This window comes from Schistocerca nitens, chromosome 10 (genome assembly GCF_023898315.1).
Source record: "Schistocerca nitens isolate TAMUIC-IGC-003100 chromosome 10, iqSchNite1.1, whole genome shotgun sequence".
Classification (NCBI taxonomy): Eukaryota; Metazoa; Arthropoda; class Insecta; order Orthoptera; family Acrididae; genus Schistocerca; species Schistocerca nitens.
This window is the reverse complement of record NC_064623.1, coordinates 81,583,074-81,689,996: the sequence shown is the minus strand read 5'-3', so window position 1 is coordinate 81,689,996 and position 106,923 is coordinate 81,583,074. Positions and strand designations below refer to the sequence as shown.

The 106,923-nt window shown below is 43.4% G+C and overlaps 2 protein-coding genes and 1 non-coding gene across 3 annotated transcripts in view; 1 reads left to right on the top strand and 2 right to left on the bottom strand.

The window, feature by feature from the left end:
- Positions 1-20,729, bottom strand: part of LOC126209896 (uncharacterized) — a 22,007-nt gene extending 1,278 nt beyond the window's left edge. The window contains exons 1-2 of the mRNA XM_049939018.1: positions 20,718-20,729; positions 10,477-10,601 (exon numbers count right to left, since the gene is read on the bottom strand). Of these exons, the coding sequence (XP_049794975.1) occupies positions 10,477-10,601; positions 20,718-20,729 (137 nt within the window). The remainder of the gene's footprint in view (positions 1-10,476; positions 10,602-20,717) is intronic.
- On the top strand, positions 15,531-15,603 carry Trnai-aau (transfer RNA isoleucine (anticodon AAU)). The gene has a single exon. It is a non-coding gene; the product is annotated as a tRNA-Ile (tRNA).
- A 30,088-nt stretch (positions 20,730-50,817) lies between the features above and the next one.
- On the bottom strand, positions 50,818-106,656 carry LOC126209894 (uncharacterized). The gene is made up of 3 exons (XM_049939017.1): positions 106,520-106,656; positions 81,748-82,238; positions 50,818-51,005 (listed from the first exon to the last, which is right to left on the bottom strand). The coding sequence occupies exons 1-3, from the start codon at positions 106,654-106,656 to the stop codon at positions 50,818-50,820; spliced, it is 816 nt and encodes a 271-aa protein (XP_049794974.1).
- Positions 106,657-106,923: the final 267 nt, after the last annotated feature.

The following is a 106,923-nucleotide window of genomic DNA, read 5'->3' as shown; positions in this document are numbered from 1 at the left end:
TCCGTTACGTCACGACACGGATGTGTTGAGTGATCGTGATGCACGATCATTCAAGAAGATGGTGGCGAAAAATAAGAGGACAACAGCTGTAGAAGTGTGTGTGTGTGAAATCTTATGGGACTTAACTGCCAAGGTCATCAGTCCCTAAGCTTACACACTACTTAACCTAAATTATCCTAAGGACAAACACACACACCCATGCCCGAGGGAGGACTCGAACCTCCACCGGGACCAGCCGCACAGTCCATGACTGAATCGCCTCAGACCGTTCGGCTAATCCCGCGCGGCAGCTGTAGAAGTCACTGCAGAACTGAATGCCTCACTCGCGAACCCTGTCAGCACATAAACAATATAAAGGGCGTTCCGTCAGCAAGGCGAGCTGGAATTCCAAAACCACTCATTAGAGATACAAATGGGTCTGAAGCAACAAATCCTGGACTGTGGACCAGTCTAAGAATGTCATGTGGTTGGATAAGCCTTGTTTCATGTTGTTTCCAACTTCTGGACGAGTTTACGTCCCAAGAGTGACTCGTGGCGGGAGGGTTCGGTAATTATTTGAGCAGCCATATCGGAGTATTCCGTGGGCCCCATGATTGTTCCGCATGGTCATATACTGCCAAGGAGTATGTGACTGCTTTGGCTGACCACGTCCGTCCCACAATACAATGCTTGTTCCCCATTGGTGATTCTAAGTCCACAGGGCCCCTACTCAAACAGCTCGCATCGCCCGCGATTGGTTTTTATGAGCACAAGGACATTGTCGCATGTCCCATGGCCGCCACAGTCACCAGGTCTCAAGGTAGTGAACCTTTGTGGTCTACTTTGGAGAGAATCGTGCGCGACCGCTACCGACCTCCATATGAACGTGCCACTGTTTTGCATGAAGAATGGTATAAGATTCCGCTGAAACCCATACAGGACCTGTATTTATCCATGTCGAAACGAATGGAAACTGTTTTGAATGCCAAAGGGTTTCCTACACTGTACTGGGCATGGCAAAGTGATGTGTTTTTGGTGTTTCCGTACTTCTGTCCACCCCCTGTGCGTTTTTGTTGTGGGTTCAGTCCGAAGACTGGGTTGATGCAGCTCACCATGCTAGTCTGTCCCGTGGAAGCCTCTTCATCTCTGAATAGCAACTGCAGCCTACGTCCATTTGGACATGATTACCCTAAACCCATTGTCTGCTTCTGTGAATTTAACCCCAAAACATCCCTCCATTACCAAACTGACGATCCTTCGATCGCATGAGGATATATCTTATCAGATTGTGCCATGAATTCCTTTCTCCCCAATTCGATTATACATCTGCATGACTACTCTGCAATTCACACTTTAATTTTTGGCGAGGGGTTCAACGAACCAATTTCAGGCTACGAGGGGCGTTTGAAACGTCCGTGCAAAGTCCGAGAGATGGCCCCAGCGGCGTGTATCAAGGTCATGTTTAGTTAGAAGCATCTTTGGAAAGAATGCACACCAAGTTTCAGCCATATTGGTCTATTTCTTTGTGTTTGGCATTCGTGTGAATCAAGGAAGTCGAGTGATTGTCAAAATATGGTCGAAGAAGAATTTCATATGGTGAGTAAACATTACTTTATGAAAGGAAAAATGCCTCAGGAGATTAAAGAGAAGCTTCATAAACATTACGGTGACTCTGCGCCTTCGATTAGAACAGTTTATAAGTGGTTACAAAATTTTCGGAGTGGCCATATGGGCACAAGTGATGCTGAACGTTCTGGTCCCCTGTAGAGATTACGACTCCAGAAATCGCTGATAAAATCCATGATATAGTGATGGATGACAGAAGAGTTAAGGTGCGTGAGATTGCTAGTGCTGTGGGCATCTCGAATGAACGGGTACATAATATTTTGCATAAACGTTTGAACATGAGAAAGGTATCCGCAGGATGGGTTCCGCAATTGCTCACACTTGACCAAAAACGGAATCGTGTGAAGTGTTGCAAGGGTGGTTTGCAGCTGTTCAGGAAGAATCCGCAGGCGTCGTTACGTCACTGTGGATGAAACATGGTTGCATTACTATACTCCTGAGACCAAACAACAATGTAAACAAAGGGTTACCAAGGGAGAATCTGCACCAAAAAAGGAGAAGACCAGTCCTTCGGCCAGAAAGGTTATGGTGACTGTCATTTGGGATTCGCAAGGGATAAGGAAAAGAGTAGCAAAAGAGAGAGAAGGAAACATAGTAGGTGAATATGGATTGGGGGTGAAAAATGAAAGAGGAAGCCGTCTGGTAGAATTTTGCACAGAGCATAACTTAATCATAGCTAACACTTGGTTCAAGAATCATAAAAGAAGGTTGTATGCATGGAAGAACCCTGGAGATACTAGAAGGTATCAGATAGATTATATAATGGTAAGACAGAGATTTAGGAACCAGGTTTTAAATTGTAAGACATTTCCAGGGGCAGATGTGGACTCTGACCACACTCTGTTGGTTATGAACTGTAGATTAAAACTGAAGAAACTGCAAAAAGGTGGGAATTTAAGGAGATGGGACCTGTATAGATAGACTAAACTACAGGTTGTACAGAGTTTCAGGGAGAGAATAAGGGATAAATTGACAGGAATGGGGGAAAGAAATACAGTAGAAGAAGAATAGGTAGCTCTGAGGGATGAAGTAGTGAAGGCAGCGGAGGATCAAGTAGGTAAAAAGACGAGGGCTAGTAGAAATCCTTGGGTAACAGAAGAAATATTGAATTTAATTGATGAAAGAAGAAAATATAAAAATGCAGTAAATGAAGCAGGCAAAAAGGAGGACAAACGTCTCAAAAATGAGATCGACAGGAAGAGCAAAATGGCTAAGCAGGGATGGCTAGGGGACAAATGTAAGGATTTAGAGACTTATCTCACTAGGGGTAAGATAGATACTGCCTACAGGAAAATTAAAGAGACCTTTGGAGAAAAGAGAGCCACTAGTATGAATATCAAGAGCTCAGATGGAAACCCAGTTCTAAGCAAAGAAGGGAAAGCAGAAAGGTGGTAGGAGTATATAGGGGGTCTATACAAGGATTATGTACTTGAGGACAATATTATGGAAATGGAGGAGGATGTAGATGAGGATGAAATGGGAGATACGATACTGCGTGAAGAGTTTGACAGAGCACTGAAAGACCTGAGTCGAAACAAGGCCCCGGGAGTAGACAACATTCCATTGGAACTACTAACGGCCTTGGGAGAGCCAGTCCTGAAAAAACTCTACCACCTGGTGAGCAAGATGTATGAGGCAGGCGAAATACCCTCAGACTTCAAGAAGAATATAACAATTCCAATCCCACAGTAAGCAGGTGTTGACAGATGTGAAAATTACCGAACTATCAGTTTAATAAGTCACAGCTGCAAAATACTAACACGAATTATTTGCAGACGAATGGAAAAACTGGTCGAACCCGACCTTGGGGAAGATCAGTTTGGATTCTGTAGAAATGTTGGAACACGTGAGGCAATACTAACCTTACGACTTATCTTAGAAGAAAGATTAAGAAAAGGAAAACCTACGTTTCTAGCATTTGTAGACTTAGGGAAAGCTTTTGACAATGTTGACTGGAATACTCTCTTTCACATTCTAAAGATGGCAGGGGTAAAATACAGGGAGCGAAAGACTATTTACAATTTGTACAGAAACCAGATGGCAGTTATAAGAGTCGAGGGGCACGAAAGGGAAGCAGTGGTTGGGAAGGGAGTGAGACAGGGTTGTAGCCTCTGGCCGATGTTATTCAATCTGTATATTGAGCAAGAAGTAAAGGAAACAAAAGAAAAATTCGGAGTAGGTATTAAAGTCCATGGAGAAGAAATAAAAACTTTGAGGTTCGTTGATGACATTGTAGTTCTGTCAGAGACAGCAAAGGACTTGGAAGAGCAGTTGAACGGAATGGACAGTGTCTTGAAAGGAGGATATAAGATGAACATCAACAAAAGTAAAACGAGGATAATGGAATGTAGTCGAATTAAGTCGGGTGATGCTAAGGGTATTAGATTAGGAAATGAGACACTTAAAGTAGTAAAGAAGTTTTGCTATTTGTGGAGCAAAATAACTGATGATGGTCGAAGTAGAGAGGATATAAAATATAGACTGGCAATGGCAAGGAAAGCATTTCTGAAGAAGAGAAATTTGTTAACATCGAGTATAGATTTAAGTGTCAGGAAGTCGTTTCTGAAAGTATTTGTATGGAGTGTAGCCATGTATGGAAGTGAAACATGGATGATAAATAGTTTAGACAAGAAGAGAATAGAAGCTTTCGAAATGTGGTGCTACAGAAGAATGCTGAAGATTAGATGGGTAGATCACATAACTAATAAGGAGGTATTGAATAGAATTGCGGAGAAGAGGAGTTTGTGGCACAACTTGACAAGAAGAAGGGACCGGTTGGTAGGACATGTTCTGAGGCATCAAGGGATCAGAAATTTAGTATTGGAGGGCAGCGTGGAGGGTAAAAATCGTAGAGGGAGACCAAGAGATGAATAAACTAAACAGATTCAGAAGGATGTAGGTTGCAGTAGGTACTGCATCAAACCAGTCTCAGGACTGAAGACCACAACAACAACCACAACAACTAGGAATAATCCTAACCTACCATCTGGAAAAGGGTAAAACTATTACAGGTTCACATTATTCATCGTTATTGGACCGTTTTAAAACAAGGCTGCAAGAAAAACGCTGGCGATTGGGCTGCGAAAAAGTCCTTTTCCATCACGACAATGCACCAGGACACACCTCAGCAGTTGTGGTCACAAAATTAATGGGAATAGGATTCCAACTCGTTTCACATCCCCCCTATTCTCCAGAGTTGGCTCCCTCGGACTACTATTTGTTCCCCAATTTGAAGAAGTGGCTGGCAGGGCAAAGATTTTATTCAAATGAGGAGGTGATTGCAGCAACTAATGGATATTTTGCAGACTTGGACAGTTCCTATTGTTCGGACTGCATCAACAAACTAGCACTGCGTTGGACGAAGTGTATAACTCTAAAAGGAGACTATGTCGAAAAATAAAAATGGTTTACCCCAAACACGTAAGTAGTTTTTATTTTTGCACGCACTTTTCAAACGCCCCTCGCATTTCTGCACCGCTCCGCTCTCGAAATGCACGTGGGAAAAACGAAAACCTGAGTCTTTTTGAGTGAGCACCGGTTTGTCTTATTTTATTACGATAGTCGTCTCTCCCTATGTAGGTAGGACTCAAAATATTTTCGCATTCGGAGTACAAAGTTGGCGATTGAAATTTCGCGAAAAGATCTCGCCACAACGAAAAACTCCGTTGTTTTAATGATCGCCACCCAAAATCGCTCATCAGTTACGGTCTCTCTCCTACTCCACGATAATACAAGACGGGCTGCCTTCCTTCGAAGTGGCCGGTCGGAGTGGCAGAGCGGTTCTAGGCGCTACATTCTGGAACCACGTGACCGCTACGGTCGCAGGTTCGAATCTTGCCTCGGGCATGCATGTGTGTGTTGTCCTTAGGTTAGTTTGGTGTAAGTAGTTCTGAGTTCTAGGGAACTGATGGCCTTTAGAACTTAAGTCCCATAGTGCTCAGAGCCATTTTTCCTTCGAACTTTTCCGTCATCCTCTGTCAGTGCTATCTGGTAGGAATATCACGACGCACAGGAATACTCTAGAAAGGTGCGGACAAGCGTAGCGCAGGTTTAGTAAATTTATTGCACCTTCTAAGCGTTTTTCAAGAAAAGGCAGTCTTTCGCTCGTCTTCCCCACAACATTTCCACGTGATCGTTCCAGTTTAAGTTGTTCGCAACTGTAATCCCTGGGTAAATAGTTGAATTGACAGCAATCAAATTTATGTGATTTATCGTGTAACCGAAATTTAATGCATATCTTTTAGTGCTAATGTGGATGATCTCACTTTTTTGTTGTTTGGGCGTAGTCACATTACGCACCACACAGATGTGTCTAAATCGTTTTGCAATTGTTTTTGGTCTTTGATGACGGCATCATCTGCAAACAATTTAATAGGGCTACTCAGATTGTCTCCTAAATCGTTTGTAGACATTAGGAATCGCAAAGAGCCTGTAACACATGCTTACGAGGAGGGCAAATATCAACCTTGAAACACGAATACTTAACAAAACGACTAGATCAAACTTTAAATACATGACTTAACAAAACTACCAGATTTCGTGCCTATAGTGAACAGACAGTTTTATCTGAACCTCAACCCATTTCTGCTTAATGATAATGATGATAACGAGGACCATCAAGTGTTGGGATAGGTCGTAATTGTGTGAGTGGTAGATTTAGTATCTGTTCTTTACGTTCTACCTCTGGTTTCACATTAATTACAAACTACACAACAGTCAAAAATACACTGCTGTCACTATCCAGTATATGAAAAGTTTGTGGATTAACATTAATAATAATAATCCTAAATATTAACTAAAATTTCGTAATATAAAATGGAAACAAGATTTGTTAATTGGAAATACAGGATATTGAGACTTGGTTGTAGAAAATAAGTCAACCCCAGGAGACTGGTAGTTCGCCTACAAATTTGATTTTTACAAAGACCTGTTCTTCATAAAACTTAGCATATTTGCTTTGAGCATTTATGGATCTCAGTACTCACTTGTAAGTTGGAATCTATCGGATGCCTGTATGCGCAGCGATTGTAGAATATTCACTCTGAAGGATGGACAATAGTCAATTGCAAAATCTGTAATTTACTGCAGATCTAGAGTCATCATGTCATATAGGTCCTAAGGTGTCAGAGGATAACATATGAGAAAATGACACTAGCCTTTACATGCCAGACACAAAACTGAGACCTTGTCTTCCACGTAAAGACTAGTGTCATTTTGTCATATTTTATGTTCCATGCGTTGGGAATTATATGACGCTTACATGATGACTATGTTATAGACGAAATCTAGCTCTGCAATAAATTAAGATTTTACGACTGACTGCTATCCTTCCTTTAATTTGATGATTACTTATATTTTGCACATCAATATTTTTTAAGCAGAAACGTTTAACCGAGTGTATCAAAAATATCCTAACACCCATTAGTGGATATGTGGTGCATCCACTCTTCACATTTATGACGGATTCGACGCTACTTGAGTTATCTGAATGTCTGTGGAGGGATAGTGGTCTATTCTTTCTATTGAACTGGAATCAAAAACCAGAGTCGCTCTTTTACATTGAGATCTGGACCGAAGTCGGCGTTCTAAGCGATCCCAGAGGTGTGTACCATTGGGCTCCGGTCGGGACACTGGGCAGGACAGTCCATTTCAAGAATGTTGCTGTCCATAAACCATCGCTTCATATACAGGGTGGTCCACTGATCGTGACCGGGCCAAATATCTCACGAAATAAGCGTCAAACGAAAAAACTACAAAGAACGAAAATTGTCTAGCTTGAAAGGGGAAACCAAATGGCGCTGTGGTTGGCCCGCTAGATGGCGCTGCCATAGGTGTACCGGATATCAACTGCGTTTTTTTTAAAATAGAAACCCTCATTTTTATTACATATTTGTGAGGTATGTAAAGAAATATGAATGTTTTAGTTGGACCACTTTTTTAGCTTTCTGATAGATGGCGCTGTAATAGCCACAAACATATGGCACACAATTTCGGACCAACAGTTGGTAAGAGGTAGGTTTTTTTTAAAATTAAAATACAGAACGTAGGCACGTTTGAACATTTTATTTCGGTTGTTCCAATGTGATACATGTACCTTTGCGAACTTATCATTTCTGAGAACGATGCTGTTACAGCGTGATTACCTGTAAATACCACATTAATGCAATAAATGCTAAAAATGGGGTTCGTCAACCTCAATGCATTTGGCAATACGTGTAACGACATTCCTCTCAACAGTGAGTAGTTCGCCTTCCGTAATGCTCGCACATGCATTGACAATGCGCTGACGCATGTTTTCAGGACTTGTCGGTGGATCACGATAGCAAATATCCTTTAACTTTCCCCTCAGAAGGAAATCCGGGTACGTCACATCCGGTGAACGTGGTATGGTGCTTCGACGACCAATCCACCTGTCATGAAATATGCTATTCAATACCGCTTCAACTGCACGCGAGCTATGTGCCGGACATCCATCATGTTGGAAGTACATCTCCATTCTCTCATCAAGTTAAAGATCTTGTAGTAACATCGGTAGAACATTACGTAGGAAATCAGCATACATTGCACCATTTAGATAGCCATCGATAAAATGGGGGCCAATTATCCTTCCTCCCATAATGCCGAACCATACATTAACCCGCCAAGGTCGCTGATGTTCCACTTGTCGCAGCCATCGTGGATTTTCCGTTGCCGAATAGTGCATATTATGCCGGTTTACGTTACCGCTGTTTGTGAATGTCACTTCGTCGCTAAATAGAACGCGTGCAAAAAATCTGTCATCGTCTCTTGTGCCCAGTGGCAGAACTGTACACGACGTTCAAAGTCGTCGCCATGCAATTCCTGGTGCATAGAAATATGGTACGGGTGCAATCGATGTTGATGTAGCATTCTCAACACCGACGTTTTTGAGATTCCTGATTCTCACGCAATATGTCTGCTACTGATGTGCTGATTAGCTGCGACAGCAGATAAAACACCTACTTGGGCATCATCATTTGGTGCAGGTCGTGGTTGACGTTTCACATGTGGCTGAACAATTCCTGTTTCCTTAAATAACGTAACTATCCGGCGAACGGTCCGGACACTTGGATGACGTCGTCCAGGATACCGAGCAGCATACATAGCACACGCCCGTTGGGCATTTTGATCACAATAGCCGTACATCAACACGATATCGACCTCATGAGGAGTTGCTCGACCACTGCATGCCATTCTTTTTAGCTCCCTACACACAGTGACTGCCCTAGCTGGACTGGTGATAGCACTTTGGAACTAACGAATGACTCCTTCCGCTGGTACCTGGCGATTTGTTTCACAACCAGTCTCACCGGTGCCTGTTCGTCAGTTCATGAGGTCTACCTGGTGTTTGTTTGGCTGTGGTTGTTCCTTCACTTTTCCACTCCACAAATCACGTCACCAACAGTCGACTTGGGCAGCTTTGAAAGGGTTGCAATGGATTTATCATTCAGGTTACGTCAAATGACTAAAGTATGTTCGATTTGACCAAGCTCTCCTGACCGACGCTTTCTGGCTGGTGGTAGTTGTGGTTAGTGTTTAACGTCCCGTCGACAACGAGGCCATTAGAGACGGAGCACAAGCTCGGGTTAGGGAAGGATTGGGAAGAAAATCGGCCGTGCCCTTTCAAAGGAACCATCCCGGCATTTGCCTGAAACGATTTAGGGAAATCACGGAAAACCTAAATCAGGATGGCCGGAGACGGGATTGAACCGTCGTCTTCCCGAATGCGAGTCCAGTGTGCTAACCACTGCGCCACCTCGCTCGGTCATTCTGGCCGGCTTGGTTCAAATGGCTCTGAGCAGTATGGGACTTAACTTCTGAGGTCATCAGTCCCCTAGAAGAACTACTTAAACCTAACTAACCTAAGGACGTCACACACATCCATGCCCGAGGCAGGATTCGAACCTGCGACTGCAGCGGTCGCGCGGTTCCAGACTGTAGCGCCTGACGCATTCTGCGGTTACCGCTTCTCCACTAACCAAACAATGCTGCGCATCTGCTGTGGTCGGCCGCTGTGGCCGAGCGGTTCTATGCGCTTCAGTCCGGAACCACGCGGCAACTACGGTTGTAGGTTCGAATCCTGCCTCGGCCATGGATGTGTGTGATGTCCTTAGGTTAGTTAGGTTTAAGTAGTTCTAAGTCTAGGGGACTGATGACCTCAGATGTTAAGTCCCATAGTGCTCAGAGCCATTTGAACCATTTGAGCAACTCCTGTCTAACAGCTGGGGACCACCTTCCGTACTGTCATTAGCCAATTCCACATTACGCAGGGGTAGCCGCAGTGCTTTTTTTGTGGGTGAACGCTGGGGGATGCGTACCCCTAAACTTTTTCGTCGGCAAAGTAATTTTTTTACGATGTTGAGAACTTGGAAGAGTGCCAAAGATTTATTTCATGGACTTAAATGTTGTTTTCATTTATTCGTGTTGGTAATTATAATGCGAACGATATCAGTGCAGTTTTTGGTGGGAAAGCGATGTCATTGACTGTTTCCAGCATTTCGAAGCTGCGGCCGATACCATTTTTTTTTTTGGTAGTTCGACATGTTGATGACGTCATGGCAAAAAGCAGACGGGTGGTATCGCATGCTTCAGTTATAAGTAATTTTCGCTGCGTTATGTCCAATTTCGGAGTAGCCTCAAACTTTTTTTCAGAAAAATGCTCTGGGTATCAGTATACTTTTGATAGCGTATAGACCAAAACAAATGCAGCAGTCTCAATAGGAAGTAAAAAGAAAAAAAGTAGTAGAATGGGAGCTTAGAATAGAACGGTCCAGGTTACGGAAGGAATGTCCATGTGCAGATTGTGACACGGTCTGGAGTTCAGTGTTGTTTCGACTGAACACGCACACTCACCCTGCAGTCCCGAAGCCACCATAAACGCCCCTTTTCTCAGTCTTCTTGGCGTCGGCAGGAGCGCCCGAATTGTTTTCAGCTGTTGCAGCACTCAAAATGGCAGCTGCGGCGAAGATGCACACTTTCTGCAACACAAAAAAGTGTATTTTTAAAGGGCATTTCCAGAAGTATCATTAAAGCAAAATGACTTGTTCATAGTTTATTTATTTTTATTTATACCAGCAAGAAGCTTATAACGCTATGTCCAAAAGATGTCTAGTAGCTAGGACATAACTACCTATTATTATTATTATTATCCTATGCATGAATTTCAGTAATACACATTTAGCAAAACAAAGAAATATATATATATATATATAAATGAACATGTGAAATTGTATATAGTACTCAAGTTTTAAAACGGCTCAGACTACACTCGGATGCTGATGGACTCAATCCAGCGGAGTGTCTCGTGGGATGCTTGATGGAGCTTCTCAATGCCACCAGGGAATCGTCTGATTGGACAGTCATTCACAATGTGGCTCATTGTTTGGGTGTCACCAGTCACACACACTGTCACTTGAAAAGCCCCACTTGTGCATGTTGTATTTGCACATACCCTCTTCAGTCCGATATCTGTTTAACTGCACTCACACCTCCATTGGTTGGTGGAAGCCTGGAACTGGAACTGTTGGATTGTCTACAAGTTCGTGGTTTCGGGTTCTTGTAGCTTGCCACTCACGTTTCCACTCTGCGTCCCGGTCGAATCCTGTGGATAGCATTTGGACTCCCATTTCATATGCTGGTGTTCTAGATTTGAGGTGTTTCCTGGGCAGTGACAGCAAATCGTCATGAAGAGAGATCGAGTTGTTTTCAGAAACCTACTGACAGAGGTTGTAAAGAGCAGCCTTTCGACGGAGGTCTGTATCACAGATGTTTGAAAGCACTGGTAGCTCTCAAGTAGGTGCAGACCAGACTGTACCACTAATTACTCTCATAACTGAGTTCAGTTGGACGTCTACTTTCACTACGTGGGCCCTTCGGAGCCAAGCTGGTGCACAGTATTCTGCTGCAGAGTAGACCAGTGCATGGGATGCTCCTCGGAGGACTGACGTGGTTACTCCCCATGTACTGCCTGCCAGCTTTCTCAGAAGGTTCACTCGTGTTTGATTCTTCTTGGCCAAGTTAGAAAGGTGTTTTTTTGTACGTTAAAGTTCTGTCCAGAGTGACTCCCAGGTATTTTGGGCTTTCGTTGTATTTGACTGTGCCAAGAGGGCCGAACTGTGGACTGATCTTTGCTAATGAAAGGCGATTAGAGAGGTGGAACAGGCTTACCTCGGTTTTAGAAACATTTGGTCTTAGTCGCCATGTCTCAAAATACTCATAAAGTTTAGTAAGGCTTTTCGTTAGGCGTTCTTCACATTCAGAACGGTCTTCACTCTGACATGAAATTTCCAGGTCATCTGCATATTGAAATTTTCGGCAGGTCAAATTCGGCAGGTCAGCTGTGTAGAGATTGAATAACGCTGGAGCAAGAACAAAGCCCTGAGGTAATCTGTTATTGATTACGTGCCATCTGCTTTTCTCTTCTCCTTGAAGTACTTTAAACCGCCTATTGCTTAACATGTTACTTAAGAGGTTGCCTAGAGTTTTGCAAGGTACCACCTATGGCGAGCTAACATTCACCCACAATATCGGCAAGCCCCTGAAAATCAGCAACGTTGGATATGCCAGCTGCTGTTAAAGCTGACCAACAGGCTACAGCAGGGAAACCGAGAAGCTCCCGCACTAACGCACAAGCAAACCACCAACACTATCCTACCATGTGAATCCGACATATGACCTATCGACTAAACGATGATGAACCTAACTGTCACTGATATGTTGACGCTGACCGAGAAATCAACACCGACACCCAGCAGCAGCCACCGAGTAACACCATCGCACAACGACAAAGGTATCGACCTGCATGATACCCGCTACTAACAGAGCCTACCCTTGAACGATCTGTCGCAGGCAGCAAGAAAACCGCTACTGCTCTTACAACCCGACCCAACTATCGCAGAGGTTTTTTCCCTTGGCTCTTGCCTTGGCACATTTTTTTCTCTGCCCTACAAACCGCTACCCTTGGTTCAACTTTCGACCGAGTCTATCTTCAGATGAGCGCGTATTAATGGATAATTATAACCAGACGTACGCAAACACCGGAGTAGCCACATCCTGCGAGACCTCACTTAGTGAAAAGTAACCAATATACAGAGAAGGCAGAGGTTCTTTTGTGCTGGCCATCACGCCGGTGTCGGCGTGGAGGGGCTCTCCCCTATTTAAATACGTAACTTCGGCTATGCCCCAGGGACGTATGCTGGGACCCTTGTTGTTCATTCGATCTGTGTTAGAACACTGGAATAATGCAGTCAGTATGCAGAGGAAACTGCTTAAGAAATGTTGTAAAGTGCTTGGCATAGAGTACTACCCATTTTACCCAGTATTCGGGTTTGCTCCCGCTCCATTCGAGTATGGGGCGCAAGAATAGTGACTGCTGAAATGCCTCTCTGTGTTAATTAAGTCTAATACTATATCCGTAGTTCCGTATCCTGAGAGATACATAGAGGACTGTAGTAGGTATATGTTCAAAGATTCCTCAAGACTGGATCTTCGTAACTAGGCAAACGTTAGCTAGTTGGTATCTATTTACAACAGCCTGCCAGCTCATTTCTTTTAGCATCTCTGTGACTCTCTCCCACGGGTCAAACAAACCTGTTGCCAACCTTTTTGGAACCATTGACCTAGATTTCTACAGTTTTAAAATTGATTTCTCTGGAAAGTGTAATGGATCTTGTTGCGTCACATGCTGATTAAGTGCGTCGAATAGAGCCAAACGGCCCTTGTCGTGTGAGACACCCATCTTAAGGACATAATCACAAGCCACGAATTAGGACTGCAGCATTCTATTATTTCAGGTGACAAGACAAATGCCAAGTGTAGTGTTCCTTAAACACATAAAGCTCAGTCGACATAAAAGTTGACTTGTATACAATAGAACACAATCATGTGATCTGGATTACAGCAGCATGTAGATGACAAACTCCTGTTCACACTGTAATACTAGAGGGATGCAACACTGAGTCATCCATTGCACTTAATCAACATGTGACAAGACCCGTTACACCTTCTGAAGAACACAATTTTAAAACTGTCGAAACCTAAGTCAAAGGTTCCAGTTAATCTTTATTTGCAACTGGTTGGCTGATTTTTTTTCCTCTTCAAGTTAACATCTAAGCTATATTCTATGATGGCTCGCACAACTGTTTCGGAAGTAATTTCTCACTGAACCAAGAAGTAGAATTTCTTCCTGTTCCATACACCTATGGAACGTACGAAGAATGACTGTTTAGTCGCCTCTGTGAGTGCTGTAACTAGTGTCATATTGTCCACAGGACTCCTATGAGAGTGATATGCAGGGAATTGCAGTATATCTCCAGATCATCATTTCTTGATACTTTGTAAGTAGATTCTTTTTTTTTTTTTTCGATTCGGTTTGTGTCTTCCTTCAAATGTGTGCTTGATCAGTTCTTTCAACATTTCAGTAACGCTGTCCTGCGGGTCAAACGAACCTGTAACCATTCGTGCTGCTCTTCTTTGTGTCCCCTGGTTCTAGGTGCTACAGTCTGGAACCGAGCGACCGCTACGGTCGCAGGTTCGAATCCTGCCTCTGGCATGGATCTGTGTGATGTCATTAGGTTAGTTAGGTTTAAGTAGTTCTTAGTTCTGATGACCTCAGAAGTTAAGTCCCATAGTGCTCAGAGCCATTTGAACCATTTTTGAACCTCAGATGTTAAGCCCCATAGTGCTTAGAGCCATTTGAACCACATGAATGTCCTCTGCCAATCCGATCTGGAACGGGTCCCACACACTTAGAGGAATATTCCAGGATGAATCGCATGAGCGATTTATAAGCAGTCTCCTTTGAAGACTGACTGCATTTTCCTAGTATTGTACTAATAAACCGAGGTGTACCACCTGCTTTCCTCGCGACTGAGCCTATGTGATCGCTCCATTTCATATCCCTACAACGTGCTACACACAGATATTTGTTACCCGGTTCCAAGAGTGACTCACTGACATCATAGTCGCAGGATGCTACGTTTTTTCGTTTTGTGAAGTGTGCCATTTTACATTTCTGAACAATTACAGCAAATTGCCAGTCTTTGCAGCAGATTGAAATCTCATGAGCTTTTGACTGAATATTGATGCAGCCTTTTCTCAAGCAATACTTCATTATAAATAACTGCATCATCCGCGAAAAGTCTAAGGTTACAGCTAATATCTTCGCAAGGTCCTTAATATACAACATGAACACCAAGGGTCCCAACACAGTTCCCTGGGGCACACCCGAATTATTTCTACATCTGTCGATGACTCTGCACCCAAGATAACGTGCTGCCTCCTCCCCACCAAAAAGTCCCCAGTCCAGTCACAAATTTTGCTTCATACCCCCATACGATCGTACTTTTGGTAATAAGCGCAGCTGCGGTCCTGAGTCAAATGCTTTTCGGAAATCGATAAATTCTGCATCTACCTGACTGCCTCGATCCATCTCTTCAAGTGTGTGTTGAGAGAAAAGTGCAAGTTGGATTTCACATGATACATATTTTCGAAAGCCATGCTGGTTCGCATCTTGGATGTCATTCTGTTCGAGATACCTCATTATGTTTGAGCTTAGAATGTGTTCTAAGATTCTACAACAAATCGATGTCAAGGGTATTGGACGGTAGTTTTCTGGATCACCTCTACTACACTTCTTGTAGACGGGTGTGACCTGTGCTTTCTTCCAACTACTGGACACAGTTTTCTGTTCGAGAGATCTATGATGTAGTATGGTTAAAAGGATAGTTAGCTCAAACACAAATTCCGTATAGAATTTGATACATATTACATCGGGTCTTGGAATCTTCTACAAATTTAGCGATTTTAGTTGTTCCACAACGCCAGAGGCACTAAATGCTGTATCATCTATCTTTGCAATGGCACGAAAACTAATCTGGGGCAGTACTCCTGGTTTTCATTTTGCTGTATCCCGGATGGCGCTGTGGTTACCGTACCTGCCTAATAAGCAGGAGATCCCGGGTTCGAATCCCGGTCCGGTACACATTTTCGCTCGTCGCCGCTGATTCCGCTTAATGTCCGCTGCACTTGACAGCAGTGATCCCCCTTCCATTTACGTACAGCCGTTCACAACTGCGGCAACTGCGTGGAGTCTGTCCCTTCGAAAGAAACGCCACATATTCACATAAGTGTAGATTACGGTGATGCTCTATGTGTAGTGTAGTATCGTGTTCGTGTTAGAGATGATGAGAGTAGGGAGAGGGTCAAACCCGAAGCCGGCTCACAGAATACTCCTCTCGAAAAGCACCAAGGGGACCACCTCGATTAACGTTCCCATCTGATAGACAGATCACCTCAACCAGTATTACGTGTCATCCCATGTAGGCTTTCATGAGAGCCTATCAAAAAGTTTGCAATTTAACCCAGGCCATTGACGCAAATACACTACTGGCCAGTAAAATTGCTACACCGCGAAGATGACACGCCACAGACGCAAAAATTAACCGACAGGAAGAAGATGCTGTGATATGCAAATGATTAGCTTTTCAGAGCTTTCACACAAGGTTGGCGCCGGTAGCGACACCTCCAACGTGCTGACATGAGGAAAGTTTCCAACCGATTTCTCATACAAAAACAGCAGTTGACCGGCGTTGCCTGGTGAAACGTTGTTGTGATGCCTCGTGTAAGGAGGAGAAATATGTATCATCACGTTTCCGACTTTGATAAAGGTCGGATTGTAGCCTATCGCGATTGCGGTTTATCGTATCGCGACATTGCTGCTCGCGTTGGTCGAGATCCAATGACTGTTAGCAGAATATGGAATCGGTGGGTTCAGGAGGGTAATACCGAACGCTGTGCTGGATCCCAACGGCCTCGTATCACTAACAGTCGAGATGACAGGCATCTTATCCGCATGGCTGTTACGGATCGTGCAGCCACGTCTCGATCCCTGAGTCAACAGATGGGGACGTTTGAAAGATAACAACCATCTGCACGAACAGTTCGACGACGTTTGCAGCAGCATGGCCTATTGGCTCGGAGACCATGGCTGCGGTTAGCCTTGACGCTGCATCACAGACAGGAGCGCCTGCGATTGTGTACTCGACGACGAACCTGGGTGCACGAATGGCAAAACGTCATTTTTTCGGATGAATCCAGGTTCTGTTTACAACATCATGATGATCGCATCTGTGTTTGGCGACATCGCGGTGAACGCACATTGCAAGCGTGTTCAAAAATGGTTCAAATGGCTCTGAGCACTATGGGACTCAACTGCTGAGGTCATAAGTCCCCTAGAACTTAGAACTACTTAAACCTAACTAACCTAAAGACAACACACACATCCATGCCCGAGGCAGGATTCGAACCTGCGACCGTAGCGGTTGCGCGGTTCCAGACTGTAGCGCCAGAACCGCTCGGCCACCAGCGGCCGGCTGCAAGCGTGTATTCGTCGCAACCATATTGGCGTATCAGCCGGCGTGATGGTATGGGGTGCCATTGGTTACACGTCTCGGTCACCTCTTGTTCGCATTGACGGCACTTTGAACAGTGGACGTTAATTTCAGATGTGTTACGACCCGTGGCTCTTCGCTTCATTCGATCCCTGTGAAACCCTACATTTCAGCAGGCTAATGCACGACTGCATGTTGCAGGTCGTTTACGGGACTTTCTGGATACAGAAAATGTTCGACTGCTGCCCTGACCAGTATATTGTCCAGATCTCTCACCAATTGAAAACGTCTGGTCAATGATTGCCGAGCAACTGGCTCGTCCCAATACGCCAGTCACTACTCTTGATGAACTGTGGTACCGTGTTGAAGCTGCATGGGCAGCTGTACCTGTACACGCCATCGAAGCTCTATTTGACTCAATGCCCAGGCGTATCGAGGCCTTTATTACGGCCAGAGATGGTTTTTATGGGTACTGATTTCTGAGGATCTATGCACCCAAACTGCGTGAAAATGTAATCGCATGTCGGTTCTAGTATAATTTATTTGTCCAATGAATACCCATTTATCATCTGCATTTCTTCTTGGTGTAGCAATTTTAATGGCCAGTAGTGTACTAATGGTCCGAAACTTTACGCCACCACCTCTCCGTCCCTTGCCGGCCAAATACTGGCAGTGAATATTTCATCCACCGCCAGGATTCGAACCGGCTTACTTCCGAGTCGAGCGGCACCGCAGAGGCCTGCATTAGCCACTTGGGCTGCGGACGCGGGTGACAGAGTATTTGAAGGTGTGACTTAAATCTGCTAACAAGCTGCCTACATTATGCTTGCAGGTCCACTGCTAGACTGCTGCTGAGCGGCGTGGGGTTTTTCCCAGATAGGACTGACGGTGGCATCAAAAAACTTCAAAGGACAGCTCGTGTTGTGTTATCGCGAAATACAGGAGATAGTTTCACAGGCGTGATACGCGATTTGAGGTGGAAATCATTAAAATGAAGGTTTTTCGTTGAGGCACGATGTTTTCACCGAATTTCAATCACCAACTTTCTCCTCCGAATCCATATACGTTGTAAAAATGTATGTATGTAATGTTCCACATCTCCTCCTAAACCACGGAGCCGATTTCAACCAAATTTGGTATACATATCATTTACTGTCTGGGAAGAATCGCTAGGGGTAAGAACCACTTACCTATAAAAGGGGTTGGGGTTAAAAAGGAGCATAGCCCACGACATGCAAATACCTGGACTTTATTAATCCAGTATTTGAGGAAGAGAACACTTTGGACTTCCAAAAAACTATACACACAATTTCAAGCCTTTACGAAATATTTCTCGAGCCCCTCTTCCCCCCTTCCCCAAAAACAAACGAAAAATAAAGGGGGAAAGGTTTATCGCTTGCTACATTTTCGCTGTTCTTACAGTAAAACTTCAGCAACAGGCTTGACATTTTAATTTATTATTTCTTTATGACTAACTTCATGCGCAATACGTTTTGCAGACTTTACCCACATATACCACCGAAGGGACCTGGAAAATTATATCACTATACAACACAAACAGGGTGGACGGAAAGATTCTCCCTTTCTTTTGTTAACGGAGCCACTGGGGTTTGATGCTCTATGGCGACAGTACCGCTCTTCACCAACAGGTGGCTCTGGCTGCATGAACTACGTGTTAGTCTATATAACTTGATTAATCACACTGAACAGATTCCCACATTGGTTGTCTGCTGCTAGCAAATGTTATTGTGGTGGAGCACTTCTTCTAAGCAGATCATTTTCATAAATTTAATACACTCTAGCTGGTACGTTAATGAAAATTTGTCTCTCAATAGTTTTTTAAGTATTCTTATGTTTTCACCTACTAAAAAAATATATAATTAATATTTATACTAAGATGGTATCTCTTCTTTCGGACAGGAAATGCACAAACAGTGCCCGAACTCTTACGGGAATGGGCAACGCGCCGCGAGTAATGAGTATAATGGGCGGGGGCTCTACGAATGTAGCGCGGGACAATACGTTGAGAATGTGGTTTTCGCGGGAGGAGTGCCAGTGATAAATCCCTGCAGTCGCACTATCCTTTGTGTCCTCGGTGGGTCAGATGGATGCCGGCACATTAGCTCAGCGTGTTCGGTCAGAGGGTTTGCTGCCCTCTGTATTAAAAAAACTGAGTTAAAGGGTCAAGGACGAACTGAAACGGATGTCTTGGCGACGTCCGCCCTGAGCAGAAACCAACAAAATGAGATTAAAAAAAAAAAAAAAAAAAGATGGATAGAGCGTCTGCCGTGTAAGCAGGAGATACCGGGTTCGAGTCCCGGTTGGGGCACACATTTTCATCTGTCCCCGTTGACGTATGTCAACGCCTGTAAGCAGCCAAGGGTGTTCATTTCATTGTAATAATTAATATTATCTGTAAATTTTTATTAGAGATATGAAAAGAGACAGTGCTGTAACTTTCCTTATGTAAATTAATTTTTAACTTTGTGTGTATACTCCTTCTGGAAGTTACATATCTGTTTCTAGCAAATGCTGGGTGCTGGCTTGCGACAGTATGGGCGTTACTAACAGACAAAACCCGCCCATACTGTCGCAAGCCAGCACACAACATTATGCTGGAAGTAGATATGTAACTTCCAGGAAACCATCTGAAGATGAACCTGAAAAGGTTCGAAAACCGGTTCATGGAATAATAAATAACTATTAAAAAAAGTGACTGGTTGCAGTTTTATGCACTTACATTCAACTAACAGTCATGGGTTCTAAAATATCCGTAATGGATAAGCTGAAAGTAGTAACGTGTTTTTGTAAAAAAAAATAATGTTGTAAAAATATTCAAAATAAATTCAAGGGAGAAACTTTTCTTCCGGGAGATATGATGTGTTGTATGGGAGTATGGACTGTAGTTGAATTAGTGGAATTTTGTCGAATTAAATCAGGTGATGCTGAGGGAATTAGATTAAGAAACGAGACAAAGTAGTGGATGAGTTTTGATATTTGGGTTGAAAGGTGACTGATGATGGCTGAAGTAGAGAGGATATGAAATGTAAACCTGCAATGTTTCTGAAGAAGTAAAATTTGTTAGCATTGTATACGGACCGAAGTGTTAAGACGTCTTTTCTGTAGGTATTTGAATGGAGTGTAGCCATGTATGGAAGTGAAACATGGACGATAAACAGTTTAGACAAGAAGAGAACAGAAGTTTTTGAAATGCGGTGCCGCAGAAGAATGGTGAAGATTGTACGGGTAGATTATGCATCTAATCTTCATCATTCTTCTGTAGCAACGCATTTCAGGAACTGATTAAAATTGGGGAGACAAGAAATTTGTGGCACAGGTTGACGCAAAGATGGGATCGGTTGATAGGACACATTTTGAGACATCAAGGGATCACCAGTTTAGTACTGGAGGGAGGTGTGGGGGCTAAAAATTGTAGAGGGAGACCAAGAGATGAATACACTAAGCAGATTCAGAAGGGTAATTCATGGCAGTAGTTAATCGGAGATGAAGAGATTTGCACAAGATAGAGCAGCATGGAGAGTTACATCTAATCAGTCTTCAGACTGAAGACCTCAACGGTAATAACAATAACATGTAGGAGTAGCATTCTTTAAAGAATCGGGTGATGGGGTGTATACTGATTATGTCTGTTGAACCACTTGAGGGGTGCCTTGCGCGTATCCTCAGAAATTGGGCGGTACTCACCAAAGTCCACATGACGCTGGAATGCAGTGTTGGAGTCGGTCACTGGAAGACTGCGATGTCTGCCGTGGCTTCTCCAGAGCTTATATACACTGGACCCTTTCTCCAGTGGAGGCTATGAGCGAGTACGGTGTGCGGAGTGCCAGAGAAAGGAGACCACCAGAATCGACAGGAAAAACAGCGGGGAACTTCGGTCGTAAAACTTGTGCGGCCTATTCAGCTGGGCGTTGCGTTATGGCGACCTGTATTTCAGTTTCCCTGGCCACTGGCTACTGTCATTATTTCTATCACCACGGCGCCGCACCTGCTGAACTTCACTTTGCATTGTACGAATTACATAAAATTTCAGGTATGACACATTTCTGTTCCACACGGGCTACAATAAAAAAATATTCCAGTAGGATGGGAAACGATTCACTGAATTAACTAAAGATGTCGATGCACGAGCATCTACAGAAATTTATCCAAGAGGGGATGACATTGCAAAATTCCTACTTTTGATATAAGTGATTCGGTGAGTTTAAGAACAAAACTTGACAAGGAGTCTGTTAAACGCATTGTATATCAAACGACTGATAGTTTCAACTCAGTATCTTTTTAAGGTAGGTTACTGTGATACCTAAAAGGTAAGCATACATCACTAATACGCACAAAGTGCACCTATCCGTATTATCATTCCACCTTTTTGATATAACAATGCGAAATTTCATCTCTCAAGAGATTAAATGCAGCACATCTACATATAAAGCTACATGATTACTCTGTAATTCACAGTTAAGTGCCTGGCACATGGACCATTGTACCACCTACAAGCTATTTCAGTTCCATTTTCGATCAGCGCGCGCGATAAAGGAACAATTAATTCATTCCGTGGGAACTCTTATTTTGTTATGATGATGATTTCTCTCTTAGTTGGCTGGCGCCGACAAAATATCTTCGCATTCAAAGGAGGAAGTTGGTGATTGAAATTTCGACCCTTGCGCGACGAAAAACTCCTTTGTTTTAGTGATTGCCATTCAGATTAGTGTTTCATATCCGTGACACTCTCTCCACCATTTCGCTATAATACAAAGCGAGCTATCCTCCTTTGAACTTTTTCGATAACCTCCGTGAATCCCATCTGACGTGGATCCCACATCGCACAGCGGTACCCCAGTTGAGGGCGGATAGGCAATCTCTTTAGTAGACCCGTTGCATTTTCTAAGTGTTCTGTCAATAGATCGCAGTCTTTGGTTCGCTTACCCCACAACTTCATCTATGTGACCGTTACAAATTCAGTTATTCGTAATTGTAATCACTAAGTATTTAGGGCAATTCACAGCCTTTGGATTTATGTGATTTATCGTGCAACCGAAATTTAGCGGATTGCTTTTAGTTCTCATGGGTAAGAGATCATTCTTTTCATAATTTAGAGTCAATTGCCGCTTTTCGCACCATACACATGTCTTGCGTACATCATTTCACAATTGGTTTTGATCATCTGATGACTTAACAAGACGCTAAACAACACCTGCATACAATCTAAGAGGGCTATTCAGATTGTGTCTTAAATCGTTTGTATGGATTAGGAACAGCAGAGGGCCTAGAATACTTCCTTGGGTAAGGTCGTTTTACTCGATGATTTTTCTCTCAATTACTACAAACTCTGATTTTCTAAGAGGAAATCTTGGTTCCACTCGCATAGCTGAAGTGATACTCCATAGGTAAACAATTTGATTAGATGTCGCTTGCGAGGACGGTGTCAGAAGCCTTCTGGAAATGTAGAAATATGGAATCAAGTTGAGATTCCCTGTCGACAGCACTCGTTACTTCGTGAGAATAAAGAGCTAGCTGTGTTTCACAAGAACGATATTTTCTGAATCCGTGTTGGGTGTTTGTCAATAAACTATTTTCTTTCAGGTAATTCATAACGTTCGAGCACAGTACATGTTCCAAAATTCTACTGCAAATAGACGTTCAGCGGATTACTCCTATTTCCGATCTTGGGTATTGTTGTGACTTGTGAAACTTTCTAGTCTTAAGTTATGGATCTTTCGATAAGCGAGCAGTTGCATATTATTGATAAGTATGGAGCTATTGTATCAGCATACTCTGGAAGGAACCTGAGTGGTATACAGTCTGGACCCGAGGCCTTGCCTTTATTGAGTGGTTTAAGCTGCTTCGCTACACCGAGCTACATCCGAGTTACTCAGGTTGATAGTTGCTCTTGATTCGAATTCTCGAACATTTACTGGGTCCTCTTTGGTGAAGGAACTTCGGAAAAATGTGTTTAGTAATTCTGTTTTAGCGGCACTGTCATCTTTAACATTACCATTGCTATCACACAGTGAAGGTATTGATTGCGTCTTGCTGCTAGTGTACTTTATATACGACCAGAATCTCAGATTGCGAGACAGAGTTTCGTTGTGGAAACTATTAAAAGCGTCTAGTAATGCAAATCGAGCTAAACTTTGGGCTCGTGTAGAACATCGTGAATATTGTGGATTTTGTGTTGTTTTAAGTTTGGAACACTTTTTTCGTTTCTTCTGCTACGATGTTGTGAACTGTTTTGAGTACCATGGGGGATCAGTACCATGGGGGATCAGTACCATCTCTTATTGATTTATTTAATTCATGTATGTTTCAACTGCTATCACTATTATTACTTTGAGTTTGAACGACATCTGGACTACACTTATACAGTCAAACTGGAAGGAGTGAAGACTGCCTCTTAGGAAGACATCAAGCGAATTTTTATTTGTCCTTTTAAACAGATACATTTTTCGTTTTTTTTTTTTTGTGGATTTGGATGTTACGGTACTGTCTTATTACAACGATCATGTCGTCTCTGATCCCTGTATCCGTGAAGATGGTCCCAGTTTGCTCAGGAATATTTGTTAACAAGAGGTCAAGTACATCTTCGCAACCATTTACACTTCGAATGGGCTCTTGTACTAACCTTTGAAAATGATGGTGTAACTGAGACGGAATAAGAAGATCCAGCCCGCATTTGCCGAGGCAGATGGAAAACCACCTATCCCATGATAGCCAATACGAAAAAGTTTTCTATACATGTTATGGAGTGGAACGGAACAAACAATGCAGCATCTATTTTACTCCTTGCTTCTGTTGCTAGGTTACAGCGCGTAAGTTGGAGGACAGAAGCCTTCAACGGACTCTTTCGTCATTAGTGCCTAATCTAGGTGATACAGAAGAAGAGTCCTCATGCTGGATCTGGTGGGACTTCTGCACGTGGTGCAGGTGGCGACAGTGGCGGTGATGGACATATGGGACGAAGTGGCAACTCTTATGGGACCGTGGCCAGAGCTGGAGTTCGAGAACCAGCTGGCGAACCACCTGGCCGAATACCTGCAGAGCAAGTTGGACAATTGGGTGGAGGGAAAGCTGGAGTGCTGGATCCAGAAACAGCTGGAGACGAAGCCGCAGCCGCAGCAGGATCAGCAGGGTGTCTCCCGCCAGAGTCGGTGGCGCGTCGATGTGCGCGTCTCCCTGGCTCTCTGTTGGCCGCTCCGCCTGCTGTGATCGGCTGTTGAGGACCCACAGCTGGCACGTCCCAGTCGGCCGCCCATGTGTAACACCGTCAGGAAGCGGTGTATGTGGTGTGTATGCAGCGGCAACTGCTGCTGTTTTCAGAGACAGTTCGAGCACAGGAGGTCTGAGATTAATTCATTGTTTGGTGTGACACCTGTGCTGCAGTTACAGTTGCGATATGGACAAGTTGTCTGCAAAATAAATTTTGAGTGTTCGGCTTGCAGCACTGAAGAAGAGGAATTTCGTGGCTAGTACTCCTCCGGCAGTACTCCTCCACAGAAGGAGTTGAGTTGTCTGCATAAAAATTGACTAGTGTTGTGAAGCTATTGTCTGTGAACTGGCAGAAAATTGCATCGTTTTCGCTACTCGAGAGAGACTACGTGTCGCTATTTTTGGCGAAGGAACGTTGAGTACATAAAAGCATACACATGAATAAATGTTGTGCGATAAATAATGCAAACAATTACACTGAATAAAATGACCTTTTTAGTGTTATGTGGTATTTCATTTTGCACTACAAATCATCTTGATACTTAATACTGATTCTTGGAAAGATTACTTTTCCTGTGGTTAAGTGTGTAACTGACATTATACGTATCTCCATTGAATCTAATAAAGCTTTGAGTAGTGGCAGAAAAATTAAACCCTTCTGAGAGAGCATCTAGCACACAACACGTTACTTCACGTTCTGTCTGGTACTGAGACTACGTCGTTGGTAATGCACACCTCAGTAGTACGACACACACTACAATAGTTATGCTGTTTTTTGATAGCTCCTCTGAAGCCCAACAGCAGGGGAGGTACAGTTCATTAGCAGGATGTGACCACCAGTTGTGGAGTGGTAGCATACGTCTTGGCAGGACACAATACTATACGTAAACTGCCTACGGAAGGAAACAATACTCAGTTATGATGATGATGATTATCATATTCAACACGTAGCCTAAGCACAGTCCATAAGAGGCGTACTACAATATGCTTAGAGTTTTGTGGGTACAGTCTAGATAGCCGTTTAAATCGTGCTACAAACTGTGTGTAAATCCAGTTGTAGACTGTTGAACACAAGTACACACACTCACTGACGCACTTACCCAAATACACACACACACACACAATCGCAGTGAACGTGGTTGTAAGCAGACATTCATCCAAAAGTGGAAAGAATCTAAAATTACCATGTTTTTTGTATAACCGAAGAGGCGGATTTGTGATCTGTCATGCACCAAGAGCAGCATTGGACAAGAAGTATACAATACGATTGATAACCATCCAGGGATAGTATAGCAAAGCCAAGGAAACAGTTATGTAATCATGGACAACGGTATACGGTTGGAATAGACAGTTTGACGTGGATGACCTATAAATGTAGAGTAACAAACTGATGTATGGCAGACCACAAAAATAGGTGCGACCAAAAAGTTGTCTGTAGCCTCCCATCTTACTGATGTCTACAAACTGCCCCGACATGTGATTATGAAAAACTTTTACATTCTCCTTAGATAAAGACTATTGCGTTACCGGCTTTGGGGGTGCATTATACAGCGACATAGATCGTGTATTTGACTGTGTGACAATACTGTCCCAGCGTATTAAACTCCAACAAACAGTATTTACAACGTTCTTCTCTGTACTGTCTACCAATAACGACCAAGTATTCCTGGTAACAATTACCTTACACGATAGATACTGCAGGTTTTTTAAAAAAAATACATTCTGCAGTATCTCTACTGGTGTGGTAGGAATACCCGCTGAATTGGATGCTTTTATAGAAATTTGATCTGGATGCGAGTTAGAGCGCTGTCTACGTGCAATCATTAACAGCAAACACCCACACACCACAGCCAACAGGAGACTTCCAACGCATGTGTGACGACTCGTGTCAACCAAACCGACGGAAAACCTGTTTCGCACCCTCCTTTAAGCGAAGATGCATGCGAAGTACGCCATTTCCTTTACATGAGTCGTCGGTTTGATAGCTACTTTGATTCTGAATCACTGACAGTGGCTTGTGAGGTACTGAAGAACCTTTGTATACATTGACAGTTGTCCTGTTTACGGAGCTAGTGAAGCTTGGTGTGTGCTATGCATTTGTCTGTTTCCCCATAAGGTGCAGTTTCCGTTGCTGGCAGTCATTTTATACACTAGAACTAATGTGAGCATACCATAATTCCTGAACCGTCTTTGGATGTGAAGAGTGGGCGCTATATACATCCAGAAAGCTATATTCCACATGTATCACAAAGAATTGATATTTTTGCTTGGTAGAGAAGGAAGTAATTTTGTCATCCTAATGTGCAGCAGAAATCTTGGTGGATGAGTGTATGTCAGATGATGGACATTCCTGTCCTGCTTTGGAGTATTAAAAACGTTGCATTCCCCACGAGTAATATTTTGACGACCACATGGCTTTAACATTATAGTGTGTTTAAGTGCAGAACTGCGTAGCCTTACGTTTTACGATCGTTTCTCTCTTCCCAATACCTACGTGGTACTGACCCCAGATACTACAATAATACTACGGAATTGATAGCACAGTCGGTTTTCATAATGTACTTCAAACTCTGTCCGTCTGCCGCTCCACCATGCAGAAACCACACGTTTCTTCTTAACTGTCTATTATTTCACCACAGCACTTGGACTGGTACCGTAAGTAAGATTGGAGCGGAATGGTCTCTGCTGAACAGCAGTTATGGACTCGGCTCGTACTGTTACTCACAGGAAACGTGGAACGTAGTGGGTAGAGAACCCGCCTACTCCTGGTCAGTTGGAAGTTTAATCGGCGACAGTGTTGCTGGGAGGGTTGGTCCAGACAATGTGGACAGATCGTTCAATCTACTGCTTTAACCTATGAGTGAGAGAGTACTCTGTGGCTCCCATCCACATAGGGGAAAAATGGCCAGTCAGAATCGTAAATTCAGGACTATGATCGTAATGCTAGATATATGTAGATATCCTAACTGCATCGGTATAAGACGCTGTCTGGTATAGTTTGGTCTATGTGTCCGAGAATTAACCATGAACGAATGTACAGGACAGTCATCCATCTACAGTTTCAAACTGGTATATTGTACTTGCAAAGCGGTGGAAGGGTTATTTAGCGATCATACAGAAATTGTGAAGCATCCTACCGTGTTCAAATGTTTACATGTGTGTCAAATTTATGAGACCTAACTGCTAAGGTCAGCAGTCCCTAAGCTCCCACACTACTTAAATTATCCTAAGGACAAACACAGACACCCATGCCCGAGGGAGGACTCGAACCTCGCCGGGACCAGCCGCCATCCTACCGTGTCATTGGCTGGTTGTGAAAATACGGAAAAACCATAAAATTTCTAAAACTGATCGCAAGATCAACTGTCTTATTTATTAAAGTACATCGTCCCTTATGGATGGTTGTGTTTTTCACCGCAACTGACCACTGGTTGGTTCAAATGGCTCTAAGCACTGTGGGACTCAACATCTAAGGTCATCAGTCCCCTAGACGTAGAACTACTTACATCTAACTAACCTAAGGACATCACACACATCCAAGCCCGAGGCAGGATTCGAACCTGCGACCGTAGCAGCAGTAAGGCTCCAGACTGAAGCGCCTGGAACCGCTCAGCCACAGCGACCGGCTGACCACTGTTACGTTGTTGATTATCACATAATGACTGACAGCCACCAGTTGTTTGAAATTGAGAGAGTCTTGGTGAAGACTGCCGCCAAAACAGTTATCGCATACATTGCAGCAATATCAATGTTCTTGGTCTCTTCAAAATGGAACTCCGAGACGTCTAATGTCCCGTCAGTGTGGAAAATGCGATAAATTGTAGAGGTCATCACCTTCGGACAGCTGTTTAGAAACACTCCACTATGCCACAAAGTCTCCAGATTCCAAATGTTGCGATGTCTCCCACATTTTGGTCAATAAGAAACACCGCCTCATTGTTTTATTTCAACCATCATATGTGTTGTGGGAACAGATAGCTTACACCATGTGGTGTCCACCTTTCTGCGAGAGGCAGTGGATCGAATCATGTTAATGTGGTTTTCACACCTGACACAGACCTCGAAGTCAGGGCAGAAAAAGGAAATGTATGGCTGCGTACACTGCTGTAGTTATACACTGCTCCAAGGTGTTACAGCAAAGAACAATGTGTCAAACTACAAGCCATCGTATGGTGTGTGGTGGGAGGTCACTTCATTTCCTATTCCACTCGCAAAGAGAGCGAGGGAGGATATGAAATTGCTTCCAATACGTTAGTTCGTCCAGTCTTGGAGTATTGTTCGTCTATATGGAACCCTTACCAGTTGGGTCTGATTCAAGAGCTTGAGAAGGTCCAAAGAAGAGCGGTAAGATTCGTGACTGGTACATTTAGCCATCTCGAGAGCGTTACAAATCTCATAGAAAGTTTGAAGTGTACTACACTTGCAGATAGACCGCGCACTAAACGGAAGGGGCTGCTTACTAAATTCCGATCTTCACCGAGGATGTAGAGCATATATTATTACCACCAACTTTCATATCGCGCAATGATCACCACTCAAAGATAAGGGAAATAAGAGCTTGTACTGAGGCATTCAGTCGTTTTTTCCATCGCGCGATCCGCGAGTGGAACATAAGGTGGGAAACAGGACTTTGGCGCGAATTGTGCCCTCCGCCACACACCGCTCGGTGGCTAGCGGAGTATATATGTAGATGTAGATGTAGACTCTCTTTAAGTCTGCATTTTAACGCTAATTTCTCATATCTCAACTTGGTGATCTATACAGAATATGTATGGAGGCAGCAGTTTAATCGTTCTGCAGTTAGCTTCAATTGTTTGTTTTCACTAGTATTCCTTGAAATGAACATCGCATTACCTCCAGGGATTCCCATTTGAGTTTTTGAAGCATCTGCCCACTAATTTGGTGGGAGTCAATAAGAATGCTTCTATGGCGCTGTGTTCTGAGGTAAACCTAGGACTGCAGACTTGGGACGGCCAGTTGTCAGGTATCTTGTTATTGCAGAGTGTGCCAGCCTTTCTTGGCTATTTCGAAATCACATATCGGAACGATTCGGTTTACAGGAGGGATGAGGGGTACCATATTGTACAACATCCTGGTATTAATACCAGCGACATTTAAGGACCCTGGCCTTCTGAAAACGATAGGACAACTTTTGAGAGTCTGGAATCAGTGACAGCTGTCCAACACGGCGAGCGGTGCAGATGATAAACGGGTATTCATTGGACAATTTTATTATACTAGAACTGACATGTGATTACATTTTCACACAATTTGGGTGCATACATCCTGAGAAATCAGTACCCAGAACAACCACCTCTGGCCGTAATTACGGCCTTGATACGGCTGGGCATTGCGTCAGACAGAGCTTGGATAGCTTGTACAGGTATAGCTGCCCATGCAGCTTCAACACGATACCATAGTTCATCAAGAGTAGTGACTGGCGTATTGTGACCAGCCAGTTGCTCGTCCGCCATTGACCAGACGTTTTCAATTGGTGAGAGATCTGGAGAATGTTCTGGCCAGGGCAGCAGTCGAACATTTTCTGTATCGAGTTAGGCCCGTACAGGATCTGCAACATGCGGTCGTGCATTAATTTTGCTGAAGTGTAGTGTTTCGCAGGGATCGAATGAAGGGAAGATCTATGGGTCGCAACACATCTGAAATGTAACGTCCACTGTTCAAAGTGCCATCAATGCGAACAAGAGGTGACCCCATACCATCACGCCGGGTGATACGCCAGTATGGCGATGACGAATACACGCTTCCAACGTGTGTTAACTGCGATGTCGCCAAACACGGATGCGACCATCGTGATGCTGTAAACAGAACCTGGATTCATCTGAAAAAATGTGGTTTTGCCATTCGTGCACCCAGGTTCGTCGTGGAGTACACCATCGCATGCGCCCCTGTCTGTGATGCAGCGTCAAGGGTAACAGCAGCCATGGTCTCCGAACAGATAGTCCTTGTTGCTGCAAACGTCGTCGAACTGTTCGTGCAGATGCTTGTTGTCTTGCAAACGTCGCAGTCTGTTGACTTAGGGATCGAGACGTGGCTGCACGGTCCGTTACAGCCATGCGGATAAGATGCCTGTCATCTCGACTGCCAGTGATACGAGGCCGTTGGGATCCAGCACGGAGTTCCGTATTACCCTCCTGAACCAACCGATTCCATATTCTGCAAACAGCCATTGGATCTCGACCAACGCGATACGATACACCGCAATCGCGATAGGCTACAATCCGACATTTATCAAAGTCGGAAACGTGATTTCTCCTCCTTGCACGCGGCATGATAACAACGTTTCACCAGGCAATGCCGGTTAACTGCTGTTTGTGTATGAGAAGTCGGTTGGAAATTTTCCTCATGTCAGAACGTTGTAGGTGTCGCCACCGGCGCCAACCTTGTGTGAATGCTCTGAGAAGCTAATCATTTGCATATCACAGCATCTTCTTCCTGTCGGTTAAATTTCGCGTCTGTAGCACGTCATCTTCGAGATGTAGCAGTTTTAATGGCCAGTAGTGTACTTAGAGGAAATAACCCTATGCCATACTATTGTACAGGGTTTCTACAACAAGTAACATTTCATTTACGACGTGAAAAAGCGTGAATGGTCCACGTTCTTCCGTCTTTCGAAAAGCACTCGTATTAAAGGAAGGAATCTGCATATTGCGTGAGAAATTTGAGGTGTATTTGACACACAACACCCCGTTCCAGATGGGTAATGTGAATGTTTTTAAACTGAGGAGCGTACGGCGGGGGTGGAAGTGCAGTTCGTCCAAGGACGAGGCATTGTGCCTCGGTCGGCAGCATGAGTGGTCCCGAAGGTGTCGGGCGACCGAATGTCGAATCTTACGGCTGTCGTTAGCGGCTGCTTCCCAGCTGGCCGTCTCTTCAGGTACTCAATATGGGGCGCTGGACTGGACAGGAAGTTTCTCGTCAGCTCTTCTTTTTCGTCTTGAGACCACATGTTCAAGCTAAGATAATGAGCACAACATTCATAAATAATATCATACAATATATATTTCCTGTGTTTCTGTAGGCTAGGGTGTGACTTGCCATTCGTAAATGTGTATATGTGTTTCATTACCAAATGATGTTGCTACACGAGTCCTGTATACAGGGGCACGGATTTATAGCCGTACTAGTATTTTGAGTTGTTTGGGCGAAACCTTTGAGAGAGTCATCCAGGCCTGCGTTTTCGAACCACTGGTGGCGGATGGTGCGCTGAGGGCAGAAGAGTATGGCTTCAAATGTGAACTGTCCGCAGAGCTTCAGCACCTTCGTCTAGCGGAACATGTTATCCGAAAATTTTTGTTTTTTTTAATTCGTTTTTTTTTTTAATAATATGGGACTCAACTGCTAAGGTCATCAGTCTTAGCTTACACACTACTTAACCTAAATTATCCTAAAGACAAACACACACACCCATGCCCGAGGGAGGACTCGAATCTCCGCCGGGACCAACCGCAAAGTCCATGACTGCAGCGCCTTAGACCGCTCTACTAATCCCACGCGGCTCCGAAATTTTAATGTGTCTGGTGATACAGTAGGTGGTTTTAGACAGACAGAAAGAAGATATTTACAGTAGAGGTCCAATCGTCTGATAACTGACTGGCTCAGGTTGGGCTGCCTCAAGGATCCGTTTTTCCCCAGAATTATTTAATCTCTTTGAAAATGACATGCCAACTGTCACAGTTGGCACAATTTGCGGATGATACGGCTATTTTCTCCTGTGGAAGATACACTACTGGCCATTAAAATTGCTACACCACGAAGATGACGTGCTACAAAGTGGCAACCGCAAAGTCAAAAGAACTCGTACGGCAAGAGGCAGAAGAGAAGGACAATGAAGGTACACAAGAACATACGCCAGACGGTAGAAGCTATACAGCACGATCAAAAAAATGGCTCTGAGCACTATGGGACTCAACATCTGTGGTCATAAGTCCCCTAGAACTTAGAACTACTTAAACCTAACTAACCTAAGGACATCACACACATCCATGCCCGAGGCAGGATTCGAACATGCGACCGTAGGGCACGATCAGTACACCGGCAGGGTACGCTGCGCGGTCAGGTTCGGGAGTTATGGAACGACGTTCGACACCACGGAATGGATTCAATAGAGCGGCCTGAACACACATACGAGAGGAGGATTCGCATGATAGTACGCCCGCCGCCGTTCCTGGCCGATAAACCGGAACTTTGGTTCTCCGTGTTAGAACTGGCGTTCATACATAATCGGGTAACTGACGACCGCGAAAAGTTCATGATAGCGGCAAACAGTCTGGATGCCAGGGCAACGATATTGGTTGAAGAGATAATTAGACGGCCACTGGAAATGCAGCAGTATACAACACTGAAGGGCTTTTTAATAAGCCGGCTTACTAAACCGCTAGATCAAAGAATCTGCCAGGTGTTGCGAGGTGAACGTAGAGGTGACAGAACTCCCTCCGAATATTGGAGGCACTTGCCTCAGCTGTGGCAGCTGTGGCAGTTGTGGCAGCGAATGACGGATACGATATACAAGCACTACTCCAACTCGCCGACAGGGTTCATGCGACGGTTGAACCAACAAGTTCTCTCTGTGTAGCAAAGGTGGAGGCGTTGACGGAAGATACGAAGCGGCGGCGATTAGTAAGCAGCGGCGCGCTGTTACTGGTACACAACTTCAAAAACTCAAGGAGCAGCTAGACGGGCTGCAGAGGCAGATGGAGGCGCTGAGAGCTACCGGTTCGGAGGTCCTGCCGACACATAAGGACAGCGGAGATGCCGGGAAGGAGCAGTTGTGTTGGTATCATCCACGATTCGGGGAGCGAGCCTCAAAGTGCATTCTACAGTGCAATCTCGCTCGCCGCGTATGTAACATGGAGACTGTAAGTACAGATGTTTCTTTATTAACGGTATCTCGGCGACTTTATGTTCGGGATGTGACAGCTTCGTGTTATTATTTGATAGACACGGGATCCTATTTTTTTTTTTTTTTTTTTATTAGCACTATGGGACTTAACATCTATGGTCATCAGTCCCCTAGGACTTAGGACTACTTAAACCTAGCTAACCTAAGGACCTCACACAACACCCAGTCATTTGTTTAATAAGTTTATTGTTTGATGTGTACTTCTACACATTGATCTTGCCAAAAGCCGAGAAGCGATTCTTCTTAGTGTTTTAGCTCTCTGGGGCACTCTGGGATGCTCTCAGGGGCACTCTGGGATGCTACCTGGTGGACTCTGGGAACCTCTCTGTTGCACTTTTGGATTCACTCTTGCTCACTCTTTTATCCCTGACCCCGCCGGGAATCGAACCCGGGAACCCGGGCGTGGGAATTGAGAACGCTACCGCACGACCACGAGCTGCGGACAGACACGGGATCCGATGTCAGCATGTGGCCAAAGGGGAAATGTACTTCCCTCAGCGACAGCGCATAGTTTTGCCTCAAGGCTACAAATAAACAGCCCATAATGACGTATGGAAGCTGTGCCAAAGAAGTGAATTTAGGACCTAGTATTATTTGTCATTGGACTTTTGTCATTGCAGATGTGGCAGAGTGCATATTAGGAGCAGATTTTCTATATGCATTCGGTATTGCGGTAGACATTCGGTTATCGCAGTTTAGAAGGGGCAAAGAAGTGGTGCATGGTCATGTATGAATAATCACAGAGAAGGTACGCGGATCTGTTGGAGTGACAGAAGTATGCCGGCTTAGAGAACCGTCAGAGCAGCCGATAGCCATGGTGGTCCATCATACAGTTCACCACATAAACACCGTGCCCGGGCCTCCGGTCTCCCTCAGACCGAGAAGGTTGGCCCCAGACAGATTTGCAGACACAAAAGCGGAGTTCGAACAGATGTTGGAAATGGGAAGTATTCGAAGGGTTACATGGTTTGGCTCATCCGGGACCCAGAGCGAGTGTAAAATTAATGACAGAGCGTTTTGTGTGGCCAGGAATTAAGAGAGACTGTCGGAAGTGGGCGCAGACGTGTGTGGATTGTCAGCGATGTAAAGTGGGACGCCATGTGAAGAAGCCAGTGGGTAAAGTTGACAGGCCAACTGGTCGTTTCGAACATGTGCATCTGGATATTGTTGGACTGTTGTCAATGTCCGATGGCTATCGGTATCTATTGACAGCAAGTGACAGATTTACGATGTGTGCAGAGGCAATCCCCATTTCAGACATATCAGCAGAGACAGTCAGTCGGGCGTTCTTGACAACGTGGACAGCACGGTTTGGATGTCCGGTACATGTCACGACGGACCAAGGACGTCAGTTCGAATCCTCCCTGTTCCTGGAGCTGGCAAACATGTGCAGGGAAAGCAACGGCATGGTAGAGCGGTGGCACCGAACACTTAAGGCCGCGTTAAAGTGCCATGGCGAGAATTGGTCAGCAGCATTGCCACTTGTGTTACTAGGCTTACGCACTGTTTTCAAACCCGACCTCGGAGCATCTACAGCGGAATTAGTATACGGGGAAACTTTACGCCCACCTGGAGAGTTTTTTCAGAAGAGTACAAGCGAGATGAACCTACCGTACTTGTTAACGAGAGTAAGGGCTCAACTGACCGAGCTCAGGCCACAGCCAGTGACACGGCATGGCGTTAGGCCGCCGTTCGTACATCGAGAATTGAGCAAATGCTCGCCTATAGTGTTGCGAACCAACACAGTCAGAACTCCATTGCAGCCACCATATACGGGACCTTACAAAGTACTACACCGTACGGACCAGGCCGTGACTATCCTAGTTCGCGATAAGAGTGTTACTGTGTCAATAGACCGGGTGAAGCCGGCTCACTTACTGCTAGAAGATGTAAGACAAGAAAAGAGGAGACGGGACTGCAGCAAGACGATGGGCCCCTGTAGGGTGCAACGGATGGTAGGACAACGAGCCAGATGAAGCCGCGAGAGGGTACGACGATGGAGGAAGTACAGCCGGAAATTCCCACAAGAGCCGGGCGAAGGGTCCGGTACAAGTTTCCGCACATTGCTGGAGCTCCGATCTTCAGGGAGGGGGCTGTGTGGGAGCACGCAGACGAATAGTTGCATGTGCACAGTACAGGGGCAACGGCAAAGACTCTAGAGTGCACATAATCATTTACCCTTTGCTTTTTGTTTGTTTTGTCTTCGATATTCCATGTTAATGTCTGGCATTGCTTGAGAAAAAAATTAAACATTAAGAATAGGAACGAGCCTGTCATTAATATTATGGAGCTACGTAGTGGCTACAATGTAAATGTCCTAGAGGCAATCGCAGATCCAGTCACTATAATAATTAATAACGCGCTGACCCATTGTACTCTATGAAATGAATTACTGCTCCTTGTTGTAGTGCTGGGAATTATCGATGATGTTGATTTCCCTTGTATTCACGATAGCCAGTACGAAAGAGTTCTATACATGCCACGGAATTTGGAGGGAACAATGCAGCATCTACTTAAATGCTTGCTTCTGTTGCTAGGTTACAGCACGTAACTTGGAGGATAGACGCGTTCAACGGACGCTTTCGTCGGTAGTGCCTAATCTAGGTGATACGAGAAGAAGAGTCCTCATGCTGGATCTGGTGCGACTTCTGCACGTGGTGCAGGTGGCGGCAGTGGCGGTGATGGACATATGGGAGGAAGTGGCCACTCTTATGGGACCGTGGCCAGAACTGGAGTTCGAGAACCAGCTGGCGAACCACCTGGCCAACTATCTGCAAAGGAAGCTGGATCACTGGGTGGAAGGAAAGCTGGAGTGCTGGATCCAGAAACAGCTGGAGACTAAGCCGCAGCCACAGCAGGATCAGCAGGGTGTCACCCGCCAGAGTCGGTGGCGCGTCGATGTGCGCGTCTCCCTGGCTCTCTGCTGGCCGCTCCGCCTGTTGTGCTCGGGTGTTGAGAACCCGCAGCTGACGCGTCCCAGTCGGCCGCCCATGTGTAACACCGTCATGTAGCTGTGTGTGTGGTGTGTGTGCAGTAACTACTACTCTTTTCACAGACAATTCGAGCACAGGAGGTCTGAGATTAATTCATTGATAGGTGTGACACCTGTGCTGTAGTTACAGTCGTGATGTGGATAGTTATCTGCAAAATAAATTTTGGGTGTTAGACTTACGGCACTTAAGAAGAGGAATTTCGTGGCTAGTACTCCTCCGGCAGTACTCCTCCACGGAAGGAGTTGAGTTGTCTGCATAAAAATTGACTAGTGTTGTGAAGCTATGTTCTGTGAACTGGCAGAAATTGGCACTCCTTTCGCTACTCGGGGACACTACCTGTCGCTATTTTTGGCGATGGAACGTTGAGAACAAGTGTGGTTTATAAATAAGAGCATACATATGCATCAATGTTGTGCGATAAATAATGCAAACAGTTACACTGAATAAAATGACCTTTTCAGTGTTATGTGGTATTTCATTTTAAGCTACAAATCAACTTGATACTTAATAATGATTCTTGGAAAGATTACTTTTCCTGTCGTTAAGTGTGTAACTGACATGTGACATTATACTTACCTCAATTGAATCTAATAAAGCTTTGAGTACAGGCAGTAAAAATTAAACCCACAACACATTATTTCCCGTGCTCTCTGGTACTACATAATGCGAACTGTAATAGGAAAATTGCAGACACAGACTACAATGGTGATGCTCTTTTTTTTTTTTTGATAGCTCCTCTGAAGCCCAACAGCAGGGGAGGTACAGTTCATTAGCAGGATCTGACCACCAGTTGTTGAGTCGTTTTATACGTCTTGGCAGGACACAATACTATACGTAAACTGAAGGAAACAATACTCAACTATGATGATGATGATTATCATATTCATTACGCATCTAAAGAAGAGTCCATAAGAAGCGTACTACAATATGCTTAGAGTTTTGAGAGTACAGTCTAGATAGCCGTTTAAATCGTGCTGCAAACTGTGTATAAATCCAGATCTAGACTGTAGTACCCAAGCACACTCACTCACTGACGCACTTACCCAAATACGTACACACACACAATCACAGTGAACGTGGTTGTAAGCAGAAATTCATCCAAAAGCGGTAAGAAACTAAAATTACCATGGTCGGTATAGCTGAAGAGGCGGATTTGTGATCTGCCATGCACCAAGAGCAACATTGGACAAGAAGTATACTATACAATACGATTGATAACCATCCAGGCGTAGTATAGCAAAGCCAAGGAAACAGTTATATAATCATGGGCAAAGATATACGGTTGGAATAGACTGTTTGACGTGGATGACCTACATACGTAGAGTAACAAATTGATGTATGTGAGATCACAAGAATAGGTGCGACCAAAAAGTTGTCTGTAGCCACCGACCTTACTGATGTCTATAAACTGCCCCGACATGTGATTATGAACAACTTTAACATTCTCCTTAGATAAAGACTATTGTGTTACCGGCTTTGGGGGTGTATTAGACAGCGACATACGTCGTGTGTTTCACTCTGTGACAATACTGCCCCAGAGTTTTAAGCTCAAACAATATTTACAATGTATTTCTCTGTACTGTCTACCAATTATTACCACGTATTGCTGGTAACAACTACCTTACAGAACACATTCTGCAGAATTAAAAAAAAAGGAAAATAATACATTCTGCAGTATCTCTACTGAGGTGGTGGGAATACACGCTGAATTTGGTGGTTTGATAGAAATTTCATCTGGATGCGAGATACAGCGCTGTCTACCTGCAATCGTTAACAGCAAACATCTCCACACCACAGCCAACAGGAGACTTCCAACGCATGTGTGACGCCTCGTGTCAACCAAACCGACGAAAAACGTATTTCGCACCCTCCTTTAAGTGAAGAAGCATGCGAAGTACTCCATTTCCTTTACATGAGTCGTCGGTTTGATAGCTAGTTTAATTCTGAATCACTGACAGTGGCTTGTGAGGTACTGAAAAACCTGTGTATACATTGACAGTTGTCCTGTTAACGGAGTTAGTGAAGCTTGGTATGTAATTTCACGTGTGAAACGTGACTGCTATGCATTTGTCTGTTTCCCCATCAGGTGCATTTTCCGTTGCTAGCGGTCATTTTATACAGTATAACTGATGTGAGCATACCATAATTCCTGAACCATCATCGGATGAGAACAGTGGGCGCTGTACTCATCCAGAAAGCTATATTGCACATGCATCACAGAGAATTGATATTTTTGCTTGGTGTAGAAGGAAGTAATTTTATCATCCAAAAGTTTGGCACGCTAGTGAGTGCAGCAGAAATCTTGGTGGCCGGATGGATGTCAGATGTTGGGCATACCTGTCCTGGTCTGCGTTGCACTCTGCATGACTAATATTTCGGCGACCACATGGCTTTAACATTATGGCTTTAACGTTGTAGCGTCTTTAACTGCAGAACTGCGTAGCCTTATGTTTCACGATCGTTTCTCTCTTCCCAACAGCTACGTGGTTCTGACCCCAGACACTACAACAATACTGCAGAATTGATAGCACAGTTGGTTTTCATAATGTACTTCAAACTATGTCCGTCTGGCGCTCCACCATGCATAAACCACACCTTTCTTCTTAACTGTCTATTATTTCACCACAGCACTTGGATTGGCACCGTAAGTAAGATTGGTGCGGAAAAGTCTCTTCTGAACAGCAGTTATGGACTCGGCTCGCTCTGTTACTTCAGGAAACGTGGAATTCAGTGGGTAGAGTACCCGCCTACTCCTAGTCAGTTGGAAGTTTAATCGGCGACAGTGTTGCCGGGAGGGTTGGTCTAGACAATGTCGAGAGATCTTTCAATCTACTGCTTTAACCTATGAATGCGAGAATACTCTGTGATTCCCATCCACATAGTGGAAAAATGGCCAGTCATAATCGTAAATTCAGGACTATGATCGTAATGCTAGATTTATATAGATATCCTAACTGCATCGGTATAAGACGCTGTCTGATATGGTTTTGTCTATATGTCGGAGAATTAACCATGAACGAATGTACAGGACAGTCATCCATCTACAGTTTCAAACTGGTATACTGTACTCGCAAAGCGGTGGAAGGGTTATTTAGCGATGATACAGAAATTGTGAAGTATCCTACCGTGTTCAAATGTTCAGATGTGTGTGAAATCCTATCGGACTTAACTGCTAAGGTCAGCAGTCCCTAAGCTTACACACTACTTAAATTATCGTAAGGACAAACACAGACACCCATGCCCGAGGGAGGAGTCGAACCTCAGCCGGGACCAGCCACCATCCTACCGTGTCATTGGCTGGTTGTGAAATTACGGCAAAACCATAAAATTGCTAAAACTCATCCCAGTATCAACTGTCGGATTTATATAGTACATCGTCTCTTATGGATTGGTTGTGTGTTTCACCGCAACTGACCACTGGTTGGTTCAAATGGCTCTAAGCACTGTGGGACTTACCATCTGTTGTCATCAGTCCCCTAGACGTAGAACTACTTACACCTAACTAACCTAAGGACATCACACACATCCAAGCCCGAGGCAGGATTCGAACCTGTGACCGTAGCAGCAATCCCGCTCCAGACTGAAGCGCCCGGAACCGCTCGGCCACAGCGACCGACTGACCACTGTTACGCTGTTGATTATCACATAATGACTGACAGCCACCAGTTGTTTGAAATGGAGAGAGTCTTGGTGAAGACTACCACCAAAACAGTTATCGAATACATTGCGGCAATATCAATGTTCTTGGTCTCTTCAAAATGGAACTCCGAGACGTCTAATGTCCCGTCAGTGTGGAAAATGCGATTAATTGTAGATGTCAACACCTTCGGACAGCTGTTTAGAAACACTCCACTATACCACAAAGTCTCCAGATTCCAAATGTTGCGATGTTTCCCACATTATGGTCAATAAGAAACACCGCCTCATTCTTTTATTTCTACCATCATATGTGGGAACAGATAGCTTACACCATGTGGTGTCCACCTTTCTGCGAGAGGCAGTGGATCGAATCATGTTAATGTGGTTTTCACACCTGACACAGACCTCGAAGTCAGGGCAGAAAAAGGAAATGTATGGCTGCGTACACTGCTGTAGTTATACACTGCTCCAAGGTGTTACAGCAAAGAACAATGTGTCAAACTGCAAGCCATCGTATGGTGTGTGGTGGGAGGTCACTTTTCCTATTCCACTCGCAAAGAGAGCGAGGGAGGATATGAAATTGCTTCCAATACGTTAGTTCGTCCAGTCTTGGAGTATTGTTCGTCTATATGGAACCCTTACCAGTTGGGTCTGATTCAAGAGCTTGAGAAGGTCCAAAGAAGAGCGGTAAGATTCGTGACTGGTACATTTAGCCATCTCGAGAGCGTTACAAATCTCATAGAAAGTTTGAAGTGTACTACACTTGCAGATAGACCGCGCACTAAACGGAAGGGGCTGCTTACTAAATTCCGATCTTCACCGAGGATGTAGAGCATATATTATTACCACCAACTTTCATATCGCGCAATGATCACCACTCAAAGATAAGGGAAATAAGAGCTTGTACTGAGGCATTCAGTCGTTTTTTCCATCGCGCGATCCGCGAGTGGAACATAAGGTGGGAAACAGGACTTTGGCGCGAATTGTGCCCTCCGCCACACACCGCTCGGTGGCTAGCGGAGTATATATGTAGATGTAGATGTAGACTCTCTTTACGTCTGCATTTTACGTTAATTTCTCATATCTCAACTTGGTGATCTATACAGAATATGTATGGAGGCAGCAGTTTAATCGTTCTGCAGTTAGCTTCAATTGTTTGTTTTCACTAGTATTCCTTGAAATGAACATCGCATTACCTCCAGGGATTCCCATTTGAGCTCTTGAAGCATCTGCCCTCTAATTTGGTGGGAGTCAATAAGAATGCTTCTATGGCGCTGTGTTCTGAGGTAAACCTAGGACTGCAGACTTGGGACGGCCAGTAGTCAGGTATCTTATTGCAGATTGTGTCAGCCTTTCTTGGCTATTTCGAAAACACATATCAGAACGATTCGGTTTACAGTAGGGATGAGGAGTAGCATATTGTACAACATCCTGGTATTAACCCCAGCGACATTCAAGCACCCTGACCTTCTGAGGAGGATAGGACAACTTTTGCGAGTCTGGAATCGTTGACAGCTGTCCAACACGACGAGCGGTGCAGTGTCGGCCGGGAACGGTACAGCCATGACGCGGCAGCTGTTCAGGCGGACCCAGTGGCTGAGGCGTCGTTGGGATGGAAAAGAGAAGGAAACATCCAATTGACAGGTCTCAGGTTGATTAGTTCGGGAACAGTACTCCAGATCTCTAAGTCACTTAATTCCACCAGCATGACTAGGCAACCGACAGACAGAACGCAACTAGCATTGAGTGTCTTCAGCTACTTGACAACGTTTGCCAGTACCTTTGGTATCGAAGGAAGCGACTACCTAGCATGTGGGAAGCCTCCAGAAACGTCATGAAGCGTCTGTAACAGTTGCCCGCGGACTGTAATCTGACTGCAGGAAAAAATTACTCAACATGCACAGAAACTTTGAAAGCCGGCCGGAGTGGCCGCGCGGTTAAAGGCGCTACATCTGGAACCGCACGACCGCTACGGTCGCAGGTTCGAATCCTGCCTCGGGCATGGATGTGTGTGATGTCCTTAGGTTAGTTAGGTTTAAGTAGTTCTAAGTTCTAGGGGACTTATGACCACAGCAGTTGAGTACCATAGTGCTCATAGCCAACCATTTGAGCCAGAAACTTTGAAGATCAGTTGAATCAATTAGCCTACAAATTTGTTATCAAAGACGTGCCGCTGGCTGTTGGAGGCGACTATGTGAGTAACACAGTTATGATTCGAGATTTGGAGTGCTAATCAAGCGGGTTGTCGTTGCGGCGTAATCTTCTAACAAAATTTAAATCTCCCACCTGTACAGGAAGGAATGAAATGGCTATATTACCGAATTTATAAAGTGATACGTATTATAAAACTGATATTTACAAGTGCTCTGTGCTGTTACCTTGAGAGACTTTGTGTGTGATTAGGCATTTGTTTGCTTTAAGGAGTTCGAAAGTGAGGAGGCATCCTATGGAGGTAGAGCATGCTCTTATCACTCTATCATGAGGTAAAACTGAGTTTGGTATTGCAGGAATGTGATGCGGGATGTGACAGATATAAAGCTGATGACACAAGATATCTTTTTACTTGATGAGTAATTGATACACCAAGGAGAAATGCAGAGGATAAACGGGTATTCATTGGACAAATATGTTATACTAGAACTGACATGTGAATACGATTTCACGCAATTTGGGTTCACAGATCCTGAGAAATCAGTACCCAGAACAACCAGCTCTGTCCGTAATAACGGCCTTGATACGCCTGGGCATTGAGTCAAACACAGCTTGGATGGCGTGTACATGTACAGCTGCCCATGCAGCTTCAACATGATACCACAGTTCATCAAGAATAGTGACTGGCGTATTGTGACGAACCAGTTGCTCGTCCGCCATTGACCAGACGTTTTCTATTGGTGAGAGATCTGGAGAATGTGCTGCTGGCCAGGGCAGCGGTCGAACATTTTCTGTATCCAGAAAGGCCCGTACAGGACCTGCAACATGCGGTCGTGTATTATTCTGCTGAAATATAGGGTTTCGCAGAGATCGAATGAAGAGTAGAGCCACGGGTAGTAACACATCTGAAATGTAACGTCCACTGTTCAAAGTGCCGCCAATGCGAACAAGAGGTGACCCCATACCATCACGCCAGGTGATACGCCAGTATGGGGATGACGAATACACGCTTCCACTGTGCATTCACCACGATGTCGCCAAACACGGATGCGACCATCGTGATGCTGTAAACAGAACCTGGATTCATCTGAAAAAATGACGTTTTGCCATTCGTGCACCCAGGTTCGTCGTTGAGTACACCATCGCGGGCGCGCCTGTCTGTGTTGCAGCGTCAACGGTAACCGCAGCCGTGGTCTCCGAGCTGATAGTCCATGCTGCTGCAAACGTCGTCGAACTTTTTCTGCAGATGGTTGTTGTCTTCTAAACTTCCACATGTGTGGTCTCAGGGATCGAGACGTGGCTGCACGATCCATTACAGCGGTGTGGATATGATGCCTCTCATCTCGACTGCTAGTGATACGAGGTCGTTGGGATTCAGCACGGCGTTCCGTATTACCCTCCTGAACCCACCGATTCCATATTCTGCTAACAGTGATTGGGTCTCGACCAACGCGAGCAGCAATGTCGCGATACGATAAGCCGCAATCGCGATAGGCTACAATCCGGCCTTTATCAAAGTCGGAAACGTGAAGGTACGCATTTCTCCTCCTTACACGAGGCATCACAACAATGTTTCACCAGGTCAACTGCTGCTTGTATATGGGAAATCGGTTGGAAACTTTCCTCGTGTCAGCACGTTGTGGGTGTCGCCACCGGCGCCAACCCTATGTGAATGCTCTGAAAAGCTAATCATTTGCATATCACCGCATTTTCTTCCTGTCGGTTAAATTTCGCGTCTGTAGCACGTCATCTTCGTGATTTAGCAGTTTTAATGGCCAGTAGTGTAGTTTCGTTTCTTCGCAACAAAACCCATGAATCTGCTATCTGTAAATCACCCCTTGAGTGAGAATACTCTGAATGTGTAATCTACATGAAAAGAAAACACGACAGTTTATCATTATAATTCGAACAGCTCCAGGAAGTAAATGGCGCTCACGCAGCTGCATAAGGTATTCTACAACGTCGCCAATCCTCCATTAAATTAGTGACAGGGCAGAATATGTAAGCGGAGCTGATGTGTTTCTTGAGCTGGCCAGGACTGACGAAGCTCGCGCTTCAAAGATGCGGCGCCGCAGCCAACCGCCGCTGTGACTGAGTGCCCAAAGCATAGACTTAGGTGTGAAAAGTCATGGCATAGCGACATGTACGTGTGCAGATGGCGGTAGTATGTGCACACGAGCTATAAAAGAGCGGTGCACTGGCGGAATTGTCATTTGTCAGTCAGGTGATTCATGTGGTAAGATTGCCGACGCGATAATGGCGGCACGACGGGAATCAGCAAACTCTGAACGCCGGTTGGTACTTGGGGCTAGACGCATGGGACATTCGATTTTGAAAATCGTTAGGTAATTCACTTCTGGAGTGAAGGCGTGCTTTTCTTGAGTGTGGTATCGTGTGCTGACGCGTGGCTCCGTTAACGTGCACTCAGGGAGAGGATGCCACGTGCGAAGCAGCTATGGCTTTGCATTGAGGAAGTGATTGCAAACAACAACCACGTGCACAACGACAACAATATACAGCCCCATTATGCTCCGACTCTGTAACAGGCGGTGATGAGGGTGGCGCACGAAATGTGTTACCATTTTGTTTTTGAATATAAACTTTATTTTTAATACAATCTGAAAGGAACATATACTACAATGAAGAGCCGTCCATAGAGATTTGTTCTAACTCAGCACATGCTCAATATGTCCACCATTTCGTTTCCTAACTTCCTTCAAACGAACACTGAAGTTAGTGATTACCCTACGGCACATGTCTTCCGTAATTTCACTGCAAGCTTGAAGAATAAGTCTTCTGAGTTCCATTAAATCACGTGGACGTTTCGGGTAAATTTTTTCCTTTAGGTACCCCCAAAGAAAAAAGTCACACGGATTGAGGTCTGGATTATTGGGAGGCCAATTTTGTCCGCCACTGAAGCGACCTGGAAACCTGAGTGAAATGATCCGCATGTCGAAATGCTCGTGTAAAAACTCCAACATAGTGTTTGCAGTATGTGGCCTTGCTCCATCTTGCATGAACCACTGCGTGTTGAAGGGCAAGGCAGTAGCAAGAAGCTGTGGAATGAAGCTATTGCGAAGCATGCTCAAATAATTCTCGCTGTTCACAGTTTCTTCAAAGGAAAAGGGTCCAATAAGTCCGGGACTGGAAACTGGAGCCGACGCTGCAATCCTCTGAGCAAAATGTTGTGGTTCATGAAGCACTTGTGAGTTTTAAGTGGCCCAAAAGCGTACATTTTGTTTGTTAACCGCACCGTCTAAATGAAAATGCGCCTTGTCTGAAAACTAAACGTTGTTGAGAGTTTCTTCCCTATCCTCCGTCCAGTGAGCAAACAGTAGTCTCTGCTGCTTGTGTTCTTCAGTGAGCTTCTGTGCACAGGTCATCGTGTACGGCTACATATGGAGGTCACTTTTAAGAATGCGTTGAACGGAGCGTATGGATATGCCCTGCTGCCTTTCTATACGATTTCCCGGGACTTCTCTGTACAACAACTCGTACCGCTTCAATATTCTCCGGCGAACAAACAGGCTTTAGGCCGAGGTCGCTTCGCTTCCAATACTGTTCCTTCCTGTACAAATTTATGGTACAACCTGTGGATGGTCTTCTTGCAAGGGACCCATCGTGTGTTAAACTGTTGTCGAAAACGCCTCTAAGTCACATTGTAAGGCTTTTCGTTTCATCAAAAAGTAACACAATTGCCGATCGTTGCTGTGTCGTCAGTCTTCCATTGTCAGCCATTGCTGCTTACTAGTCTCCTAGCGGCAGTATCATGAATTACACGTCATTTCGTAACTCATTTGTTTTTCCAAGCTCTGCTGGTACTGCTGTAGAGATCCCAGCGGGATATCTGGTGTGCGTCGTAAATTCTGAAAGAAACAATTGGTAACACATTTCGTGCGCCACCCCGTATTTTATGACCTGCCGAACTACACTGGAACAGCGTGGCTCCTTCGGATTTCAGTTTTGTTTTGGTTATAAGTTTGTGTATATTAGTTTTTCGTTTCATTTAGATTTCTTTTTTACATTGCATCAGTATCGTTTAGCTTCGATGATGAAATGCATTTAGTATCGCTCGTCGTAGAAGTTGTAAATGAAACCTCAAAGTAGTTACGCCGCAACGATGGTCTCGAACATATCGTCGCTCAGCTGCAAAACTGTTAAATGTTGTCCGGTCGTCCGGAAACTAAAATGATTGTTTAATTTCAGTTAGAGATTCTTCGTAGCTTGCAAGAGTTCAGTGAAATATGGAAACAAACAATACATATCAAACTAATTACGTAGGAAATGCACAGAAATAATCACGGGTTCATTTTCTTCCCAATGTAGTGACCATGTTTGCAGATTCGCCAGGGAGCAAACAAAACAAAAATCGTTTTCCGAATGTCCTACAGCCGTATGCGCCGTTCACAAAATGAGGTAAATCATTTTTCAATGAACAATAAATGTTCTTGTTCTCACAAACTACTGTACAGACGTAATTATTACATTCTTTTGCATCTGTGGATCAGAATTTCAGATCTCAAATACTCACACTTCCTGTTTCTCTATCATACTGAAAGTTTGTACCAAAACCACGAATTAACACCGGTAACGTTTCGTTGACTTAATGATAATCCTAGTGGCGGAATTTAGCTGTCAATAAAATATCAACCAGAGAGTTGCTATGTGTCAAATGAAGATATCCTCAGCTGCTACTTTCCCATGCCCTAAAACTACGTGACGTTCTACTGACATCTATCTTCCCTTCTTCTGTCCCTCGCTTGAGCAGTAAGCGTCTGTTAACGGAAATGGTTAATGTTGTGAGAGCACGCAGACGAATAGTTGCGTGTGCACAGTACAGGGGCAGCGGCAAAGACTCTAGTGTGCGCATAATCATTTACTCTTTGCTTTTTGTTTGTTTTGTCGTCGATGTTCCATGTTAATGCCTGGCATTGCTTGAGAATAAAGATGAACATTAAGAATAGGAAAGAGTCAATCATTAATATTATGGAGCTACGTAGTGGCTACAAAGTGGTGACCCCAAAGTCAAAAGAACACGTACGGCAGAGGCAGAGGAGAAGGACAACGAAGGTACACTAGAACATACGCCAGACTGCAGAAGCTCTACAGCACGACCAGTACACCGGCAGGGTACGCTGCGCGGTCAGCTTCGGGTGTTATGGAATGACGTTCGACAGCACGGAATGGATTCAGTGGAGCGGGACAGTGATATTACCAGGACAAAATCCGCGGCCGGAACACACATACGAGAGGAGGATTCGCTGGGACAACGCATGAAAGTACGCCCGCCGCCGTTCCTTGCCGATAAACCGGAACTTTGGTTCTCCGTGTTAGAACTGGCGTTCATACATAATCAGGTAACTGACGACCGGGAAAAGTTCATGATAGCGGCAAACAGTCTGGATGCCAGGGCAGCGATATTGGCTTTTTAATAAGCTGGCTTACTAAACCGCTAGATCAAAGAGTCTGTCAAGTGTTGCGAGGTGAACGTAGAGGTGACAGAACTCCCTCCAAATATTGGAGGCATTTGCGTGGAATCGTGACGGAAAATGAATTTTCGAACACTACACTTCATTCCGTTTGGGCAACACAGCTTCCGTCTGCAGTAAGAGCTGCTGTGGCAGAGAATGACGGACACGATATACAAGCACTACTCCAACTGGCCGACAGGGTTCATGCGATGGTTGAACCAACAAGTTCTCTCTGTGTAGCAAAGGTGGGGGCGACGACGGAAGAATACGAAGCGGCGGCGATTAATAAGCAGCGGCGGGCTGTTACTGGTACACAACTTCAAAACCTCTAGGAGCAGCTAGACGGGCTGCAGAGGCAGATGGAGGCGCTGAGAGCTACCGGTTCGGAGGTCCTGCCGACACATAAGGACAGCGGAGATGGCGGGAAGCAGCAGTTGTGTTGGTATCATCAACGATTTGGGGAGCGAGCCTCAAAGTGCATTCTACCGTGCAGTCACGCTCGCCGTGTAAATTACCAGGAGACTGTAAGTACAGATGTTTCTTTATTAACGGTATCTCGGCGACTTTATGTTCGGGATGTGACAGCTTCGTGTTATTATTTGATAGACACGGGATCTGATGTCAGCACGTGGCCAAAGGGGAATTGTAGTTCCCTCAGTGACAGCACATCGTTTTGCCTCAAGGCAGCAAATAAACAGCCCATCATGATGTATGGCAGTTGTGTCAAAGAATTTAGGACCTAGTATTATTTGTCATTGGACTTTTGTCATTGCAGATGTGGCAGAGTGCATATTAGGAGCAGATTTTCTATATGCATTCGGTATTGCGGTGGACATTCGGTTATCGCAGCTTAGAAGGGGCAAAGAAGTAGTGCATGGTCATGTAGGAATAATCACAGAGAAGGTACGCGGTTCTGTTGGAGTGACAGAAGTATGCGGGCTTAGAGAACCGTCAGCGCAGCCGATAGCCATGGTGGACCATCGTACAGTTCACCATATAAACACCATGCCCAGGCCTCCGGTCTCCCTCAGACCGAGAAGGTTGGCCCCAGACAGATTTGCAGACACAAAAGCGGAGTTCGAACAGATGTTGGAAATGGGAAGTATTCGAAGGGTTACATGGTTTGGGGACCCAGAGCGAGTGTAAAATTAATGACAGAGAGTTTTGTGTGGCCAGGAATTAAGAGAGACTGTCGGAAGTGGGCGCAGACGTGTCTGGATTGACAGTGATGTAAAGTGAGACGGCATGTGATGAAGCCAGTGGGTAAAGTTGACAGGCCAATTGGTCGTTTCGAGCGTGTGCATCTGGATATTGTTGGAGTGTTGCCAATGGCCGAAGGCTATCGGTATCTATTGACAGCAATTGACAGATTTACGATGTGTGCAGAAGCAATCCCCATTTCAGACATATCGGCAGAGACAGTCAGTTGGGCGTTCTTGACAACGTGGATAGCACGGTTCGGATGTCCAGTACATGTCACGACGGACCAAGGACGTCAGTTCGAATCCTCCTTGTTCCTGGAGCTGGCAAACATGTGCGGGGAAAGCAACGGCATCGTAGAGCGGTGGCACCGAACACTGAAGACCGCGTTAAAGTGCCATGGCGAGAATTGGTCAGCAGCATTGCCACTAATGTTACTAGGCGTACGCACTGTTTTCAAACCCGACCTCGGAGCATCTACAGCGGAATTAATATACGGGGAAACTTTACGCCCACCTGGAGAGTTTTTTCAGAAGAGTACAAGCGAGATGAACCTACCGTACTTGTTAACGAGAGTAAGGGCTCAACTGGCCGAGCTTGGGCCACAGCCAGTGACACGGCATGGCGTTAGGCCGCCGTTCGTACATCGAGAATTGAGCAAATGCTCGCATGTAATGTTGCGAACCGACGCAGTCAGAACTCCATCGCAGCCACCATATACGGGACCTTACAAAGTACTACACCGTACGGACCAGGCCGTGACTATCCTAGTTCGCGATAAGAGTGTTACTGTGTCAATAGACAGGGTGAAGCCGGCTCACTTACTGCTAGAAGATGTAAGACAAGAAAAGAGGAGACGGGCCTGCAGCAAGACGTTGGGCCCCTGTAGGGTGCAACGGATGGTAGGACAGCGAGCCAGATGAAGCCGCGAGAGGGTACGACGATGGAGGAAGTACAGCCGGAAATTCGCACAAGAGCCGGGCGAAGGGTCCGGTACAAGTTTCCGCACATTGCTGGAGCTCCGCTCTTCAGGGAGGGGGCTGTGTGGGAGCACGCAGACGAATAGTTGCGTGTGCACAGTACAGGGGCAGCGGCAAACACTCTAGAGTGCACATAATCATTTACTCTTTTCTTTTTGTTTGTTTTGTCTTCGATGTTCCATGTTAATGTCTGGCATTGCTTGAGAATAATATTAAACATTAAGAATAGGAACGAGCCAGTCAGTAATATTATGGAGCTACGTAGTGGCTACAATGTAAATGTCCTAGAGACAATCGCAGATCCAGTCACTATAATAATTAATAACGCGCTGACCCATTGTACTCTACGAAATGGATTCTGCTCCTTGTTGTAGTTCTGGCAATTATCGATGATATTGATTTCCCTTGTATCTGACGATAGCCAATACGAAAGAGATCTATACGTGTCATGGAGTGGCACGGAACAATGCAGCACCTATTTAACTCCTTGCTTGTGTTGCTAGGTTACAGCACGTAACTTGGAGGATAGACGCGTTCAACGTGGCCTTTCGTCGGTAGTGCCTAATCTAGGTGATACGCTAACAAGAGTCCTCATGCTGGATCTGGTGCGACTTCTCCACGTGGTGCAGGTGGCGGCAGTGGCGGTGATGGACATATGGAACGAAGTGGCCGATCTTATGGGACCGTGGCCAGAGCTGGAGTTCGAGAACCAGCTGGCGAACCACCTGGCCGAGTATCTGCAGAATAAGCTGGACAACTGGGTGGAAGGAAAGCTGGAGTGCTGGATCCAGAAACAGCTGGAGACGAAGCCGCAGCCACAGCAGGATCAGCAGGGTATCACCCGCCAGAGTCGGTGGCGCGTCGATGTGCGCGTCTCCCTGGCTCTCTGTTGGCCGCTCCGCCTGCTGTGATCGGGCGTTGAGAACCCACAGCTGGCACGTCCCAGTCGGCCGCCCATGTGTAACACCGTCAGGAAGGAGTTGAGTTGTCTGCATAAAAATTGACTAGTGTTGTGAAGAAGTATTTTGTGAACTGGCAGAAAACGGCGCTGTTTCTTACAACCCTTAAGAAGAGGAATTTCCTGGCTAGTACTCCTCCGGCAGTGCTCCTCCACAGAAGGAGTTGAGTTGTCTGCATAAAAATTGACTAGTGTTGTGAAGAAGTATTTTGTGAACTGGCAGAAAACGGCGCTGTTTCTTACAACCCTTAAGAAGAGGAATTTCCTGGCTAGTACTCCTCCGGCAGTACTCCTCCACAGAAGGAGTTGAGTTGTCTGCATAAAAATTTACTAGTGTTGTGAAGAAGTATTTTGTGAACTGGCAGCAAACGGCGCTGTTTCTTACAACCCTTAAGAAGAGGAATTTCCTGGCTAGTACTCCTCCGGCAGTACTCCTCCACAGAAGGAGTTGAGTTGCCTGCATAAAAATTGACTAGTGTTGTGAAGAAGTATTTTGTGAACTGGCAGAAAACGGCGCTGTTTCTTACAACCCTTAAGAAGAGGAATTTCCTGGCTAGTACTCCTCCGGCAGTACTCCTCCACAGAAGGAGTTGAGTTGTCTGCATAAAAATTGACTAGTGTTGTGAAGAAGTATTTTGTGAACTGGCAGAAAACGGCGCTGTTTCTTACAACCCTTAAGAAGAGGAATTTCCTGGCTAGTACTCCTCCGGCAGTACTCCTCCACAGAAGGAGTTGAGTTGTCTGCATAAAAATTGACTAGTGTTGTGAAGAAGTATTTTGTGAACTGGCAGAAAACGGCGCTGTTTCTTACAACCCTTAAGAAGAGGAATTTCCTGGCTAGTACTCCTCCGGCAGTACTCCTCCACAGAAGGAGTTGAGTTGTCTGCATAAAAATTTACTAGTGTTGTGAAGAAGTATTTTGTGAACTGGCAGAAAACGGCGCTGTTTCTTACAACCCTTAAGAAGAGGAATTTCCTGGCTAGTACTCCTCCGGCAGTACTCCTCCACAGAAGGAGTTGAGTTGTCTGCATAAAAATTGACTAGTGTTGTGAAGAAGTATTTTGTGAACTGGCAGAAAACGGCGCTGTTTCTTACAACCCTTAAGAAGAGGAATTTCCTGGCTAGTACTCCTCCGGCAGTACTCCTCCACAGAAGGAGTTGAGTTGTATGCATATAAATTGACTAGTGTAGTGAAGAAGTATTTTGTGAACTGGCAGAAAACGGCACTGTTTTCGCTACTCGGGAGACAATTCCTATCGCTATTTTTGGCGATGGAACGTTGAGAACAAGTGTGGTTTTTTAAATAAATGCATAAATGTTGTGCGATAAGTAATGCAAACAGTTAAACTGAATAAAATGACCTTTTCAGTGTTATGTGGTGTTTCATTTTACGCTACAAATCAACTTGACACTTAATAATGATTCTTGGAAAGATTACCTTTCCTGTCGTTAAGTGTGTAACTGACATGTGACATTATACTTACCTCAATTGAATCTAATAAAGCTTTGAGTACAGGCAGAAAAATTAAACCCACAACACATTATTTCCCGTGCTCTCTGGTACTACATAATGCGAACTTTAATAGGAAAATCGCAGACACAGACTACAATGGTGATGCTCTTTTTTTTTTGATAGCTCCTCTGAAGCCCAACAGCAGGGGAGGTACAGTTCATTAGCAGGATCTGACCACCAGTTGTGGAGTGGTTGTATACGTCTTGGCAGGACACAATACTATACGTAAACTGCCTTTGAAGGAAACAATACTCAACTATGATGATGATGGTTATCATATTCATTACGCATCTAAAGCAGAGTCCATAAGAAGCGTACTACAATATGCTTAGAGTTTTGTGAGTACAGTCTAGATAGCCGTTTAAATCGTGCTGCAAACTGTGTATAAATTCAGTTCTAGACTGTAGAACACAAGTACACATACTCACTGACGCACTTACCCAAATACGTACACACACACAATCACAGTGATCGTGGTTGTAAGCAGAAATTTATCCAAAAGTGGTAAGAATCTAAAATTACCATGTTCTGTATAACTGAAGAGACGGATTTGTGATCTGTCATGCACCAAGAGCAACATTGGACAAGAAGTATACTATACAATACGTTTGATAACCATCCAGGCGTAGCATAGCAAAGCCAAGGAAGCAGTTATATAATCATGGCCAAAGATATACGGTTGGAATAGACAGTTAGACGTGGATGACCTATAAATGTAGAGTAACAAACTGATGTATGGCAGACCACAAAAATAGGTGCGATCAAAAAGTCGTCTGTAGCCACCGACCTTACTGATGCCTATAAATTGCCTCGACATGTGATTATGAAACACTTTTACATTCTCCTTAGATAAAGACTATTGCGTTACCGGTTTTTGGGGTGCATTAAACAGCGACATACGTCGTGTGTTTCACTCTGTGACAATACTGTCCCAGCGTATTAAACTCCAACAAACAATATTTACAATGTACTTCTCTGTACTGCCGACCAATCACGACCATGTTTTCGTGGTAACAATACCTTACAGAACAGATGCTGCAAGATTAAAAAAAAAATACATTCTGCAGTATCTCTACTGAAGTGGTAGGAATACCCGGTGGATTTGATGGTTTTATAGAAATTTGATCTTGTATCGAGTTAGAGCACTATCTACCTTCAATCGTTAACAGCAAACACCTCGACATCCAAGCCAACAGGGGACTTCCAACGCATGTGCGACGACTCGTGTCAACCAAAGCAACGGAAAACCCATTTCGCACCCTTCTTTAAGCGAAGATGCATGCGAAGTACTCCATTTCTTTTACATGAGTCGTCGGTTTGATAGCTAATTTGATTCTGAGTCACTTACAGTGACTTGTGAGGTACTGAAGAACCTTTGTATACATTGACAGTTGTCCTGTTTCCTGAGTTAGTGAAGCTTGGTGTGTGCTATGCATTTGTATGTTCCCCCATAAGGTGCAGTCTCCGTTGCTGGGAGTCATTTTATACAGTAGAACTGATGTGAGTAATTTTCTCATCCTAAAGTTTGGCAAGGTAGGGAAGTGCAGCAGAAATCTTGGTGGACGGATGGATGTCAGATGTTGAGCATACCTGTCCTGGTCTGCGCCGCACTCTGCACGACTAATATTTCGGCGACCACATGGCTTTAACATTATGGCTTTAACATTATAGTGTGTTTAAGTGCAGAACTGTGCAGCCTTATGTTTTAGGATCGTTTCTCCCTTCCCAATACCTACGTGGTACTGACCCCAGACACTGCAACAATACTACAGAACTGATAGCACAGTTGGTTTTCATAATATACTTCAAACTATGTCCGTATGGCGCTCCACCATGCATAAACCACACCTTTCTTCTTAGCTGTCTTTTATTTCACCACAGCACTTGGATTGGTACCGTAAGTAAGATTGGTGCAGAACAGTCCTTGCTGAACAGCAGTTATGGACTACGCTCGCTCTGTTACTTCAGAAAACGTGGAATTTAGTGGGTAGAGTACGCGCCTACTCCTGGTCAGTTGGAAGTTCAATCGGCGACAGTGTTGGAGGTAGCGTCGGTCTACACAATGTCGAGAGATCGTTCAATCTACTGCTTTAAGCTATGAATGCGAGAATACTCTGTGGCACCCATTCATATAGGGGGAAAAATGGGCAGTCAGAATCGTAAATTCAGGACTATGATCGTTATGCTAAATATATATAGACATCCTAACTGCATCGGTATAAGGTGCTGTCTGATAGACTTTGATCTACATGTCCGAGAATTAATCATGAATGAATGTACAGCACAGTCATCTATCTACATTCTCAATCTAGTATACGGTACTCGCAAAGTGGTGGAAGGGTGATTCAGCGATGATGCAGAAATTGTGAGGCATTCTACTGTGTCATTGGCTGGTGGTGAAATTACGGAAAAACTGATAAAATTGGTAAAACTGATCGCAAGATCAAGTGTCGGACTTGTTACAGTACATCGTCCCTTATGGATGGTTGTATTTTCATCGCAAATGACCACTGGTACGCAGTTGATTATCACATAATGATTGACAGAGACCAGTTGTTTGAGATGGCTCTAGTCTTGGTGAAGACTAGCACCAAAACAGTTATCACATACATTGCTGCAATATCAATGTTCTTGGTCTCTTCAAAATGGAATGTCCCGTCACTGTGGAACATGAGATTAATTATAGAGGTCATCACCTTCGAATACTCCACTATGCCACAAACTCTTCCAGTTTCCAAATGTAGCGATGTTTCCCACATTTTGGTCAATAAGAAACACTGCCTCATTCTCATATTTCAACCATCATATGTGTCGTGGGAGCAGATAGCTTACACCATGTGGTGTCCACCTTTCTGCGAGAGCCAGTGGATCGAATCATGTTAATGTGGTTTTCACACCTGACACAGACCTCGAAGTCAGGGCAGAAAAAGGAAATGTATGGCTGCGTACACTGCTGTAGTTATACACTGCTCCAAGGTGTTACAGCAAAGAACAATGTATCTAACTGCGAGCCATCGTATGGTGTGTGTTGGGAGGTACCTTGTACCACTACGAGTCATTTCCCTTCCAATTGCAATAAGAGCGAGGCAGGATGTGACTCCCTTTACGTCTGCATTTTTGCGTTTAATTTCTGATATCTCAACTTTGTGGTCCACACAGAAAATGTATGTAGGCAGCAGTTTAATCCTTCTCAAATTAGCTTCAATTGTTGGTTTTCACTAGTATTCCTTGAAAAGAATGTCGTATCACATACACGGATTCCCATCTGTGTTCATTAAGCATCTGCCCACTAATTTGGTGGGAGTAATTAATAATGCTTCTATGGGGCTGTGTTCTGAGGGAAACCTGGGACTGCAGACTTGTGGCGGCCAGTAGTCAGGTATCTTGTTATTGCAGACTGTGTCAGCCTTTCTTGGATATTTCGAACAGAACGTTTCGATTTGCAGGAGGGATGAGGGGCAGCATATTGTACAGCATCCTGGTATTAATCCCAGCGACATTTAAGCACACTGACCTTCTGAGAAGGGTAGGACAACTTTTGCGAGTCTGGAATCATTGACAGCTGTCGTACACGACGAGGGGTGCGGTGTCAACCGGGAACGGTACAGCCATCACGCGGCAGCTGTTCAGGCGGACCCAGTGGCGGAGGCGTCGTTGGGATGGAAAAGAGAGCGAAACATCCAACTGACAGGTCTCAGGTTGATTAGCTCTGGAACAGTACTCTCTAAGTGACTGAATTCCACCAGCATGACTAGGCAACCGATAGTCAAAACGCATCTAGCGTTGAGTGTCTTCAGCTAGTTGACAACGTTTGCCAGCACCTTTGCTATCGAAGGAAGCGACTACCTCCCATGTGGGAAGCCTCCAGAGACGTCTTGAAGCGTCTGTAACGGTTGCCCGCGGAGTGTAATCTGACTGCAGGAAAAAATTACTCAACATGCACAGGAACTTTTATGATCAGTTGAATCAATTAGCCTACAAATTTGTTATCAAAGAGGTGCCGCTGGCTGGCGGAGGCGACTATGTGAGTAACACAATTGTGATTCGAGATTTGGAGCGCTAATCAGGCGGGTTTTCGTTGCGGCGAGATCTTCCAATGAAATTTAAATCTCCCACCTACACAGAAAGGGATGACCATCGTAATAAAATAGCTATATTACCGAATTTATAAAATGATACGTATTATAAAACTGATATTTATAAGCCCTCTCTGCTGTTTCCTTGAGAGACTTTGTGTGTGATGAGGCATTTGTTTGCTTTAAGAGAGTTCGAAAGTGAGGAGGCATCCTATGGAGGTAGAGCATGCTCTTATCACTCTGTCATGAGGTAAAAATGAGTTTAGTATTGCAGGAATGTGATGCGGGACATAACAGATATAAAGCTGATAACACAAAATATCTTTTTACCTGACGAGAAAATACTTAGAGGAAATATACCCTATGCCGTAGTATTGTACGGGGTTTCCACAAGTGGTAACAATACATTTACGACGTGAAAAAGCGTGTATGGTCCACTTTCTTCTGTCTTTGAAAAGCACTCGTATTAAAGGAAGGAGTCTGCATATTGCGTGAGAAATTTTAGGTGTATTTGACACAGAACACCCCATTCCAGATGGGTAATGTGGATTATTTTAAACTGAGGAGTGTATGGCGGGTGTGGAAGTGCAGTTCGTCGAAGCACGGGGCATTGTGCCTCCGTTGGCGGCGAGTTGGCCCGAATGTGTCGGGCGACCGAATGTCGAATCTTACGCCTGTCGTTAGCAGCTGCTTCCCAGCTGGCCGTCTCTTCAGGTACTCGATATGTGGCGCTGGACTGGACTGGAGGTGACTGGTCAGCCCTTCTTTTTTCGTCTTGAGACCACATGTTCAAGCTAAGATAATGAGCACGACATTCATAAAAAATATCATACAATATATTTCCTGTGTTTCTGTTGGCTAGGGTGTGACTTGCCATTCGTAAATAGGCATAAATGTGTTTCATTACCAGATGATGTTGCTACACGAGTCCTGTATACAGGGGCACGGATTTATAGCCATACTAGTATTTTGAGTTGTTTGGGCGAAACCTTTGAGAGAGTCATCCATGCCTGCGTTTTCGAACCACTGGTGGCGGATGGTAGGCTCAGGGCAAAAGAGTATAGCTTCAAATGTAAACTATCAGCAGAGCTTCAGCTACAGTAGCGGTCTTCTCAGTAATTGAAACGCTTTATAAGAAGGTGATGTCGATACCCAATTGTTATGTGAAATAGGTAGTTTTTGACAGACAGAAAGATGATTTTTACAACAGAGTGCCGATCGTCTGGTACCTGACTGCCTCAGGCTGGACTGCCTCAAGGATCCGTTTTATCCCCACTACTCTTTAACCTCTTTGAAAATGACATGCCAACTGTCACAGTTGGCACAATTTGCGGATGATACCGCTATTTTCAGCTGCGGAAGATATATTCACACCAACACTGGACGCCTTTGATATCGACTCGATGCCACAGCCGATTGGTGAAAGACCAATGAAGTGCAACGAAATTCCGTAAAGATGACAGCTATCTATTTCAGCAAGAAACTCCCGTTGATGCCTACAAACCTGAGACTGCATTGGCGGGATATCTTGTGGGGGGCAACAAGGAGTTACCCGGAGGTCGCTATGGACAAACAGCTCTTTCTCCTTAAAGGTATTGACTCTCTTAAGGAAGGAAGCTTTTCGGTATGGCCAAGAAACATCTCCCTTTCTTCAAGCGTACTGACCCCAGTACCACAGCAAAGCTTGGATTATAAAAGGCGACGGTTCTCTCTACTATAATGTATGGTAGCTCGGTCTGGAGCCTTGCCAGTGCAGCACAAATTGGCCCTCTGCAAATTTTACAAAATATGGTACACAGATGGATACCACTATAATCACATCGTTGACTTGCATACTGGCCTCCATATGGATACAGTACTTAAAGCGGTTCCCAAACAGATGACCACCCTTCACAACAAAGTCGACACTTTGCGTAACATGGTGTACCACGTAAGAACTCTGGGCAGAACGATACCTCTCACATGGCGTCTGTATAAGGCACCAAGTTTGTTGGTACTCGGACAACATACCTTGTTCCACCAATTGGCGGTATCTTATGGACCTATAGACAGTTGTAAGAAGTTGACGCCAGATGTTTATTCATAATAAAGTGAACTCAAGCACGTACATACCTACCACCATGAAGTCGGGATAGTTCGATTTATAGCGTGTCATTAAAAAGAAGCCACACCAGGACAGAGTAACGCTGTTCTAATGCTCTTACCCAGCCTTATTTCCCCCCCCCCCCCCCCCCCCCAGCAGCTATTCACTAGTAGATTGGTAGGAGGCTAGTTGCGTGTACTTCAGTGATAGAGTGATAGATTGGTATCCCATATTTATTGCCCATCCTACCCATATAGGGCTAATGGCTAGACTTGCTGAAGCAACTCTCTAGTGCTAGGCTAATAGCGAAAAATATTCTCTCCACTACCAACAGTTAGTGACGAAACTGGAAGGAGCTACTGTCTAGTGCTCGATCAATGGCAACTACCATGCCCAACTCAAATTGGTTAAATAAACAATATTCTGCAAGCCTTGGCTTCTGCAAATTGCTTACATAAATAAACATTATCTCAGAAATTGTTTGATTTAATATTCGATACACTGCAAATGATTTGATTAGCTACTTCCCCCCCAATAGGAAGAGGGGATTTGGACTGCACCAGTATTCTGGGTAGGTCATGTTGGATTTTGCTACCATAATTCCAAAGATGATATGCAAATTGAATTTCTATAGATAAAGAAAATATTACTGCAATACAATGTAATTAGCATTTGAATTTACCTGCAAAATTTGAATTTAACACGAAATTTTTGCCTCTGAGCAATTTTTTGAATTTCCTGGTGAGTACTGAATTTACCACCATTTTGTCTGCAGAGGGGTTGTGGTGGAGGATGCATGTCGTCTGGGAAAAACTCATGACGTCATCAAGGAGATGGGGGTAATTAATAGATCAAATTAATTAATTTGCATAATTAATTTGATATCAATATGATTTCAAAAGGTGTTCTCATTCCCAGTGTGTCCTACTTCTTTAGTATACTATGTTCCCATCATAAAAAAGATCTTTAGATTATCATCACACAGGGAAATCGGATGTAAACTGACGTATGTTTGCGTCCAAGTAGTGTGGCTAAAAAGAACCAAAATACAGAAAAGTGGAGAAGTGTCGGTGGTGGACAAAGTACCTTCCACAACACGCCATGAGCTGGTTTGTGGAGTATAGGTGTAGATATAGTAGAATGCATCTCGATGTAAAGAACTTGCACCAAAGGAATAGGTATGTTGATAATCCAGCAGGTGGTAGCACAGTGGTGTCAGTTACTGAAACGTTTTCTTCCATACCACAGATATGATCGTCTCACTGTTGCAGAATATAAAAATTCAAAATTTCATGAATGCGCCGGTTATTGACGTAACGTTTCAATAATACCAACATGCTCCCAACACGAACTGCGAAGATCATGCAGGCTGTGAAAAAAAAAAAAAAAAAACAGCATCCTGCACACTTTTGTCGTGTACAGAACGTAGCTGCATTGAGCACCTGCAGAACACGTCGTCCAGTTCTTTGAGAACATATTTACCATAATAATAAATTCTTGTATAAAGCCTTATCATTATATCAATAACATGAAAAATGAATGAGCCTAAATGTACTAGGAATGATATTAAAACTGAGACAATAAATGGACCACGCCAGTGAAAGACGACCTGAAAGAAGCATGAATTTTGGAAATTTGTGGTAAGGTCTTATGGGAGCAAACTGCTGAGGTCATCGGTCCCTAAGCTTACGCACTACTTGTTGTTGTTGTTGTGGTCTTCAGTCCTGAGACTGGTTTGATGCAGCTCTCCATGCTACTCTATCCTGTGCAAGCTTCTTCATCTCCCAGTACCTACTGCAGCCTACATCCTTCTGAATCTGTTTAGCGTATTCATCTCTTGGTCTCCCTCTACGATTTTTACCCTCCACGCTGCCCTCCAATACTAAATTGGTGATCCCTTGATGCCTCAGAATATGTCCTACTAACCGACCCCTTCTTCTAGTCACGTTGTGCCACAAATTTCTCTTCTCCCTAATTCTATTCAGTACCTCCTCATTAGTTATGTGATCTACCCATCTAATCTTCAGCATTCTTCTGTAGGACCACATTTCGAAAGCTTCTATTCTCTTCATGTCTGAACTATTTATCGTCCACGTTTCACTTCCGTACCTGGCTACACTCCATACAAATACTTTAAGAAACGACTTCCTGACACTTAAATCTATATTCGATGTTAACAAACTTCTCTTCTTCAGAAACGCTATCCTTGACATTGCCAGTCTACATTTTATATCCCCTCTACTTCGACCATCATCACTTATTTTGCTCCCCAAATAGCAAAACTCATTTACTACTTCAAGTGTCTCATTTCCTAATCCAATTCCCTCAGCATCACCCGACTTAATTCGACTACAGTCCATTATCCTCGGTTTGCTTTTGTTGATGTTCATCTTTCTCCTCCTTTCAAGACAGTGTCCATTCCGTGCAACTGCTCTTCCAGGGCCTTTGCTGTCTCTGACAGAATTACACTATCATCGGCCAACCTCAAAGTTTTTATTTCTTCTCCATGGATTTTAATACCTACTCCCAATTTTTGTTTTGTTTCCTTTACTGCTTGCTCAATATACAGATTGAATAGCATCGGGGAGAGGCTGCAACCCTGTCTCACTCCTGTCCCAACCACTGCTTTCCTTTCATGTCCCTCGACTCTTATAACTGCTATCTGCTTTCTGTACAAATTGTAAATAGCCTTTCTCTCCCTGTATTTTACCCCTGCCACCTTAAGAATTTGTAAAGAGTATTCCAGTCAACAGTGTCAAAAGCTTCCTCTAAGTCTACAAGTCCCGGAAACGTAGGTTTTCCTTTCCTTAATCTATTTTCTAAGATAAGTCGTAGGGTCAATATTGCCTCACGTGTTCCAACATTTCTACGGAATCCAAACTGATCTTCCCTGAGGTCAGCTTCTACCAGTTTTTCCATTCGTCTCTAAAGAATTTGTATTAGTATTTTGCATCCATGACTTATTAACCTGATAGTTCGGCAATTTTCACCTGTCAACACCTACATTCTTTGGGATTGGAATTATAATATTCTTCCTAAAGTCTGAGAGTATTTCGCCGGTCTTATATGTCCTGCTCACCAGATGGTAGAGTTTCGTCAGGGCTGGCTCTCCCAAGCCTATCAGTAGTTCTAATGGAATGTAGTCTACTCCCGGGGGCTTGTTTCGACTTAGATCTTTCAGTGCTCTGACAAACTCTTCACGCAGTATCATACCTACCATTTCATCTTCATCTACGTGCTCTTCCATTTCCATAATATTGTCTTCAAGTATATCGCCTTTGTATACACCCTCTATATACTCTTTCCACCTTTCTGCTTTCCCTTCTTTGCTTAGAACTGGGTTTCCATGTGAGCTTTTGATATTCTTACAGGTGGTTCTCTTTTCTCCAAATGTCGCTTTGATTTTTCTGTAGGCAGTATCTATCTTACCCCTAGTGATATACGCCTCTACATCCTTACATTTGTACTCTAGCCATCCCTGCTTAGCCATTTTGCTCTTCCCGTAGATCTCATTTTTGAGACGTTTGTATTTCTTTTTGCCTGCTTCATTTACTGCATTTTTATATTTTCTCTTTTTATCAGTTAAATTCAATATCTCTTCTGGTGCCCAAGGATTTCTACCAGCCCTCGTCTTTTTACCTACTTGATCCCCTGCTGTCTTCACTATTTCATCTCTCAAGGCTACCCATTCTTCTTCTACTGTATTTCTTTCCCTCATTCTTGTCAATTGTTCCCTTATGCTCTCTCTGAAACTCTCTACAACCTCTGGTTTAGTCAGTTTATCCAGGTCCCATCTCCTTAAATCCCCACCTTTTTGCAGTTTCTTCAGTTTTAATCTCATCATACATTTCATCAATCTCTGTTTCATCTGCAGAGCTGGTTGGCATATATACTTGTACTACTGTGGTAGGTGTGGGCTTCGTGTCTGTCTTGTCTACAATAATGCGTTGCACTATGCTGTTTGTAGTTGCCTACCTGCACTCCTATTTTTTTCTCATTATTAAACCTACTCCTGCATTACCCCCATATGATTTTGTATTCATAACCCTGTATTCACCTGACCAAAAGTCTTGTTCCTCCTGCCACCGAACTTCACTAATTCCCAGTATATCTAACTTAAATCTATCCATTTCCCTTTTAAAATTTTCTAACCTACCTGCCCGATTAAGGGATCTGACATTCCACGCTCAGATCTGCAGAACGCCAGTTTAGCTTCTCCTGATAACGACGTCCTTCTGAGTAGTCCCCACCCGGAGATGCGAATGGGGGACTACTTTACGTCCGGATTATTTTGCCCAAGAGGACGCCATCATCATTTAACCATACAGTAAAGCTGCATGCCCTCGGGAAAAATTACGGCTGTAGTTTCCCTTTGCTTTCAGCTGTTCGCAGTACCACACAGCAAGGCCGTTTTGGTTAGTGTTACAAGGACAGATCAGCCAATAATCCAGACAGTTATCCGTATGACATTGGAAACGTGCACTGACATGATTGGAAAGTTTATTACAAGGCCGATTGTATCCTCTCCTAAGGCAAACTGGACAACAGATGTTGTAAATGATCCTTCATATCCTGGATGCTGACATTGGGAGTGAGTTGACATCTGACCTCGTCCCACATACATTGCATCGGGGAACAGACATCGGGAGTTCACTGGACACGTGAGTACCTCAACATCGCGGAGGCACTTCAAACAGACATTTGCCATGGGTGGACGAGCATTGTTCTGTTGAAAAATTGCACTGCTCTACTACATCATTAGAGGTGACACGTGAGGATGCATGACGTCCGTGACGTACCGTTGTGTCAGCAGAGTTCCCTCAGTCACCACCAGGCGTGAGTTGAAGTCACACCAAGACGGTTCCCCACACCTTGACGCCAGGTGTGCCATCGCCATGCCTTTCCATGCACTGGGAGAACGACACCTCTCCACAGGTCACAAATATAGTCACCGACGATGATCATCCGGGCATGGGACAAATGGGGTGAATGCTTACTACCATAACCTCTTGTTCTAAATCACTGAACCAAATTATCAGAAATTAAAAACAGGCAGTTGGTAGAAATTCTACTATGAAAAAAAAAAACCTCGCTGCCTTGCTAGAATTTATGTGCCCACTAAAGTAGCATGTACGCTCTATGAATGTGCTTGTGGATATTACAGACAATTTTTAATATTTACTGTCAAAACGTTTCATGGAATCTTGCCATCTGGTGCCCTGGACGGTGTTTATTAGAGTTATGCCTACAACCGTCCCAATGGCCAAATATCGAACCAAGACAGCACTCCCTTGACTGGATGCAGGAGATACACTCTGCCAACAACTACATATACATCTCGCTATAGACAGTATTTTTACCTCTTCTGTGAAAGAGTCACTTGCAGGCACATCGAAAATCAGGAAACAAATTCTAAGACAACTTCTGCTCCATACATTTTGTTGCTATGTTAATTCTGTACTCAGTAGATCCAAAGGTGAAGAACTTGCAGATTTACACACTTGTTAAGGCCTGATTTTTCTGCTTCTTTCGATTGTACTGACTTCATTGTGTCACGAAATTTTTTTATTAACTGGATCTTGTTACGTACCTATACCTACTGCTACACTTCAATAATTACGTGGTAGTCCATTCTCTAACGCTATTTCTGTAGACTGAAAGTAGACACAGAACGTTTCGAAGCCGAATGTGTGTATCATCCTGCTAATGGATGATAGTTTGTGATACTCTGTTCTATTAAAAAATATTTCTTTTCCTAAACGTTAATATGATAAGTTGTAGTTCATTCCTGTTGCATAGTGCATTTCGAAATAGTGTGTTTCTTTAGTTCACTGAACACAGCAGAAAAATAAAGAGATCAGTTAATCAGCAGCAGAAGAGTATCCCACATTGCCTATAACAGTCTGACCGTGTCCAGATATTTATTCGACTTCATGGCAATAGACAATATGTTCGTAGCACTTCATCTCCTTGCATGTTATGCTATGTTAACAGACAGTAAAGGTTTGGGGTTCAGCACAACGTCGAGAGGGCTCTCGCGAATCCTGTCACCGGCTGTGTTGTTTCATGCGTGATTTGAAGAGCGCCAGGGCGAGTTTACCATCCTCCCTATCGCCACCAAACACCCCTGATTAAATCCCAGTCGGGAACGTGTGGGACCACTTCAATCGGGATGTTGGAGCCACGGATCCTCCCCTGCGAAATGTAACTCAGTTGGCAACAGTGAAACCTCCCCTTAGAAAAAATTATGAATGTCTGTGCTGATAAAACTCTTACGTTATTTGATTTTCAAACAGCTGAGCAGAACTGAACGTACTCTGACATTTCGCTCTTTACTTATTCAGATCAACACTAAACTGACACACAATATTTTTAGCGCAACGCAATCTGACTTTCAATAATCCCTACAAAATAATGGCCCTGACTAACAATAACCTATACCTTTCATGAATCACTTACCTCATAAAAATATTCGTTACTCGAACTGCTGCAATACAGCGAGCGCCAAAACTGCCAGCTAAATAAAAGATTCAAACTACTGAAGGCACTAACTACTGTTAGGCACAGTTAGCAAATGAAAGATTTTGTTAGAGAACAAACAATGTATTTACCTTAATAGTGTTCAAAAGTGATAATATATATATCAGTCCATGACATCCAGTCTTACAAATTTACTGTCTCTGATGAACTCACGTCCAGATCATCCGCTCTCAAAACTCCGCCATCTCTCTCCCCACATCCACCACTGCTGGCGGCTCACCTCCAACTGCGCAACGCTACGTGCAGTTCACATCTAACTGCCCAACACTACAATAGCGAATATTCCAACAATGCCACCTAGCCACAGACTGCACACAGCACAGTCAGTGATTTTCATACAGAGAGCTACATGACGTTACCAACATAAAAACCTAAACAGCTTACTTACAACAGCACTGGACACATGGCTCCACATCTCTATCGCTACCTTCCAGAACCTCACTGACACTCTTCCTGCACATCTCTCAGTGGTTCTCCGGAAAGTCTTTATTCAGGCCACTGGCAGCTGTTCACATTAATCTGACTGGACGGTATATTATTGTGATACGTCGTGTGCGGAGATCTTAGTGTTGTGCCATCTCTGGCGCACGACTCACTTGTCAGTTTCGTGCCCGAAGGAGTGCCTCGTATCATTTGGCCCTGGCTCCGTGTTTGAGAAGACTGCTAGTGCATTTGTGGGACATACCAGCATTAAAAGATAGAAGAAATGTCTATACACGAGGCGGCATCAAGAATTGTTGATTGTGACCATGAAAATTTGTTTATGTAATTAATTTTTTAATTGTTTGCAGGTTCTTGTCTATCCCAGTCCCGCTGCACGCCACTAGGAGGACAGAAGCAAAATGGCCCTGCCTCTTGATAAAATAAACTTTTGTGTGCTAAACTAGTTTTTTGCCTTTGAAGGGCAACAACGCCGTAAGAATCCATTCTGAGTTGGTGGAAGAATACTGCATCAATGCATCGTCATATGACACTTGTGCTGATATTTACTTAGATGATCAACACACCATGAATCATGTGCACTACAATGCATGGTAAGTGGTATCAACATTAAGACACCGTTTGTTACGAAATACAGGAGAAGAAGATGTCGGCATTGTGACCGACTCCAGCAATTATAATCCTAATAAGAATTGATAATCTTTACTTTTAACCAGAAAATATTATGTATGGTATGTACCTTGACATGAATACAGTAATTATGTATATCATATGTAATAGCATTCAACTGATATGCAATAAAGTCATGTGGGTGGGATGTTGTTGGAAGAGTTTGAAACTGAGTTGGGAGATATTTCCAAGCTTTTATTTTAATGAAAGTGCTAAATTGTTCTAGGAAGAGAAGTCTGAGAGATACTTCTACAGAAGTAAACTATAACGAAATATGTCATATATCTGAATATAAAGTGTATTTGCAGCATTATGCTATTTGTGTAGTGAAGATATTTCAGACACAGTATTTATACGTCATGGTGAAGAATATTTTTGTAGTTGGAAGTAGGCTCGGTGTTCAGATCGAATTTGTTTGAAAATATTCTAAAGATACGCCTTAAGTAGAGAGGTTACAGTGGCAGTCGTTATCTTTACCGATTTTGACATGTGGTGTAGGCTTTATAGACAGCTTCCAATGGATTACATTGAAACTAGATCACATAAAATTCACATGGAGTACTAAAAGAATATTCCTCATTAATAGCATTAGATTAGTTTGTGCTCCAATTTTAAAAAAATTCTGCCGAGAGATAGAAGCTGTTGTGAGCAAGGATTGAAGTCTCGCACACTGTGACACCAGTCGAGGTTTAAAAATTAGATATCGAAGAGATAACTGATGCAAGCATATCGTGAAAGGTTATTTGGACCACCTGGATAAAACTTTATGTAATCTTCCGGTGTGTGTAACTGCTTCCAATCACTAATGAGTAGTTACACGTATGTACTAAGACAAGAAAGAAACAAAAGGAAAAATCGACGCACTATGGAGGAATTATAGGAATGGGATGGATCGCTAAATGTGATGTGCATGTACAGACTAATAAGTGATTATAATTTCAGTAAAATTGGATAGTTTATTCAAGAGATAGAGCTTCACAAACTGAGCAAGTAAATAACGCATTGGTCCACCTCGGGCCCTCGTGCAGGCATTTATTCGGATTGACATTGATTGAAAGAGTTGTTGGACGTTCTCCTGGGCTATGACATACTCAACTATCAAATTGGCGCTATAGAACGTCAAAAATCCCATGCTCCCAACGTTCTCAATTGGAAAGAGATCTGATTTCCTTCTGGCCAAGTTGAGGTTTGACAAGCACGAAGAAATGCAGTAGAAACTCTCGTCGTGAGCGGGTGGGCGTTTTCTTGTTGAAATGTAAGGGTGGCCTGCAATTAAGAAAAAGTGAACAGGATGTAGAATATATTCGATGCTGTTCCCTGAGTGTGCTGTGGGTGACAACCAAAGGGGTCATGATATGAAAAGAAATGGCATCATAGACTATCACTTCTGGTCGCCAAGCTGTGTGGTGGGCGAGTATGTCTAAGAGAGACTGGCACAAAGAGGATTTATGAGTCAAATTTGCAGGATGCTAACCAAGAATCCAATTTCGCAGCTTCCCAACCAAAAAGTCTCATTTCCCTACATCCAAAAATTAAATTCCACGTAAATAAATGGGAACAAAAATGGCGATCAAAGCTGTTCTATTTGAAACAATTTAGAAAATTATAGAAAAGGAAATCTGATTTAATTAAAAGAAGAATAGAAAATTTTTAGAAAATCTCATTTTCCCATACTGGAGAAACAAAATTCTCATGACCTCATTTAAAAATTTTCAAATCTAATAAATTTTATTCTCTATAAATAAGAACCAAAAAATCTCATTTACTTATATTCAAATAACCAAATTATCATTTCCTCAATTAAAAATTTTCAAATCTAATAAATTTGATTATTTATAAATAAGAACCAAAAAGTCTCATTTTGCTGTATTAAAGAAAACAAAATTCTCTTTTGCACAATAAATTTTTTTTTAAATCTAATGAGTTTGATTCTTTATAAATAAGAACCAAACAATCTCATTTTGCCATGTTCAAAAAATCAAATTCTCATTTCATAAGTTAATAATTTTTAAATCTAATTAATTTTATTCCTTATAAGTAAGAACCAAAAAATCTCATTAGCCTCTACCAAAAAAACCAAATTCTCATTTCCTCATAAAAAATTCAAATCTAATAAATTTAATTCTTTATAAATAACAACCATCAAACCAAAAATCTCAAAAGGTACATTTAACTGAAAACATTTAAATAAACAAAAACAAATTTCGTTCTCTATAAATACAGTGTAAAAACGGTGACCAAATCTGAGCTATTAAATAGCTTACAAAATTATTGTACAGGAAAGTATGGACTCAGTTTAAATGGTTTAGAAAATTTATGTCAAGAAAATGGTTATTCAAATGTGACTATCCATTTGACTTTATTGATTATTTTAATAGGAAAGAAATGAATAAAGGAATAAAGAACAGCAAACTAAAATCTATAATTTATTAATGAAGTTTGATCAACTAAAAGAAGAAAAGTTGAGGAAGTATTCTAAACTTAAATAAAGTCAATCAATTGAATTTATTGTAAATTCTGTTGGCATTAGTAATAACAATGAAATAATGAATTAAGCGAAACAACTGAAAAGAAGTTTATCAAAAAGCCGAAAAATAAAAATTATTCTAAATTTAAAAAGGGGAAATAATTTAACTTATCGAAGGAACTGAAGTTAAAATTAGTAACAATAAAGATTTGAGTAAAAATCTTTGAATGAGCTTCATAAAATCTGTAAACATAAATATTTAAAAAATATCCTAATCTTTAAAAAAATAATTGAATGCATTTATCAACAGATCTGTGGGTAAATGTGTTAATATCGATAACGACTATTATTTCAGAAACATTCTACCAGGTAAAATCAAGAAATTAAACAAAAAAGTTGTCAGAAAAGTTTACCAGATTTTAGTTTTCTAGGTGATGAAAGTTTTTTCAAATCAACTAAACAAATTTATAGAAAAGGTTCTGCTTTCACATAAAGAATAATAACTTGTGGAATTAGTAAATCTGATAATCTTGTGGAACCACAAGAATTTTTAAATCAAATTAAAGAAGAAATAATCAACAAATTAAAGAATATCTTGACTCAAAGAAGAGCAATTAAAGTTAACTGAAAATTTTATTGTAATTTTAAAAGACAAAATGAAGTATAAGTATTGATTTTAAGGCATATAATTAAAATTTATTAAGAACAACAGATTTAGAAGATTATTACCAAACATTAACAAATAAGCTACTAACTTCAATGGAAGAAGTGTAAAGGAAAAAATCTGATTGGTTTTTATTTTATATAGATAATTTAGTCTTAAATGATGATAAACACAATCTAATTTTTGGTTCTTTTCATATCGATGTACCAAAAGTAATTAAACATATAAAATCTGTACTTAATGTAAAAGCCAACGAAAAAAGGACTTTGTTTATTCAATAATACCAGCATTATATCCTGTAGAACGTGCTACAGAAAGCGTTAGTAAATATAAAAATATTGGATTAGAATTATATGATACTTTTGAAAATTAGAAAATTAATTTTTCATTTCAGATAAAAGATATTCCAAAATTTGAAAAGAAATAAAATATTTCAGTTAATGTCTACGCAGATAGGGATTCTGAATAAGAAGAAAATATTTATCCTCTGTATTATAAACAAAATAGTCAACAAAGACATGTTAATCATCTTTTAATTCGAAATGAAAATAATTTACATTATTGTTGTTTAAAAGATTTATCTAGATTAATCAGTAAACAAACAAGCAAACACAATGTTAGAATTTATCTTTGTGATAGATGTTCAAGATATTTTGATTCACAAGAAAAATTAGACATCCATGAAAACGATTGTAAAGAACATATAGAAGTAAAAATAGATATGCCTTTTAAGGGACAAACATTGAATTTAAAAATTATAATCATTCATTGAATTCCTTTCGTAATTGATTCAGATTTCGAATGTTTATTGAAAGACGTTCAAACGTGTCAACCAAACCCTGAAAATCTTCTATTAAAAATAGTAAAAACATTTACCAGTTTCATTCAGTTACTACATTAAATATTCTAGTGGTGATTATAAAAACCCTGTTACTTACACAGGTAATGATACAGCACAAAAATTCGTTGAAATGTTGGAAATAGAGTGAAGAGAAATTTCTAGAATGTATATTCGGTATGTTCCAATGAAATTGACTAATGAATATGTAATTAATCATAAAAATAGAGAAACTTGTCACATTTGTGAAAAAGATTTTTAATTTGGAAAAAAGATAGTAAGAGATCATTGTCATTTAACAGCAAAATATAGAGCATTTGTGCATGAAGATTGCAATCTTAATTGCCAAAAATATAAATTTATTCCAGTTTATATTCATAATTTAACAAATTACTATGTACATCTGTGTCTTCAAGAAATAGCAACTGATAATCGAGATACTGATGCAGTTCAAAATAATGAACAAAAATTTATTTCTTTTAGCAAATAAGTTGAAGATGGATTAACTTTAAAATTTTAGATACATTAATTTTTATGGCGTTAAGTATTGGTAAATTATTTTCTAATCTTGCAGAACAATACTTTAGAGAAATAGCAAAATAATTTGAAGGCTAACAATTAGATTCAGTAATTAAAAAAGAGTTTATCCTTATGAATATGTGGACACTGAAGAAAAATTACAAGAAACCAAATTACCCAAAATAAGAATTTTTTATTCGAGAATGAATAAAGATAATATTTTTGATGATGATTACGAAAGAGCGAAAAGCGTTTGGTAAAAATTCAATATTAAAATTTAGATGAATATTCAAAATTATATAATAAATACAATGTTTTAATTTTAGCTGAATTTTCGAAAATTTTAGAAACACATGTATTAAATCTTGTATACCTCAATAATCTTGGTATTTTACAGTTCCAGGACTAGCATGGGATTCTAAGTAAAAAATAACAAAAATTGGACTATTACATGTTTATGATATGTTTTTTTCGTGATAAGGGAATTCTAGGTTTAATTTCACAAAGTATTAAAAGATATGCTAAATCAAATAACAAATATATGGAAAGTTACAAGCTATCAAATGAATCAAATTATATAGCATATTTAGATGCAAATAACTAATATGGGTGGGCAGTGTCTCAATATTTACCTTTAAAAGAATCGAGTGGAGAGGTCAAAAATAATTTAATCCTCAAAAATACTTAAAATACGAAATTAATGCAAATATGGTTATATTTTCGAATTTAATTTAGAATGTCCAAGAAAATTACATGATTTATGTTAAGACTTACCATTAGCATCAGAAGGAGGAAATAAATTATAAACAACTTAAAATAATAAACAGAAGTATGTGTATTATAGAAATCTTAAACAATATTTAAGGCTGGGTTCAAAATTAAAGAATATTCATAGAGTCTTATCATTTGAACAATCAGATTGGTTGAAAAAATATATTAATTTTAATAGAGAAATGAGTAAGATGGCAGCTAATGATTTTGAAAAAGACTTCTACAAATTAATGAATAATTCAGTGTTTGGAAAAACAATGGAAAATCATAACAGATCCAAGGAAATATATGCATGCTATTCCTAAACCAAATTATGAACATACAATGGTATTTTTTAAAAAATGTAGTAGCAGTTGATATGAAGAAAATTAAAATAATCTTCAATTAACCAATTAATATTGGAAGGAGTATTCTAGATAATTATAAAATAAAAGTGTAAAATTTTCATTACAACATTATGAAACCAAAATATGGTGAAAATATTATGTTATATTATATAAATATTACAATATAAAAAATGTAAGTGAGTGTACTGTCTCAGAAAGTATTCTTTTAGTAGGGAAGTTTATGGGGAATATATAAAGTACAAAAGGCCTTTAGGGGGGCGGGTGTTATAGTCAAAATCGATGAGTCTCATTTTGGCAAAACAATGTACAACAGGAGGTAACCTGTGGTGAGCTTATGGATCTGGGAGCCTGTAATTTCAGGTCCACAATGTGATGATCTAGTTTTTAAGGCAGTTCCTAGTTGAATGAAGGACGTCTTGGTGAAATTAATTGAAGATCATGTTGCAGAGGGTTCTGTAGTTATTTCCCATAGTTTTTCTTCATACAGGCATTTAGGGAATAGGGGTTTTCAGCATCTAGTCATCAATCATAACATTGAATTTAGATCTTCATTAACTGGGATTTGTACCATTAGTTAAAATGTTCAGATGGCTCTACGTACTATGGGACTTAACATCTGAGGTCATCAGTACCCTAGACGTAGAACTACTTAAGCCTACCTAACCTATGGACATCAAATACATCCATGCCCAAGGCAGGATTCGAACCTGCGACCATAGCAGCAGCGCCATTCCGAACTGAAGCGTCTAAAACCGCTCGGCCACAGCGGCCTGCTGTACCATTAGCATAGAAGGTTATTGGTCAGCCATAAAATCTGTTGTGGGGAGGGAGAAACGACGCATTTTGACTCTACAGAGCAATTTAGACGAATACTCATGGAGACATAGTGCACCCAATACATATTGTCCATTTAAGTGTTTCCTTAAAACTGTTAGGCAAATGTATAGTCCAAAGTTTGTATGTTAATTACAGGTTGGGATGGCAGGTGGGGTGGGTAACTGATGATTAAGCGGAAAAGGTGGATTTGATCTGTTTGGTTAAATATCGATTTGGATTTTTCTGCGGTTGATCCATCAATCTTCATTTTCTTTTGTTAGGTAATTTTCTTCTGTTTATTTTATTCCTATTATTTCACTTTTCTTTGATGTGAACTTCTGGGTTTATATTTTTGTAAGTATGTGTGTTTTTTCGTGATTTTGTGTCCTTGTGTATGTGATTTTTCTTGACATCCTTCAAGGCAAGCTTTGATTTTTTATGGTGGAGTTTGTGTATGGTAAGTTTAGTTTTCTACTTTTTATGTTGTACTGAATTTGTCTATTTTGATGTGTTTCTTTGTCATATTATACTGTTCTGTGTTAAGTATGGGTTCGTCTGCAGTACAGAAAAAAAATTTTGAAGTTGTTGCTCTTTTTCCCTTTTCTAGTCCAAGTATCACTACGCTTTTTTCGAGTCTGTACTAGCACTATTGACGGCGAAAAGACCGACATACGTAAAATTTGTATCCTGCACTTCAGTTGACATATACAGATCAACTGAAGAATAAGATACTAACTCTAATGAAAACGAAGAAATCGATGTGTGGTAACTTTGTATCCCATACTGCAGTTAACCTATACAAATCGACTGAAGTTAGAGATACAACTCATATACATGTCAACTGAGGTATTCCATGCTACTGTTATTTCTATTCCTTTTTTTCTTTATGTTTTTACGGAAGTACAGGACTGAAACAAGGGATATGCTTGACATTCTGTTCGAAATATTAATGGATGTCATATATGTCTACCATGTTTTCTCTCCTGCATTCCTTTGTTTATGAACACTCGTCTTTGCTGTCAAATCAGTGTAATAAATCATCTCTGGCAAATTCTGACATCGTTGGTTAAAGTCAATGGATTGTATCCCATTCTTGAGTAGTCCCCTACTGCAGGGCTCATATTACGAAATGATTAATCTCCCTAGGTGGACCTAAAACACAACAACCACCTATCAAACAATGTAAATTAGTTTGGGGTAAACCTATTGCTTAAGAAATTTCTTTTACTTATGGTATTTTACAATGCACATGGTAAAGCATCTTCTCCAATTGTGAAATATGGTCGACCACTTAAACCAAAGAGATAATTTAACACTGAGTCAGCGATACAAGTTTAGCCACGACTGTTTTATCTCTCTTTTGTTTCAATATAAAGTAAATGTCATTTATATCTTCTTTCCTTTATTTTCCAAAGTATTTACTACGAGTTATTTTTGTAAATATTAAGCATCTATAAGGATAGAATATTCCCTTCCTATTTATCTTTGTGCAAATAATTTCTATTCAAATAATATCGCAAACTGGACGTATTACTAAATAAGTGCATCTCTGAAGTTTGTTTCTTTTTTTTTTTTCAGCCAACTGACAGCCAACTAAGAATATCTTTGCATTTACATCTTTCCTCTTACGAACTTTCTGAAGTTTCGTTTCTTTAATTTAATTTTATTGAATCTTATCTTCTTGCGATACAAGTTATTTTTTGGACCATTCTGCTATATTTCAAATAATCTTTTCCAGGTTAATGTGTCGAAGCTTTACTTGATTTATCTAGTACATCAGAAATCGACGGCTGTGGATGTGAAGCTTATAACGTTACAAACAGTCACTAAACTGCATGTGATACGTGGGCGGACAGCACGCTGCAAATGCGGGCGTTGTTGTTTCTTCTGGATACACACACACACATATATATATAACGCTCCATTCTCAACTACGTAAGGGAAAGTCAGTCCTGTACATTGAGAAAAGGAATACTTATTGAAAACTAAAACTACAGAGTTTAATAGTGTCTCCTCTTAGCCACAAAGTAAGCGGACAAGTCAGCGCCCCAGGCAGCGAGCTCTCGAACTTCTTTGACGTAACTTAGCGATGATTTGCTGTGGAACGCGCCATTTCTGCCGTCGCCACAGATGAATGCCAGCAATTCTCTTTCCCCCGTGCAGCGACTTAAAATTTATAAAAAAAAAATGCATCCAAAAAGACCTATCCGCCACCACCATTTTAGCCCTGAAGTTATACAACTGAAACAAAAATTATTCCTTTTCAGATGTTGGCAAATTGCGACCCACTATATTTATCTAATTTAATGCTTACTCCGTAGTTCAAAGCTGTAAGCAATGATCTGACTATGACGAGTCTGCCTAAGTGGTTCCAGTAGGTTACCATCAACCTTTACGGGAAAGATCTTGACAATTTATGAGCAATCAACAGTGTACTACCAACATGTACAGTTTCATTCCGAAATTCTCTAGTGCCTGTTCAATCGGAATTGTTGCAAATTAAGTCTACCACTCAACGAAAAATCACAGATCACTCCTTTACACCAATAACGAACCACTTACCGTCTTGGCGTGTGATCATCCTCCTAATTAAGACGGCGATCACTCGACTCCCTCAGAGTGCGCTAAGCACATATAGGGCCACAAGAACACAGTAACACTCAGTTAACTTACCAGTTTTCTAACCAGAAACACTAGCTATAAAACATGGAACAATCCACATCATTTGACAGTAAATCCATCTACGTATCAATAATAAGTGCTTGTTCTCAGTACAGTCCTCAGAATGAAATATTTGTGTCATCTAACGAATTATTTAAGACCGCTCTCTACACCATTACTTAGTTTTACCCCCCTCGATAGCAAATCAACGGTTAACAGTGGGGACCAGTAGGCAGTAACTAACAGGTGGAAACTCGCGGAGCTAAACAAATCAACTACATGGCGTCAGTAATTACTCTGATCTAGAAGTACCCAAACTCTACTGTTACTGCAAGTTCCACCAATCCATTGCGACTATTCGTCCTACAGCTAACTACAGTGACGGGAAAAAAAGTCACAATACCAAGAAGGAGTTGTGCGACATAAACGAAAATTGGTAAGTTGTGATAGATGATGTCTATTCAAATTACTCTACAGTTGCGAAAGAGAGGCGCTAGTAGTGCCGCTATGAGGATGCAAATTAGGTTTGTTTTATTGCACTCTGTAACGGTCGTGAGCGTTGGTTACCTTTGAGACAACGTGGTGTGACGATGCAAGAATGCCTTTAAGGCGACAAAGACGCCTTTATCAACACCTCACTAAGTTTGAACGAGATCGTGTAATAGGGCTACGACAAGCTGGATGTACCTTCTGCGATACTGCAGAAAGACTTGGCAGGAATGTATCCACTGTACATGATTGCTGGCAGCTGTGGTCACGAGAATGTACGGTCGGAAGATGACCGGACTCCGGGCGGCCAAATGACGTCATCGAGAGGGAGGACCATCCCGTTCGGTGTATGGCTGTGGAGCACTGTGCTGCACCTGCAGCGACAATTTGAGCTGTCGTTGGCACCACATAGACACAACGAACTGTTACATACAAATAGGTTACTTCAAGGACACCTCCAAGGCAGATGCCTTGCAGCGTGCATTCCACTGACCTCAAACTACGGGCATTAACGACTGCAGTGGTGTAAAACGGGAGCTCATTGGAGGGCAGGGTGGAGGTCTGTTGTGTTTTCTGGTGGAAGCTGGTTCTGCCTCGGTGCTAGTGACGGCCGTTTGTTGGTTAGAAAGAGGACAGTTGAGGGCCTGCAATCAACCTGTCTGCATGCTAGACACACTGGACTTACACCTCCAGTAATGGTCTGGGGTGCGATTTCGTATGACAGCAGGACCACTCTCGTAGTTGTCCCACGCAACCTGACTGCAAATTTGTACGTCAGTCTGGTGATCCTATATGTTGTGCTACATTTCTAGGGGGTGTTTACCAACAAGATAACATACGCCCACGTCTACATGTACATCTACATCTACATGGTTACTCTACAGTTCGCACTTAAGTGCCTGGAAGTGGGTTCATCGAACCATTTTCATACTACTTCTCTACCATTCCACTATCGAATGGCGCAGGGGAAAAAGGACACCTAAATCTTTCCGTTCGAGCTCTGACCTCTCTTATTTTTTTATGATGATTATTTCTCCCTACGTGGGTTGGTGTCAACAAAATATTTTCGCGTTCGTTAGAGAAAGTTGATGATTGAAATTTCGGAAATAGATCTCGCCGCAAAGAAAACCGCCTTTGTTTCAGTGACTGCCACCCCGACTCGCTATCATATCAGTGACACTCTCACCCCTATTGCGCGATAACACGAAACGAGCTGCCCTTCTTTGCACTTTTTCGATGCTCTCCGTCAATCCTACCTGGTAAGGATCCCATACCGCGCGGCAATATTCCAGCAGAGGACGGACAAGTGTAATGTAGGCTGTCTTTTTAGTGGGTTTGTCGCATCTTCTAAGTGTTCTCCCAACAAAGCGCAGTCTTTGTTTCACCTTCCCCACAATATTACCTATGTGGTCTTTCCAATTTAAGTTGCTCCTAATTGTAATTCCTAGGTATTTAGTCGAATTGACAGCCCTTAGGTTTGTGCCTTATCGTATACCCAAAATTTATCGGATTTCTTTTAGTACCCATGTGGATGACCTCGCACCTCTCTTTGTTTACTGCCAATTGCCACTTTTCGCACCATACAGAAATTCTCTCTAGACCATTTTGTAAATGGAATTGATCGTCTGATGATTTTACTAGACGGTAAATTACACCGTCATCTGCAAACAGTCTAAGGCGGCTGCTCAGATTATCACCTAGATCATTTCTGTAAATCAGGAATAGCAGAGGACCTATGACACTACCTTGTGGAATGCCAGATATCACTTCTGTTCTAGATGACTTACGGTCTACCACTACGAACTGTGACCTCTCTGAGAGGATATCACGAATCCGGTCACACAACTGAGACACTACTCCATATGCACGCAATTTGATTAATAGTCGCTTGTGAGGAACGGTATCAAAGGCCTTCTGGAAATCTAGGAATACGGAATCGATCTGAGATCCCTTGTCGACAGCACTCATCACTTCGTGGAAATAAAGAGCTAGCTGTGTTGCACAAGAACAATATTTTCTGAATCCGTGGTTGTTACGTGTCAATAAGTCATTTTCATCAAGGTGATTCATAATGTTCGAGTACACTATATGCTCCAAAATCCTACTGCAAATTGAGGTCAGTGATATGGGTCTGTAATTCAGTGGGTTACTCCTATTTCCTTTCTTGAATATTGGTGTGTGACCTGTGCTACGGCCGGCCGGTGTGGCCGAGCGGTTCTAGGCGCTTCAGTCTGGAACCGCGCGACCACTACGGTCGCAGGTTCGAATCCTGCCTCGGGCATGGATGTGTGTGCTGTCCTTAGGTTAGTTAGGTTTAAGTAGTTCTAAGTTCTAGGGGACTGATGACCTCAGATGTTAAGTCCCATAGTGCTCAAATGGTTCAAATGGCTCTGAGCACTATGCGACTTAACGCTCCCCCATCATCGTTCCGATCCAGCGCTCAGAACACGTCTCATGGAGAAATGGAATAACTGTGCCACACTAGTGGTGTGGGGCACCAACCTGCTGGAAAATGACGTCGGGAGGCACCTGTGGAACTGAATAGTTCGCCATGTCGAGGTAGGTGTGCCCTGTCACTGTAGACTCCATAAAATATGGACAAAGAATGCAGCGAGTCGCAGAAACACAATTTATTTATCTTGTTGGAAATCGATTTCGACTGATATCAGTCATCATCGGTGCATTTTTCTAACCGATACATGCCATAAGTAGAAGTACTGTCCTTGGCAGAAAAATGCACCGGTTAGAAAAATGCACCGATGATGACTGATATCAGTCGAAATCGATTTCCAACAAGATAAATAAATTATGTTTCCGCGACTTGTTGCTGAATTCTTTATAATTTTATAGTCCACGTTCGCTGCACAGAAAGGGCATCTTATGGAGCCCAACAATCAAATCACAGCATGTTTTTGTAATCCCAACACCTGTCCTCTAGTCCGAAAATATGAGCACTACAATGACAATTCAGAAGATTTCGTCCGTCGGCTAAGGAACTTGCGACTTCCGTCATCAGATGTTCTCGTTGTCGATGCGGTCTCGTTTTTCACTCGAGTGCCATTGCAGGAATCACTGTTTCTCACTGGCGTGAAGCTGGAAGGGAATCTTGTTGATTTGTTTAAGCACGTGCTCACCTCGACTTACCTTGTATTCAATGACCAATACTTTGAACGGAAAGACGATGTCGCAATGGGTAGTACATTGTTACCCACTGTGTCAATCTTAATATGGAATACTTCGAGGAGTTAATACGTATGTGCTTTTTGCTATATGTGGATGTCACCTTTGTCATCTGCCCCACGGCACTGTGTCACTAGATTCATTTTTGTAACACCTAAATTGCCTTCATTCCAACTCCAAGTTTACGATCGAGATGAAAAAGAAGAAGAACGGCGAACTACCGTTCCTGCACGTATTGGTGCGTACAAAACAGGATGGCTTCTTGGGTCACGCTATGTACTGTAAACCTATTTACACCGCCTTACAGACCACCAGCTGTCACCATCCAGCACAATGAAATGGCGTGCTTAGGACGTTGGTCCATGGAGCACGAGCCATATCGGATACTGGCAGCCATCTCCACGCCGATTTTTAGAGAACAGATATTCTGAACGGGATATTCGCCGTGATGAACTGGAAGAACGTGAAGAGCAAAGAGGAATGATCATCTTGCCATATGTTGGCGATGTTTCTTCGTAAATAGGAAGATTGTTGGAGAAACACACAGTTAAATGCGTCTTTCATCCGCCAAAGAAACACAGAACTCTTATAGGCTCAGTGAAAGATGATCACAGTTTAAGTATCCGATAAGATGTCCTGTAGCTTGCGGGATGTCATACATTGGACAAACCTGTCGCATTGTGGAGGATAGATGTATCGTCCATCGACGACACACGCGTCAGGACCAGCCAGAGAAATCTGCAGTGGCCGAGCATTGCCGCAGTACAGGACACTGTATGGAATATAAAATTCCGTCATCGACGTCTTAGTTTGGGGACAGCGTTGTTACATAAACTGTGGGAATTCGCAGCTCAACTAACTTGGGTAACAGGGACGTAGGATACCAACTCAGCACGGCATGTGATCCAGCGCTGGCCACTTCAACGTGTGTTCGCCGCACCTGAAGATGTCGGCCACTTGCGTCTTCGAAATACTGAGGAATTTTCAGAACTACATCTGATGTCTCCCCAGAGAATCATGTTTACACCTTCTAGTAGTTTTAACCTGCACGAACTTGTCTTCGGTGATCTGGTAGTCATGGGGGAACATAACGAGATGTGTTTGGTAGGACCTCTGTTTAGAGAACGCATATTGATCTCCGTTCTCCAGAAATGTCTTGGAATATCAGCACAGAACACGTTCCGTAATTCTACAACAAAGTGAAGTCAGCGATGTGAGCCTATACTTATATCCATCATTTCGGCGACTCTACTTGAATATAGCAATGACCAGTGCGTCTTTGTTACTGTAGCAACCTACGATAAACTACTGCTAGAAGCTGGGGCATTAACAGTCGGCGGTAATGGGATTTCGCCCATGAAACTAAGTACTGTCCAGCCATTCTATTTCCTTGTAATTTTGTAGTTCTGTCAAGTGATTTTTACTTTCGATAAATATTATTAACCATATAACTTGAATATCATGTCATATCTGACTTTGCCGCAGCTTCAGTGTAGTGAAGCGATGTGTTTATATAAACCTTGAGAACCATTTTGGTTTTGAAATGCTAAGCTACAATGGATAAGAATATTTCACGCACTTTGTTGTGTATACATTTAAACGTTCGTGGTAAGCCTTTTAATTAATGAGTAAATGAAAAATGTACGTAATTTTTTACTTCTTTTGTATTTTGGAGGACCATCACAGTTAATATCTATGGAAGGTGGTGGTGGTGGTTAGTGTTTAACGTCCCGTCGACAACGAGGTCATTAGAGACGGAGCGCAAGCTCGGGTTAGGGAAGGATTGGGGAGGAAATCGGCCGTGCCCTTTCAAAACAACCATCCCGGCATTTGCCTGAAACGATTTAGGGAAATCACGGAAAACCTAAATCAGGATGGCCGGAGACGGGATTGAACCGTCGTCTTCCCGAATGCGAGTCCAGTGTGCTAACCACTGCGCCACCTCGCTCGGTATCTATGGAAGGATTGCCTGTATTATCACTTCAGCTATAAATATGGGTTATGTTATTTTGGCTTTTCTCACGTGTTCCATACCTTATGGATGTGCTCACTATGCCTCACTGTGTACCTAATTTCATTTACTTCGTATGAAATTTATCGTAAGGTCAGGAAAGAATTGCGCACTAATACATTTGAATCGACAGTTCACTGACACTGCCAACAGTCTCATTAACCTCGTGTAATGATTTTATGCACATATATGATTATTTGGTGTCGCAACTCCAAACCTGTTGCATCTGTTATACAGCAGGGCTTCATCATCATTCATTCTATTCACCATTCCTTTTGTTTAGCACTTGTTGTTTTTCCTCAAACAGTTTAACGAACAGCTGTCATATAGGGAAATAAGAAGACAGAGAGAAAATTTTATTTCAATTCATTTATTCTGTGACAAAGTAGACATTACAGTATTGTTCTGTACTGGCATTAGACTGAAGTTGGACTTTACCCAATGTTGACTGCAATTTATACCCACTTATGTCGTGTCTTTAATTACGACAATTTTTTCTGTATGAACTGCGGTACCACATATTGATGACTGGCTGATATGAAGAAACAGTGCGATGGAGTGAAGTATGTAATTTAGAATATTATGTACCCCAGCTCTGTCAGAAAATTCTCACATGTGTCTAAGAGCTGATGGGGTATGAATGTATAGCCCTCAAGGTATCGAGGCTGCTGTGTTGACAGCACCGAAGATGCTGTTATATTTAATCATTTACAGAATACAACTTTGCTAGCATAACAGATCTGACGCCAAGATTTGGTTGAAAGTGCATGTTAAAAAGGAAAAAAATACCAGCCTGCTTATTTAAGTTTAGGGACAGACTATGAAACGACTGGTTCACTCTGATGTATCTTCTATTTTCAAGGTAGAATTGGGAAGCCGCTACAGCCACAATGCTTCAGAACGCGTTATGTGTCTTAAAGAGAGAAACAGGTAATGTATGTATAAGCCATTGCAGACGTACGTCGCACTGCCAACTTCGTAATACGTGTGTCGTTGCTGGTTTATCCTTTGATGTGATGAGCACCACCACCAAAGCCGCCTCCGTAGCCACCACCGACGCCATAGGCCCCTCCAAAACCACCACCACCACCGACGCCATAGGCCCCTCCAAAACCACCACCACCACCGATGCCATAGCTGCCCGCGCCAAAGCCGCCTGTGAGACCGTAGCCGCCTCCGTAACCTCCGATGCCGCCCCCGTAACCTCCGAACCCAGCGCCTCCTAGACCGAACCCAGCGCCACCTCCTCGACCAGCTGCGCCACCAGCTCCTCCTGTGAACACTGGGACGGGCACAGGCCGCGGCACAAATACGGGCACGTGGACGTCACGTGTGACTGCGTAGGGAACGGGATACGGCACCGTCTGCCGGACCACCAGTGCAGTCCCGACGCTGACTCCAGATGCACCTCCGACGCCACCAGCCCCACCTGCTGCTCCACCAGCTGCAACACCGCTGAGACCAGCTCCTCCGTATCCACCACCGTAGCCGCCTCCACCTCCATATGCACCGATGCCGGCACCTCCTCCGTATCCACTGGCGTAGCTACTGAGGCCTCCGTAAGCAGCGAAGCTACCTCCTTCTAAGGCACCTCCTCCTCCATACCTGCAAATAAAGACGTATGCAGACCTTGTAAGGAGTGTGTCAGAACTCTCCATTACATTGGTTAAATATTACACTATCGAAAACAATACAGCCGACTTAAGGCTATTCCTTGCATTGTGTAGGATTCTGCGATTCTCTATGGAAATAAAGCAAGCACTCAGATATACACTACTGGCCATTAAAATTGCTACACCACGAAGATGGCGTGCCACAGACGCGAAATTTAACCGACAGGAAGAAGATGCTGTCATATGCAAATGATTAGCTTTTGAGAGCATTCACACAAAGTTGGCGACACCTACAACGGGCTGACATGAGGAAAGTTTCCAACCGATATCTCATACACAAACAGCAGTGGTTGCCTGGTGAAACGTTGTTGTGATGCCTCGTGTAAGGAGGAGAAATGCGTACCATCACGTTTCCGACTTTGATGAAGGTCGGATTGTAGCGTATCGCGATTGCGGTTTATCGTATCGCGACATTGCTGCTCGCGTTGGTCGAGATCCAATGACAGTTAGCGGAATATGGAATCGGTGGGTTCAGGAGGGTAATACGGAACGCCGTGCTGGATCCGAATGGCCTCGTATGAGTCGAGATGACAGGCATCTTATCCGCATGGCTGTAACGGATCGTGCAGCCACGTCTCGATACCGGAGTCAACAGATGGGGACATTTGCAAGACAACAACAATCTGCACGAACATCGACGACGTTTGCAGCAGCATGGTCTATCAGCTCGGAGACCTACCTGCGGTTACCCTTGACGCTGCATCACAGACAGGAACGCGCCTGCGATGGTGTACTCAACGACGAACCTGGGTGCACGAATGGCAAAACGTCATTTTCGTGGATGAGTCCAGGTTCTGTTTACAGCATCATGATGGTCGCATCAGTGTTTGGCGACATCGCGGTGAACGCACATTGGAAGCGTGTATTCGTCATCGCCATACTGGCGTATCACACGGCGTGATGGTATGGCGTGCCATTGGTTACACGTCTCGGCCACCTCTTGTTCGCAATGACGGCACTTTGAACAGTGGACGTTACATTTCAGATGTGTTACGACCCGTGCCTCTACTCTTCATTCGATCCCTGCGAAACCCTAAGTTTCAGCAGCATAATGCAGGACCGCATGTTGCAGGTCCTGTATGGGCCTTTCTGGATACATAAAATGTTCGACTACTGCCCTGGCCAGCACATTTTCCAGATCTCTTACCAACTCAAAACGACTGGTCAATGGTGGCCGAGCAACTGGCTCGTCACAATACGCCAGTCACTATTCTTGATGAACTGTAGTATTGTGTTGAAGCTGCATGGGCAGCTGTACCTGTACACACAATCCAAGCTCTGTTTGACTCAATGCCCAGGCGTATCAAGGCCGTTATTACGGCCAGAAGTGGTTGTTCTGGGTACTGATTTCTCAGGATCTATGCACCCAAATTGCGTGAAAATGTAATCACATGTCAGTTCTAGTATAATATATTTGTCCAATGAATACCCGTTTATCATCTGCATTTCTTCTAGGAGTAGCAATTTTAATGGCCGGTAGTGTAGATAGAAACAATCTGAGCATTGCTGCGAGCGGAAGCAAAATTTCTGCATCTGCATCTACATTTATACTCCGCAAGCCACCCAACGGTGTGTGGCGGAGGGCACTTTACGTGGCACTGTCTTTACCTCCTGTAAGTAGGTTGTTTAGGTTTTTATGTTGGTAACGTCACGTAGCGCTCCGTATGAAAATCACTGACTGTGCTGTGCGCAGTCTGTGGCTGGTTTGCATTGTTGGAATTTGCTATTGTAGTATTGGGCAGTCGGCTGTTAACATCGCGTAGCGTTGCGCAGTTGGAGGTGAGCCGCCAGCAATGGTGGATGTGGGGAGAGAGATGGCAGAATTTTGAGAGCGGACGATCTGGACGTGTGTCCGGCAGAAAGAGTAAATTTGTAATACTGGATATCATGAACTGATATATATATATATATATATATATATATATATATATATATATATATATATATATATAATGAATTTTGAACAGTATTAAGGTAAATACATTGTTTGTTCTCTATCAAAATCTTTCATTTGCTAAATATGCCTATCAGTAGTTAGTGCCTTCAGTAGTTAGAATCTTATTTAGCTCTCAGTAGTGGCGCTCTCTGGATTTCAGTAGTTCCAGTAACGAAGATTTGTGTGAGGTAAGTGATTCGTGAAAGGTATAGGTTAATGTTAGTAAGGGCCATTCTTTTGTAGGGATTATTGAAAGTCAGACTGCGTTGCGCTAAGAATATTGTGTGTCAGTTTAGTGTTGATCAGAATAAGTAAAGAGAGAAATGTCTGAGTACGTTCAGTTCTGCTCAGCTGTTTGAAAATCAAATAACGTGGAGGTTTATCAGCACTGTAATTCATTAATTTTTCTAAGGGGACGTTTCATACTCCCTTTCCTGTTCAGGTCGCGTATGGTTCGCGGGAAGAATGACTGCCGGAAAGCCTCCGTGCGCGCTCGAATCTCTCTAATTTTACATTCGTGATCTCCTCGGGAGTTATAACTTGGGGGAAGCAATATATTCGATACCTCATCCAGAAACGCACCCTCTAGAAAACCTGGACAGCAAGCTACACCGCGATGCGGAGCGCCTCTCTTGCAAAGTCTGCCACTTGAGTTTGCTAAACATCTCCGTAACGCGATCACGCTTACCAAATAATCCTGTGATGAAACGCGCCGCTCTTCTTTGGATCTTCTCTGTCAACCCGACCTGGTACGGATTCCACACTGATGAGCAATACTCAAGTATAGGTCGAACGTGTGTCTTGTGATCCACCTCCTTTGTTGGTGGACTACATTTTCTAAGAACCCTCCCAATTAATCTCAACCTGACACCCACCTTACCAACAACAAATTTGATATTATCATTCCACTTCAGATCGTTCCGTACGCATACTCCCAGATATTTTACACAAGTAACTGCTACCAGTGTTTGTTCCGCTATCATATAATCATACAATAAAAGATCCTTCTTCCTATGTATTCGCAATACATTACATTTGTATATGTTAAGGGTCAGTTGCCACTCCCTGCACCAAGTGCGTATCCGCTGCAGATCTTCCTGCATTTCGCTGCAATTTTCTAATGCTGTAACTTCTCTGTATACTACAGCATCATCCGCAAATAACCACATGGAACTTCCGGCACTATCTACTAGGTTCAAATGGCTCTGAGCACTATGCCACTTAACTTCTGAGGTCATCAGTCGCCTAGAACTTAGAACTAATTAAACCTAACTAACCTAAGGACATCACACACATCCATGCCCGAGGCAGGATTCGAACCTGCGACCGTAGCGGTCGCTCGGTTCCAGACTGTAGCGCGTAGAACTGCACGGCCACTCTGGCCGGCTCGGTTATTTATATAAATTGTGAAAAGCAATGATCCCATAACACTCCCATGTGGCACGCCAGAGGTTACTTTAACGTCTGTAGACGTCTCTTCATTGAGAACAACATGCTGTGTTCTGTTTGCTAAAAACTCTTCAATCCAGACACACAGCTGGTCTGATATTCCATAGGCCGGAATTTGTTTATCAGGCGACAGTGCGGAACTGCATCGACCGCCTTCCCGAAGTCAAGAAAAATGGCATCTACCTGGGAGCCTGTATCTAATATTTTCTGGGTCTCATGAACAAATAAAGGGAGTTGGGTGTCACACGATCTCTGTTTCCGGAATCTATGTTGATTCCTAGAGTAGATTCTGGGTTTCCAGAAATGACATGATACGCGAGCAGAAAACCTAAAATTCTACAACAGATCGATGTCAGAGATATAGGCCTATAGTTTTGCGCATCTGCTCGACGACCCTTCTTGAAAACTGGAACTTCCTGTCGTCTTTTCCAATCATTTGGAACCTTCCGTTCCTGTAGAGACTTGCGGTACACGGCTGTTAGAAGGGGGGCAAATTCTTTCGCGTACTCTGTGTAGAATCGAATTGGTATCCCGTCAGGTCCAGTGGACTTTCCTCTGTTGAGTGATTTCAGTTGCTTTTCTATTCCATTGACACTTATTTCGATGTGAGCCATTTTTTCGTTCGTGCGAGGATTTAGAGAAGAAACAGCAGTGCGGTCCTCCTCTGTGAAACAGCTTTGGAAAAAGGTGTTTAGCATTTCAGCTTTACGCGTGTCATCCTCTGTTTCAATGCCATTATCATCCCAGAGTGTCTGGATATGCTGTTTCGATCCACTTACTGATTTAACGTAAGACCAGAACCTCCTACGATTTTCTATCAAGTCGGTACATAGAATTTTACTTTCGAATTCACTGAACGCTTCACGCATAGCCCTCCTTACGCTAACTTTGACATCGTTTAGCTTCTGTTTGTCTGAGAGGTTTTGGCTGCGTTTACACTTGGAGTGAAGCTCTCTCTGCTTTCGCAGTAGTTTACTAACTTTGTTGTTGAACCATTGTGGGATTTTGGCCGTCCATCACAGTTTTACTCGGAACTTAGCTGTCTAAAACGCATTTTACGATTGCCTTGAACTTTTTCCATAAACACTCAACGTTGTCAGTGTCGGAACAGAAATTTTAGTTTTGATCTGTTAGGTAGTCTGAAATCTGCCTTCTATTACTCTTGCTAAACAGATAAACCTTCCTCCCTTTTTTTATATTCCTATTAACTTCCATATTCAGGGATGCTGCAACGGCATTATGATCACTGATTCCGTGTTCTGCACTTACAGAGTCGAAAAGTTCGGGTCTGTTTGTTATCAGTAGGTCCAAGATGTTATCTCCACGAGTCGGTTCTCTGTTTTATTGCTCGAGGTAATTTTCGGATAGTGCACTCAGTATAATGTCACTCGATGCTCTGTCCCTACCACCCGTCCTAAACATCTGAGTGTCCCAGTCTATATCTGGTAAATTGAAATCTCCACCTAAGACTATAACATGCTGAGAAAATTTATGTGAAATGTATTCCAAATTTTCTCTCAGTTGTTCTGCCACTAATGCTGTTGAGTAGGGAGGTCGGTAAAAGGAGCCAACTATTAACCTAGCTCGGTTGTTGAGTGTAACCTCCACCCATAATAATTCACAGGAACTATCCACTTCTACTTCACTACAGGATAAACTACTACTAACAGCGACAAACACGCCACCACTGGTTGCATGCAATCTATCCTTTCTAAACACCATCTGTGCCTTTGTAAAAATTTCGGCAGAATTTATCTCTGGCTTCAGCCAGCTTTCTGTACCGATAACGATTTCAGCTTCGGTGCTTTCTATCAGCGCTTGAAGTTCCGGTACTTTACCAATGCAGCTTCGACAGTTTACAATTACAATACCGATTGCTGTTTGGCCCCCGCATGTCCTGACTTTGCCCCGCACCCTTTGAGGCTGCTGCCCTTTCTGTACATGCCCGAGGCCATCTAACCTAAAAAACCGCCCAGTCCACGCCACACAACCCCACCTACCCGTGTAGCCGCTTGCTGCGTGTAGTGGACTCCTGACCTATCCAGCGGAACCCGAAACCCCACCACCCTATGGCGCAAGTCGAGGAATCTGCAGCCCACACGGTCGCAGAACCGTCTCAGCCTCTGATTCAGACCCTCCACTCGGCTCTGTACCAAAGGTCCGCAGTCAGTCCTGTCGACGATGCTGCAGATGATGAGCTCTGCTTTCATCCCGCTAGCGAGACTGGCAGTCTTCACCAAATCAGATAGCCGCCGGAAGCCAGAGAGGATTTCCTCCGATCCATAGCGACACACATCATTGGTGCCGACATGAGCGACCACCTGCCGATGGGTGCACCCTGTACCCTTCATGGCATCCGGAAGAACCCTTTCCACATCTGGAATGACTCCCCCCCGGTATGCACATGGAGTGCACATTGGTTTTCTTCCCCTCTCTTGCTGCCACATCGCTAAGGGTCCCCATTACGCGCCTGACGTTGGAGCTCCCAACTACCAGTAAACCCACCCTCTGCGACTGCCCGGATCTTGCAGACTGAGGGGCAACCTCTGGAACAGGACAAGCAGCCATGTCCGGCCGAAGATCAGTATCAGCCTGAGACAGAGCCTGAAACCGGTTTGTCAGACAAACTGGAGAGGCCTTCCGTTCAGCCCTCCGGAATGTCTTACGCCCCCTGCCACACCTCGAGACGACCTCTCACTCTACCACAGGTGAGGGATCAGCCTCAATGCGGGCAGTATCCCGGGCAGCCACAGTCGTAGTCCGATCGGGGGATGCGTGGGACGAGCTGGCCGTCCCCGACAAACCCCCATCCGGACCCCCACAGTGATGCCCATTGGCAACAGCCTCAAGCTGTGTGACCGAAGCCAACACTGCCTGAAGCTGGGAGCGAAGGCATGCCAACTATTATTGGTCATGATGATTTATGAAGTTTTTAAATAGACTCAATTTACGAAATCCCTTCTTACAAGTTATTTAGTAGTTAACGGGACCCAAACAAACTCCTTTTTATTAAATTCATTTTAAGCACCACGGGACTTAACATCTGAGGTCATCAGTCCCATAGACTTAGAACTACTTAAACCTAACTAACCTAGGGCCATCACACACATCCATGCCCGGGGCAGGATTCGAACCCCTGCGACCATAGCAGCAGTGCGGTTGTGGACTAAAGCGCCTAGAACCGCTCGGCCACAGCGGCGGGCTAAGCTTTAGCAGCTGCTGCAGCATGCTGCAGCGAATTGCTGTAAACCACTTGGAAAAAGACGGTCATCTGAAGAGGTGAGTGCAAAACGTACGGCCAAAACAGAGAAGCTGAGACACCACAACATGTCATGTACTCTAAACCAGTAAATTCTGTTGCACAAGCCAAATTCTGTACCACTTGTAAATTCTTATTCAAAGACCCTGTCAGATAGCTGAGGTATTCATTGTTGTAGGTTCATTTGTTCCCGCAGTTTTTCATATTGAAAAACGCAATCAGATACCTTATCCAAATGTTAGTTTTAAGTTTTTCATGTAATGATCTGTTGAGGGCTTAAATGCCACTGAAACTAACACTCATACAACACGCACACACTGTTACGCAGGTTAGATTGCGATTACTGATAGCTCGGGTTGCTTTTCGAGTCCATTTTTCACAGACGAACATAGGCTTTATTTGTTGTAGGTACATTACAATCTTGCACACCTAGGCATATTACTCTGACATTTATGAGGATCTCAGTTTACTAGCGTTGCAATATTCATTTTACACTGACAAAAAACTGTTAGCGGTTTGTTTTGTCCGTGTTGCAAGTTGCCGAATAAAGAATTAACGACTGTCATAGCTTTGGACTGCTGCACTAAATCTCAATGGCCAGACGACTTGTTTATATTATTTAGTGATGTACACAAACCTTCCTCGTGAATCTATCTATCTGTTACTGAAAATTATATCAGAATCCTTACAGTAGTTCCTGAGATTAGCTATAACATACAGACAGGAAAAAGCCATACGGTACTTTAGTTTATAATATTAAGTCTATAAATTTGCTACCGCCGTTTTGCAATAGATAGTAGTAGCGGCAATCGGTGGTGTGTCTGGTAAGTGCCATACCATAAGCTTAGACATTTGTAAAGATAACGCCATCAAAATATTAGTCGATTTTTCATTACTTTATAAAGTGATTCTCGATTGAATATGTCAACTTGCAAGTCCAGTTCTCGTCATTTGCACGAAGTTATAATTTTCTGCTTTAGTATGAAGAAATCTGCGGCTAAAGCTCTTAAAATTCTGGGTAAGACCTATGGAGAAGCACTTATTAGTGAAAGAACATGCTGAGAATGATTTCAACTCTTCAAGAACGGTGACTTCGACATCGAAGACCTGCGTGGCGGTGTAAGAGAGAAGTTTTTCGTAGCTACTCAGACGGAAACTATCATGGGAGATCGTCACTGCAAGCAGCTGTTGCTTCCGAGCCGATCACTGAGACAAACAGCCATAGTACAGTGATAGACACGATAAGATCATTTTTCAGCATGAAAATGCTCGATCCTATGTCGAAAATCCAATCAGAACAGGCTTGGAAACGTTGAAGGGGAAAGTCCTACCTCACTCACCGTTTTCTCCATTTGAGTGGCACCTTTTTCGATTAATGGCGCACTGTCGAGCTGACCAGCATCTCTGGCCATACGAACAAGTGCAAAATTGGATCGATTCGTGGATGTCATCGAAAGATGCCCAGTTTTTCCGCCGTGGTTTTTATATGCTGCCCGAAAGATAGGAGAAAGTAGTCGCCAGCGATAGCCAACACTGAATGAAAATTTTTTGTAAGTTTTTCACAATAAAGCTTCGAACTTCGAGAAAAAGCAAAGTTGTAGACCTAATATGTATAGAGATGTTTGTTTGACGTTTACAGTCAGCTGTATTTGTTTTTGCAATTTGTATTTACATTGTGTTATGGGTGTGAAATTACATAAATCCAAATCCATTTTTAAATATCCATTTGTCTAATCAATCGACTATGACATGCAGCGACAAAATAAAATGACAAATAAATATACCGTCCAAGTCTTCTTTACGTGCATGTAGGTAAAGAAGACATTACCAGTCGGTATAATAATGTCGAGATACAGATGCCTGACTATCACAGACTGGCCATGCTATCACATAGGTGTGGTTAATTGATGTGGTCGGGTTATGAGACAACTGCTCGAATCTTAATGCCAGTACGTCTGTCAGACATCTAATGTCTTGACTCGCATACCACCTAACACTACCAGTTTGTCAGACAGTCATATGTATGTCGACATCGTCAGGAAAGATACTTGTAGGTCGGAATGTGTTTTAGACTGTCGCCCTGTGATTGAAGTTTAAAATATTTTCTCGTTTCATTTTGAAACGAGCATTCATTTAATCTGTTCTCCAGTCTTTTTCTGAAAGTACAAACATTGCTATAGAAAAGTAAGATTTTCCAAGTGTGAAAGCTGGCCGTTGTGGTCGAACGGTTCTAGGCGCTTCAGTCCCGAACCGCGCTGCTGCTACGGTCGCAGGTTCGAATCCTGCCTCTGGAATGGATGTGTGTGATGTCCTTAGGTTAGTTAGATTTAAGTAGTTCTAAGTCTAGGAGTCTGATGACCTCAGATGATAAGTCCGATAGTGCTTAGAGCCATTTGAACCAAGTGCGAAAACCTGTTAGAAGGTGTACGTAGGAATATATATTCTGTCCTGATTTAAAAGTGTTTGGAACCAAGAAAACAGTCTATGTGTTACATTATTACACTATTACACACCCAAGAACAAGTCAGTGAAATCAAATTAAGAAAGGGTACTATCAACAACCAGTTACGAGTCACAAAGATTCTGAAACAGGAATTGTTGGCAACTAAAGCAAATTTACACGTCTGAGACAGAGAAAATTGTTGAGACTTTAGAGAAACTCATTTCATTTCCAAATATCCGTTTCAAGGCAGGAGATGGTGCATGACTGGCGAAGCATGAGTTAACCATTGACGCGTTATGTAATTGTTTTTAAAAATATAGATAATTATAGTCACTATAAAATTCTGTAATTGAATAATTAACAATATACTCAAAACAGTTTTAATACACTCCTGGAAATTGAAATAAGAACACCGTGAATTCATTGTCCCAGGAAGGGGAAACTTTATTGACACATTCCTGGGGTCAGATACATCACATGATCACACTGACAGAACCACAGGCACATAGACACAGGCAACAGAGCATGCACAATGTCGGCACTAGTACAGTGTATATCCACCTTTCGCAGCAATGCAGGCTGCTATTCTCCCATGGAGACGATCGTAGAGATGATGGATGTAGTCCTGTGGAACGGCTTGCCATGCCATTTCCACCTGGCGCCTCAGTTGGACCAGCGTTCGTGCTGGACGTGCAGACCGCGTGAGACGACGCTTCATCCAGTCCCAAACATGCTCAATGGGGAACAGATCCGGAGATCTTGCTGGCCAGGGTAGTTGACTTACACCTTCTAGAGCACGTTGGGTGGCACGGGATACATGCGGACGTGCATTGTCCTGTTGGAACAGCAAGTTCCCTTGCCGGTCTAGGAATGGTAGAACGATGGGTTCGATGACGGTTTGGATGTACCGTGCACTATTCAGTGTCCCCTCGACGATCACCAGTGGTGTACGGCCAGTGTAGGAGATCGCTCCCCACACCATGATGCCGGGTGTTGGCCCTGTGTGCCTCGGTCGTATGCAGTCCTGATTGTGGCGCTCACCTGCACGGCGCCAAACACGCATACGACCATCATTGGCACCAAGGCAGAAGCGACTCTCATCGCTGAAGACGACACGTCTCCATTCGTCCCTCCATTCACGCCTGTCGCGACACCACTGGAGGCGGGCTGCACGATGTTGGGGCGTGAGCTGAAGACGGCCTAACGGTGTGCGGGACCGTAGCCCAGCTTCATGGAGACGGTTGCGAATGGTCCTCGCCGATACCCCAGGAGCAACAGTGTCCCTAATTTGCTGGGAAGTGGCGGTGCGGTCCCCTACGGCACTGCGTAGGATCCTACGGTCTTGGCGTGCATCCGTGCGACGCTGCGGTCCGGTCCCAGGTCGACGGGCACGTGCACCTTCCGCCGACCACTGGCGACAACATCGATGTACTGTGGAGACCTCACGCACCACGTGTTGAGCAATTCGGCGGTACGTCCACCCGGCCTCCCGCATGCCCACTATACGCCCTCGCTCAAAGTCCGTCAGCTGCACATACGGTTCACGTCCACGCTGTCGCGGCATGCTACCAGTGTTAAAGATTGCGATGGAGCTCCGTATGCCACGGCAAACTGGCTGACACTGACGGCGGCGGTGCACAAAAGCTGCGCAGCTAGCGCCATTCGACGGCCAACACCGCGGTTCCTGGTGTGTCCGCTGTGCCGTGCGTGTGATCATTGCTTGTACAGCCCTCTCGCAGTGTCCGGAGCAAGTATGGTGGGTCTGACACACCGGTGTCAATGTGTTCTTTTTTCCATTTCCAGGAGTGTATATTCTACAGCACTTAAATATTTAGAACTCGTGATGTTTACAAGCTCTGCACAAAACACAATAACATGTCTCACGACAAAAAAATACCAGAAAGTGGCGGATAATGCTTATGGTGCTCTCTACTGGGTACTTCTTAATGTGATTCGAAAATGGGTCACTAGACAGGAAGTCCAACCAGGAAACGCCATGTGCTCCTAGGTACACTGTCCTCCAGGTACAACCCCCACCCCATATACATAATTGCAAGTAAAGTGGGTTTACACTGATCAACCAAAACGAAGTTGGATGCCGCCTGGTGGCTTTGCGAACACGTGACACGATATTCAAAGTATGTAAGTGGAGCAGACACGGACGAGGGATCAGACTAGCGAAGATATGAGCAGCAAATGGGAAATCCACTTGGTAAACGACTTTGAGACAGAGCAGATTATTATTACTAAGAGGCTGTGAGAGAGGACCTCGAAAACGGCGAAGCTGGTCTAACGTTCACGTGCTACTATCTTGAGAGTCTACGGAAAGAGGTAGAAGGAAGTTAACCTTCCACTAGGCGCTAAATGGTTGGACGTCCACGACTCTTCACACAACGTGGGGGTCAGCAACTTGTCTGCTCTGTAAAATAGGACAGATGGTGATATATGGCATCTCTGCCGAAAGAGCACAATGCTGGTGCACACACAAGTGTTTTGGACCACACCGTTCATCTTACAGTGTTGAACATGGAGCTCTGCAGCAGACCACCCCTACGTGTTCATATGTTAACCCAACGACATCGTCAATTACGATTGCATTGGGGACGAGACAATCGGGATTCGACCATTTATCAATGGAAACGTGTCGGCTCTTCGGGTGACTCACAGTTTTGCTACACTGGGTCGATGGTCGACTCCGCAAACGCCGTCATCGAGGTGAACGGCGGCTCGGATGCAAGCTGGTTGGAACTGTATTCTATGCTATGGGAGACATTCTCCTGCGCTTGCATGGGACCTATGGGTAGTAATCGACGACAAGCTGACAGCTGCGAACCACCCGCATCCCGGCTGTGTCATCTTTCAGCTGTATAATGGTCCGTGTCTCGGAGCCAGAACCGTGCCACAGTGGTCTGATGTCTCAGCGAACAAATTCGTCCAAAGTAAATCCTATGGAACCCATCTGGGTCGCAATCGGACGCCATCCCCTCATGCGCAGTTCAGCGGCCCGTTTTTTACGCGAATTACATGACCTGTGCGTAGTCATCTAATGCCACATACCTCCACAAACACACAAATAAGCTGTCGGATCGCTGATATACTGAATCAGTGATGTATTATGTTTCAAAGACAGACAAACAAGCTATTAAGCAGGTGTTCATGAAGTTTTGGCTCATAACTGTATACAATATATCCATGTGCTTTTCGATTTGCTCGCTGTATTCTCTAGTCAACTGATTGAACAGACAGAATTACTGCATTATTAAACAAACAATTCAGAACAAGTCAGATCAATAACTTATGAAAAGCTTGTGCTCGCTTTAATACAATATGTGTGGTTCCTTCACCTGCGTTATTACAAACCTATAGGATTTCTCATTTCATCAACTATCGATGACCTTTAAAATAACTACATTACCTCACTGAAAAAAATCTGTAGTTATTTGTATCTTTCAGTTGATTAAAAAGTTTCAGATGTTGTTAGTGTGGAAAAAACTCTCCGCTTTCCCCACTGTCAGTTGCCAGAAACACATGAACGTCTGCAAATGCAATCGAAAGTGAGTCCATTACATACAATCAATTTTCTCGAAACTGAAGATACATATAAATTTCATCTCAAGTTCAAAGAAAAATTCAGTATGTTATGTACATTTGATACACAACAATGTATGATCTAACATACACGAAAAATTATAGCGACCCGCTGTTTTCATTGCAAACTATCCGAATTCGTACATCTATATTAATATATAGATGTAATAACTATGACCACTAACGAAATGATCACCAGTTCATCATGAAGCTCAAGAATGAGGTTACGAGACTGAAGAGAATCCACTTTTTTGTTTAGCAAGTAGTTTCTTTAAAATCGTTTTATAAGATTTACAGTGCAATCAGCATGTGCACACCTCTGTTTCCTCAATCGATTTGGGCATCTTCGGGAAGATTGAACTGTCCCTGATGGATTTGTCACTCAGGTGACATTCAACGATTAAATCACATTCGAAGTTACTGAGCTCTCCCGACTGACCCATTCTGCTGTGACTGTTTTTCTGCCGACAACACAATACTCCCCATCTCCTTTTATACTGGCGTGTCCGCCTCTCGTGATTTCTAGTACTCAAATCCGCATTACATTCGGGTCTCCGGATAAGTTTGATCACATAATGTATATACCTAGTGGTTGTCCCTGGGTTGTTTACTTGTTAACATCAATACTGGAATCCGACTGGCGCTTCAATCTGGAACCGCGCGACCGCTACGGAACTAAGTTCCTATACCACATCTTTGGTCTTTAGCCTAAACGACTGTGCAACTCTAGTCTTGTCATAGTGTGTGTGTTCGATTTTTCAGATCTACCTTCCGATACACTGAGTGTGCGTGTGTTTGAGTGAATAGTACAGAATAACTCACACAGACAATGCACATTGCTTTAGCAGAAGCAGTGACTGTCTGGTAAACGATTTTTTTGTATTGTACAGGGTGTGTCAAAAAGCACTCTACAACTTTGGAATGACATAGAAATATATTGAGATAACTACAGAACCAGTAGAGGTGTCATAGCAAACAGCATCAGGTTTGACTCACGTAGTGAAACAGTACCACATTCGGCCACCAGGAGCGCCAGCGTACTGCACAATTAAAATGGCTACTTTCACTGGTTAGAAGAGTGCTCGCTGTGTATTTTGGTTTTATGGAACGAACTCTGCAACAACTGTTCGGCGTACATGTCGAACCGAATACGCTACAGAACCTCCAAGGTAGCACACAAAGTACTTTTGGCGCAAGAACTTTCTTGAGACGGATTGTTCACTGTAAATTGAAAGTGTACGGCCCTTTCTTCTATATGGAGAGAACTACCACTGCAGTGCAGATGGATACGCGTGAAACTTTTTAATTCCACAGATCGATGGAGATGACCGAGATCGGATGGTTTGTATTGTATTGTATTGTATGTTAACCGGCGGCCTAGAAACGACGGAGAGGCTCCGTCCCCACTGCAGTGGTCCACAACCCCACGACGACTACCGCAGTCCACCCCTCCGCCATCCCACATCGAACCACTCTTTCAGGGTTATTGTGCGGTTCGGCCCCGTGTGGATCCCCCAGGAAACGTCTCACACCAGACGAGTGTAGCTCCTATGTTTGCGTGGTAGAGTAATGGTGGTGTACGCGTACGTGGAGAACTTGTTCGCGCAGCAATCGCCGACATAGTGTAGCTGAGGCGGAATAAGGGGAACCAGCCCGCATTCGCCGAGGTAGATGGAAAACCGCCTAAAAACCTTCCACACACTGGCCGGCTCACCGGACCTCGACACAAGTCCGCCAGGCGGATTCGTGCCGGGGACGAGGCGCTCCTTCCCAATCTGGAAAGCCGTGCGTTAGACCGCACGGCTAACCGGGTGGGCCGGGATGGTTTACTGTCAGCAAGACGGTTGCACGACCCCATTTTCTCAAGAACTTCGAGGTTTCCTCGATAATCGCTTCACAGGTCGGTGGATTGTCTGTGAAGGGCCAATCGCATGGCCACCTCGCTCCCGAGACTCGACACCAGTGGATTTTTTTTCTCTGGGGTTTCATTAAAGACGGCAGGTATGTTCCTCACTAACCAAAGAATTTAGCCGACCTGAAAAAATCTAATTTACTCTGCGGCTGCACAAGTTATACTCGATCTGCTGCAACGAGTGTGGGAATAAACTGATCACCGGTGGGTTGTTTGGTGATTCACAAATTGTAGCCAAATAGGGCACTTGACGCTTGTATATGAAACTTGAGACTGTTTGCCACAAAATGACACATCTACCGATTCTATAAGTTATCTCGAAAAATTTCTGTATCATTCCAAAGCTGTAAAGTCCTTTTTGGCTCACCCAGTATTTTTTTACCCCAGCGAATAAGATGCTGCAGGCCAGGCGCGACCTGCGAGTACCAAACTAGTAGCTGTAGGTGGCAGGTGTGACGATTGCGAGACGTCAGAAGAGACATTCTAAGAGAACAGAAAGTACTTCGAGACACGTTTCGTTAAGGACGTCGCTTCTTTAAACTATAATATAGTGTATATTCATAGTCGGGTTTATTTTGTGAATGTTGTTAACCTCACATCTGGTATCAAAGCCATACCAGCTTTGAACTGTTAGCTAATTAATACCACACCTCCGATACTCTATAGAATCGATCTCATATGTGTAAAAAAAGCTTCAGACCTCTGATTATTTAAGGAATGAGTTACTGCGTTAAATATTCGACGTTAAGAAAGTAAGCGGGAGAAAGTTTGGAGTAGGTTTGGAATTATGTTTGAAGTTTGCTGGAAGGCAGTAAGTGCTCTCTTTGTCAAACAATGGGTGAGTGTAGCCCGGGTAATTAGAACTCCGTTTTAATCAAAAGCTGGTCTTCTTCGCTTCGCAGTCTCTGACGCTTTATCTCCTGAACTACCTGCTGTACAGGGATGTAATTTAGTTCGTACAGGCAGTGGACAAAAATATGGAAACATCAATAAACATAGAACATTACATCTACATCTGCATGATTAATCTCCAATTCACAATTAAGTACCTGGCAGAGGGTTCATCGAACCACATTCAAGCTATTTTTTCACCAATACACTCTCCAACAGATGCGGGGAAAAAAGAGTACTTAAATCCGTAGAAATGTTGGAACACGTGAGGCAATACTGACCCTACGACTTATTTTAGAAGCTAGATTAAGAAAACGCAAAAAATGGTTCAAATGGCTCTGAGCACTATGGGACTTAACTTCTAAGGTCATCAGTCCCCTAGAACTTAGAACTACTTAAACCTAACTAACCCAAGGACATCACACACATCCATGCCCGAGGCAGGATTCGAACCTGCGACCGTAGCGGTCGCGCGGTTCCAGACTGTAGCGCCTTTAACCGCTTGGCCACCACGGCCGGCAAGAAAAGGCAAACCTACGTTTCTAGCATTTGTAGACTTAGAGAAAGCTTTTGACAATGTTGACTGGAATACTCTCTTTCAAATTCTGAAGGTGGCAGGGGTAAAATACAGGGAGCGAAAGGCTATTTACAATTTGTACAGAAAGCAGATGACAGTTATAAGAGTCCAGGGGCATGAAAGGAAAGCAGTGGTTGGGAAGGGAGTGAGACAGGGTTGTAGCCTCTCCCCAATGGGGAGTAAATCGTAGAGGGAGACCAAGAGACGAATACACTAAACAGATTCAGAAGGATGTAGGTTGCAGTAGGTACTGGGAGATGAAGAAGCTTGCACAGGATAGAGTAGCATGGAGAGCTGTATCAAACCAGTCTCAGGACTGAAGACAACAACAACAACAACAACGAGAAGATCCTTACGCAACGCCAAACGCCTTTGTTTTAATGGCTGTTATCGAACCCGCTTGTCATATTCGTGGCACTCTCTCCTCTGTTTCGCTATAAAGCAAAACGAGCTGCCCTTCTTTTAAATGTTTCGACGTCCTCAGTCAGTTCTATCTGATGCGCATCCCATACCCTTCAACCGTACTCCGAAAGAGGACGGGCTAGCGTTATGTTTGCTGTCTCTTTGGAAGCCCTCTTTCACCTTCTAAGTGTTCTACCAATAAATCGCTGTCTTTGACTTGCTTTCCCCATAACATTATCTATGTGTTCTTTCCAATTTAAATGGTTTGTGACTGCAATCCCTACTTGGATTCACACCCTTTAGTGCGTTTTATGGTGTAAACGTCCACCCCCCCCCCCCCCCCCCAAGGTAGCTGAGTGGTCAGTGCGACAGAATGTCAATCCTAATGGCCCGGGTTCGATTCCCGGCTGGGTCGGAGATTTTCCCCGCTCAGGGACTGGGTGTTGTGTTGTCCTAATCATCATCATTTCACCCCCATCGACGCGCAAGTCACCGAAGTGGCATCAAATCGAAAGACTTGCATCCGGCGAACGGTCTACCTGCCGGGAGGCCCCAGTCACACGACATTTTTATTACTATCGTGTAAACGAAATTTAACGGATTCCTTTTAGTAATCACGTGGATGACTTCACACTTTCAATTGTTTAAAGTTAACTGCTGCTTTATGCAATGTACAGATATCTTGTCTAAATCAATTTGAAATTTGTTTTGATCATCTGATGAGTTTGCAAGACGATAAATGACAGCATCATCTCCAGGCAATCTACGAGGGCTGCTCAGATCGCATTCTAAATCGTGCACACAGCTCAGGAACGACAGGAGGCCGGTAACACTTATCTGACGATCGCTAGACATCACTTCCAGTTTATTCGATGACTTTCCTTCAGTTATTACGAACTGTGACTTTTCCGACAGGAAATCACATATCGAGTCGTACAACTAAGGCGATATTCCATAGGAAAATCTGACTAGAAGTCGCTTGTTAGGAACGGTGTCAGAAGCTTTCTAGAAGTCTAAAATTATGGAATCCTTCACTTAAAACTTCCGGGCTGATAGGCCGTGGTCGAAGTATAAAACTGTCTCCTGACGTTTCGTCTCCGACTGCGGGAGACATCCTCGGAGGTAAAGCGGCGAACTGCGAAGAGAACTCGAGGAAGCGCTGATTATATAGGCAGTACAGAGGGCGCCACTGTTGATCACGTGGCGTCGACTATGAGATTGTCTCTGGTAATGCCAACATTCTCGATTGAAAGTAATCGATCGTCACGCTTGCGGTGCAACGTTGACATCCAAATTTTATCCAGTTTAACACCTTCGTCTTTCCTTTTAAAATTATTACGATGTTTATCAATCTCGATAGCCTCTCTATACAAGCGTGCATAATAATGCGAGGTTTTTGATATGACGCTCGTCTCGCTGAATTTTATTTCATGATCACCTTCCTGGTAAACATGTTCCGCTACGGCCGATTTATCCGTGTGACCCAGGCGGCAATTCCTCTTATGTTCGACAAGACGGGTGTTCACACTTCTCTTTGTGGTACCGATGTAAACCTGTCCACAACTACAAGGAATTTTATATACCCCTGGTGTAGCCAAAGGGTGCCGTGCATCTTTTGCCGACCTTAAAAATTCTTTTATTTTCCTAGTAGGTCTGAAAATAGTTTCCACCCCATACTTGCCTAAAACTTTCCCAATGCGATCTGTGACCTTGCTAATGAACGGAAGAAAAACTTTGCCCATGGACGACTGTTGTTCGTCGTTACTCCTGATTCCTCGAGTTCTCTTCGCAGTTCGCCGCCTTACCTCCGAGGATGTCTCCCGCAGTCGGAGACGAAACGTCAGGAGACAGTTTTATACTTCGACCGCGGCCTATCAGCCCGGAAGTTTTAAGTGAAGACAATACCGGCCGTGAAAGTTTACATTGTATGATTATGGAATCCATTCGACATCCTCAGTCGGTAGCACTCAGCACTTCGTGAGAATAAAGAGCTAGTTGTGTTTCACAAGAACGCTATTTTCTGAATTCGTGTTGGCTATTTGTCAGTAAATGAGTTTGGCTCTAAGCACTATGGGACTTAACATCTGAGGTCATGAGTCCCCTAGACTTAGAACTAGTTAAAGCTAACTAACCTAAGGACATCACACACATCCATGCCCACCGTAGCAGCAGCGCGGTTCTGGACTGAAGCGCCTAGAACCGCTCGGCCACAGCGGCCGGCAGTAAATGAGTTTTCTCCGGGTAATTCGTGTTGTTTGAACGCAGCATATATTTCAAAATACAGTCGCAAATTGATGTTCGTGGTATGGCTCTCAATTCAGCGGATTGATCCTATTGCCTTGCTTGAGTACTGGTGATGTGCAACATGCCTTTACGTCTCGATCTTTCGACGAGTGAGCAGTTGTATCTGATTTAAGTGCTCAGCTATTGCATCAGCATACTCTGAAAGGAACCTATCTGGTATAGTATGTGGACTAGAGGTCTTGCCTTTATTGATTTAAGCTGCTTCGCTACACCGAGCGTATCAACTTCTAAATTAGTGGTGTTGGCAGTTATTCTTGATTCGAAGTCTGGCATATTTACTTCTCCTTCCTCAAATGTTCAAATGTGTGTGAAATCTTATGGGTCTTAACTGCTGAGCTTACACACTATTGAACCTAAATTATCCTAAGGACAAACAAACACACCCATGCCCGAGGGAGGACTCGAGCCTCCGCAGGGACCAGCCGCACGGTCCATGACTGCAGCGCCTTAGACCGCTCGGCTAATCCCACGCGGCTCGCCTTCCTCAGTAAAGGGATTTCGGAAAATCGTGTTTACCAACCATGTCTAATTACGCAGCAGGAAAACCGTTTATGTTCAAAATGGTTTTTAGTCGTTTCGGAATTGGTAAATAAAGGTCCTGTCTGGTTTCAAGGGAATGTTATTGTGGTGTGTGTACTGTAAGACCTTCAGTACACACACCATCAGATAATTTAACGTGTCGCTCTAACGAAGTAGGCGAGTGTCAGCAATATGTCTCGTGGTCTTATCGTGGCGCGTTTATCTTCTGCTGTTTGGTCAGACAATAGAAAGGCCACGCGCACACTTAGAGTAGCAGATTGACAGTGACCAACTTTAAACAGAACTTGAGTAATTTTCACACACATTTATTAAAATAATAACAAGCATAAAAATTACTTAACTTGGTTCTGGAGGCTATTTACAATTGATAATCTGAAGTTCCTTTGGTATTAGTACGTTAATCTTATTCTCACATATATCTCTGATACTTGACAAAAGTGTCTATACATTTGTCTTCATGGCTATGTACAGGAATATGGTAATCTTATTAGGCGCAGACTGAAACTTGACTGTAGACTGGTACAGACAAATGTAGAACTCGTACGGACTGGTACAGACTAATGTAGGCTGGTAATCGGAGGTCTGTACACTTGTTATAATACCTTGCGTGTTCATGTATCACTGCGCGAGAGTGATCCACGAGGAGAAAAGGTTCTGCGTTAGCAGCAATCTCACTGTCTGCGTTACATATTAATACGCGGATCGGCGGAAGCAGAATTTGGTCCGTCTCTAAGACAGCGCCATCTCGTAGTGCGGAGACAGACGAGCGCTGCGCCTGCGCTGTTGTGCTTAGTGGGGCGCGCTCTAGTGGGAAAGTTGTGTACGCGCTGACTACGTGGAACTATGTACGCAACAGTTATACTACTCTTCCTGCAAAATAGAGACATGGTCGCGGAACGATGAAATAGGTAACCATGGGGCCTACCAAATACCCTCTCATTCTTCATCGGAATCCTCTTCAATGACCGTATGTCACGACCACTCAACAAGCACTTCCTTCCGCGTTGTGCCTTATCGGATGATGTTGCTCCGATGGGGTATATCTCTTTGATATGGTGCCTCAGCAGCGTTGGTTACGGAAGCACCCACCATACGACTGGCAACAGTTTACCCACGTAGCCCCGACTTGATGCACACACAATTACAGAGAACGCCGTTCTCACCACGACAGAATCTTGCAACGAATTGAGGACATTAGACAGGTGCCACTCATAGCCAAATACAGCAGCACAACACTAACTCCAGGCCTGGCTGGCAACTGCATTTATATGATCAAGAATGCGTTTCTTGAGGTGTCTCCAAATTTTTGTCTAATGTCTGAACATCCAGTGTACATGTCGCTACCGTCAGCAAAATGTGTTTAGATGGGAGTTAGTACACTACCGGCCATTAAAATTGCTACACCAAGAAGAAATGCAGATGATCAACGGGTATTCATTGGACAAATTATTATACTAGAACTGACATGTGATTACATTTTTCACGCAATTTGGGGGCATAAATCCTGAGAAATCAGTACCTAGAACAACCACCTCTGGCTGTAATAACAGCCTTGATACGCCTGGGCATTGAGTCAAACAGAGCTTGGATGGCGTGTACAGGTACAGCTGCCCATGCAGCTTCAACACGGTACCACAGTTCTTTTGTGTTGACTCTGGCCATTGGCCTACGATTTTACGCTGAGTTTTTAATGTGTTCTCGGTGGTTGGCTTTTCCTTTTTATCTCTATGGTCGGCCAACCACCATCGCACTCTGTGTGATTTTAATTTGTCTTGTCTGATCTCTGTAGGAGTATTTTTTGTCCTGTGTCGTCTGACGTGTGTTCCTGCTGTTCGTTTTTCTTCTCTTTGGGTGGTTTTAATTTTTTGGAAAAAGGGACCGATGACCGTCGCAGTCTGGTCCCTTTAATCCCCCAAACCAACCAACCAACCACAGTTCATCAAGAGTAGTGACTGGCGTATTGTAACGAGCCAGTTGCTCGGCCATCATTGACCAGGCGTTTTCAATTGGTGAGGGCAGGGCAGCAGTCGAACTTTTTCTGTATCTAGAAAGACCCGTACAGGACCTGCAACATGCAGTCGTGCATTTTCCTGCTGAAATGTAGGGTTTCGCAGGGATCGAATGAAGAGTAGAGCCACGTGTCGTAACACATCTGAAATGTAACGTCCACTGTTCAAAGTGCCGTCAATGCGAACAAGAGGTGACCGAGACGTGTAACCAATGGCACGCCATACCATCACGCCGGGTGATACGCCACTATGGCGATGACGAATACACGCTTCCAATGTGCGTTCACCGCAATGTCACCAAACGCGGATGCGACCATCATGATGCTGTAAACAGAACCTGGATTCATCCGGAAAAATGACGTTTTGCCATTCGTGCTCCCAGGTTCGCCGTTGAGTACACCATCGCAGGCGCTCCTGTCTGTGATGCAGCGTCAAGGGTAACTGCAGCCATGGTCTCCGAGCTGATAGTCCATGCTGCTGCAAACGACGTCGAACTGTTCGTGCAGATCGTTGTTCTTGCAAACGTCCCCATCTGCTGACTCAGAGATCGAGATGTGGCTGTGCAATCCGTTACAGCCATGCGGATAAGAAGCCTGTCATCTCGACTGCTAGTGATACGAGGCCGTTGGGGTCCAGCACGGCGTTCCGTATTACCCTCCTGAACCCACCGATTCCATATTCTGCTAACAGTCATTGGGTCTCGACCAACGCGAGCAGCAATGTCGCGATACGATAAACCGCAATCGCGATAGGCTACAATCCGACCTTTAGCTTAGTCGGAAACGTGATGGTACGCATTTCTCCTCCTTACAAGAGGCATCACAACAATGTTTCATCAGGCAACGGCCGGCCGGTGTGGCCGAGCGGTTCTAGGCGCTTCAGTCTGGAACCGCGCGACCGCTACGGTCGCAGGTTCGAATCCTGCCTCTGGCGTGGATGTGTGTGCTGTCCTTAGGTTAGTTAGGTTTAAGTAGTTCTAAGTTCTAGGGGACTGATGACCTCAGATGTTAATTCCCATAGTGCTCAGAGCCATTTGAACCATTAGGCAACGCCGGTCAACTGCTGTTTGTGTATGAGAAGTCGGTTGGAAAATTTCCTCATGTCAGCACGTTGTAGCTGTCGTCACCGGCGCCAACCTTGTGTGAAAGCTCTGAAAAGCTAATCATTTGCATATGACTGCATCTTCTTCCTGTCGGTTAAATTTCGCGTCTGTAGTACGTCATCTTCGTGGTGTAGCAATTTTAATTGGCCAGTCGTGTCGTAAAGAAGTAATAAATTAAAATGGCATTTCCCATGCAAAAGTTCTATTGAATGAACGGCCAAAATGTTATAGGCGGTGAACTTTTTGTGAATTTTATCCATAGTGGGTGCTGTTGAACTCCATGACTGCTCGTTTATAGGGTGCAGAAAAATTTGCGCTACCAGTCACAATAAAAGTTTGTTTATTCGTCACACTACCGGTTTCGGGCCTGTGCCCATCGTCGGGTGTTTAATGCATTGATGTACATGTTTATATTGCTGGAGATCAATAAAGATGAAGCATATTTATTATAATTATGTCGTGGTGACAGTTTGTCCACTCAGTTGCACATTTGTTATCACTTTCACGTCCATGTTTCATTTTTACAAAATTTAGCTCCATATTTCTATAATGCGTCGTGCACTCGTGATGTACACTGTGTTTACATACAAACATCTAGGCTATGTAGGCACATGGACGTGAAAATGATAACAGATGTGCAACTGAGTGGAAAAATTGTCACCACAGCATAATTACAATGCAGGTGCTTCATCATTATTGATCTCCAACAATATAAACATGAGCATCAATGTATAAACACCTGAGGACGGGCACAAGCCCGAAACCGGTCGTGTGACGAATAGATAATCTTTTACTGTGACTGGTAGCGGAAATTTTTCTACACCCGGTAAACTTTTTTCCTTTCATCATTTTGTATCCGCGTATCTGTCTTTGTGTGTGTGTGGGGAGGGGGGAGGGGGTTGCTGGAAGAAAGGCGGGAGGGGAAGGGATGAGGCGGTTGTTAGTGAGAAAAAGTTTCGTAAAGTTCTGAAATGATGTGTAAAGATTGTTTAAAGTCGCTAACTGTTCTACTTACAAATACTGGCTGAATATTGACTGGGTAATTTGCGCGCCATGAGCTACGGTGGCTCAAGACATTTGCAGAGTGTCTAATTGCTGTAATCGTCTTACTGTGTCAAACCTTTAATACGAGATTGTATCTCTTAAGGAGTAGATTATGATAGCGTTTTATATTTTTACATTCAACGAGATATTGAAAATCTAATGTTCGTTACCCTGAAGCCGTTAGATAAAGAACCTCCATCTGGTACAGTACACCGTGCACCGGGCTAGCCGTTTAGTAGCCTTCAGTTCCACTAATCAGACATCAGATATGTTTACAGTGATGGCTCCTGTCCTGGCCTTCTAGTTGTTCTTTGACGTGTAATTGCGTTCAGAAGTTAGTTTTATTTTCTAATTTAGTTGTTCGGTACTTCATTATCCGTCTTTTTCTTATTTTTAAAACAAATCATACGAAGCTAACTAGCCTGAAAGTCGAAACCATTTACGCTACACTACCACTCGTGTGTTGCCATGCTGAAGACCATTAGCAATGAATAACTTAAATGACTAGCTCGACATTACTGGACCAAATTATAGTCGAGTGCAAAACGAAAATTTTGATTGCCTACATTATTTTGAACACAGTAATGCATGCGCTAGTCACAAACGACACTACAGTGCAGTGAGTGGTTGAAGGCTGAAGAGAACGCCATTGTCTCGACACTTCTTATTTAATGAAGTTTATAGTCGGGGGAGAGCGAAATTAACCGTTCGAGCGTCGTATCTAGAGAGCTGAATTAAGCAATCTTCTTTCACTCACCCCAAGCCGAAGAGTCCCCGCTTCTCGTTCTTTTTGTTATCCACGGGTTGCGGTACAGGTTCTCCAGTTCCCAATGCCCCGACCACGGAGGCAGCCACAACTAACCACACACTCTGTGAACACAATCGGAAGAGCATTGTCACTCAAACAGTGTACGCATACAAAAATACATGTATGACAGCTCCAAAACAGATCTGTAAGTGTATAGTGATTTTGCTCTAATCATACCCACGACTTCGTACCAGGAGAATATTACCATCGGAGTGAGACACCCATACCAAGGCTGTTGCGACGGTGGGAAAACAGTGACATAAAAATGGAAGTCTGAAACAACCAAGCCAAGTTCAACTGAACTTGGTACGTACGTGGCTCAGTATCTTAAGAAGTGTGCTGTTGTTGTAAGC

Excerpts from the sequence above, each read along its gene's own strand:
- LOC126209894 (XM_049939017.1), bottom strand. The coding sequence starts at position 106,656 with ATGCTCTTCCGATTGTGTTCACAGAGTGTGTGGTTAGTTGTGGCTGCC. Across the intron at positions 82,239-106,519 it reads CGGGGACTCTTCGGCTTGGG|GTATGGAGGAGGAGGTGCCT; the intron begins GTGAGTGAAAGA and ends CTTTATTTGCAG. Across the intron at positions 51,006-81,747 it reads TGGCATCGGTGGTGGTGGTG|GCAACTCAACTCCTTCTGTG; the intron begins GTTTTGGAGGGG and ends ATTTTTATGCAG.